The sequence below is a fragment of the Sus scrofa genome, chromosome 9 (genome assembly GCF_000003025.6).
Source record: "Sus scrofa isolate TJ Tabasco breed Duroc chromosome 9, Sscrofa11.1, whole genome shotgun sequence".
In the NCBI taxonomy this organism is placed as follows: Eukaryota; Metazoa; Chordata; class Mammalia; order Artiodactyla; family Suidae; genus Sus; species Sus scrofa.
This window is the reverse complement of record NC_010451.4, coordinates 134997889-135141335: the sequence shown is the minus strand read 5'-3', so window position 1 is coordinate 135141335 and position 143447 is coordinate 134997889. Positions and strand designations below refer to the sequence as shown.

At 46.5% G+C, this 143447-nt stretch overlaps 2 protein-coding genes, 1 long non-coding RNA gene, 2 other non-coding genes and 1 pseudogene across 21 annotated transcripts in view; 1 reads left to right on the top strand and 5 right to left on the bottom strand.

Annotated features, from left to right (window-relative positions):
• Positions 1-37289, bottom strand: part of LOC100514786 (ATP-binding cassette sub-family A member 13) — a 348431-nt gene extending 311142 nt beyond the window's left edge. For 5 of the 10 annotated variants that reach the window (XM_021063897.1, XM_021063902.1, XM_021063904.1 and 2 more), the window contains exons 1-3: positions 26190-26384; positions 5139-5232; positions 1733-1856 (exon numbers count right to left, since the gene is read on the bottom strand). In XM_021063897.1, coding sequence (XP_020919556.1) covers positions 1733-1856; positions 5139-5232; positions 26190-26258 — 287 coding nt within the window. In that variant the 5' untranslated portion in view covers positions 26259-26384. Of the gene's footprint in view, positions 1-1732; positions 1857-5138; positions 5233-26189; positions 26385-34747; positions 34951-35352 lie in introns of those variants that run through there. The other 5 variants (XM_021063900.1, XM_021063898.1, XM_021063899.1 and 2 more) reach the window with 5 other exon arrangements.
• On the bottom strand, positions 46801-62342 carry LOC110255546. 5 transcript variants are annotated; one of them, XR_002336088.1, is made up of 4 exons: positions 61671-62342; positions 58310-59936; positions 55408-55540; positions 46801-47261 (listed from the first exon to the last, which is right to left on the bottom strand). It is a non-coding gene; the product is annotated as an uncharacterized LOC110255546 (long non-coding RNA). The 5 variants fall into 5 exon arrangements; XR_002336090.1 differs by lacking the exon at positions 46801-47261 and having other exon boundaries at positions 54456-55540; positions 58310-58570; positions 58685-59936; XR_002336091.1 differs by lacking the exon at positions 46801-47261 and having other exon boundaries at positions 54456-55540; positions 58310-58570; positions 59748-59936.
• Positions 62426-115897, top strand: CD46 (CD46 molecule, complement regulatory protein). Of its 4 annotated transcripts, none has more exons than XM_021102197.1 (12): positions 62426-62680; positions 70405-70590; positions 70940-71042; positions 79188-79273; positions 80395-80592; positions 89341-89523; positions 92561-92608; positions 98081-98131; positions 106418-106453; positions 107293-107356; positions 112783-112895; positions 113583-115897. In XM_021102197.1, exons 1-11 carry the CDS (start codon positions 62554-62556, stop codon positions 112853-112855), a joined length of 1155 nt encoding a protein of 384 aa, XP_020957856.1. In that variant the 5' UTR covers positions 62426-62553; the 3' UTR covers positions 112856-112895; positions 113583-115897.
• On the bottom strand, positions 75377-75846 carry LOC110255545 (annotated as a pseudogene).
• MIR29C (microRNA 29c) lies at positions 121611-121698 on the bottom strand. Its single transcript, NR_038509.1, has one exon. It is a non-coding gene; the product is annotated as a microRNA 29c (primary transcript).
• On the bottom strand, positions 122174-122257 carry MIR29B-2 (microRNA 29b-2). Its single transcript, NR_128413.1, has one exon. It is a non-coding gene; the product is annotated as a microRNA 29b-2 (primary transcript).

The following is a 143447-nucleotide window of genomic DNA, read 5'->3' as shown; positions in this document are numbered from 1 at the left end:
GCCACTTGTGGCCACACCAGATCCTTAACCCACTGAGCAGGGCCAGGGATTGAATCCGCATCCTCATGGATACTAGTCGGGTTCTTAACCCACTGAACCACAAAGAGACCGCCCAAGAATTGGTAATGATTTTTCAGACTCCACTGATGGAGAGCTTCCGTGCCAGCGATGGCTGGACGTTTCTTCCTATTTTGTCTTTAGCACCCATAGCACTAGAAGTAAGGTAAGTGAGACACGGATTCCGAGAGGCTAAGTGATTTGCACAGGTTCTAAAAAAATGACAGGGCCAATACCGTTTGGGGGCAAAGCCCAACTTCCCCACTTAGCAGCATTTTAATTTGCCACTCCGAGCCAGGAAGAGACGTAAGAAAGCCTTGCAATGGACAGGCCGATGAGCCTCAGCCGCTTCCAAAGTTCCCAGAAAGGCACGGTCTTTGTCCACACAAGCGGCAAGACGGACAAGTATTTCAGGTTAGGAAGTTAAACTACTTCCAAATGATGCTCCTGACGTCATACTTTTACATTACCTGTTTCAAAACCCTGTACGCGCCGGTTATAAATACTGCAGTACATGTGTCCCAAATTATCTAGAAACTTTTCATTTTCTTCTGTAACTTAAGGCTGAAAGACACGGATCACACATTTTCACATGGGTCACACTGAAACGTCTTAGCTTGGTCCACACCGGGAAGGACAGACAAAGCGGACCCCGCTTATTTATTCACACTTGAAAAATGCACACTCTCTGAGGACCGGTCACTTCCCTTCATTCCTAGCCCCCACTGAGAGACGTTTCCGGAGTTTTCGGAGTGCTCTAAATTAAAACTCTCTTTATTTGGACTTTTCTCACATAAAACACTGCCTGCTCTTTCTCCTTTTTGGTCTTTGATGCCACACTGGTGCCACAGGCAAACACCTGCCAGGCTCAGCATCCAGAATCAGAGCCAGGCAGCAAACTGTCACTTGGTCCATGGCATTGGCGAGATGGAGAAAGAGGTGTTTTAATTTATCTCAGCTGTGAACAGGATGCTGGTCAAAAAACAGCACAGAAGGAAAAAAAAAAAAAAACAGCAAGGACTCAAAGAAATTCTTATTTTAGGGGCATTTGGCACAAAAATGAATGTCTGGCTAAGCACATAATTTTAAGAGCAGAGTTTCAATCTACGGAAAACACTCTGGGAGTTCCCATTGTGGCTCAGCAGAAATGAATCTGACTAGCATGAGGACTCAGGTTCTACCCCTGGCCTCGCTCAGTGGGTTAAGCATCCGGTATAGCCATGGGCTGTGGTGTAGGTCACAGATGTGGCTTGGACCTGGCGTTGCTGTGGCTGTGGTGTAGGCTGGCAGCTACAACTCCGATTAGACCCCTAGCCTGGGAAACTCCTTATGCCACTAGGTGTGGCCCTAAAAAGAGAAAAAGAAAAAGAGAAGAAAAAGAGAAAAAGAAAAAGAGAACATTCTATGACAAGAAAATGGAATTTTCCAAGCAGCAATCACTGTGATTCTTAAGACAGCAGTGGAAAGACGAGCTACTGGAAATCAACCATTCCTTGGTGTTGTTATCAGGTTGAGTCTGGACTTAATAAATCTGATTTTCTCGTAACTCAAAATTCTGTGTTTTCCATGCTCTCTGGCCTATCCACACATTACTGAGGCTGTACTAAAGGCATCATGCCTGTTCTATTCACCAGCTTCCCAAGAATTCTGAAAAGGGTGTTTGCGTGTCTCTTACCGAAAATGGTGTTCCATGGACCTTTCATAGCTTGTGTTCCTGCACCTGGATCCGGTGTTGCAAAGAAGGCCTCGGACAAAGGGGAACACACCCTGACTGGGCAGGTCCCGGGGCTGCAAATAACCTGGGTGTAGACACAGGAAGAAATGAATCCATCCAAGTGGTCCCAGGAATGGAACACCTGCGGAGTTCAGTAACACGTCACATCATGTGATTATACGCTTTCCTGCTGTTAATTTAAGGAGATCTGGGCACTCCGACCAGAAAAAGAAAGAAGGAATGAAACTCTTTACAGCTGCCTCCTTCCCCTGGGGTCTGCACACAGCTCCAAGGCGGCACGTCTCTGCCTGGCCCTCTGCACACTCGCGTGACCCTGTCTGCCTGCTCAGGGGGTGCCAGTACCTCCGCTATGCAGCCTTGCCTCCAGATACACGAGCTGTGGGCAGGAAGAACAGGAGCAGAGAGAGCTTCTCCTTTCAAGTGGAGTTCTTAGTTAGGTAAATTTTTCTAGTTTAATACACCTTGGATTTTTAAATGTTTAAATGTAATCGCTAAAGATCACTGAATGCAAAGTTTAGAAACGCTGGATAGGATCCAAGGTTGTTCAGGACAAGTGTTGGTACAATAAGCCACTTCCTCTGTAAAGCGCTGTTCACGTGTGCCCCCACGTCCCCCCTTCACAGAAGCAGATGGACAGGCAGAGTCGGGATGCTGATGGTTGCGGACAGCTTGACAGTCACCAGCCTAGAATGTTGTAGCTCATAAAACCTTGACAAAAACCTTGTCAAGGAAACCTTGTCAAACTCAGTCTGGTTTGGTCCCGGGATGGTCTTACCTGTGCCCAGCGTCCAGCACAATATGCTCTGCCCATAGAGGACGGTCAGCAAGTGTTTAATGAATGGACAAATGATGTGTATTTTCTGTCTTTTAGGGCCACATGTGCAGCATGTGGAGGTTCCCTGGCTAGGGGTCGAATCAGAGCTATTGCCAACCTACACCACAGCCACAGCAACGCCAGATCCTTAACCCACTGAGCGAGGTCAGGGATCCAACCTGAATCTTCAGGGATGCTGGTCGGGTCCCGTTCGAGTCACAACGGGAACTCCAAATGCCTGGGCTTTGGAGCTAAAGGGACAAACAGAGTTCTTAGCTAAGGGATCTGGCGCCGGGGCTGAAGTGGAGACCTCGGCGGACTTGGGTCCCAGTCCAGCAGTAGCAAAGGCTGTTTTCTACTATGACTGCTGTGTCCCATCCCCTCAGGAACGTGTCAGGAATGGTGGTCACCAAAACAGGGCGTTATTGGGTCAGAGATTAAGGACATTGTCTTCAAAATTAAGGAGCCGGTGTGGTAACATCAGGCCTCCTGAGGACAGTGGGTGTGTCGGGGAGGGGAGGGGAGGGGACATCTGCTGGTCTTCGCCTCTGGGCCAAGCCCTGTGCTGAGCACAGGCTCCTGCCTGCTTCCTTGCTGAGTCCCTGGAGGCAGGCAAACTGGCTGTCTGTACAGAAAAGAGACTCACGAGGGCTGGACTCCTTGCCTGGGCTCACACATCGGGTCGGTGGCAAGACGGTGCTTCAAAGTCTGGTCCTCAAGTGACTTGGGTTCGAGCCCCCTTTGAGCCTGTGACCAAGCCTTCTCTTCCCGACTCTCCCTCACCTGCACCGGGGCTCGGCAAGGCCACCTCTTTGCTGGGACTGTACTCCTGACGCAAAGGAGGGGCTGGATTAACGCTCAGGAGCGAGTGTAGACTTTCGGCATCAGGAACATCCGCGCCTGTCCCTCGGGCGGGACCGAACTAGTAGCACGTGGTGACGCGTGGGGGTGCAGACGTGCTGCTGTGTCCCTGGTGACCGGGTCACCCATGGCGTTGCCTGACCACCGTCAACCTGGGCCTTTCCCTCTGTCCTCGATGTCACACCGTGCACTTGTGACATCCAGGTTGCAGCATCCCTGCCTTCTCTCCCTGCCTCCGGGGCACAGCACACTCTCATTGGCCCATGAAAAGCCCTTCTGTTTGTTATTTCTTTTCACTTTTTTTTTCTTTTTTCTTGGCTGCCCTGCAGCTCTTTTCATTCTTGTTCTCACCTCAGCCCCTCCACCTGCTGCCAACACCCGCCCCCAGCCCTTGTCCCAGGCCAGCACCCCAACATATTTGCTATAGGTCCTCAAATCCGCACGCATGCACACTTGTGAAAAGTTTTGTACTCTTGTACTTCTAAGTTATATAAATGACGTGCTATTTATAAAAAGACCTTTCCAAACGCCCCTTTCCACTTTCAGGATGCAGACTTAGAGCATCAAGACTGACAGCTGATATAACTCAGAAGACATGATTTCTCCATACTTAGGAGGTTTTCACTGCAAATGCCGTGTCGCGCATCATGTCACTGCAGCCTGGCCTCCGTGTCTCCCCCGCCCCTGCCTCACTGAGCCGCCCCGGGTGATGGCACCAACACCTCGGGAACGTGTCAATGCACATGTGTCACGTCCTGCCTTCCTGAATGCTCCCACCCCAGGCCTCCTCCTCCTCCTGTCCTTCCGCCTCTGCTCCTCACTGCCCCTCCAGGGTGCTCCCCACAAGGCCTGGTCCCAGGGGCCTCTCCTCCTAAGGGTCCTCTCTCCATCCAGACTCAAGTGGGCTCAGGACTCACCCGCCTGCCCGACTGGGCAGTGGGTCCAGGCGGTCTGACAGATGGACCCTCAACCTCCCCCGGCCCCACGAGCACAGCTCCCCGACCCCCTCCTGCACCTCCTCGGTGCAGAGAGGTGCTCTCTGCCCGGGGGTCCCCGCTGGAGGCCTCTGCCTCTGACGTCACCCAGCCTGCTGTGGTTTCTTTCAGGCCCCCTCCTTCACCTCTTGTGACTCTGTCCTATTCCTGAACTGAGGCCGTTTATTTATTTATTTATTTAGTCTTTTAAAGGGCCGTGCCTGTGGCATATGGAAGTTCCCAGGTTAGGGGCTGAATCAGAGCTGCAGCCGCCGGCCTACACCACAGCCACAGCAATGCAGGATCCCAGCTGTGTCTGTGACCTACACGACAGTTCACTACAATGCTGGATCCTTAACCAGGCATAGAAACTGCATTTTCATGGATACTAGTTGAGTTTGCTACCACTGAGCCGCGATGAGAACCCCCCAAATTGAGGCAGTTTAGTTAAAGGAAAAAAAAATCTACCTACTAGATTGAGCAACCATGTGTGAATATCATTCTTAAAAGAAAAAAAAATTGACACTTAGTGATACACATCCTAGAAATAGAGTTATGGTGATATTACAACAGAACCCTATCCGCTCATTCTACTTAGGGTTCAGAATCTACAAAGAACAACAACAAAAAGGGAATGCTGTGTTTTTTTTCCCCTAGAGGTCTGTAATTCAAAAAGTGTAATAAAAGTGAAACTCACAATTGTCTCTTTCTCTGGGAGGTTCTTGAAAACGAAGTACTGTCAGAATCATGAACAGGATGCATGGCCAGAAGAATTCGGCGAGAGAAAGGACCTGAGAAAGTTGTAAAAAAAAAAAAAAAAAGAAGAAGAAGACTGTAACTCGCTCAGGTCACCTGTTCACTCTCTGTAACAAATGAACCATTTCTCGGGGGTGGGAGGAGGGGACGGAGTAGTTAATTCTGGCTGAATATAAATGGGCAAAAAATTAAAAACAGACCTCAAATTAAATAACTTGACACCATTAAGAAACATAGATACATAATTAATTTAGAGTTTTAAAAATTATTTCTAATAACATAAAATAGTTTTTTTAAAAAACAAACAAGTATAAAGAAAACAGAAAATGGGTTATGGACCCAAGACTCACATAGCTGATTTTGATATCATAAATAAATACATCTGTGTATGGTTAGGAAACTGAAAAAGTACAAAAGGAATACAACCACTCTCCCAAAAGATAAATCATCCAAACACTTTTTTAACTCATTTTTTAAAAACATAAATAAATATAATTAATATGTCTGGAAATAATTCTTCACATCAGCACTTACAGATCTGCCTCATTATTTTTAAAGGCCACATAATGATCTCTTGTTGAATTTAATTTACTTAACCAATCACTCAATTATGGAATTTACGAAGTTTTCTGTTTGGGTCCAGAGCTATCAGAGTTTCCCAGACATTTACTGGCTTTTGTAAGTATATCTATGACATAGCATTGCTAAATGAGATTATTGAGTCAAAATATGTACGATTTTTAATTTAGAGTTTTAATGGATACATGTAACCAAAATACTCTAAATTATTTTATTTTGTTTTTACTGGCTTGTAGTCATTGTTTCCTCCTTTATTTTTTTATTTTTTATTTTTTTGTGTCTTTTTTGCTATTTCTTGGGCCACTCCCGCGGCATATGGAGGTTCCCAGGCTGGGGGTCCAATCGGAGCTGTAGCCACCGGCCTACGCCAGAGCCATAGCAACTCGGGATCCAAGCCACGTCTGCAACCTACACCACAGCTCACGGCAACGCCGGATCTTTAACCCACCGAGCAAGGGCAGGGACCAAACCCGCAATCTCATGGTTCCTAGTCGGGTTCCTTAACCACTGCGCCACGACGGGAACTCCTCCTCCTTTATTTTAATTAAAAAATTCAGCCCTTTGTTGGTTTTAGGTATTGCAAATATTTTCTCTAGTTGTTAATTCGCTTTCATCATCTAAATCTTTTTTTTTTTTCCTTTTTTGGCCACACCATGGTGTGTGGAAGTTGCCAGGCCAGGGATCCAAATCTGAGCCACAGCTGCAACCCACACCACAGTTGCAGCAACACCAGACTCCCAACCCACTGCACCAGCCTGGGACTGAACCAGAGCCTTAACAGAGACAAGCCAGATCATTCATTAGCCGGGGAACTTCCTAAATCTTTTATGCAATCAATTTACCATCTTTTATTCATAGAATCTGGATTGTTTTCCCCCCAAACATAAAGACCACCATACTTTAAAGGAGCTTGTCAAAGCTAAAGTAAAATAGGCAACGGCAACAGCTGAATTGTGAATATTTGTCAGCCAGTCACAAAATCAATGGGAAATTGCTAGTTTCAAATGAGAATCACATTATTAAAAACGAACAACACCCCCCCAAAAAAAATCTACCTCTTAACATTAAAAGCTTTCTCTGAAGATCTCAAACTAAAAATAAAATTCCAACTAAACCTAAAGTAATGTTATCCCCGTTTTTTATGTGCAGGTCAATCACTGACCCTCTGAAAAGCGGAAGCAGGAAAATCCTTCATTGTTCTGAATTTGCAATTACTGCCTTCAGCGGAAAGTACGGAAAAGCAGCAGTTCTGCTGTGTCATGTCCACTGTGAGTGAGTGAATCACCTCCTCTCATGGGCCATTTCTCACAGGGCCACAAAAGCAGCCTTCTCTTTCTCATCACATTTTTGTATCATGTTTTTCTTCTCATGTGTCATTATTATGCTTAAACCTTGCTTAAGATGACTAATCTTAACCTGTTAAATGGAGTTGCTTTCTGGGTAATTTCTGTGCTTTCCTAGGTCTCCTGCACTCAGGGCCTCCAATCACGGCTTCTCAGGAAGGGGCCCAAGCATATCCGGGCATTAGTGTCGTCCAAAGGCAGCAGAAGGGGACACTGCAGGAGGAGGTGCTGCAGGAGGGGTGCTGCAGGAGGAGGTGCTGCAGGAGGGTCCGGTCTAGGAGAAACGGTCATCTGCCAAGTCTGTTCGTGCTCACAATGCAGTGGCCACCCTTCCAAACAAACAGAAAGGCCTATTCTTTCTTCCAAGAGTCCCCGGAGGGCAGCTCCCACTGGAAGTTCTGTTCTGCACCCCAGATTTCACACCCCACAGCCATGTTTACAGATGCCCTTTCCTTCAGTACAGCTGAGCTGCTGTGGCATGAGGGGAGGTGCTGACAATGCCTGCACACAAATATGTATGTACAGGGCTCCAGGGAAAAATGATATATTGATATCCCCTCACAGAATTTTTCTTTTCCCAAACAAAATAAGAGAGAGAAAAAGGAAAAGAAATGAAAATAGAGCAAAGATGGGAGTGGGGGGAAAAGACAATTTGTCTTTACCTAATAAGAATGCTACAAAACGTGCTTGCTTCAGCAGTACATATACTAAAACTGGAGCAATATAGAGAAGATTAGCATGGCCTCTATGCAAGCATGACATGCAAATTTGTGAAGGGTTCCATATTTTTAAGAGAGATCCTAAATAACACAATAGAAAAGTTAGACTTAATCGACATTTTCACAACATTACATCAAAAAAAAATCAGAATATACATTCTTCTCCAGTGCACATGGAACATTCTCAAGGATCGATCACATACTGGGGCACAAAGCAAACCTCAACAAATTTAAGAGTATAGAAATTATTTCAAGTATCTTCTCTGACCACAATGGCATGAAACTACTAATCAACCACAGGAAAAGAAATGAGAAAAACCTAACTACATGGAGACTAAACAACATGCTACTAAAAGACCAATGGGTCAATGAGGAAATCAAGAAGGAAATTAAAAAATACCTCAAGACAAATGATAATGAAGCCACAACCACTCAAAATCTATGGGATGCTGCAAAAGCAGTGCCCAGAGAGAAATTCGTAGCAATAGGCCTTCCTCGAAAAAGAAGAAAAATCTCAAATCAACAACCCACCACTTAAATGAATTAGAAAAAGAAGAACAAACAAAACCTAAAGTCAGCAGAAGGAAGGAAATCATAAATATCAGAGAAGAAATCAATAGAGACTCAAAAAACAATAGGAAAAAAATCAATAAAACCAAGGGCTAGTTCTTTGAAAAACTAAACAAATTTGACAAATCTCTGGCCAGACTCACAAAGAAGAGGAGAGAAAAAACCCAAATAAACAAAATAAGAAATGAAAAAGGAGAAAGCATAACAGATACTGCATAGATACAAAAAACAGTAAGAGAATACAATGAAAAATTGTATGCCAACAAATCTGACAACCTAGAAGAAATGGAAAACTTTCTAGAGACTTACAGCCTGCCAAAACTGAATCAAGAAGAAATAGATCAACCGAGCAGACCAATCACTAGAAACGAAATTGAATATGTAATAAAAGCACTCCCTACAAATAAAAGTCCAGGACCAGATGGCTTCACAGATGGTTCTACCAAACATACAAAGAGGTACTTATACCCATGCTCCTTAAACTTTTCCAAAAGTTTGAAGAAGAAGGAACACTCCCAAAGACATTCTATGAAGCCACCATCACCCTAATACAGAAACCAGACAAAGATACTACTAAGAAAGAAATCTACAGGCCAATATATTTGAATATAGATGCAAAAATTCTCAACAAAACTTCAGTCAACCGAAACCAACAACATACAAAAAACATACACCACGACCAAGTGGGATTCATCCCAGGTGCACAAGGATGGTTCAACATACTCAAAACAATCAACATCATACACCATATTAACAAAAGAAAAGTCAAAAACCACATGATCATCTCAACAGATGCATAAAAAGCATTTGACAAAGTCCAACATCCATTCGTGATAAAAACTCTTACCAAAGTGGATATAGAGGGAACATTCCTTAACATAACCAAAGCCATTTACGAAAAACCCACAGCAAATATAATAGTCAATGGAGAAAAGCCTTCCCACTAAAATCTGGAACAAGACAAGGATGCCCACTCTCACCACTGCTATTCAACATAGTACTGGAAGTCCTAGCCACAGTAATCAGACAAACAAAAGAAATAAAAGGTATCCAAACTGGAAGAGAAGAGGTAAAATTGTCACTGTATATAGATGACATGATACTATATATAGAAAACCCTAAGGACTCAACCCAAAAACTACTGGAACTGATCAGCAAATTCAGCAAAGTAGCAGGATATAAGATTAACATTCAGAAATCAGTCACATTTCTGTATACTAACAATGAAATATTAGAAAAAGAATACAAAAATATAAAACCTTTTAAAATTGCATCCCAAAAAATCAATACCTGGAAATAAATCTGACCAAGAAGGTAAAAGACTTATATGCTGAGAGCTATAAAACATTAATCAAGGAAATTAAAGAAGATGTAAAGAAATGGAAAGATATTCCATGCTCCTGGGTTGGAAAAATTAATCTTGTAAAAATGGCTATACTACCCAAAGCAATCTACCGATTCAATGCAATCCCTGTCAAATTACCCACGACATTTTCCACAGAACTAGAACAAACAATCCAAACATTTATACGGAACCACAAGAGACCCAGAATTGCCAAAGCAATCCTGAAGAACAAAAACCAAGCAAGAGGCATAACTCTCCCAGACTTCAGACAATAATACAGAAACACAGTTACCAAGACAGTATGGTACTGGTACCAAAACAGACACACAGACCAATGGAACAGAATAGAGAACCAGAAATAAACCCAGAAACCAAGGGTCAATTAATCTTTGACAAAGGAGGCAAGAATATAAAATGGGAAAAAGACGGTCTTTTCAGCAAGTATTGCTGGGAAACCTGGACAGCTGTATGCAAATCAATGAAACCAGAACACACCCTCACACCATGCATGAAAATAAACTCAAAGACTTAAACGTAAGACAAAACACCATCAAACTGCTAGATAGAGAACATAGACAAAACATTCTCTGATATCAACCTTACAGTTGTTTTCTCAGGTCAGTCTCCCAAAGCAACAGAAATAAAAGCAAAAATGAACAAATGGGACCTAGTCAAACTAACAAGCTTTTGCATAGCAAAGAAAACCAAAAAGAAAACCAAAAGACAACTTACAGAATGGGAGGAAATAGTTTCAAAAGAAGCAACTAACAAGGGCTTAATCTCTAAAATATACAAACAACCTAGACAACTCAACAGCAAAAAAGCCAACAACCCAATTGAAAAACAGGCAAAAGACCTGAATAGACATTTCTCCAAAGAAGATACACAGATAGCCAACAAGCACATTTAAAAATGCTGAACATCACTGATTATTAGAGAAATGCAAATCGAAACTACTATGAGGTACCACCTCACACCAGTCAGAATAGCCATCATTAATAAGTCCACAAATAGCAAATGCTGGAGGGGTGTGGAGAAAAGGGAACCCTCCTGCCCTGTTGGTGGGAATGTAAATTGGTACAACCACTACGGAAAACAGTATGGAGGTTTCTTAGAAAACTATACACAGAACTACCATTTGACCCCACAATCCCACTCTTGGGCTTATATCCGGACAAAACTTTCCTTGAAAAAGACACATGCACCCACATGTTCATTGCAGCACTATTCACAATAGCTAAGACATGGAAACAACTTAAATGTCCACCATAGATGAACGGATTAAGAAGATGTGGTACATATACACAATCGAATACTACTCAGCCATAAAAAAGAACAAAATAATGCCATTTGCAGCAACATGGATGGAACAAGAGACTCTCTTACTGAGTGAAGTAAGTCAGAAAGAGAAAGACAAATACCATAAGTGATATCACTTATATCTGGAATCTAATATACGGCACAAAAGAACCTTTCCACAGAGAAGAAAATCATGGACTTGGAGAACAGATTGTGGTTGCCAAAGGCGGGGGTGGGGAGTGGGGTGGACTGGGAATCTGGGGTTAATAGATGCGAACTATTGCCTTCGGAGTGGATGAGCCATGGGATCCTGCTGTACAGCACAGAGAACTATATCTCGTCACTTATGATTCAGGATGATAATGTGAGAAAAAAGAATGTATACATGCACGTGTGATTGGGTCACCTCGGTGTACAGTAGAAAATTGTCAGAACACTGTAAACCAGCTAAAATGGAAAAAATAAAAATCATTATTAAAAAAAGAATGCTACCAAACTGTCAACAGGAGTTTCCATTGTGGCTCAGCAGGTTAAGAACCCCTGTAGTGTCCATGAGGATGCTGGTTTGATCCCTGACCTCACTCAGTGGGTTAAGGATCCAGTGTTGCTGCAAGCTGTGGTGTAGGTCACAGATGCAGCTTAGATCCAGTGTTGCTATGGCTGTGGTGTAGGCCTGCAGCTGCAGCTCCAATTAGACCCCTAGCCCTGGGATTTCCATATGCCATGGGTATGGCCTAAAAAACAAAAAACAAAAAAACTGTCAACAAACAAGTTTCCTGAGCACATCACCCAAGCCCAGCGTGGCTCGGTCCCAACTTGGCCCAGCATCTCCAAAACCATAACAACGTGGCCGCACAACCTCAAGGGCTCTCCCTAGTCAGAAAGGAACAAGGAGGCTAGCTCTGCTGGAGAAGAATCCAGAAAAATGGGGAAAGAATTCAAGTTCGAAGAATAACTTCCCCAACTGGATGGAGTAAACACGTAACAAAACGTCAAAGGCGAGCACAGAGCCCAGCTGGGCTAATACGACTTGCAAGTCATTTCCGCCATCACCCAAACACCCCTCCCGCTGGGGAAAACCGGCAGGTACAGAGCATGCGCAGAGACTGCCCTAGAGTTTGAAGGAGAAATCAGACTTGTCTCAGGTTTACTGAAAAGATAGTCAAGGACAACCACAACACCTGGGCAAAGCTGCCCAAGTACGAATCAGAGGAGAGGAGAGAACACAATAGCAATCTAAAGATTCTGGAAGGAAATAAACAAATAAAGCAAAGAAAAGAAAGTCATGGAGCATGACGAGAAAAGAAACAACTCCAATAAAATGAGTCATTTCTGTACAACTGTTTCATAAAGAAGAACAATTTAATAAGAACAAACGTTCAAAAAAACAAGATCTTAAAAAAGATAATAAATGAAAAGAGAGGTTGCAGATCCAAGGGAAAAATAACAAAAAATCATGACTGTGGAATTCTAAATGATTCAGAAACCACAAAAACAGAATAGACACTGGTTAAATTTAATTCTTGCATTAGAGAAACAGTTTGAGATAACAACAGTGACTTTTTAAAACAGTTTTAAAGGCAAAAATATTAACGAAAAAAGCTAATATAAGCAGCTTTGAAAATCAAAAAACTCCACAACCTAAGAATAACTGCCATCTCTGAAACAGACAATCTGAAAAATGGAACAAAAAATATGCTCAAGTGTATAACACAGGAAAATTTCCCTAAATAGAGAAAACTTTATCTCAAGACTGAAAGAGTATGCTGTGTTTCTAAAAAAGAAAGTGCAGCTGAACTACAGTTATTAAACTTCAAAGGTAATGGACAAATACTGCAAAGCATCCACACGGGAGGAAAAACATTAGTCTCCTCAAATATGTCCTCAAAATATTCAATGCTAGATAACAATGCATCAATATTTACTAAGTCCTAGGAGAAAGAAAGTGTGATAAAAATGTGATACCCAGTAGTTCCCTGGTGGCCTAGCAGTTAAGGATTCAGCATTGTCATTGCTGTGGCTGGGGTTCCATCCCTGGTCTGGGAACTTCCAACCACTGAGGATGCGGCCAAAAAAAAATGGCACCCACTGCAAATGACCTTTAAATAAAAAAACAACATAACCCATTCTCAACCATAAAAGAACATAGATAATTATTAACTGTGCATGCTGAGCGGGGAAAGGTTTAGCAGTGAAATCCAACCAAAATGAAAATGGGACAGAATTAAAAATCTGACAATATATCACCCTACAGTTAATACGATGCCGATTAGCAACAATAGGGGAATTCCTGCCGGAAGAATGTAGCTTTGTTCCATTGCTGGCCTTACAGATATGATAATGAAAGACATCTCCAAGGAGCTGGAAGGAGGGCGTTAACAAAAAATAAATGAAAAAGCATAAAGAAGTAATGAACTGAATCTGCAAGTGTAAGACTGATTAACACAGAGGAGAGCTCCCCTCAAGGGGAATAGGGAGAAACCAGGGAAGGCAATTTTTAAATAACCGGTGGCTGAGAATTTCCCAGAACCTAAAAAAACACAAAGTCATTGATAAAAGAAATCTAACACTTATCAGGAAACATAAATCCACATCAACAATATCAGCACAAAATCAAAGAGAGGATCTCAACAGCAAACCGAGAAACAAAGACACAGCTCCTCAAAGGAACAATGAGACTGACCGAAGACTCATTAATAGCCGGAAACTAGAAGATAATTAAATATCTTTAGGTGACTTGGAGGAATTCTGTCCATCCATGATTGTGCATCCAGAAAACCTACTTCTCAAAAATGAGGGTAAAAAAAAATTTTCAGATAATCAGAAACCAAGTTATCCAGCACTAGACTGGATAAAAGAGGAGTTCCCATGTGGCTCAGCTGGTTAAGATCCCAGCTATTGTCCAGGAGGAGGCAGGTTTGATCTCTGGCCTCGATCAGTGGGTTAAGGATCTGGCATCACCACAAGCCGTGGCAAAGGTCACAGATGTGGCTTGGATCTAGTGCACTGCTGTGGCTGAGGTGTAGACCTCAGCTGCAGCTCCAGTTCGATCCCTAGCCCAGGAGCTTCCATATGGGGCAGGTGTGGCCCTCAAAAGAAGAAGGAAAAAAAAAAACTGGACAAAAGTAAAGAAATGAGAAAGATATACTAGGTAAATATTAAACAAATGACAGAAATATCAGACAAGAGACTTTAAGACAAAGAGGATTATTAGAGAGAGAGAGGACCGCTACATAATAAAAAGTGAGAGGAAGGTATAATAATTTTATACATTTATATGCTTAATAAATATAACCAAACATATAAAGCAACAATTGCTAAAACTACAGAAAGAAAATTCCAAAGTTACTTTCGCAGGAGAAGAATTCAATACTTCTCTCACAATACTTCTCTGATAATTTCTGGTAAGAAAATGTTTTGTTTTGTTTTTGTTTCTACCTTATGGAAGTTCCCAGGCTAGAGGTCATACAGAGCTGCAGCTGACACCTGTGCCACAGCCATGGCAATATCAGACCCAAGCCACATCTGTGACCTACACCAAAGACTGCAGCAACGCCGGATCCTTAACCCACTGAGGAAGGCCAGGGATCAAACCCGGACCCTCACAGAGACAACGCAGGTCTTACGTATTTTTTATTTTTATTTTTTACTTTTTTTTTTTTGTCTTTGGTCTTTTTAGGGCCATACCTGAGGCATATGGAGGTTCCCAGGCTAGGGGTCTAATCGGTGCTACAGCTGCTGGTCTACACCAGAGCCACAGCAATGCCAGATCCGAGCCGCATCTGTGACCTACACCATAGCGCACAGCAATGCCAGATCCTTAACCCACTGAGCGAGGCCAGAGATTGAACCCACAACCTCATGGTTCCTAGTCAGATTCGTTTCCGCTGCGCCACGATGGTAACTCCCTATGTATTTTTTAAATAAGATACTATTTATATTATCAATGAAAAGTCAAAGCACCTGGAGGTGGGTGACTCTAACCAAAATACATGCAATTATTTCATGAAGAAAATTCTGCAGCTTTATTGAAAGACTCAAGAAAGCCTAAATAAATGAATAGATGAACATTGTTGATGCATAAGTAATGGCAACACCATCAAGAGGTTAATTCTGCCCAAACTGATCGATAGGTTCAATGAAATGCCAACAGAATTCCAACAAGCTTTGTTTCTTTTGTATTGATTTTGCTGTTGTCAAATTTAATGAGCTGGCTCTAGAATGTATTTGGAAAAACAAAGACAAAAAAAAAAAAAATCCAGGACAATTTTCACCAACAAATTGAAGGAATTTGACCTCCCACATATAAGACTTTCTATAAAATGATAATAATAAGACCAGGCACTGTTAGGTCAACAATACAGAAAGAGGCTCTGATTCGACCTCTAGGCTGGGAACTTCCATAAGGACAAAACAAAAATCCAAATAAGAGAAACGTGATCCGGGTTAGAAAGGTGGTCTAGGGACCAATGGGAGAAAAACTTGCTAATTCAACCAACAGCGCTGCGGGGTTGGTTATCCCCAGAGAGGGAGCGGGGGCAGGGCAGCCCGCATCACATGCACGGCTCTAACGGGGACACAAAGACACTTCCAGGGGTTACAAGAAGGCCCAGAGCATCTCCTTCAGTTTTGTCTGTGTTACATACACACACACACACACACACACACACAAGGAAAATTCAGCCATGTGAAATTAAAGCCTCTGTTCCTCAGAGAAGCTATTTGAAAAGGGAGACTCACCACAGATTTGAAGAATCTATTTCAACGTATACAACTAACGACGGGGTATCCAGAATATACATACACATGCCCACAAATCAACAAGGAGATAATCCAACAGGAAACACTCAAAAAGGAGCTCCTGCTGTGGCTCAGTGGGTTAAGAACCCAGCACAGCCCTTGCGAGGGTTAAGGATCCAGCGTTGCCCCAAGCTGCCATGTAGGTTGTAGATGCAGCTCAGATCAGGTGCTGCTGTGGCTGTGGCTGTGGCACAGGCTCCGGATTTGACCCCTAGCTTGGGAACGTCCATAGGCCACCAGTGTGGCTGTAAAAAGAAAAATGAAAACACTTAAAAAATAGGAGCAGACAAGAGCAAATTATGAACACCTCGTAAATACACAAGCAGATGCCCAATCTCGGTGGTCCTCAGGCAGACACACAGTCGCCGTGAGATACCATCTGACATCCACCTGTTTGGGAAAAGGAAAAAGCCTGACAACATCAAGTGCTGGTGAGCACATCCATCAGCGAGATCTTTCATGAGCAGCCTGACAATATTATGAAACTGAAGATGTGCAAATTCTATGGCTCAATAATTTACCAACTATGTAACAGACTGGACCGTATTACTTTAGCTATATTAGACAAGTTTTAACCTACAAAAAAAGCTTCGGCCTAATAGTTACCGTCGTGTGTGTGTGTGTGTGTGTGTGTGTGTGTGTGTGTGTGTGTGTGTGTGTGTTTGGGGTCATACCCTCAGCATATGGATGTTCCCAGGCAGAGGTCAAATCGGAACTGCAGCTGCCGGCCTCCACCACAGCCACAGCAAGTTGGGATCCAAGCCACACCTGCAACCTACACCACAGCTCACGGCAACTCGGGATCCTTAACCCATTGAGCAAGGCAAGGGTTGGAACCTGAGTCCTCATGAATACTAGTCGGGTTTGTTACTACTGAGCCACAGTGGGAACTCCCTAATAGTTACTTTTTGAGATGGTTTGCACATGTGAACCAAAGGTGGGCTCAAGTCTGCTTATAAAAGCATTATTTGTGAATGAAAAACGTGGGGGGAGGTCATGCCAAAAACAAGTGGAGAAGGGATGGGTAAGTGTTGGCGTGCGAGAGCCACAGGACCAGTGACCTCACTGGCTTCAGGAAGAGCATCCTCGGGCGGGAACACACCTGACCGAGTCCCCCTCGGGGAGGGGAGGGGGGGCGAAGGCGCCTGTGAAGGAACCTGAAGCAGAGCCCGCAGCGCCTGAAGGAGACTGCGGAGGATGCAGCCACACAGAGGACCAAGCCCTGGCCTGCAGCTGCTCGCTCCCATCGCCCTGGAGCGCCGCCGGCGCCTGCTCATCCGTCGCCTCGTCCTCCCAGGGCCAGTGAGCAGGTAACACTGCCCCGCTTGTACAAACTGGAAACCAAGGGGAGTGGTGTTTCCCTGCTTTCCTCCAACCTGTTTGTGATGGAACCGGGGCTGAATCTCAGGCCTGCAGATTAGAGAAGTTAATTTCCCATCTCACTTGAACAAGACATCTCACAGACTAAGTGTAAACCCATTTTTACCCTCCGAGTTGCTTAGGCAGCATGTGGGTTTGGTTACAATTGACAACCACAAAGAATAAGATGCTTTGGTACAAAAAATAATAATAATAAATGAATTAACAAGGAAAGAAGGCTGTTTGGAAGGAGGGGCTCGTCAGGAGATCTCAGCGGCTGAGAGAAGAGGAAAACAGGCCAGTAGGTTTAGAATATCAAGGAAGCTGTAGCACAACATATAATTAGTCTGTTGCCCTTCTCTTTGGAAACAAAGGGCTTTGAAATAAGCGTGAAATTCTATTGTGTGTCTTTGGAGCACCTAGGCCTCTGGATGCCAACCTCTCAGAAAAGGAGACTTTCCCAGAAGTATCATGAGGTCCTAGCTATAAAATACCGCAAGAAAAGTGGCTTCAGACAAAGCATGAGGCTAAACTAAATGGCAGGAGTTCCTGTCGTGGCTCAGGTGGGTTTAGAACCCAGTGTCGTCACCACGAGGATGCAGGGTTGATCCCTGGCCTTCCCCAGTGGGTTAAGGATCCCTCATTGCTGCAAGTTGCAGATGCAGCTTGGATCCGGTGTTGCTGTGGCTGTGGCATAGGGCGGCAACCGCAGCTCTGATTTGACCCCTAGCCTAAGAACCTCCAAATGCTGCAGGTGCACCTGTAAAAAGAAAAAAAAAAAAAGGAAACTCTCAACTGAGTTGACCTACATCACTGAGGTCCAGAGCTGGGACTTTTGCAGCCTCTCCATCAAGTCTGAATTTCCGTCTTGAGAGGACCTTTTGCAAAACTTTACGTTGGTTCCAGAGTAAGTTTGGTACCAGGAGGAAGAAATGGAGAAACTCTCCCTTTGCTTATCCTTTGGAGCTTTATATTGAAAAGCCATTGCTTTTCTTCAACAGATACAACGAAACATTCGTCTAGTATTTCCCTCTTTCCAGCCCTGTGCCGGGACTTCAGCGTAAGTTATAAAGATGAATAAGGAATAAATTCTTTCATCAAGAACGGGTAGGAAACAAGCAACACACATGAGAACATTCTTTCTGGAAGTCAGGTGAACAATATTTTTCAAAATAGTAGATGTCTATACTTTTTGCTAAAAAGATTCCAACTCAATGGATGTTTTTAAGAAGACAACTGGTAAATCTGTGCCCAAAACAAAAAACAAAAACAATTTCTATATCGTTTCCTGCCACAGCTACATCTAGTGAGCATAGAGACCCTACAGCCGAGAGGAGGCTGAGGTCACGGGAGAAAGGCAGCAGGACAAGTGTCCAGGAATAAATGCTCCACCCACAGGAACACAGAGGGTCCAAGAGGGCTGCAGGGCGCCCAGGAGAGGAGAGCTGAGACCACCTTCCCCAGGTTCCCACTCACACTGAACACGGTTCTGATCAAAATTCTAACTGGAATCATTTTTTATTTTTAATTTTTTTAATAAATGGGATTTTTTTTAAATTTCTACTTCAGAAAGATTTTTTTTTTTCTTTTTAAGGCCTAACCTGCAGCATATGGAAGTTCCCAGGCTAGGAGTCAAATCGGAGCTGCAGCAACACTGGATCCAAGCTGCATCTGCCACGCAAGCCACAGCAATGCTGGATCCTTAACCCACCGAGCAAGGCCGGGGATCGAACCCAAAACCTCATGGGTACTAGTTGGGTTCTTTTCTTTTCTTTTTTTTTTTTTTTTTTTTTTGTCTTTTTGCCTTTTCTAGGCCCCTCCCATGGTATATGGAGGTTCCCAGGCTAGGGGTCGAATTGGAGCTGTAGCTGCTGGCCTACACCAGAGCCACAGCAAAGCAGGATCCGAGCCATGTCTGCGACCTACACCACAGCTCACGGCAACGCCAGATCCTTAACCCACTGAGCAAGGCCAGGAATCAAACCTGCAACCTCATGGTTCCTAGTCAGATTCGTTAACCACTGCACCACAACGGGAACTCCACTAGTCAGGTTCTTAACCCACTGAGCCACAATGGGAATTCCCTGGAATCATTTTTTAACTCAAAATGATACAAAAATATAATTTGTGAGCAAATAGTCTCCAAAAGCAAAGAAAATTCTGGATGAAAAAGAAGAACTATGAAATATTATAATCCTGTAAAAATATTAGAAATATGAAAGAATCAATGCTTTTTTAGAAATGAAACTGGTGCAAAAACAATCAGAAGTGCAGATCAATGACTTATCATGGGATGCCCCCAAATAAACTCCACTAAGTTGCAAAACATTTTTTGGTACAAAGAAGCAAGGAAGAATTCATCAAGGTGTCAGGCCACCTGAATTCAGATTTTTTTCACACAGCTAGACTAAGTCCTTAGGCGGTGCTCAAGAGTGCACTCGAAGGAGATGGAAGTCCAAACAGGTTTTCTAGAAAAACTAGAAAAAAGGAGAATATTCATCAAACGTACAGATGAATGAAGTATGTAATTCCCAAAGTTTTGGAACTATAAAAAACATACTTCAGAGAGAAGAAGAGATGATATTAGAAGATATACAAATTAAATATGAACAATAAAAATAAGGAAACAAACAAGCAAAAAGAACAACTAACTGCCTGTGGAAATACTGGTAATACATGTAGCAAAGTCTTGATAACCAATCAGCAAGAAAAATTGTTCAGGCCACTAATTACAACATTGGACGAGAATGCGATGGGCAATTTATATAAAGGACAATACGTATTTTTATTCAATGTCCCTTCTTACCCAACCCCATCGCAGTATTCTAGAATACTGAATCAACCTTAGTGTGCCATTGCACAGATGCCTCGGCCAGCCCCTCTCAGAGCAGCGTGAGGCTGCAGCTTCGCCTCTCCCCGCTGAGCAGAGAATGCAGGTGTGTTCTCTGGGAGACTTGCTCTGAGGGACCCCCTGTGCTGGACAGCACATTTCACGGGGAGGGGGGAGCCAGGGGCACACCTGAATTCCAACCTGCCTATGAACTCCCGAAGCACCCTACGGTGAGAGTTTGTCTCCTGAGGCTGGAGTAGAGCTGACATGACGAGCCCCAGGCTGGGCCCTGGGGACACCGCCCCCCCCCTCACAGCCTCAGAATCCCACCTTAACAGTCATTGCAGATGTAGTTAGTTGAAACAGGGACTACTGGAGTTGTGGGGGGGCCCTGAGCCAAGACAACTGTGTCCTTATAACCAGGAGACATTTGGTGACCTGGAAGCTGCCTGTTTTGTCTTTTAAAAACAATGCACATTTTGCCTTCCTCTTGATGACAATCTGTTTCTTTTCATAGTAAAAGGCGTGCATTTTCTCCGCATAGTTGAGTAAAATGGCGCATCAGAGGAAGAAAAAAGGAGAACTGTAGAAGCCGACCAGTACAGAGGGCAGGTGGTCTGAAGAGACGCGGAGGGGACAGCCACCTGCAGTCAAGGAGAGAGGCCTGAGAGGGAGCCCGTCCTGCGCCAGCCAGTCTCAGACTGGGAGACCGCAGAGCTTAGAGACGGGACGTCTGCGGTTCCAGCCTTCGGGTCCGTGGCACCTGTTAACGTCAGCCCGAGCTGCCTCACACACTCTCCATGGTCGGCGCTGCGGTGCCCCAACGGCCTGTGGGCCTCATTCTGTCATCACAGGACTGCCAATGCAACAGCATGGTAAACGCATCGCAGTCACCCCTTACGGCACTGAGATCCCATGCCAGGGACTTTTTTCTAACCTTTTTTATTTGCAGAACCTTTCAGAGACCGTCATACCCAGAACTCCACTAGCACCACTTCCAAAATCAGTCTGTCAACAGCTCATGTCTGAACTTTTGAACTTTGTTTTTCTCTAATATAAATCTAGAATGCTATTTATATATATATATACATATATACACACATACATACACATATATACAACTGTAGCATCTTCTGAGGAACCATTTTCTGATCTTTTTTCCAACCTATCAAAGGGGTCAGCTTTGGACCTTTGACCCCCGCATTCCTGCTAATACCCTTAGGAGACCTTTATAGCAAATCTGACAAGTAATTGGTAACTTATAATCATACACAACCTCTAAGACTTAAGCACTTTTCCAAAAGAAATAGGAGCTACTTTACTTCTACGACTTAATATCTAAAATGTTTTGCAACTTCAGACAAATACAGAAATTGTGGCATCATGTTAATTGTTTCCCAAAGGAAATTATTCTTTAATGCCAAGTTAGGCTTTCAGCACCTGAATCCAGTGGTGAACAAAAGCCTCAAAGAAATGCGAGGGGCTCTGTCTTGTGGGGAAAACACACGCATGCACCCGAAAGCTCTGAGGTTTCAAGCACTTGGGGCTCAGATTGAGAGTCTGTTCTCTAAGCGTTAAAGAAAAGTGGTCTCCCAGGAGGTGATTTAAGGGCTGGGCCCTGAGGTAGACGGCTGGAGGCAGACAGAGCCTGGAGGCAGCCTGGGGTGGGATGGCTTCCCTGGAGCTTTGCTCATGGGAGGGGGCAGAATTGAACTTGGCTTGTGCCAAGTGGAGAGCCCCTCAACGTGGAGCTGGGACAGCCTCAGGGGCTTCCTGGAGCCAGGCCAAAGGGGAAGCCCCGGTGAAGACACCGTAATTCTGTCTGTGTCTAAGAGAAAGTATACCTGTTACCATACAGGTGACCCTAGAGACTCACACGGAGTGAAGAGAGTCAGAAAGAGGAAGACAAATCCCATCTGATAGCTCTTATATCTGGAATCTAATATATGTCACAAATGAACCTTTCCACAGAAAAGAAACTCATGGACTTGGTGAATAGACCTGTGGTTGCCAAGGGGGAAGAGGGAGGGAGTGGGGTGGATGGGGAGCTTGGGGTTAATAGATGCAGACTCTTGCCTTCGGACTGGATTAGCAATGAGAGCCTGCTGTGTAGCCCTGGGAACTATGTCTAGTCACTTATGATGGAACATGATAATGTGAGAAAAAAGAATGTGTGCATGTATGTGTGACTGGGTCACCATGCTGTACAGTAGAAAATCGACAGAACACTGTAAATCAGCTATAATGGAAAATAAAAATCATTATATATTAAAAAAAAAAAAGCAAGAATACAGCCCTTCATGTGCGGGGAGGTGTCTGGGTTGGGGTTCCCAGGCAGACAGTGTGTTCCTGGTGAAACGGGGCCACAGAGTTTTGTTGTTTCCATCAGCCCCCCGCTCCCCAACCCACAGTTGGGAAATTGGGGTGGATCATGGGTTTTTAGGATAGCGATGTCTCTGCACTAAACTACGCTCCACGCCCCCCCCCATGAGCCCACGTCTCCAGTAAAAGCTCACCAAACCCCAAGGCTTGCCTCCGCTCTCATTATGAGTCAGGAACTGGAGCCTGAGCCCACTGGGGAGGGGGTAGTCACAGGAGATGAGACACGGAGCACAAAGGAAGGGTCCACCAGGGGCTGGGGATCGGAGGCAGCCGTGACCCAGAGAAGGTCACTGCCCAGGGCAGACCCGAGGGGCTGATGGGAACTGCGTCATCTCCAGGGTGTGGGGTGAGTGTCAGCCTCTCTTCAGTAGAACATGGAAAACCCCAAAAGACTGCAGAACCGGGAGACATCCAAGCAGCAGACGCCCGGCTTACATTATTTGGTTCTCTTGTTATTAAATTATTACTATTTATTTTGTTTTTTTAGGGCCACACCCGCAGCACATGGAAGTTCCCAGGCTAGGGGTAGAATCAGAGCGGCAGCTACAGGCCCACACCCCAGCCCACAGCAATGCCAGAGGCCACCTCATCTGTGACCTACCCCACAGCTTGCAGCGATGGCGGATTCTTAACCCACTGAGCGAGGCCAAGGATCAAACTCACATCCTCATGGAAACTAGTCAGTTTTTTAACCTGCTGAGTCACAAGGGGAACTCCCTGTTATTAAATTATTAAAACGAGGTTCAAAGAATCAGAATGATTTACAGTGAGAATAAAACATAAAAACAAATTATAGAAATTCACATGGAAAAGCATGGCTCACAGCCAGTGGGTCTTTGCCGGTGTCAGGAAGGTTCTTCAGAAGCAGCCCAAGGGGACGCTCCCAGGGGCATCACCACCCATGCAGACACGGCTTGCCGAGCTCTGACCCAGAAACCCCGCTTTAGGAAATTCATTCGAGAGTCACAAGCTAGCATAAGACACATCCTTCGTACTTAAAGACGTCACTGCCAACAGCAAAGCACTGGGAAGAATGTTCACACCCAACACAGGATGTGGTCCAAAGGACGGGAAAAAAACTAGAAAAGTAGCAGACACGTTAGGATAACGGAATTTTAGGCGATTTTTAAACGTTTCCTTCTCGTTACAGGGCTATTTATGCAGTAAATAAAATTCAAGAGAAAAAATAAGGAGTATTAGTTATTAAAATGTGCTTCTAGTCATACTTATTTTTTGTCTAAGAACAGTAGAATTTCAACAGTCTAGAAAGCTAAGGTGACAGGTGCTACTTGGTCATTCTATACGCTTCTATTTTCCTCCGTTTGAAATGTCCATAAGAGTTTCCTATAGGAACCAGAATAATTATTAAACATAATACAGCGAAGGGTTTTTTAAAGTAAATCTAAAAACAAACAGGTTTCCTCCAGGGGTAAACTCATCTTACAAAACAGTTCTTGATTTTGATCCACTGAGTAAACACTTATTTGAGGCTGTCTAGTCACTTGATCAGATGGGTTTTCCCCCCAGTTTCTGCCAACACCCCAATCCCACAGTCCACTGGGCGGGGGGAGAAAAAGAATTTCCAGATGATCATAGGCGACCAGGAGGAAGCTGTGAAAAGTAGGTCAGTTTAAAGACATTCGCCCAGAGGGGCCTGGCCTCGATATTTCCAAGGCAGCCGAACGAGGAGATGAGAACACTTCACGTTTCATCCCTGGGGCTGCCTTCCAACCCAGTGGTGCCAGAGGATCTGAGTTATCCTTGGCCTCGCCTCGCTCTGTGGGCTCACCTCCTGCCCCCAAGATGTCGAGACCCCAAGTCTCTACCACCTCTGAAACTGGCCGAATAAGCAAGCAGATCTCACTCTAAGGCTGGGCACTGCGGCAAAAGCACCTGACACACACTACTGATGCATCTGACCCTTACAAACGAGCTCGCTTAGCAGGGAGGACGTTGTCTGCACAGTAAGGGAGCGGGCGGCCGGGCTGGGATTCGGGCTCCGTTCTCTGCACCAAACCCCCTGCGTGGTTTCTACTCCTTGGCTGTCACGCAGCGTGTCAGTGAGTAACCTCAGGCAAATATCACTTCCCGCTGGTGCAGGGACACCGGCACGATGTCTCCCCAGAGGTGGGTTCGTTCCGTACGTCCTGTGTAAACCACAGGTCTCCTCTGTCCAAGCCTCAGAGGGTAGCTTATTTATTGCATGTGTGCGGTGTGCTGGCCACACTCTACCTCACACACCACGCACGTGCAATAAATGTCGTAGTCCCTTCTTCTTTCACTCATTCAACTATTTATTGAACACCTATTATGCTCCAGGCACTGTTCTGGGTGCTGGGGAATATGTTGGTGGACAAATCAGAAAGAACTCCCTGCTATAAGGGATCTGAGCATCTAAGGCAAGCTCAAGAGGAAATTAACCCGTAAATAAGTCCATGGTGTGTCATGAGCTGATAAATATGAAAAAAGGGGGGAAAACAGGCAAAGAATGATGGGATGCAGGAGCCAGCATTTAAATAAGCAGTCATCAAACGAATAAGTGCATAAAATACTTCTGATGAGGACATTTATCCCAACAGCACGAATAGCTGTAAAAATGTTTAAACAAATCAAGTTCTGATAATAATGGAGAGAGAGTCCCTGTGTCTGACCGCTGAGCTGTTCTGAGGTTTAAATGAGTTAAAAGCTAAAAGCAGAAAGAGTAGCGACGGGGAAGCTAGCTTCTACCCACGACACTCTTTCACAGGAAAATAAGCTCAGTTCCCTCAAACCTACCACGTGCCATAAAATACACTGTTCCTAAGTCGGAAAACACTGACGCAGACACCAGCGCACTAGCAATCCATCAAGAATAGAAATCTCACTTGTCCATTTCTGACCTTCAAACTTCTGTGCCGTCAAATTTCCACTGGACTCATTCTCATCCTGAAGATCTTTGCATGATAAAGAAAAAGCATCTTTGTTTAAATGTTTTTAATATTTACCTTATTTTCAGGAAGAAAAGAAGAAAATTTTGCATATGAGAATTCAGCCAAATGAGATGCAATGTCAATTATCGAATTTCTTCCAACAGAAGAATTAGTCCGCAGAAAAGAAAAAAAACAAAAAAACCAAAAAAACACCTCCACGTGCTAAGGACGGATCTTAAAGTCAGACATGATGCAGGCACTGCTGAGGATCTACTTCTAGTGAAAATATTCTAAGTGTTCATTTTAATCTTGCAGCGTTGGTAATAAGGAGAGCCAACTGTAATAATAAGCAATTGATTCTGCTTCGTTAACACACACCCTTACAGGACTTTCGTGCAGCGTCAGTACGAATTTGGTTTGGGTGAGTCCAACCTATGTAGCAGAGCCTTGCAATGCAATTGGGATACAATTCTCAAGAGATGGGGACTAACTCTAATCGTCTGACATCAAAGAACAGCCAAATCCAGGCTTCACAGCCTCATGGTCTGTGAACCTCAGCTTATGCATTATGTCATGCCCTAGCCCTTCAGCCAGAAGATTTGCAGTTCAGTCTTACAGCAGATGCGCAAAACACCAGTTATAGTTCAAATACCTTCTTTTAAAACTTTTTCTAAAGTAGAGCCCTTCCGACCGAATGCTGCAGCCATGATTTCGACCTGGTCACATTTGGCCCTGAGGGAAGGTTCTGGCTTTCCCAAGTCCCCGCAGAGGTGGGGGAAGCAGCCAGACCAGCCCCTTGTCCCCAGCCTCAGCCACCACACTGATCTCCCAGGACCGTGGGAACATGCAGCGCTCACCGGGTGTCTGATCCTGGAGAGCCAATTCTTCCAGAGCAGGGCCCGGAACTGGCGCCCAGCCCGCCCCATGCCTGCCCTCCTGTGTTCATTGGGAAGCCGGCCCGAGCACCAGGCTTATATCTGCCAGGCTGGGCAAAGGCACAGGGCAAAGAAAGACGCCTATTAGTCAATCCCAACAAAAGTGAGTGATGCAAGGCAGATTGCTGGTGACTGAATGAGGCAGGCATCGAATGTCCCTCTTGTTCTGCATCTGTTGAGAAATCTTACCCAGTGTTTGGTGTTTCGGGAGGGCTGGGTTCCAACAGGCAGCCTCTGGGCACGCACATGTCCAAGGACGCACACAGCGGATGCGAGCAGCCAGAAGCAGTGCTCACGTGGAGCGCGGCCCCCTCGTCTCCCTTGATGCTAATAGGATGGAATTATCGCTGCCCTCCCCCTGAAACCAGCCATCCTACTCATCAACCAAAACGGTTTCCATTTTGGACATGCCCTGGCAGATAATCAGAGGGAAAGGAGAGGGAAGGACGGAAGCAGTGTTGGCTGGGGAGGCGGGGGAGAGCAGGTGCTTCGAGCTCCAGGTCGGCTGGGCGGTCACGACGCCTTAATCCCCTCTCTTACCACTTTCCCCCAAAGGCTCGGGGATCGGGTCGGCCTTTCCCATTTCTGTGAGTAAACCCTGGATGCCCAGGTTAGACAATGCTGGTCACTCTCCCATCTATAACTTATCGCTGCCACCAGAGAGCAAGGCAAACGACAGAGAGCATCATCAGCGATGCCGGACCTCAGGCAAGCCCCCCGCAGGGCAGCAGAAGCCGCAAGCTGTGGGCTGCTCTGGGCCCAGACTGAGGCTCCAACACTTGTCTTAACCTTAATTGTTTAACGGGAGGGAACTCAGCTGGCAGCAGCTGGTCCTCGAGGCGAAGCTCCTGGGTTCCTGTCGCCCCCGCCTGTGGTCGGGGGATGCCAGGCAACGAGACTCTTGTGCTTTTCCATTTCAATGCAACCTCCACGAGCTATGAATGTGCCATCAATGGCTTTTGCAACAGGAAGCGGCATAGGCATTGGCAGAGGAATTGAGTCAATGACCCTGTAAATCTATTTTTTAAAAGAAACCATTTACAATTTGGATTCTATTATTTGTTACCCGGGTTGCAGCACCGGAGTGAAGCCATTCCCCAGTATGGCGGGGGGTTGGCTCCCATGCGTGAGTTAGCCTGATGTCCACACCACATCCTCCTTGGCTTTCACCCCTCAAAACCCAGCCCTGCCATCTCTGTGCTGCCACCTCCCAGAACCCTCTGCAGACAACGCACTGAACACACACGTCACAGGGGACTGCTGTTGTTTTCAAAAACGCCACTGTGAGGAAAAGCGCCCCCGCATTTCCTTCTCAGAGCTGCCAGAGTTCTGCGTGGTTGCACCTGACCTCTTCCGTGCTCCCACGGAGGGTGCCGGGAACGTGGCACACACATCACGACTGCACCATGAGGGTGGGATGCTGCCCGGAGCAGTTTTCCAAGGTTCAAAAAGAAAACTGTAGTTAAACCTAGAATTGCCACAGGACTCTGCAGGTCTACTCCTAGGTATATACCCCAAAGAATCCCAAACAGGGACTCAAGCAAGTACACGTGTTAACAGGTCCTTGTGCCCGACCCACAGTGAGGCCAAACCAACTTGGATATGTCAGAGTTTGGAGCAGAAAGGTTCACTGCAGGGCCGGGCAAGGAGACGGGTGGCTGGTGCCTTAAAAATCCTGAACTCCCGAAAGGCTTTCAGCAAAGCTCGCTTAGAGGCCAGGTGAGGGAGGGGGGCCGTTAATTGCTGCAAATAGTCTTCCCGTCACATCTTTTGTTCTTTTTTTTTTTTTCTTGTATTTTTTAGTAAAGTATAGTTGATTTACAATGTTGTGCCAGCTTCTGTGGAGCAGCAAAGGGGCCCAGTCATACGGTCATGATGCTCCTGGAACCTCCAACAAAACAAAGGTCATTCTCCACTCTGCAACTTGCCATCTGAAAGTGTAACATTCCCCGAGGCCACAGCCTTGAGAATTATACACAAAAGAGACACCCTCAACACCGAACAAATCCGCTAAGCAAAACAACGTCATTACCCTGGTTTTACCTGCTCAAGCTTCCAAGGAGCGCCTTTTGCCCTCGGAGGTCCAGGCCGGAGCTAAGAGGAGGCCCCTGCACCAGGGGTCCCCCCGCCTGAGAGTGCTGGGCCAGCATCCAGCCTGAGTCCTCCCGCCAGTGCCCAGGCCCTGTCTAAAGAGGCAGATCTCAGCTGGCAGCGCCCTGGGGCCACATCCCACCTCTGTGACGCGCACCCCCAGGCGAGTTCACAACCGTGTTAAACTGGAGACAACACAAGTGCCCACCAGGAGACACGTGGATAGACACGGCTCGGCAAATGCGCACGGAGCATCATTCAGCCACACAAAGGGGTGACATGCCGACACCCACTAGGACACGGGAGGAGCCCGAGACAGCAGCCCGACAGGAAAGGCAGGCAGCACAGGCCAAGGGTCCCCAGCAGCTGAGCCGGCAGACGAGGCACGATCAGCGAGCTGGGGCGGGGGGCGGTGAAGGGTGCCGGGTCCTCCTTCAGGGCGAAGGAGGTGCTTCTGGAGCCGGGAAGCAGGGATGTCCCACTCAGGGGACACACTGAACACTCGCTTTGAAACCGTTCACTTTCTGTTACCTGAATCCACCTCAGGAAAGCAGACCTCGCCTGGTCTCTGCTCAGCTGTGCAGCCCCATGGAAGCAGCTGGAAGCTGCGGGCTGTGACTGCGTCTGCTCCCGGCAGCGACTGGGGGATGCTGTCGTGCATCCACGCAGGAGCCCGCGAGTTCCTGCTCCAAATGGCCACGGACTCTCCTCCCAGATGCTCAGGGGCCATCCCGCCTGCTGGTCGCCAGAACCAGAAACGCCTGTTCCGATCAAGTGCCCCCTGGCACCCCCCTGCTCCTGGCAGTGACACCGCGTGTGCAGAGACCTTGAACCCCCCCAGTGCACTGAAATGGCCGGCGTGGATACTGGCTCCTCGCCCGCCCTGCACCCCCATGCTGTCCCCCTCCGTCCCACCGGCCCCCCTCCAAGAGTGCAGCCAGAGGGAGGGTGATAGCGAGAGGGGCAAGGGACTGAGCCCCGCCAGGCCCACACGGGGACTTTAAGGTCCTTGTCCAGGACAAGCCTCTTGTGTAAGTTCCCTGTGTGGTAAACCGGCTACCTGCCCATCTGGAGAGGCCGCCTGCCCCTTGGTTGCCCCTGCCCTCCGCAGCCAAGGCCAAGGTCAGACCTCACCCAGAAGCTCCACCTCTTCCTTCCCTGCACGGAGCCCTGCAGGGGCCGTAGGTTGGGGAGTGGGAGTGACAGGAGGAAGCGTTAGTGATCCAGCCAGAGAGGGAAGGCAGGAGTCCTCCGTTGTGGCGCTCAGGGTTAAGAAGCCACCTAGGATCCATGGGAATGAGGGTTCAGACCCCTGGCCCCGTTCAGGGCATAAGGATCCGGCATTGCTGCACGCTGATGCAGCTTGGAGCCAGCATTGCGGTGCTGTGGGGTAGGCAGACTTGTGCAGCTCGGATTGGACCCCTAGCCTGGGAACTTGCTTATGGGGCAGGTTAAAAAGAGAGAGAGAGAGAAGAAAGTCCCTGAGCTATGGGCAGGGACTCCTAGACAGTGTCCCCACACTGGGAGTGACTGCTGTGCTGAGAGCCAGCTCCACAAGGCTTCCCAGCCCCACCCGCACCCACACCTCCTGCCACAGAGGGAGGTGAGTGGCTTTGTCATTTCCAATCGCCAGTCCTCCAGGTCAGGTGCCCAGCCAAGGGGACAGATGAACAAAAAAAGTTGGGAGGAACTGGATCCCTCACCCGTGGTGCAGCCCCTGAGAGCCTCAGGGGCATCATGCTCTGTGGTTACCGAGGCCTGTGCCCGGCTCTCTGCAGAGACGCTGGGTCGCAGCCCGCGGCCTCCTGCCTGTCCTTACCCCCAGCCCCCACCGCTTCTCAGCTCCCCAGTCACCTGCACGATGGTTTCCACGTCACATGTCCTCTCTTCGGAATGTTCAGCGTGATCTGTATTTTCCTTGCTGACCCTGATGGATACAGAGTGTGCCAAGTGGTCCACAGATGCCAGCTCACAGGGGAAGGTCTGGCCCAGCGTTGAGGTCAGCCCTGTCCTTATCATTAAGAGAGGGCTTCTGCCTTTCTGCGCCCCCCACCCTCCATTTCACTCAGAATCCTCACGGCACACGTGGCTAAAAGCGAACTGAATTCGTCCATGGGAATGGTGGGATCCTGCCTTTTCTCTTCCTCTTTTCCTGTGTCTACCGACAAGCATCGCACCCATCCAGCCAGCCCCCTTAGCACAGCTCTGGATGGTGAGAGCAACAAGGAGCTGGGTCAAAGGGTAAAGAAGAGAGACGATGACATCATTAACGGGCGAGAAGGCGGAGGGGCCTCTCCACCAGGAAGGGCCAGAGATGGGCCCCCCCTCCCCCAGGCAAGGGTTGGATTTGAAGTGGACACCACAGACTGAGATAAGACAAAGCACCTAACCCGGTTCGTGGCATAAAGGAGAGCTCGAAGTGCCTGCATGAAAATAAAATGAGCAAGCAGGGGCTCCCCCCCGTACTGGCCGCTCCCACACTCTCCAGCATCAAGATCAGCTCACCTGGTACCAGCCCCCCAACCCCAGCCATCCACTCAGACAGCCACCTGTTCCACATCCACGCGGGCGGACAGCACATACAGAGGGAAGCACGAAAGTTCAGATGTCGCCACGACAATTAGAGGAAAAAACATGAGCAGGCTCACCAGCCCCTCTTCTACCATAACTCACAAAACCAAAGTCTGCTGGCTCAACGGCGATTGGGAAATGGGACACTTACTGTGAAAACTACATCACAAGGAGAGTCGGGAAAGAAAAAGAGAGTGTATGGATGGAACTGCGTCCCCCATAATTCATATTTTGAAGTCCTAACTCCCACTGTGACTACATTTGGAGATCAGACCATTAGGGAGTAATAAGGCTCCATGGGTCATGGGTGGGCCTTGACTCAGCAGGACTGGTGTCCTATCAAAGAGGAAGAGACCAGAGATGGCGTTCTTGCCATGCGCACACAGAGGCAAAGCCACACGAGGACCCAGCCAAAAGGTGCCCATCTGCAAGCCAGGAAGAGAGGCCTCACCGGAACCAACCTGCTGAGCCGTGGCCTTCCACGTGCAGCCTCCATCACTGTGAGACAAAAATGCCAGTTGCTTAAGCAGCCCTGGGAAGCTGACTTTGCATCTGTGGCTTCTCTGGCGAGGCTGGCTAAGGACTTGAAGGCTGATGCTTGCATTTCGCCCAGATCTGGGAGTTTCTGCGGCCCTCGAATACACCGAGGAAACCGCGAGAACGGAACTCCCGGGGATCATCCTTAAAGCTGGAGGTTCCCCAGGAGAACGGTCATTCACTTGGACCACAGTCTCCTGAGTGATCCGTGCGGACTCCCGATGTGCCTCAGGCATCGATCACTACAGATGGGAACCCTCCACCGGCCCCTTGTCAGGGGACTTCTCAGCCTGCAAAGATAATATGTGGATTTATGAGCGATCACAGGGCTCGCCCCAGGATCTGCACTTTGCCAGACCCCACTCCCCCTTCCTGCTCCACTGCCACTCACCTTGATCCTCTGATTTAAGGTTAGATTCCTAGAAGGTGAGGAGGAGGCCAGACACACATGGGGGAGGGGAGGATGGGGCTGAATCCCACCCTCATTGCTTTCCTGGCTGTGCTTCAGTCTAGCCGTGTTTAAAAAGACTGGGTCTGAAGTATTCTCACTTCCACCAGTGCCAATTCATCCCCAAAGACAACCCCCCCCAACCCGCTGTCAACCTGAATGTGGCGGCTGATCATAGGCACGGGGCTGGTCCCTCTGAACGCTGTGGTAATGGACTTAGAAAGTTACAATGAAATTCTTCAAGATTTTCAGGTAAAATGGCCTCTCTGTCTCCGTTAAGAAGCTGTATTGAAATGAGCAACAATAAGCAATTAGAAGTTTCAGAGTTTAAAGAACTTCCACAGTCCAGTTGTCCCTGATTTCACTGTCATTTAGAAATCTTGAAAAATATAATCTCATGGGTAATTTAAATAAACTTCCTTTTCTCTGATTCTGAAACTCTATTTTTCTAACTTCAATAATTGCCCATGAATCTGAATGGGTTTCTCACTCTAATAGAAAACTTAACTCCAAAACGTATCAAAAGACTCGGTGTTCAAAAGACAATAAAATGGCTGGAACATGTGGTTTTCACCTTGTAATGGTACCCAGTGCCCACTGAGACAAGAAAAGTAAAAAGATATACTCAAAACTCCAGTCATAATACTGAGAGGAAAGTTGCCCAAACCTCTGACCCGGGAGTAAGGACACCGAGTGACAGCCTCCTTTTAATCCCCCCGGGACAACCTGAGGCTTCAGGTACCTTCCATGTGCGCGGAATTTTCTCGCTCCAGGTTAAAACATGAAATGCAGTTTCTCTTTACTCCAAGGCCAGAGAGTCTAGTTCTAATTTGGAAACATAGGACGGCAGAATCAAATGCCAAATCTAAAATTCAATTAATACCGGAGGCACAAACCACAGAAGATGGAACAGAACTTGCAGAGGGAACCTAGCTGTGCTGACTGCTTGCTGAAACAAAACAAATCAACAGTCCCTGGAAGATTTTAATAGGATCCAGTCAAATAATACTCAAAAAATCCAAGAGCAGAATTCATAGTTACTCAACATACATTAAAAACCAGGAAAAACCTTTTTAAAAATAGCTCTCAAGTAAAGACATTCAAATGACGGCAACCCCAAGAGGACCAAAGGGTGGAATTATTAGATAATTAAAGTAATTATTAGGAGTTGCTGCTGTGGCACAGCAGGTTAAGTATCCCAAGTTGTCTCTGCAGCCTGGCGCAGTGGGTTAAGGATTAGGTGATTTATGCCGCGGCTGCAGCTTGGATTCAACTCCTGGTGTGGCCAAAGAAAAAAGTATTTCTTATAACCATGCTCCATGAAATAAGGACAAAGTCTTGAAACAACTGGAAAGATGATTATTTTCAGCAAAGAATTATAAAAAGGGACAATGGGAAGTTTTAGAACTTAAATATAAAATAACAGAAGGAAAACATTTATTGGAGACACTCTAGCAGAATGGATAGGAAAGATGACAAAGGCAGCAAACTTGAAGATAGACCAATAAAAGTTATCCAGTCCAAACACCAGGCGGGAAAAGATTGAAAATAATCATCATCAGAGACTCAGGGACGTATGGGACAAAGTCAGAGTTTGCCACTGGTGTGATGGAGAGAGAGGAGGGCGAAACGAGGATAGAAAAAGCTCGAGGCTACAAGACAACGCATAAGGGATAATCCATGAAAGGAAAAATGTATACTCAGACTTTATCTAAATGAAAAATGTTGCCCTGTGAAAAACACTGATAAGAGAATGAAAAAGGAAGCCACGGGCTAGAAGAAAATATTTGCAAACCACACATCTGACAAGGGGCTGATATTTAGAATATTTGAGCTGTCAAAATGCAGCAACTGGAGTTCCTGCTGTGGTTAAGGATCCAGTGTTGCTGCAGCTGCAGCATAGGGTCTGTCTGTGGCTTGGATCTGATCCATGGCCTGGGAATTTTTGCAAGTGTGGCCATAAAAGGGAAAAAATACCTCAACAAATAAAGACAAAATTAGGGAGTTCCCATCGTGGCTCAGCAGTTAACAAATTTGACTAGCATCCATGAGGCCACAGGTTTGATCCCTGGCCTTGCTCAGTGGATCTGGCGTTGCCATAGCTGTGGTGTAGGCCACAGACACGGCTCAGATCCTGTGTTGCTGTGGCTGTGGTGTAGGCCAGCAGCTACAGCTCCAATTCGACCCCTAGCCTGAGAACCTCCATATGCTGCAGGTGTGGCCCTAAAAAGCAAAAAATAAAATAAAATAAAATCAGGAAATAGGCAAAAGACATGAAAAGACATTTCGCTGGATATCAAAAAGACCATGCAAAGAAAACATCGATAATGATCAGGAAACGCTAGTTGAGACCAAGGCGAGATAGCATTATACACCTCCTAGACCTGCCGAAACAAACCTTCGTGAGAAAACCAAACACTGGCACAGCTGTGGAGAAATTAGATCTCTCCTATATTGCTGGTGGGATGGCAAAATGGTACAGCCATCAAAATATTTTGGCACTTCTTTTAAAAATTAAATGTACACTTAGCATATAAGCAGCAATCATACTCTGGGCATTTGTCCTAAAGACATGAAAACTTATCCTCACACAAAATCCTGTGTGTGAATGTTCATAGCAGCTGTATCAGAACAGCTGAAAACTGGAAACAACCCAAACGCCCTTCCATGAGGGAGGGTTAAACACTGTCCATCCACACAGTGGAAGACGACCGGGCGGTAAGAAGGAATGAGCGACAGTCTGTGTTGGCCATAAAAGGGAAAAGCAAAACAAAACAAAACTCAACCATTAAAAAACGAAATTCATTCCTTGGATGAATCACAAGGATATTACCTTGAGTGAAACATGTCAATCTCAAAAGCCACATACTGCATGCTTCCATTCATAGAACATTCTCAAGCAAACGTGTTATAAAGATGGAGAACGCATCCGTGGTGGAGTCAGGGCTGGATCTGACTACAGAAGGGCAGCATGAGGGAAAACCGTGTGGACACAGGACAGGTCTGCATTTCAACTGAGTTTCCATGAATCTACGCCTGTGATAAAATAGCACAGAATCACGCACTCAGTTTCTGATTTTGCCATTTATCCTACCGTAGTTCTGTGAGATGTGACCATTGCAGGAACCTGGGTAAATGTTACAAAGGATTTCTCTGGACTGTCTTTGCACCTTGCTATATATCTACACTTACTGGAACATAAATGTTTTTAAAAAGTCGTAGCATTGCATATTTTTAAAGTTTGCTACAATGTATAAGACAAAACAAAATAAAAACAACCAGCTGGCCAAGCTCTGGTCTTATTTTGTTCTGGTGGCCAACCCTGCTACATGAGACTCAAAGTTTCCAGATTCAGAAGCAAAACTCAGTGGCCCCACGATGCAATCTCATGCCCTCCCCCAGAAGTGGTCCAGGAGTCTCCCGTGGCTCTTTGCTCACCAGTGAGAGGCTTGGGGTTGGGTGCTCGGCTGTAGTTTCCTTGAGGGTTTTCCTTGCTCTTGAAAAGTGGACAGCAAATGAGATGGCCTTGACCTTGGATGGGACAGCTGTAACCACCATAGTCGGTCACTACTGCTGAGGGTGAAGCCCCTCCACAAAGGAGGGCAGGGAGGGAACATAGAATTGAGACCCTCTCCAGTAAATGACCCGGATCCAGACCTGCTCTCCACCCGGACAACTTGTAATGTGAGACACAAACAGCAGAGGGCGGTATGGCTACCTAGAGACGACGCATCCCAAGGGTGATGCCAGGGAATGTCTTTCTTCCTAGAATCGACTGGGTTCCCCCTGGGTTGTGAACACTGTTCTCAGACATGAGCCTGTATCAGAATCGCCTAGAAGAGCTGTTAGATCTGTGGGTCCCGCCCACAGAAGTTCTAATTCAGGACCACGTGTGCAGAAGCACTATTTGAGGCTTCCTGTTTCCAGTCACCTGCGGACCTGAGCTACACGTGAGTCAAGGTGGCTCTGTCCTCAAGCCAAAGGCATTGAGGAACCCTTTTCTATGCGCAGGAGCTCCCTTCCCCCGCGCAATGTTCTCACTTCTCTATGATAAATATTTCTTAGAGAAACACAATGATCACTCAGCAAGCCATCCAGACTGTGGTTATTTAGGGATCAGCAGTGATAGAATTCATTTTGTGTGATATGAAATAGAAGTGTCCTGAAGCTCAAGCCTGGGAAGTATTACTCCTGTTCACTTGGCAAACTGTTCCTGAGATTCTAAACACTGGTTTCAAGGGGGAGTCTGAAATTAAAAACACAGAAAACAGGGTATCTCTAAGAAAGGGGCAGGCCGAGGAGGGAACGCTCCCTCCAAGTCGGCTGAGCTCTGCAAACCTCTTTTCATCTCTTCTTTTAAAAATTATTTTATTATAATAATTATTTTTTGACCTGCGCCCCTGACATGGGGAAGTTCCTGGGCCAGGGACTGAACTCCACCAGAGCAGCGGCCCCTGTTGCTATAGTGACAATGCCAGGATCCTTAACCTGCTGAGCCACAAGGGAATGCCTCCTCTTTCTCCTTTGACTCAGAAAGAGCAGGGACGTTTTTCTCATTTCATAAAACCCCAGGTAAACGGATGCCCTGGGACCTGAGCTCACTGAGCAAGTGACAGGTGGCAGCACACAGCCGCCTCTCCCAAGGCCCTGGTACCACTTCCCTGCCAGCACCCCCGGGGCCTTGGACAACCCCCGCCCCCGCCCACGGACAATCGCTTAGGATCAAAGGACTGATGGTTTTCGCAAAGAGCCAGGGAACAGGCAGGGACGAGCTCACTTGTCGCAGATGCTCTGCTTGGGGGAAACTGCGACGGGAATAAACCGGCTCCCCCGTGCAGGTCGCAGCAGATCAGACACCTCACGTGAGTCTCCAGCGGCTTCCCGACAGCATCGCACGGAAGGCTGACAACCGTGCTCGGACAGAGCGGCATGTGTGTCCCCTCGGGTTGAAACAGGCTTTCCCTTCAGGTGCTCGCCCGTCTGCAGAGAAATGAGGACCTCGCTGGGGCGGCTCTTGCGGTACCTCGGCTGCAGGACCACAGATGCCACAGCAGCCAGACTGCCTTCCTACTACTCGAGTCCATAGTCTGCGTTCGGGTAGATTTGGACTCAAGCCCATTCACTGGCTGCGAAGTGAATTCTTCGGGCTTTCCGCTGCATCAGAAAATGAGAACAAGCCCTCCAGGCTGGCAAGACGTTGGCCGGACTGAGCATTACGAGACTTTTCAGCAGTTTTGAAACGTACAGAGCATTTTAGGAGCATTTTACAGACCTAACGCACTAATGCCTAAATGTTTTCATAGGGATGGCTTTCAACGTCACAGGCAGGCGGGCAGCGCCTCCTTCCGGGGATTCCGCGCCCGCGCGCGCGCGCCCGCGTGTGGGGTCGCGGGGTCGGCGCGCCCCCGGAGTGCGCCTCCGGAGTGCGCCCCCGCGTGGCCGGAGGCTGCAACCAGGTATGGAGATGCGGTCGGAGGTTCGTCAAGAGGAGCATCCTTCTCACCTGCTGCTGATGAAAAACAGCCAGCTGCTACCCTCTATCCACACGCCGCTGGCTCCTGCTGACTGCTTTTACATGCCAATGCGGAGGTCTGTTCAAGACAAGCCGAAAACCTGGATTTTTACGTAAAATACCTAGATATTCAAAATTTCATGTGAACTCAGCTGCGGTTCCCTTGCCAAGTCTGAAGTATCGGTACTATCTAGGATGTCCTTTCTGGTCTAGTTCCAATCCTTCTATTAATAGAACCTAAAAGTAAACAGATTTCTTTAAAAAGCAATTTCCATCAGCTTCTCTCTCCTTTTGTGTAGTTGTGAATTACTACAGCAATTCTTTAAGAGCTGAAAAACGTGGTAATATTAGAACATCATTAAGAGCTGAAAAAATGTGATATTTAATATTAAAACATCTATCATTATCTCAGTGTGGAAATTAATTTTGATTAATTAATGTGTATTTTTTCTTCCCTTTCAGATTTTCAATTGTCAAAAGACAAAGGCCACATCTTTTTTCTTTTCCTTTCTTAAAGATTTATGTTACACGGAGTTCCCGTTGCCGCGCAGTGGTTAACGAATCTGACTAGGAACCATGAGGTTGCAGGTTCGATCCCTGGCCTTGCTCAGTGGGTTAAGGATTCAGTGTCGCAGACACGGCTCGGATCCCGTGTTGCTGTGGCTCTGGTGTAGGCCGGCGGCTGCAGCTCCAATTCGACCCCTAGCCTGGGAACTTCCATATGCCATGGGAGCGGCCCTAGAAAAGGCAAAAAGACCAAAAACATATATATATGTAACATATACATATATATATATATATATATGTTACACTCTTCTTTTTTTTTAACCACACCTGTGACATGTGGAAGTTCCTGGGCCAGGGATTGAACCCATGCCACAGCAGCAACAACACCATGTCCTTAACCTGCTGTGCCACAAAGGAAGTCCCCATGTTACACACTTCTGAAATGCTTGTTGCCTTTCACTTTATGTGGATGTAATTTGTAGAAGCCATACCTGTGGGATTTACGCTTTTAGAGAAATCAAGTTTGAGAAATCAAACTGTTACATCCTCAGTGGCTCTCAATTTATTGTAACTGCCTTTTTATTGGATCAAACTTTTGATTCCTTGTAAGCAAAATGAACAAACCTTCTTTCCATTTAAAAAAAAAAAAAGACACAATATGGTCCAATACAAAGGAAGGGGCGGAGGGCAAATACAGCATGAAAGCTCTCAACATCCCTGCACCTGTCACTTAGCAGGTGAAAAAATTACAGGGTTGGAGCCAGTAGTTTCTCCAAATGACTCTGAGGACTTATAAAAATACTATCCAGCTTTTCTTTAATGCTTTACAGTCTTCCAAATATCTTCAGATATATCGTCCCACTCACATTTGAAAACTACGTATGCACAGGCCACCCTCCTGTTCCTCTCACCCCAAGGTAAGGAAATGTACCTTAGAGATGAGGTCGTAACTAGGGCGGCTATAAGTTATCAAGTGGCAAAGCAGCACAACTGGGAAAGCACCTCTTCTTGCTCTAAAAGCCATCGTGGTCTGTCCCACCACAGCCAGAGGGCAGGCCTGGCTGTTCACACCTGGCCCCATTACCAGTGCTTCGGCAGAGGGGGCCCAGTTTGAGCAGGTGCTCCTTTCCCTCCAGGTAATGGAAGCCTCTCGGTAGAGAAGGACAGGGACTGCAGAATGAAAGCAGTGTCACATGCCTTTCCACTCTCCCCACCCCCCACCTCTCCTGCCCCAAGAACCAGGGAGCCAGAGCAAGCCACTAAGACCAAGCCGGGAAGAAGGCAGCAGGTCTAAAGGCATACAACGTGGCCCATGCCACGAGCGGTGGTCATCACACTGGGGTCCATGAAGACACCCCTCGTGCTCAGCTAAAGAAAGACCAGACCCAGCCATCACAGTCTTGCAATGGTGCATTGCCCTCTGATAGAAGGACTTCCGGAGCCAAATCTATGCACAAAGCGAGAATGTAACTGCTTGAGGGAGAATCCAGAAACTAAGCCAAGAGAGTTTGGGTGAAAAATAGGGAGGCCTTGGAGTTTCCATTGTGGCTCAATGGGTTAAGAACCCGACACAGTGTCCTTGAGGATGCGGGTTCTACCTCTGGCCCTGCTCAGCATGTTAAGAATCTGGAGGTGCCACCAGCTGCAGTGTAGGTCACAGATGTGGCTCTGATGGGTGTTGCTGCAGCTGTGACGCAGGCCTGCAGATGTATCTCTGATTTGACACCCTAGCCCGGAACTTCCATATGCTGCAGGTGCAGCCCTAAAAAAAAAAAAAAATCAAAACATATAGTGAGGCCTTGAATATGGACTTTACTTCTTCCAGGTGACAGCGGCTGGAAGGCCTAGTGCCTTATGCTTCTATTCCTGTCTGCCCAGACATCCACGCGTCCTGGAGGGGGCATTCAGAACTGAAAAGTTTACATGCCAACCAATATTAATACATGTATTGGAGTAGTATTTGACATTGATTTCTATTCAAATAGAAATGGGAATAGATTTGCAAAGAACCCATTTTTTCTGACAGGACGTCTACTATGACTGATTTGAAATAAAGACGAGTTCGGCGGAGTTCCCGCTGTGGAGTAAGGGAGTCAGCTGTGTCTCGGCAGCACTAGGAGGCAGGTTCCATCTCTGGCCTGCCCAGCACAGTGGGTTAAAGGGTCTGGGCACTATAGGTCACAACTGTGGCTTGGATATGATCCCTAGTCTGGGAATTCCACATGCCAAAGGGCAACCAAAAATGGGGGGAAAAAAAAAGAAGAAGATCAGTTCTGCCGTTTAGAGTATCTGATACATCTGAAAATTGAATGAGCCCAATTTTCAGCCCTGAGGCTTGATGGAATATGATTAAAGCAAAAGGACAATAAATAGCCCAGAAATCACATCCATGGCCTTGCCTAAATGTAGAAGTTCCTAAATTTTTACCAGGAGGTACATAGATTTTCAAAATTATTTTCAGGACTCCATGACCAAAAAGGATACTTGTTAACTGACATTACGAACCTATGTGGTGTGGTGAGATTTTATATATATATATGTATATATATATATATGTGTGTGTGTGTGTGTGTGTGTGTGTGTGTATATGTATGTATGTATGTATGTATGTATGTTTTATCCGGTTCCTGGAAAAGAGCTTCACAAGCCCTTGGAACATCTTTTGTTCTTCACAACCGCCATGGCCCGAGTGTTTGCGTCCCCCAGAACCTGTGTGTTGAAGTCCTACCCTTCAAGTTGATGGTGTTTGGAGTGAGGCCTTTGGGAGGGATGAGGGTTCGATGAGGACATGAGAGTGGGGCCCTTATGATGAAATTAATGTTCTTATAAGAGGAAAAAGAGGAGTTCCCGTTGTGGCTCAGCAGGTTAAGAATCTGGCTAGTATCCATGAGGCCCTGCTCAGGATCTAGTGTTGCCGTGAGCTGTGGTGTAGGTCACAGATGCAGCTTGGATCTGGCATGGCTGTGGCTGTGGTGTAGGTCTCAGCTGCAGGTCTGATTTGGCCCCTGCCCTGAGAGTTTCCATTTGCTGCAGGTGCAGCCCTGAAAAAAAAAAAAAAAAAGAATAAAAAGAGATCAGAGCCCTTCCACCCCAACCCCTGCATCCATGGGAAGACACAGCAAGCAGGAAGCAGTCTGCAGGCTGGGTTGAGGGCCTTCACCAGGGGCTTGGATCAACCAGCACTTTGATCTGGGACTTCCAGCCTCCATGACTGCAAGAAATAGACTCCTATACCGTAAGCTTTTGTTAGGCAGCACAAGCCAATAGAATAGCAACAACCCCCTTCCTACTTTATCTGACTCTTGGGAGGGAGGTGAGCGGAGCTGGAGTTCAATCCTGTGGCCAGTGGTTTATTCTATAATGTCCAGATAACGAAAACTTGATTTGAAGACTCTGAATGCCAGGCTTGAGGGAGCTTCCCCCTTGGTGACCATATGGATGTACCAGGAAGAAAGCTGGCACCCGACTCATGGGGACAGGAGCTCCTGCACCCTGGACCCTCCCAGCCCTGGCCCACCTGCTCTTCTGGCTGTTGCCTCACAGCTTTCCAGATAAGGTAAGCCATTAAGTATAGCCTTTCCCCAAGTTTTGTGAGTCATTCTAACAAACTACCACACCTCAGAGGGTTAGAGAGGGACCCAGACTTGAAATGTACCCTGGGGACCCTGCTTGCAGCCGGCATCTAAAACGAGGCCAGTGGTTGTCAGGTCAAGACCTTGCCCTTCCACCTGTGGGGCCTGATGTAACTCCAGGAGATTACGTGTCAGAATTGAATCCAATTGTAGGACACGCAGTCAATACTGGGGATCGTCAGAGAAGCACATTAGAGGGGAGGCCTCCAGAACCTTCTCATCTTCCCGAACTGAAGCTCCATTAACCAGTAACTCCCCATCTCCCCTCCCCCAGACCCAGTAACCACTAGCCTACTCTGCCTCCATGGACTTGATGACTCTAGGGACCACATGTAAGCAGGGTCATAGAGTATTTCTACTTTTGCGTCTGGTTTATTTCATTTAGCATAAGGCCCACCAGGTTCATCCGTGGCGTAGCCTGTGACAGAACGCCCTCCTTTTTTTAAGGCTGATAATTCCCATCAAGGGATGGACACTCTGTTTATCCATTCATCTGCTGATGGACATTTGGGCGTTTCCACTTTTGCTTATTGTGAATGATGCTACAGTGAACACAGGTGTACAAAGGTCTTTTCACGTCCTTGCTTCCAATTCTTTGGTGGGAATACCCAGAAGTGGAATTGCAGGATCATGTGGTGATTGTATGCATAATTTTGGGGGGCACCGTGTACTGTTTTCCAGTCACTGTAGCTGCACCTTTTTATACTGTGACTTGGGGGAGTCACATGACCTGTTAGCCTGGGAAGGCTGGAAAGGCCTGAGACACACAAACGTTTCCCCCCACCCCCCATTCTGAGTGCATCAGCATCTTCACAGATGTCTGCACATCCCTGACTCCTGGACCAGTGTCCCGCCCGGTTGCTGGGTGAAGGGGGGCTGCTCCACGCCATGGCATCAGGGGGTCAGCAGAGCACAGTAAAGACAGCAGCCACGGCAAAGGAGGGAGAACCTTAGACAGCAGGCCAGCCACCACCTCAAGCCCCCAATAATGACAAAGGTCTCCCCCTGAGGCAGCGAGCATCCCAGAGCCCCTCACCTGTGGGTCCTTGAAACCCTCACAGCCAAGGGCCAGGTGTCACTATTGCAATGTTTCCAGGGAAACACCCGTGCCAAGTCACACCAGAGCCAGGCCACAGGTCTGCACATGTGTGCCGTGCCCCAAGGGGCTGGGCAAGGAGCGCAGTCCTTCCCGTCTGGGGCTAAAATCAACTGGACGGCTCTTCAGACACCCACGGTCTCTCCACGGTGCTGTCACGTCTCCGTGTTCCCAGCACTGGTAGCTTGTTTGGGGGTTGCGGTTTCTTGCTGTTACACTGAGAAGGAGACTCAGCAGGAACCCAAATGAGAGAAAGATATTCCGGGTGAGTTGGGGCTGCATTAACTTGGGATTAAGAGATGCCAGGTAAGGGAGTTCCCGTTGTGGCTCAGTGGGTTAAGAACTCAACTAGTATCCATGAGGTTTGCAGGCCTCACGCAGTGGGTTAAGGATCCAGTGTTGCTGCAGGCAGTAGGGCAGGTCACAGATGTGTCTCGGATCCAGTGTTGCCTCGCTTGGATCCAGTGCGGCTCTGGAGAAGCTGGCAGCTGCAGCTCCTATTGGAACTCTAGCCTGGAAACTTCCATATGCAGGATGTGCAGCCCTAAGAAGGGAAAAAAAAAGAGAGAGAGAGAGAGGCCAGTTAAGGAAGTTGTGTTGGAGAAATAATATCTGCCGCGACTCTGAAGCCCTTGGTTCACCACTAAATCCCCGCTCCTTCAAGACCCCTGTGGACTGACCTACCGTCTATAAAACAAAACAGGAGGGTACTTACTACCTTCCTTAGGGTCCTGCGACAGTTGTTGAGCTGACTTCCTGCTGCACCCGGAAAAAAACTCACATCTGACAGGGACCTGGGTCTACAGGGATCTCCCTGGTACTTCTGCGCCATCACAACAAGAGTTCAGCGGGTGCTCCCCGCGTGTGTGCGCCCTCCAGCCCTGGCGCGGGCCCTCACGGGTGGGCGGGGAGGGCTCTTTCTCCCCGCAGATGGCAGAGCCCAGGGCTGCGACGTGCCCTGCCTCCCACAGCCAGCAGAGGGCAGCACAGACCCACCCGGGAGCCTTGGCGAGGCCTCAGCATCTGTAACGGAGAACGTCATCCAGAATCATCCACCTGAGCCCCGCCCTAGAGGCGGGGCGGCGGGCGGGCTCCCGGATGGCTTCCAGCGGGAGAGGGTGGAGGGGCTGCCGCCAGTGGGGGCCCTGCAGAGGCAGCCCGCGCAGGAGGACCAGCCCTTCTCTCGCTGGTAACTGCCCAGGGTCTGCGTTCCCTCTGCTTTACCACGCGGGACCCCGCAGGCACACTTTCGTGGGAGGGGTGCGATCAGGACCAGCGCCCCACGGCATAGAGTGAGGGGACCCGTGGCATGCTCAGCCTGGCCCTGGGTCTGAGGGATCAGACGCAGTCTTCACGGGCTGCAGGCTGGCCCAGCTCAGGGAGCCAGAGGCTGAGGCGACACTGACCGGGTCTGGGTCTGAGCGGAGGTTTGCCATCAGGAAAGAAGCCACTGAAAACGGAACTGCACATCAAACCCCAGTCACGTGGGTGGAGGCCAGCTGAGAAGTCCACTGGGCTGGGGGACCTGGGGACGTCCCCAAAGCAGATGCTGCCAGACGCACCAGAGACAGGAAGGGACGGCCTGCACTCTCCCTTCCTTCCGCCCTCCAGCCTCAAGACCCGGGTTGCTGCTGACGCACCCCAGGAGGAAGCTGAAGATCACTTACATATGGAATCTAAAATAGGTCACAAATGAACTTAGCTGTAGAACAGAAACAGACGCACAGATGTAGAGAACAGAATTGTGGTTGCCAAAGGCGAGGCGGGCAGCGAAGGATTGGGAGCTTGGGATTCGCAGATGCAAACTGTTGGATATAGAATATGGATAAACAAGGTCCTCCGAGAGCACAGGCAACTAGTCAGCATCTTGTAATAAACCGTCATGGAAAAAATTACAAAAAAGTGTACATATATCTATGGGTGTGCTTGTGTATATAAAATATACAAATGTGTACATTCGTATGTATATGTCTGCATACATATGTATAAATCACGCTGCTGTACAGCAGAAATTAACACAATATTGAAAATTAACTAAACCTGAATTTAACAAAAACCCCTGCAGGTTATATTTTCCATGCGCTCAACTACCTTGTTTGGCTGCCGGGTTCTCTGGTAAGAGTCTCCTTATTTTATGCACCACTGTATCCTCTTGGGTAATTCTAAAGCACAAAAAAAGGGTTAGGACACCCATATTCTCCTAGGAAATGTTCAAAATTGTAGTTGCCCCTTCTTGGAAGCCAAAGGAAAATAAAAGAAGGCATTAAAAAAAAAAAAAAAAAAAAAAAAAGACCAAAAGCCTAAAAACCAAACAAAAACAAAAACTGACATAAACAGATGAAGTCATTCTTATAAAGACACTTGACACACATTAAGGACAGAGACGTATTTACATTAAAATAAATATATATGACACTAAGAACACTTTTTTAAAAATGTTTTAAGGACTCGAGTTTTACAGAAGAAAAGATAAGCAGATCAGGGGGTTTTTCCAGAAGTGTCGATGAGACAGCTGGTATTCCAGTTTTGCTGTGAGGCCTCAGCCTCTGACCTCTACGTACATATACTATCTTAGAGGTCTGAGAGTGTCTTCCACTGGCACACATCTCCAGGCTGCCAGTGTGGAAGAACTGAGACTTTGGGAATTAAAAAATAATCATAAATCCTTTATAAACACCTTTTACTAAATAAACATTTTGCCTGGCAAGAGAATGTACACAGATTTTCTAACAGTTGATTTAATTATAGCAAAATCAGTGAGGTCAGAGTTAATGCGATCAATACGCTTGGGCAGCCAACTCTATACCCATGAGAAACGGTTTTTCACTTCAAATGAATGGTTTTCTAGAGCAAACCTTCTCAGCACATTCAGTCTCCTAAAGAAGCGTTACAGAAGCTCAGGTTTTGATACGTCAGAAAGGATGCCAATAAAAGCTTTTTAAAAAGCATAATATCACAGGAGTTTCTGTCATGGCTCAGTGGTTAAGGAATCTGCCTAGGAACCATGAGGCTGCGGGTTTGATCCCTGGCCTCGCTCAGTGGGTTAAGGATCCGGTGTCACTGTGAGCTGTGGTGTAGGTCACAGACGCGGCTTGGGTCCCGAGTTGCTGTGGCTTTGGCGTGGCTGGCAGCCGAAGCTCTGATTAGACCCCTAGCCTGGGAGTCTCCATATGCCGCAGGTGTGGCCCTAAAAAAGACAACAAATAAATAAATAAATAAAATAAAAAGCAGAATATCACAGAACTTCTTGCAAACAATCTAGTCAGGAACACATAAATAATTAGGAGATACTTAAAGTTAGGTTAAATCATTGTCTGTCCTCGCTGAGGTCCTCTGTAACCTGCTTGGTATGAAAATGCACTTTGCCCTTCTTGGTTACAAAGAGAAAATGCAAGTAGTCTGATGCTTTACTGTGTCAGAGGCTTTTCCCCTTAAAGTTCCTCATTTAGTAACACTATTATTTATGAGTTGATTTTTAAAAATGGTAGGCTTTAAAAAAACTGAGGCTGAATTAAAGTAGTTAGGACTTCTAATTTCCTATTTCTGAACCAGTCTGCAGTTAACAGGCTCTGGGACACCTGATCCTTCCCCCCTCGTAGACCCAATGCCCCTCCCCGCCCCCGACGACTTCATTCCCTGTCCCCGTGGACTATCCTGGGCTCATCAGCGGGACGGTCAAATTCCCAAGTCTAACTATTGATTTGTTTCACCCACATAGTTTAGGAGCACACGCTCATGAGTAATCCTCAAGCGTAATTAAGATTCGATAACCATTTCATAAAAAGTTATTTCTTCAGAAACGGTCATCTTGTCTAATCTAAGCAACCTCAGATCACATACCATTTCTTCATGCATCTCAGCCCTGAAAACCTGCCTGCTGTTTTCCTCCCTCCTCTCAAAGTGTCGTGTCCGTGGCAGGAGCATCCTCTCTCGGACAGAGGGCGGCCAGGGAAGTGGCCGTGGGAAAGGTCACGGTCCTACTCAATTTTCAAGGTCGAGAGGCGTTCCCGTGGTGGCTCAGCAGGTTAAGAGCTCAACTAGTACCCCTGAGGACTTGGGTGTGATGCCCGGCCTTGCTCAGTGGGTTGAGGATCCGGCACTGCCGTGAGCTGTGGTGTACGTTGCAGACACGGCTCAGATCTAGTGTTGCTGTGGCTGTGGTGTAGGCCGGCAGCGGCAGCGCTGACTCAAGATTTGACCCCTAGCCTGGGAACTTCCATAAGCTATGGGTGTGGCCCTAAAACGGAAAAAAACAAAAAATTCCAGGAAGCAAACCTCCCAAGTGAGTAAGCAACTCACGATGAAACCTATTATGTGTAATTTATGAACATTTTAAAACATTTTTAAAAGTTTGATTTTTAGCTTGAGTCACTTCTCGGGGGAACAAAATGCCATTTGTTTTCATGTTATAAATAATGCGTAACTAAAATTCAAGAGGGCAGTCCTGTGCTTAAAAAAGAATGCAGAAGTCCCTTCCCTTACAGGCAGCTGGGCTGATGCGTTCTTCAGTCACGTGTCCACGCTGGTGGGGCTGACAGCTAGGCATGCGCAGTTACGTTGGAAGGACTGATTATTCTTATCTGGAGTTCAAGGTTTCCTCCTAGGCGAAGAAGAAAATGCCATGTGATGGCACATTAGACACAGGCGTATCTGTAAGAGTGCAGAGGGCCTTAACCACCATCCAGCCAGTCAGAGCTGAGAAAGCATCCCAGATGGGTGCAGAGCGACAGGGCCTGCTCTGTGGGAGACACAGGATCGAGCCAGGCCTGGAAGGGCAAGGCTGACGTCCACCTCTGCTGCCAGAGACAATTCAGAAACCGAGGATGTTTCATTTCGTGGTAACTCCCTGAATTGGCGTTTAAGACACCTTTCATTTAGTAAATACTTACTAAGCTCCTCTCTGTGCCAGGGACAGTTTTTATGTGTCCATTTGGGAGCATGGGCAGAAATCCTTGCCCAGACAGTTTGCATTCTAGGGGAGGCAGAGACTATAAACACGATATTTATTTCATGACATTATCAGGGGATAAAGGTTATGAAAATACAGAGCTGAGTTAAGAGAGGTCAGGAATGCGGGTGTGGGAGACATGCAGTCATAGAACCCTCTGCGTTTCCTGCCCCTGCGCTGGGCGTTTCCACACTCATCAAGTCCTCGTGTCCTCCTGGTCTCCTCTACACGCCCCTCTACGCCCCTGCACAGAAAATGAGCTCCTTGTGAGCAGGGACCACAATTAACTTCACTTACTGCTGTCTGATCCACTTGTACAGTAGTCAAGATTAAGAATAAGAATAACGACGGCTAACATGCTTGTTTGCAAAATGCTTTACCATCGTCTCTGGTTCTCAAAACAACTTTGTGAGCGATGGAGGCTCAACAGTTTTGTTATCCCAAAGAAGTACAAAAGACTCCAAGGTGGTGCTGTGGCTCAGTGGGTTAAGGACCCAGTGTTGTCTCCACGAGTATGTGGGTTCAATCCCTGGCCTCACTCAGTGCTGCCGGGGCTGTGGTGTAGGCCTCAACTACAGCTCTAGTTCAACCCCTGGCCTTGGAACTTCATATGCTGCAGGTGAGGCAGTAAAAAAGAAAAAAGAAAAAAACAGGATTCCAAGGTACAGAGGAATTCAGTGACCAGCTCATTATTAAGACTTAGGCTATGCCTAGAAAACCCTAGGCATAGCAAAGACGCTACCAGAAAACTGTTAGAGCTCATCAATAAATTTGGCAAAGTCAAGGCATATGGAGGTTCCCAGGCTAGGAGACCAATCAGAGCTATAGCTGCCAGCCACAGCCATAGCCACAGTAATGCCAGATCCGAGCTGTGGATCTGGCATTGCAACCTACACCACAGCTCATGGCAACACCAGATCCTTAAACCACTGAGTGAGGCCGGGATCAAACTTGCATCCTCATGGATACTACTGAGCCACGCGCCATGACAGGAACTCTTTAAATCTTTACTGGTATCACGCATGGAGTTCAAAGCTGTGAAGGCCACTCTCTGCAAAGGCTCCCGGTGCTACCCTATGTTCACATCGACTGCCATGAACCACCTGCACTGCCATTCTTTGAACATACACTCACTAAGCTTGTGTCCTCTCACAGCCCATGTACCACTCATCATCCAAGATCCTTTCAGGCCATTACTCACCCAGCCACCTGGTCACTGCTCCCTGGAACTCACACCACATGGCTGCCCAGCCCTCCACGCTTCGTCATGCATGAATCTCAAGTTGTCCTTCCTCATCTGGTGAAAATCTTGCTTCTGACTCACAATCTCCTCTTTGTCTCAAGCGTTGCCCTTATCAAACTTCCTTGAGAGGATGAAGAGTAACTGGGTACTAGGGAGTTCCAGGAAGGGGTAGAGTGAGTGAATTCTCTGTGCTTCCGTCCTTAAATCCCTAATGCCAACCCAGACTTGAAATATAAAGGCACTGGTCTTGTTTGAGTCATCATTTCATTATGTAAAATGAAGTGCTTATTAAATGACCCAGAAAGAGGCAGGGAAACATACCAGGTAAGACCCTGGGCTTTGTAATCAGTAAGACTTGTGTTCACACTCATTTACTAGCTGTGAGACCCTCGCAAGAGCCTAATTTGTCCTAAACTTTCCTTTCCTTTCCTGTAAAATAGGGGAAATGATATTCTCTACCTCTCTTAACACAGTGCCGCACTTAGGATGAATGTTAGAAAAGTTAACTACTGTTATGGACACAGGATTATTACCGACATTTGTTTTGAAATGATTAAACACTTGTATTTACTGTCAATTCTCATATAGCTTCATGACAACTACTGCTGCTCTCCTAACTGTGGATATTAATTGTACAGGAAACAGAACTTACTTCTTCACTACCAGGGAAGAAGGAAGCCTTGTGTAAGACTGAAATGCAAAGTCACTCACAGTGTAAGGCCTTAATGTCACAACGTTGTGGTGAACAATATTCACCAATGAAAATTACTTTGGGGATAGTGAAATGTGCTATTTTAAGGCATGGACAATTGTCTAAGGGGGCACTTAAGAGTCTTTTGACACACTGTATAGTATGGTTTTATTATTATTTCCTAGGGAAAGTTTTTATTGAAGCCTTGAAAGTTGGCATTTGGTTACGTTCTTCCTATCAGATACCTTGCAAATAGTTCAGAAACTTGAGGCAAATTATTCTCTAAATCTCAAAATTAAAGCTACTAATTTCTTTCAAAAACTGAAACTTAGATAATGAGGTAGTTTTCCTATTTTTTCTCCATTGTCAATTAGCAATAATACAGGTGAAAAATCTAAGAGTGATTATCCACTTATATCCCTAAGAAAGCAATGGTGCTCATCCTTAAACTCTGCAAACAAATCAAGAAAATAGCAGGTACCTAATATATAAACAGAACACAAGTTTTTTTCAACAACTCGAATGTTGACAATGGAAAGAGGATTTGAATATGATATTGCATTAGCTGGATCACTGATACCAAAGAAGGTGGAAAGTACTTCAGCAGCTGGAAACAACTTTGTTGTTGTTGGGTTTTTTTTGTTTTTGTAGTTTTTTGGATTATTGTTGTTTCCGGTGATTTGGGGTGATGATTCGGATGCAGGCACTGTTTTGTCAAAGCATTCCTATAATTTTGTGCATTTATGCCATGAACCTGGAGAAGTAGTTCTTCTCTTATGGAACCCAAACACTTGTTAATTGGGTGTGTCTCCAAGTCCTCCAAATCCCTTAAATGTGTAGGATCTCTTGAGGACCCTGTGGAGGCGGTTTTTACCTCCTCCCCTCTCTGACTTCCCCTGCATCCTCTACCTCTCCTGACCGCCTATGACTGCTTTCTCCTTTCTGTCCTCCTCCACTTGGGATTATACCATATCTTATCCCTTAGTCTACCTACTCAAAGTAGCCTGACTATAAGCTATGTGTAATAAACATGTAGCTATTTGCTTAAGGTGTGGGGTGTAAATGGAAATTATGCCACAATCCAAAGTGGCGCACAGATCGAAAAGCAGAAACCACTGAACTAAAAAGGAACCGTTTTGTAGTTACACTGGAATGCAGCCACACCATTTCTTACCTAATGTCTACGGTTCTTTCACATTACAAAAGCAAAACTGAGTATATACTGAGTACATACCATAGAGACCCAGAGAATACATGGCACACAAAGCCAAAATATTTACTAGTGGCCCTTAAGAGGGCAAGTTTGCTGACCCCTGAACTATATCAGACTGTGAAGATTTTCTCACAGGCTGGTCCCTGTTTAAGCCTTGCCTTTCCACCCTTTTCCCAGGCCTCTCTCACATTAGATACTCATTCCTTTTGTTCAGATCTTTACTGCAGTCTTGAGGTACCTCATTTCAACTCTAGGTTTTCTTGTAAATGCCAAACTCCATTTTTCTTTATCATACACAGTAATTCACCAGGTCCTTGCTACTCTGGCTATAGCCAGGAGTCCTAAAATTTCCTATCCATAAGATCCTCAGGGCATTTTCAAAAACAACACCACTAAAGCACTATAAAGAGATTAGGCTATTCTTGTAGAATCCAAAGCAAAATCACCACATTTTTTTTTTAGTATATTTCTTTCCTTTCTGATTCTTTTCCCTCAGCAATGTGCATTAAACTAAAACTGGTATTTTATATTCATATACATGTCAGAAATTTTAAACTAGAACTAGAAAAGATAAGGAAGAAGAAGAAGCATTTTATAGTTAATGAATACATATGCAATTCAAATTTTTCCAAGCAAAAAAGTATAGAGGATAAGATCAATCTTCTCCTAAATAGAAATAAATTTGCAAAGCTGTTATGTTTATTCTTTGGCCTCTACTCATTTTGCTTCTGTCAAGGGGCTTGTTTTTTTTTTTTTTTTTTTTTTTTTTGGAGTTCCTGTCATGGCCCAGTGATGACAAACCCAATTAGGAACCATAAGGACTCATGTTTGCTCAGTGGGTTAAGGATCCAGCATTGCTGTGACCTGCAGTGTAGGTTGCAGACGCAGCTTGAATCTGGTGTTGCTGTGGCTGTGGTGTAGGCCAGCAGCTACAGCTCTGATTCAACCCCTAGCCCGGGAACTTCCATATGCTGAGGGTGTGGCCCTAATAGACCAAAAAAAAAAAAAAGCTTGTTTTTCATGACTGTTCATGGAAGCAAATAAAATGTGTGTTGCTTTTTAAAAATTCAGATTTGACATGTTACTTTTTGAAGCTTTGATGCTCATCTACCCTGAACCTTCTCCGATGGGCATTTGCATATGCCCCAGGGATACCTGGGTGGTATACCAACAGGATGTAGAAGTCATGAGATTAAAAAGGGCAAGGCTTCCTAGAAAAATGGCTTTTTCTATTATTCTGATAGTTCAAATGGAAAATAGTATTATTTCTATATTAACACAAATAACATATGTGAGGGAGCAGAAGGCAAATAGGTAAGATATTTAAGATGAGTGAGACAGAAGTTATGCCTCCAAGGCTCTTGGGTGGGGTATTCTTTCTCCTTTACTATTGGGGTATTAGGATAGAAAAGTTGTGCAAAACTGTTTCATAGCCATCTTTGCTGCCACCAAATACAAACAGGCAAAACATGAGCAGTGAAGGCAATGGCTGTCTTTACAAGAGTTCATTAAAATATAGATATATTCCACAAGAGTGCTTAAAATGTCCTTTGATTTGGCCTCATTCCTGCTGGTTATCTGCCTAAAACACATTTCACCTTTCTTCCTATCTAAGTTGGATTAACCCAGCTCAGAATTCAGTCACCCAAGAAGCTCTCCCAAAAAATTCCAGTCCAAAGTGATATCTTTCATTGGAATTCACGTCACTTCTTCTCTATATCGCTTTTTAAAAATCAACTATTTTCTTTAAAAGTAATATGTGCTCCTTATCAAAATACATAAAACATAGAAAAATATAAAGAATATTAAAATTGCCTATAAGAACATCCACCCAGAGGTTAGTATGTTTAAGCTTCTTTCATAATATTTTACAGTTGCAAGTTTATACTTTGAGATTATATTGACTGTATACACGTTTTTCACCAAATGACAAGCATTTACCCATCACTTCCCTTAGGTTTTATCTAAACATGTCCCCTGGTATTTGACCTTTCATGTCTTGTTTTTTTACCTATCAGCTCTATTACATTCATTCCCTTGCTCATTCATTCCTTCTTCAAACACTGAGTAGTCACTTACAACATACCAAACTTCGTGCTTAAGAGTTTTCGTTCTGTTCCCATACTAACTTATGAATAAGGACGGTTTTTAAAATTTTCCCCCAAATTTTAACTACTGACTTAATCAAATGAGAAGTACACAGTAAGTATTTGAGAATGAACTTAAGAAAATTTCATTTATCCTCAACTTTTTGGAAACATTCATTTGCATTAGGGTGCTTCTCAAATTGTACATACGGACTATTGGCCACCTTTTAATAAAATGGTAGGAAGTCCTTAATGAATTGTTTCATATTTTCCTTTTAAAATTTAAATTTTGGCCACAGTGCATGTTTAATCATTTTTGGCAACATATGGTAGACAAGGAGTCAGCATCTGTACCAAGCTTAATACCTGTGTACCCAGGCCAGTGCAGAGGCAGAGAGGGCAACTAAAGAAACAGACTCCAAAAAAACAACTGTGCAGAATTATAAACCATTAGTAAAGAAAATGGAAAAACATTCCTTGTTCTTGGCTTGGAATAACTAATATTGTTAGAATGGCCACACTGCCCAAAGCAATCTAAGACTTAATATGATCCCTATGAAATTACCTATGACGTTTTTCACAGAACTAGAACAAATACTCCTAAACTTTATATGGAATCATAAAATGTCCAGAACTGCCAAAGCAATCCTGAGGAAAAAAACAAAACAGGAGCCATAACCCTCCCAAACTTCAGACAATACTAGAAAGCCACAGTCATCAAAAACAGCATGGTATTGACACAGAAACAGACATATAGATCAATGGAACAGAATAAAGAGTCCAGAAATAAACGCACACACCTACGGTCAATCATCTGACATAGGAAGCAAGAACAGACAGTGGGAAAAAGGCAGTCTCTTCAGCAAGCGGTGTTGGAAGGTAGACAGCTGCATGTAAACCAATGAAGGCAGAACACACCTTCATAGCATACACAAAAATAAACTCAAAATAGCTTATAAGGACTTAAATACAAGATACGACACCATAAAACTCCTCAAAGAGAACACAAGCAAAACATTCTCTGATATAAACTGTACCACTATTTCTTTGGTCAGTCTCCCAAGGCAACAGAAATAAAAGCAAAAATAAACAAATAGGACCTAATCAAACTTAGAAGCTTTGGTACAGTAAAGAAAACCATAAACAAAACAAAAAGACAAACTACAGACTGAGAGAAAACATTTGCAAATGATGTGGCCAACAAGGGCTTAAATTCCAAAGTTTACAAACAATTCATACAACTCAATAACAGAAAACCAAACAGCCCAATCAAAAAAATGGGCAGAAGACGTAAACAGACATTTCTGCAAAGAAGACATAAAGACGGATGATAGGCATATGAAAAGATGCTCAACGTCACTAATTAGTAGAGAAATGCAAACCAAAACTACAGTGAGGTACCACTTCACACTGGTCAGAAAGGCCGTCATAAAATAGTCTACAAATAACAGACGCTTGGAGAGAGTGTGGAAAAAAAGGGACCTTCCTACATTGTTGGTGGTAGTGTAAGGTGATGCAGCCACTATGGAGAACAGTATGAAGGTTCCTCAAAAAACTAAAAATAGAGTTGCCATATGATCCAGCAATCCCATATTGCTGGGCATATATCTGGACGACACTATAATTTGAAAAGATAGCATACCCCTATGTTCATAGCAGCGCTATTCACAACAGCCAAGACATGAAAACAACCTAAATGTCCATCAATAGATGAACGGATAAAGAAGATGTAGTAGGAGATTCCTGGTGGCCTGATAGTTAATAACCTGGTGTTGTCACTGCTGTGGCTCAGGCTGCTGCTCTGGAGCAAGTCTGACCCCTGGCCCTGAGACTGCTGCATTCAGCAGGGCAGCCCCCCTCAAAATAAGAAGATGTGGTATATCTAAACAATGGGATACTAACTACTTAACCATTACAAGAACGAAATACTGCCATCTGCAGCCACACGGATGGACCTAAAGATGATCATACTAAGTGAAGTCAGAAAGGCAAAAGCAAATACCACACGATACACTGAACAGGTGCATCTAAAATCCAACACAGATGAACAGACCTACACAGCAGAAACAGACTCACGGACATAGAGAACAGACTTGTGGTTGCCAAGGAAGAGGGAAGGCGGGGAGGGACAGATTGGGAGTTTGGGGTTAGCAGGTGCAAACTGTTACGTATAGAATATGGATGAACAACAAGGTCCTACTGCACAACGCCTGTGATCAACCACAATGGAAAAGAATATGTTCACGTACCGCTGTGTCACTTTGCTGTACAGGAGACATTAACACAACACTGCACATCAGTTTTTAAAAAAGACACACTGCGTGTTGCAGGACGTGAGAATGCTTAAAGATGATGCAGGTAGCACATGACGCTTCCTGCAGAAAAAGAGACTCAAGGGTATATTTTGTGTGTTAAGAAAGACCTGTGTGTGTTCTGGGCTGAGGCTCTTTTTATTTAGTTGCTCAACTCTGAGAACACTTTCTTTGACAAAAGAAGCAATGCAAAAAGGTCAGGTTACTCATTATTCTTTCTTATCGACTCAGTGTCTCAACTTTGTGCCATACCTTCTGGTACCCAACACGGCAACAACCATAGAGGGTAATAAACCCTTACTTTGAACTTGTGATTTATGTGTAATGCTTGCATAATGATTATCAGCATATAAATTCTGGGTAGTTCAGCTGCTGCCCATGCTGCCTAAAAAAAAAAAAAAAAAAAGAGAAGGTTTCCTGTTATTTCAGTGTTCTTTCTTGGCAAAGTACTATAAAGCTGGAAAAGAGCTCGAATTAAATGTTGATTGGAAAAAGGCCAATTCATTTCAAAAGAAAAAGATCTAAGGTTCATAACATCTTTAGAGGGACTTCACAGAGATGCAAAGGTGCACTGGAAGATGCGAAGCTCTCCAGGATCCAGGGAAGCTCCTCCTTTGCTGTGGATTACTCACCCTTTACCCTCTTCTCTTGTGCTGAAAGCACAAATTAACTAGTCAGGAGAAAACTGCTCTTAGGATTTGTAAGTAACCTCGATTACTTAAAGAAGGTGTCACCCAGGATTTCTGTTTACATGTGTGTCACTTTTCTTTCTTATTTTCAAACGTTTATAATACGGATGGGCTCGTTGGGGAGAAGGAAGAAAATACAGGAGAAAGATTTTAAAAATCAGTTACATAAATATACTATCTAGTGATAACAACTACTAATTTAATTCATTTTTACTAATCTTTTTTCAGATATATTTCTTTAGACACACAGATATCTTTCTTTTTTAAGTATTTTCTTTTTCTTCTATAGAACCTACTCCTCAGAGGTAGATTGGAATAAAATGTATGTTATAGCCATTTTCACTTTCTCTAGGAAAAATTAACTTCTGTTTATTAAAAAGGGATTGAAGGATTTAGAGAGAGGGGTCAAGGGAAATATCTGGAAGAAAATAAAGAAAATAACATTTCCTAAATTCTATTCCAGAGTACTCTGTATTATATTCTATATAGAGGCATGCTAAGATTTAAATAAAACATTAAAGTTTACCATAAAAGTAGCTAGCTTACCTTTGTATGGATTCAGGATACACTAAATTAACCAGAAAAGGATAACTTTAAAGAATTTATAAATTAATAAACATACATTGATGCTTTCTAAATAAGTGGCCCTGGGATCTCAAGCGGTCTACATCTTTACAGATTTATTTGGTAAGAAACTATGAGCTTTGCTAATGATCTCTAGAAAATATCAGGATATTTCCAAATATTTAACAGTAGATTCACATATAACTACTACTAACTTCTGTGTAATTCTGGGTCTTCTTCTTCTTCATTTATTTATTTATTTTTTTAGGGCCATACCTGTGGCATATGGAGGTTCCCAGGCTAGAGGTCAAATTGGAGCTGCAGCTGCTGGCCTATACCACAGCCACGGTTAACACAGGATCCAAGCTGCGTCTGCAACCTACACCACAGCTCATGGCAATGCTAGATCCTTAACCCACTGAGCAAGGCCAGGGATTGAACCCTTGTCCTTATGGATACTAGTTGGGTTCATTACCACTGAGCCACAAGGGGAACTCACCACCTCCGGAATTCTGCGTAGCACGGGGCCCCGGTGGCTTTACATCATCGCTACAGCGACATGGGATCCGAGCCGTGTCTACAACCTACACAACAACGCCAGATCCTTAACCCAATGCATGAGGACAGGGCTCAAACCTGCGGCCTCATAGATGCTAGTCAGATTCGTTTCTGCTGAGCCACAATGGGAACTCCTAATTCTAGATCTTATTAGTTGCTTTTAGAGTATGGTCTGTCATATTTACCTTGATAAATATAAAAAATGAGCTGGACATCAACTTCGATTTCAGTTTAAAATCATGCACAGGAGTTCCCGTCGTGGCGCAGTGGTTAACGAATCCAACTAGGAACCATGAGGTTGCGGGTTCGGTCCCTGCCCTTGCTCAGTGGGTTAACGATCCGGCGTTGCCGTGAGCTGTGGTGTAGGTTGCAGACGCGGCTCGGATCCCGCGTTGCTGTGGCTCTGGCGTAGGCCGGTGGCTACAGCTCCGATTCAACCCCTAGCCTGGAACCTCCATATGCCGTGGGAGCGGCCCAAGAAATAGCAACAACAACAACAACAACAACAAAAGACAAAAAGACAAAAAAAAAAAAAAAAATCATGCACAGAGGGAAAAAAACAGCATAAGCAAAGTCAATTGACGAACTAGAACCAAAAATTGCAAATTCTATCACAAATGAAGGCTAACTGGCTTCTCTAGAGAGTTGAAAATTTAAAGAACATTTCTCCCCTAATCTCCCAAAATATGGGCAAAGGACAGGTACCCGTGGCACTGGAAAAATACAGGCAAGCAACCCATGAGTACATGAAAAGATGCTCCAGGGTTCGGCCTAATGGAAGCCTGAACAATGCCTATCACATCGTGGGTTTCTGAAGAAGTAACTTAAAGAAACTAGAAATTAAATGGCTTTCTTAGAATGAAAATTCTCTATCACAAGGAAAAATGTTGTATGTTGTTTTTCCCATAATGGAGGTCAGTGGGCGCTATGATTAACAAATATCTGATGCCTGTGACTTTTTAATTGCAAGAAATCTGTGAGTTTTTTTATTATCTATGGGAAATATTGCATATATTAATGATATCTAAAATACGATATCACCTAACTTGTATTATTGAGCAATTCTGTCCACATCTGGCCTTTCATCTTTCATCTAAAAAGCAGGGGCTGGACCAACTGACCTTCAGTGCCATTCTTACTGCTAACATTCTAATTTTGTTTTTATTGCCTTTTTGTACAAAAGTGTGAGAGAAGTCATTTTAAGTCTGTGACATTAAATGTAATTTTCTGTCTCCAGCATTATAATAAGAATCAAAGATTTAATCTAATACACCGATGGAATATTGTTTATAACGTATTTACTGTTTCAAGCCTTCAAAACCAAGAGAAAACAAAATGAGTACCTGTTCCTTCTGAGAAATGCCCTTCTTCCTGTTCAGAATCCCTGTGTATAACAGGAATGCTCTCGAGTTAACAGCCAAGTAAGGGCCCATCGGCTGGCAGGTGCCCACCTAGGTGCAAGCAGAGGTGGCAGTGCTCCCAGGACCAACAGCAGAAACATGGCTTAACTATCCTGTGTTTAGCAGTTCTCTTACGGGTTTTCACAACACCTAAAAAGCGCCCTGATGGGGTAAAGCCTCTGCCTTCATGCTGCTGCCCCGTCTCTGAAAAGCAGGACGTAAATATACAATTTAGGAGGTAAGAGGGACATCTGCCATTGTTTTCTTTAACACAGTCAGCCTCTGTTTAATGAATCCCAGCCACCTCCCTCCACCTACCATCATTCCTAAGGTTTGCAGAGGAGCTGCCATAGAGCTCAAAACACGGTCTACAGACAAGCATCTTCTCCATCCCTCCTCATCTTCTCACAGGCCGCTTGACAACATCTCTAGGAGGGGTGGAGGCGCCACCAGGTTTGAGCCCCTCGTTCACGCAAAGCCTTGACTCTGGAGTTCTAGTCCTCGCGGGACCTTAGGAAGTTCACGGTCAATACTCCGCCCTTGGGCTCAGACACTAAGAGGATCTCCGGGTAAAGAGATAGACAGTAGCTCCATGCCTGATTTAGGAAAACTGTCCGTACAGACAGTTGTAATTCATTCCTTTCAGAGACAAATCCTGCTCTCTTCCTAGTTCCTGAAGTCATTAAAATCAAAAGCTCTCAGAAACGTCCCAGCATTTGCTAAGTCCACGCTGGGGGAGGATGGGCAGAGCCGTGTTCAGCGCGTTTGACAGCAACACCCACTTATTTCATTCAGTATCCATAGGCATATATCATGCACCTGGTATAGGCCTCTCTCTCAGCACTGGAGATACAGCAAGAAAACGCTATTCCTGCCCCATGGAGCTTGTTCAGAAAAATAGACTCAAAACCTTTCAAATGGAGCTGCCGCTGGGCCAAGTCAAAATAAGTAAAAGAAATCCGTGAGAAACCCTTCAGTTATATTAAGAAGAAATAGCTTGATGAACCCCAGGTGTAGAAATTTCACTAAAACAATGCTCCAATAAAACCCCCAATTCTGGAATTTACTCTAGTACCTGTAACTAGGAAACCAAATTCTAGCCATAGTTTCTCCCTTCTAAATTTTCTCATGAGAAAACAACTTATTTCCAAGACATTTTCCATGATGGGGAAGTTTTTTTCAACTTTGCTCAGGTATAACTGACATACAGCATTAAGTAAGATAGTTGCAGAGACCACCAAATAGATACCCGTTTTCACAAAAAGTGCCAACATGGAGCCAGAGAACATTTCCGTTACATCACGCTTTTACGGCTTTGAAAATTAACAGAGATGATAATCCCCCACCTTGGGTTTCCCACTCCCTCCCTCCTTAATTTTACCTCCTTTAATTGTCATCATGTCTGGAGATTATAATCCAAGATACTAAGATGTTTATTTCATACATCGCCTCCACACAGTGTGTCTTACAAGCTCTTGCAAGAATCCAAACATTGTGCTGGTCTGGGTAGAAAAGGAAATTCCATGGTTTGTTGAACCCAGGAACTCTTCAGTACATCTCCGAGGTAAAACTGTTTAAATACAATTAAAGTTCTACAGTTAAAGGGTACCCTCCTCCACTGTTGGTGGGAATGTAAACTGGTACAATCACTATGAAAAACAGGATGGAGGTACTTCAGAAAATGAAGTATAGAACTACCACAGGATCCAGCACTCTCACTCCTGGGCACCTATCAGGACAAAAAATTCGCTGCAAAAGATGCATGCACCCATAGCTATGTTCACTGCAGCAGCATTCACAATAGCCAAGACATGGAAACGACCTAAATGTCCATCAACAGCTGAATGCATTAAGAAGACGTGGTATATACACACAATGGAATACTACTCAAGTCATGAAAAAGAACAAAAGAATGCCATTTGCAGCAACATGGCATGGCTGGAACTAGAGACTCATGCTAAATGAAGTCAGTGAGAAAGAGAAAGACAAATACCACATGATATCACTTATATCTGGAATCTAATATACGACACACATGAAACTTTCCACAGAAAAGAAACTCATGGACTTGGAGAACAGACTTGTGGTTGCCAAGGGGGAGGGGGAAGACGTGGGAGGACTGGGAGCTTGGGGTTAATAGATGCAAACTATTGCCTTTGGAATGGATAAGCAATGGGATCCTGCTGTACAGAACAGGGAACTATATCTAGTCACTTGCTATAGAACATGATGGAGGATAATGTGAGAAAAAGAATATGTGTGTGTGTGAGAGAGAGAGAGACTGGCTCACTTTGCTGTATAGTAGAAAACTGACAGAACACCGTAAACCATTAAATAAAAATCAGTAAAAATTTAAAAATAAAAACACACATTGGTTCCAATGTGTTTAAAAGCAATAAAGTTCTATAATTGCAGCAGATGCATCTGAGGTTTACACGGAGAGCTTCCATTCCTTACCATCCTCTCATTCCTTAACTCTAATGTGATACAGGTTCTATTCTCACCATTCTATGAACAAAAGAGCAGCTGATTTACAGGTTGGATTTTTCAAAAAAAAAAATTTCTTTACCAGATCCCAAATGTAACAAAGGGTCAATATAGAAAACTTAAAAAGCACAGCCAAAGAGAAATATACATAAGCCTTTCAACTATTAATTTTGATTAATATCCAACGAATCTCTTTTTAAGTGTATCAATATATTATTCATTTAATAAAAGAAATTGCAAGAGGCACTTGCTTTTTCTGCTTACAAATACGGTTTCTCAAATCGATTTTTTTATATACTGTTTGCATAGAATTTCAATCCATAAAGCTACCTATTGAAAATTCCTTATATTTCTGCTAAACACTTAAGGGCTTATATTTTCTCCAAATTTATACATCCTTGCTCACAGTTCTGACGATGTCTTTGGGATAAACTCTAAATGGAACTAGAGGTTTAAAGTTATGTCCATTTAAAACTTTTAACACAAAAAAAGGTAAGTTAAAAAGTAAAAGTTTGGGGAGGCTGCTGGTCGCCCCCCCAACATTGGCTGACATTTTTATTCTTTGACAACAAATAGGAAGAAAATGTCAATGTCTTTTTTTACTGCTTAATACTGGTCATGTTACTTTTCTTTCCTTTTGCTAATCATACAGGCTTACTCACAACTCTACAAAAAAATCTTACTCATTCCTAATGTTCCTTCATTGAGAGATTGGTTTGCCGGAAACGTTCTCACTCTCACCAAGTCCCAACAGTCCCAACTCTAACGACGGTCGCTGCTTCCAGAAATACGGCACTTAAGGCACCCTCGTCCTTACCTTTTTCATGCATGTGTATTTCATTTTCAATAAAACATTGAGTTGTTCCAAGGCCAGACCATAGAGTTGAGCCCCAACATGCTAGTGGCCCAGTGTGATGTAATAATTTACCTTCCCAGGGGTCCTCTCCGGGGGGTACAGGCGAGACTAAGTGACTTTAAGCTGTTGGGAGAACAATGGCCAAACCTTTCGTGATTTTGAAATCTATCAGGCCACGAGACACTTCGGTAGCGGACGCTCAACCCTGGGAATCCCAACTATTGTCCCAAATTTTGCCTGACTCGTGCCAAAGATTGAGCCAGGGCCCGGGTGTCCAGGCAGTCTGCAGTGCCCCAGTCCCCACCAGAGCCCTGAAGGGTGTCGGGCCCCACGAAACCGCTGCCCGGGCTCTAGGGTTTCTGTTTTCAGGTCGCTGCGCTTTATTCTCTAATTCAGCGTTCCCGAAAGAGACCATGAGGACCCGCCCAGTGTCCTTTACACCTTCCCGTGTCGGGTGGCGACAGCCTGTTTACGAAGAAGAGTGCACCACCCTTTCCCGCAAGCCGCAGCGGTTAGTTCCGCAGAAGGAGGAGCCAGGGCGTCGGGCCGCAGCTGGGAGAGAGGCCCGGCAGCGGGCGCCGCGGAGCAGCAAGGGCGTCCCTCTCTCGGCCGGAGCCCCGCCCCGCCCCGCCCCCACGGCCCCGCCTTGCGGCCCGCCCATTGGCTCCGCCGGGCCCTGGAGTCACTCCCTAGAGCCACTTCCGCCCAGGGCGGGGCCCAGGCCACGCCCACTGGCCTGACCGCGCGGGAGGCTCCCGGAGACCGTGGATTCTTACTCCTGCTGTCGGAACTCGAAGAGGTCTCCGCTAGGCTGGTGTCGGGTTACCTGCTCATCTTCCCGAAAATGATGGCGTTTTGCGCGCTGCGCAAGGCACTGCCCTGCCGTCCCGAGAATCCCTTTTCTTCGAGGTGCTTCGTTGAGATTCTTTGGGTGTCGTTGGCCCTAGTGTTCCTGCTTCCCATGCCCTCAGGTAGGAGCCTGGAGAGGGTGTGCGCCCTCGCGGCGAACTGGAGCGGGTTCGCGGGGCAGGCCGACCGGCTCCGAGGGCGGGACGGACTTTGCTGGGTGGCTCCGGGTGGAGGCGCGGGCCTGGGTTCACCCGGGGTCGTGCGGAGTTGGGGTAGAAGGCATGGTCAGAGTGACCTTGGTCGTGCTGTGGGGACCCCGGGAGCGAGGGAGATCCCCTAATGGCCAGCGGGAAGGGCTTGCTTGTGGTTGGCCCCGCTTGGCAAAAGCTTGCGTGGTGTTTCCGGGACTGATCAAGTCCTCGGGAGAGCGCCAACCAGGTGGTAGTGATGAAGGCTTGCTCTTAGCGCCCAGGGGGTGTTGCTAGCTAGGCTTCTGCTGTGCCGTGGGGAGGATTTGCCCAGTGCCCTGCTGGGCTTGGCTGGGGGAGCCCGACCAGGTGTGCATGACAGTGTGCTTTGAGGAAGTGGCCAGCCCAGCCCAGTGTGGAAGGAGGAAGCTTACTGCTTGCTTTATGTGGGCCTGCAGTGCTCAGGTGGGAGCAGGCTCTGGGAGCCTGGGATTTAGAGGGTTGGGAAGGGCACAGGGTGCTTTTTGTAACTAAAGTTAATAGGCAGCTGGTATCCAAGACATCATGGGTATTGATTTCCAGGATGTTCCTATTTTTTAGATTTCTTTTTTTTTTTTTTTTGCAGCAGAGTTGTCTTCCCGTTCTCATTTAATAGACACTATTCAATTCTGTTATGGAATGGCTTTTTGGCCTTGCTTTCATTCTTTCAGAAGGTTAAGAAACATGGGTGGTCAAAGCTCCTGAACAATGAGTATCCTAAGAAACAAACGTTAGGTGTTAATCTGGTTTTCCCCTACAGTATGTAAACTAAACCTGAAACCAACCACTCAGTTTGTTTCGTGTTTCATGGAAAGGGCTTTGAAATACATGTGTTCTAAAAAGATGTGCTTATTGTATAAAACTACAAAAAGGGAAACCATTTTTAGTGCTTTGGTAGATTTTCTCCTGTCCTCATATGCACGTGTGTTTTCACGCCTAAGTTATTTTAGGATCTGTTACACGTACAGTTTGTATGCTGCATTTCCCTTAGCAGCATTCATTCAACTAATACTTGCCTTCTAAACACCAGGTCCTGTACTGGCCCTGAGGAGGGCCTGGTGAGCAATTACATGTCATTCCTATTTGCACGATCCTTATTTCACTATTTGCGTACAGACATGGATATGTGTGGGACTGTGTTTTGCTCACTGTCAGATTCCTGGTGCCAGGCACACATTAGGAAATCAGGTATTTTCTAGATTTCTTGGGAGTGGCAGAGAGTAGCCAAAACGCAATTGCAATGGATATGTTCTGACTCAAGAGAAGTGCCCAGGAGGAGAGGAGCCTGACTCTCTGACAGCGTTTGGCAGGTGCCTGGTGAAAGGGATGAACTTGCTGCTTATCAGACAGGCCTCCTGAGGTCCCTTTGCTTCTGCACTTGCACTTTCCTAGGCCTTGGGGCATAGTCTCCTCCTGCCTCTTGCGTAATCGGTTCCTTTTTATTCTTCCAACTCAGCTGGGATGTTACCCCCTCAGAGGGACCTTCTCTGACCCGCTCTTCCCAGCTCACATCACCCCTGGGGGTCGTTACCTCCCAAACTGTGTTTTCTGTTCTGACGAGAACGCAGAGATCTGGATGGGCTTCTTGTCACACTCTAGGTCCAAATGCCCAAGTTTCTGCCTCAGTGTCAACACTCTTGTATGACTGTCGAGTACTAGAAAACTCGAGGCGGCGTTCAGCTGGGCCTTAGAGCCCAGGACAAACTTCCCTTGCTTCCAGGAGGAAGGTTCTCTAAAGAGCCATGCTTAGGATGGTCTTTGCGTGGTGCCTGAAAAGCTAAGGCAGGGAGTTCCCGTTGTGGTGCAGCAGAAGTGGATCCAGCTAGAATCCATGAGGGCACGGGTTCAATCCCTGGCCTCGCTCAGTGGGTCAGGGATCTGGTGTTGCTATGAGCTGTGGTGTAGGTCGCAGATGGGGCTCAGGTCCCGGGTTGCTGTGGCTGTGGCGTAGGCTGGCAGCTGTAGCTCCAATTTGACCCCTATCCTGGGAACTTCCATATGCCCCTGTTGCGGCCCTGAAAAGTGGGGGAAAAAAAAAGAAAAGAAAAAAGAAAAACTAAGGCAGGGGCAGCTAGGGTCAGAAAGGATCTCTCTTCCCCTGATTGTAGACTCCTCAGGGCTCACCTAACTCCAGTGTTGCTTGTGACGGATCATTTAAAAAGTTTATTTCTAGGTAGCAGGGGTGTAAGTGATGGAACAGCAGTGCTAACAAAAAATTAAAAGGAATTTTTAAGAGAATAATGTTTAGAAGAGGCTTTAAGTGAGAGAGATGAACGCCATTTAAAATAGAGGAGAAGAGAGAAATAAAATGAAGAGGATGTATCATGGAAGGTCCAACTAGGAATGAAGAGGAGGAGAGACAAGGTGAAGTTTAAGGTTGGAAGGTAACATCAGGATAGGTGGGAAACTTCAGTTAGATACAAATGAGAACTCACTATGCTGGGCAGGGAAAGCATGAGGATAAAATAAACATTTCAATGAAGCAGCTCCTGAGAAGGATTTGTCAGCAGGGTTGTGCCTGGGAGGCTTGCCATCTCAGAGGTAGTGCCACAGAAGTGACCAGGCTCATTCCTCCAGAATGAGTCCACTTCGGGGGAAAAAAACCTACAATTTCCCTTTGTGGGTGATCTGCTTATTTTAGATCTATTCTTTGTTCCCAGTGAGAGAAGCCAGGATGACTCAGTGCTTACGGAGTCGTTTCTTAGTTGCCTCACTCCGCTTATAGAGTGCAAGGAGAGCAGTCCTTATCTGGTCGGTTGCTAGGTTATTATCATAACTGGGAGATACTGGGAGAAATTAGGTGGCCAGGTCTTTCTCCAGCGCCGGGAACTTCAACAGGATTATTTAATCTACTTGACCTGACTCCTGGGTCTGCCACCTGCTGGGAATGTATTCTTCAGCAAATGTTGCTTCACCTTACCATGGCTCAATTTGTTTTCCTTAAAGCAGGTGAAATAATTCCTAAGTCATAGGATGATTATGAAGAGTAAGTTGGTTTAAAAGCACCTAAGATATAGTTGGCACAGGTAGTGCTTCAATGCGCTATTTCCAAAATAATTAACATCGGCCCTATTGTTTGTTTGAAACAAGTTGTGGGATCTTTCATCACCATCCTTTAGGAAAAAATATAATCCATAGTATTTGGAGTTCTCCTTTGAGAAGCTTAAAGTATTATTTCTAATCACAGCAGTAATGGAGAAGGGGTTCATAGTAAAATGACAAAGCATAAATATTTTGACATGGAAAATTAAAACCCTGATAAAGGGAAATGTCTAAACCAGTGGAAAATGTCAGGGACACACAAAAGCAGCCAAGAAAAAGTGATGGTTTACAGATGTCTCCGGAGCAAGTGGCTGAACAGTATAGAGAATTTCAATTTTGATCCAAGCGTGTATAGAACGCAGGCAGCTGCGCTCCTTCAGCTCCAGCACTGGGAGCTAGAAATGCAGTGGTGAGTGAGGCATGGTTCTCAAGAAGGATCCAGCCTCATAGGGAGGGTCAGCAATGAACATGTGCAGTATTAAAAGTACTGTGAGATGGAGTTCCCATCGTGGCCCAGTGGTTAAGGCATCCGACTAGGAACCATGAGGTTGCGAGTTCGATCCCTGGCCTTGCTCAGTGGGTTAAGGATGCCGTGCGGCTGTGAACTGTGGTGTGAGCTGTGGTGTAGGTTGCAGACGCGGCTCGGATCCCGAGTTGCTGTGGCTCTGGTGTAGGCCAGCGGCTACAGCTCTAATTGGACCCCTAGCCTGGGAACCTCCATATGCCTCAGAAGCGGCCCAAGAAACGGCAAAAAGACACACACACAAAAAAAGTGCTGTAGGAGAAGTGAGTTGGGCCCTCGTGGGGACACATAGCCTCGTATGCTGAGACCTGTCAATGTCTCAAGGAGGAAGTGGCGTCTGAAGGATGAGTGGGTGGGAGGCGCGCGGAGTCTCTGGTCCAAGCGACGTGGAGCGAGTGCTGCCCAGCAGGTTCCGGAACGCAGTCGGCGATGCGGGGATGCGGGGATGCCCAGCGAGGCTTAGAAGGGTGAGCAGATGTCACGGGTCTGCAGCCACATCTCTGAGCCTCGGGCTTCACAACGGGGCCTCGGGGAGCCGCTGGAGCACCTCTGACCCGGAGGAGCCTCGTCTCGGAACTGAACTGGTGAAAGCTGGCAAGAGCAGCAGTCCGCAAGCGCTGGGGCGATCCAGGGAGGACGCGCGAGTGGCTCGGCGTGGAGGTGGAGGTGGACGGAACACGCGTTTCACTTGTGGAAGACGTGCCTCTGGTTTGCTGGGCACGATGAGTCCGCGGAGGCCACCCTGCGGCCCCTTATGAGGCAGCGTGAGACGGTCCACGGGCAGCTGGGAGGGCAGTGCATTGAACACGGAGCCTCGGCACCCCAGCTGGAGAGCCGGGGTGGAGAGGGATTTGGGGGGCAGCTCTTTTCACACCCAGGGGGACTGCAGAATGAAAGGAGGAGAGTTCCTGGACCAGCCCCCGAGGCACATGGCATTATGCAGCCAGGCGGGAAGGAAGAGCAGCCAGAAGACAGGCTGAAAACCAGGGGTGGGGTGGGGGTTGTTACCTGGAAAGGGAGCTTCCCAGGCCGGAGGCACTGAGGAGAGAGTGACCCGTAGCTGCAGATGTTAGAGCCAGGGTAACCCCAGTGACAGGATGAAGTTACCTAGAATTAATAATGAATTACTCTGCACATGATTGACATGATTTTTATAGGCCTAGAAATGAGTGGAAATTGAGAAAATTGAAGATATCGATGTTCGAACCTCCATTTCGAGGAAGCAAAGAAAGTTTAAAAAGTTGTGAGAAGGGGGGTAGGTTGGTCAGGTGGCATTGAGGTTTCTGTTTTGGTGAGACAGGGATTTTCTGAAGGCAGGGTGTGGGTGTGCTTGCGTCAGAGAATTACTTTAATTTTTGCAAGCAGGTAGAGAGCGCTTGCACGATTTTTGAAAGTGTACGGGAGGTGAGAACCATAGTAAAGAGTATTTCCCTTCCTGAAACTCATCTGGAAAGCGAGGGATTTCAGCCTATTCTATCATATAATGACATCTATTGGTAAAGTATAACATGGCAGCCGAAAAATTATATTGTAAACTGTCCAGAAAAAACTCAGTCAAGATACGATTTTACTGAAGCTGGGAATATTTAGTTTGTAAATCCTCACAGGAAAAAACAAACAAACAAAAAAAACCAGTATTCTGAGCAAGAAAAGAAATTCGATTATAAAAATAAGATATTCGGCTCAATTATTACAGCGTATACAGCTTGTAATCGACTGGTTGCCAAAGCAAACATTCTAAACTGCAGATTGTGGAGTTCCCTTCCTGGTGTGGGGAAACAAATCCGATTAGCATCCACCAGGATTCAGGTTTGATCCCTGACCTCACTCCGTGGGTTAAGGATCCCGTGTTGCCGTGGCTGTGATATAGGCTGGCAGCTGCACCTCCGATTAGACCCCTAGCCTGGGGAGCTTCCATATGCCTCAGATGCAACCTAAAACTCAATAAAATAAAATAAAGTAAAAACTGCATATTATTGAAACCATGTCTTTCATGATGCGTGTTATTGGGAAGAAATACTTCAAGATGGTTGAATGGATTAACCCTTCCTATTGACTGTTTTTTTCCATATACCTCTGCCATCTGTATGTGAGAGTCCTATTAGGAATTCTCTCTTCTTTTTATGCTTTCAAGCTAGTTACCGAAATCAAACACATAAAACAAAGCTCACTCGTATAATTTAATCACATGCATGCTGTTACTTGATGTCATCCCTGTGCTTTCAGGGTATTCTAAAATAATGATGTGCATTTTTTTCTAAAACAGAATTATATAGCATTTCTAGCCCCCCTTTTCTCCCTGTTGTCAAATGAGAATATTTGGGTATTTAGTAAATCTAATGTTGTTAATAAAATTCAATCCTATATTAATCTTCTTTATAAACTGCTTTTTTTTTTTTTTTTTTGCTTTTTAGTGTCGTACCTGCGGCATATAGAAGTTCCCAGGCTAGGGGGTCGAATCAGAGCTACAGCCATGGGCCTACACCACAGCCACAGCAATGTGGGATCTGAGCCACATCTGTGACCTACACCACAGCTCACGGCAACGCCGGATCCCCAACCCACCAAACGAAGCCAGGGATCGAACCCACATCCTCATGCATCCTAGTTGGGGTCATTAACCGCTCAGGCACGACTGGAACTCCCAAACAATGCTTTTAATAAGTCTGGTTTTTTCTTTGTTTTTTGCTTTTGTTTTGCGGCATTTGGTGGAGGAGCATTCCTGTGTCAAGATCAGCATGGCGGAAATGTTTGCCAAATATTGAAACAATTTCAGGGCACGATGTAAATGAAATAGTGAACAGTGTGTTGAAAGAGGAGTTGAGAATTTAGCATATGAGGTGAAAAGAGGGTCACATCTCACTTGTTTAGAGTTCTCTCTTGACCATAGTCTCAATCTGAAGGCCCAGATCCAGAAAGTAAGAAAGAAAAGCTTCCTCAAGGACCAAAGTAGGTGTGTCCTCATTCTCCTTAGACCCTTCACCTTATACGAGAGGCTGCTACATTCCTTTAGCCCTTTAGGACTTGAGGCGTCTCTATCACTTTATTTTACGTAATTGTTCTAACAGATTTGTTAGGTTGTCAAGTGCACTGATAATTGAAAGGAAGAGGACTTGCTTAAGTAGAAATGTTGTTATTCTCGGGAGGAAAAAAGTCCCTTCCCCCAACACCCCCCCAAAAAAACTTAGACGTGAAAAATTCTAAAATAAAAGCAATGTAATAGCTTTGCTGTTGGGATATATTAGGTAAATAGCTCAAACAGCTATTTCAAGGATCTTCTGAGGAATGCATGATCCATTGATCTGTGAAGGAAAATCAAATTATATTTAAAGTGGTATCTAAGAAACCAAAATTTTTTTCCATGTAGTACCATTCAGATATAGGTTTTGATGTTTAAACAATTCTCTTCATCACCGATAGAACGTACAGTTCCCTAATATGAAACGAGTGAAGCAGAGGAATACTCTGCTGCCTCTTTGTTTGGCTTATGAATCCCACAATGCCTATTCACCTCTCACCGTAGCGTGTCTTGAGGACCAGCTGAGTTAAGAGTACAGTACAAAAGAAGGGATAGGATCCCTGACCCTGGGATCTTGCCTTCTGAGAGGAAACGGAGCCTGAGGGACAAGGGATCATTTGTTTCTGTTGGAAACTGTGGAAGAGTCACCCGATTGCCAAATACTATGGAAGGCCCCTTAGCGGAGAGGGGAGTTGGGAAATGAATTTAGAAAAGAGGAGAGAGGGATGCATACCTAAAACATATTTATATTTCAAAACTGAAAACCTTGATCCCGCCTCTGCAGTCTACCACTGGATGGAAGATCAGCGTATTCCCCTGCAACCCCAAAGCTAACCGGTTGTTCTTTCAGCCCCGCGGGGGCTCCACGGCCACCTCCCCGCGGCTGAAAACCCGCGCATGCGCGACAGCCCTTGGCCCGCTTGCATACCTTCCCATGTGTTCTTTTCCGTCTCCTTGAGGCCAGGCCAGAGCCCCTGGCTGTGTTTAAGTGAGAGAAAACACGTTACTTTCATGCGCCTCTTCTCTTGTATCTAGATGCCTGTGATGAGCCACCGAAGTTTGAAAGCATGCGGCCCCAAGTTTTGAATACCACTTACAGACCCGGAGACCGTGTAGAGTATGAATGTCGCCCCGGGTTCCAGCCCATGGTTCCTGCGCTTCCCACCTCTTCCGTCTGTCAGGACGATAATACGTGGTCACCCCTCCAGGAGGCTTGTCGACGTAAGTAAGCAAAACTTTTTTAATTCAAAAAATTTTGTTCCTGCTCTGAGATTTTCACACACTTTCGGGTGCACACTTTGTTACTGAAACGATGGTTTTCTCACGTGAACGTGGGCTTTTAGATAGCAGTGCATTTTTTCAGGCTTGGAAAAATCTCCAGGGAATGCTTTTCTTTCCACTTGGTTGCCTAGGTAAATACGCATCTTCTTTGGCCTTATGATAGGTAAGGAAAGAAAATAGTAAATAATAATATTCCCATGATTTTAAATAAGCCGTATAGAATTTTGAATTGGATTGAAGTTTGTTTTGAAATTGGTGTATACCAATGACTTGGTAATTTTTCTTTCAGGAAAAGCCTGTTCGAATCTACCAGACCCGTTAAATGGCCAAGTTAGCTACCCAAATGGGGATACTCTGTTTGGTTCGAAGGCTCAGTTTACCTGTAACACTGGGTAAGTAAGATGCTCCTTAGAGGAAATAAGGTTACATGTTACTTAATCCACTTTCATTTCACTTCTCTTCTTAAACATTCTCATAAAGTTGGGGGTTTTTTTGTTTTTGTTTTTTTGGTCTTTTTGCCATTTCTAGGGCCAATTCTGTGGCATATGGAGGTTCCCAGGCTAGGGGTCTAATCGGAGCTGAAGCCACCGGCCTACACCACAGCCACAGCAACACACAGTCCAAGCCACATCTGCAACCTATACCACAGCTCTTGGCAATGCCGGATCCTCAACGCACTGAGCGAGGCCAGGGATCAAATCCGCAACCTCGTGATTCCTAGTCAGATTCGTTAACCACTGGGCCACAGTGGAAACTCCAACATTCTAATTTCATTTTGCTTTCTATGTGACAAGTCATATTGTGGCCACATGACTGTTGGGCTTTTTATGGAGACTGAAAAGATATATAATTAAAAGAGAGAAATTTAAATTGAAGGAAAGCAGTATTGTTTAATACGTACTGTATGTAATAGTAAACCTGTCATAAATATTAAAAGTGTGTTTAACAAAAGAAAAAAAAGGAAATTCCGGCTATGGCACAGCAGGTTCAGAATCCAGCATTGTCTCTGCGGCAGCACAGGTTCGATCCTGGCCAGTGCCGTGGGTGAAGGATCTGGCGTTGCCACAGCTGTGGTGTGGGTGGCATCGCATCTTGAGTTTGATCCCCGGCCCCGGAACTTGCCCGTGCTTTCCTACCACAAGGAGAAAAACCGTGTGTTAGTCAAGGTGACTGAATCCTTGACAGCAGAATGCACTCTATTTAAAATGGCCAATTCTCAGAGTTGAAGGACAGCTTACGGAACATGGAGGTAGAATTTTCCATCTAAAGATCATCTTTTTGTTTGTTCGTTTTTTCTGCTGCGCCTGAGGCATGTGGACGCTCCCAGGCCAGGGACTGAATCTGAGCTGGGGCTGCAGTCTGTGCCACAGCTACAGCAATGCTGGATCCTTAACCCACTGTGCCGGGCTGGGGATTGAACCAGCGCCTCCACAGAGACAAGCTGGATGATTAACCCACTGCACCACAGCAGAAATGCCAAAATATTCCTTTGTCAAGGTAATCTGTAAAATGTTACCAGACCACAATTGACCTGCTTAACTTGACAATAATGTTGCTCCAGATCCCTTAGTTGGAAAACCTTACTTTTGAAACTGATACAAAGGAGTGAAGCAGCTCAAAAAGAGGTACTGTCCATTTAATAATAGTCTTTGTTCTACAGGCTCTTTTAATGGTATATATTAAGGATACTGAGTATTTACTTTTAAAAATGTGAACTTAAAGGGTAAATGTACTACACTGTGGAAATGCAAGTGGTTTTTTAATATTTTCTTTGTATCCTGCTACTTTACGCATTTATTTATTCTGACACTGTGTGTATGTGTGTGATATTAATGGTTTTCTGTGTATCATATCCTTGGCAAACAATGATTCTTTTACTTCTTTCTTTCCATTGGAAATATGTTTGTTTTTCTCGCTTAATGGCTCTGGTTAGAACTTCAGTACTATGTTGGATGAAAGTGGTACAAAGCAGCCTGTTCTGGTCTTAAGAGGAGAGCTTCCAGCTTTTCACCATTGAACGTATTTGCTGTGTATTTTCGTGTATGGAGTTGATTACATTGGGGCAGTTTCCTTCTGGTTCTAGGTTAGGTATTTTTATCATGAAAAATATTTTGTCAGATGCTTTTTCTGTGTCAGTTGAGGTGCTTGTGTATTTTTTTTCTTCCTTTCCTTCTTTTGATGTGGTCTATTTCGTTGATTGATTTTCATTCACATGTCGAGCCACCCCTGGCATTCTCGGGAGAATTTCCCCTTGATTGTGGTGTTTAATCCTTTCAATATGCTGCTGAATCGTTTGCTGATATTATGCTCAGGATGTTTGCCTCAGTGTCCTTAAGGGTTATGGGTCTGTAGCTTCTTGTAGTGTCTTTGTCTAATTTTGCTACCGTGGTAATGCTCATTTCATAGAATAAATTCAGAAGACTTCCCTCCTTTTTGAATTTTTTTGAAAAGTGGGAATTGGTATTCCTTTTTTAACTATTTGGTAGAATGAGCCAGTAAAAGCATGAGATCCAGGACTTCTTTATTGGGAGACTTTTGATTACTAATTCAATTTCTTTATTAGTTATAGATCTATTCAGATGATCTGTTTTTTGTCATTAAATATTGATAGGTTTTGTGTTTCTAGGGATGTGTTCATTATACTTCGTTTGTCCATTTGTGGCATGAAATTATCCGTAGTACTCTCATAATATTTTTATTTCTGTCAAAGCAATACTGATGTCCCTACTTTCTTTTTCTGATTTTAGTAATTCGAGTCTCATCTTTTGTTTTAGTTCATCTAACTGATGTTCTGCCAATTTTGTTGCCCTTTTCATTGATTTTCTCTGTTGTCTTTCCCATTTTGTTTATCTCTGCTCTAATCTATCATTTGCTTCCTTCCGCTAGCTTTAAGTTCTTTTTCTGATTCCCTAAGTTGTTCACTTTGTTGTTTCAGAGCTATCATTTCTTTGGGGTTTGTTTTTTCTTCAGCTAAGACAGCAGATGATTTATTGCATGTATGTTACATTCGGCCACAGCTGAGAACAGAGCTAGTCTCAAATGTCACAGGTCCAGGACAAAGAACCAAAGGGGACCATTTTGATATGAGCAAGGTGGATCAGAGTGGCAAAAGATATTCTAGATCCATGGAGACAAGTTCTAGACAGAAGACATGTAGTTCAACAAATTGCGCCAGCGTGCCTGGCCTCTTTCTGCTCCTGTGGCTTCCATGGGTGTACATGGAACCTCTGCTTCATCTTCTTCCTTTTGTGATTCAGCCTGCACGTTCGCTTCCTCCTCCGCTTTGCTCTTATGGCTCAGGGGTTTCTCAGAAGATGGTACTAAGGCCACGAGCCGTCTTTTCTTTTTTTCAAATTTTTCCTTCGTGTGATAATCGTCTTTTTTTTTTTTAAATTATGACTGCGCCCACAGCATACAGAAGTTCTTGGGCCAGGGATAGAATCCAAGCCACAGCTGGAGCAACACCAGATCCTATAACACACTGCATCCAGCTGGAGATCGAAGCTGTGCCTCTGCAGCAACCTGAGCCTCTGCATTTGGGTTCTTAACCTACTGTGCCACAGCGGGAACTCCTATCATTTCTTAATGTAAGCATTCATATTATAAATGTCCCCCTAGGCACTGCTTTTTTTTGCATTCTATTCATGTCAAAAGTATTTTCTAAGTATCTTGATTTCTTCTTTTGCTCATTAGTTGTTTAAAAGTATATGATTTAATTTTCACAATTCTATGAATTTTCCAGCTTGTTTTGATATTGATTTTTTACTTCATCCTGATGTGGTCAAAGAGGATACTTTGTATGATAGTATCTTTTAAAATCTATTGATTAAGATTAATTTGTGGCGTACTATAATTATAGCATTAATTATATATTCTCTATTGTGTAATTAATTATATTTTGAATAACAATGATTTATTAATTTTTCTTTGTGTATTTATTTTTTGCTTTTTTTGGCCACAACTGGTGGATAAAGGATTTTTGGTGGACAGTTTTTTGGTTTTTCTTTTAGTACTTTGCATATATCAGTCCACTGTCTTCTGGCCTCTGAGTTCCTGATGGCACATCTGCTGATAATCTTAATTAGGCCCCTTAGATGTATGTGATGGTTGACTTTTCTCTTGCAGCTTTCAATATTTTTTTGTCTTTGTCTTTTGAAAGTTTATTGTATGTGTCTTAGTGTGGGTCTCTTAGAATTTTGAGCTTTCGGCATATTTACATTTGTCCCTATTCAAGTTTGGGAAGTTTTTAGCCATTATTTCTTCAGGTGCTCTCTCTGCTCCTCTCTGTTGTCTCCTTTGAAGGGCTCCCCAGGATATATATTGGGCTGCTTATTGGTGTCTCACAGGTTCCTTAGGCTCTGTTCACTTTTCTTCTATCTTGCCTCTTTCTGTTGCTCAGGGTCAATAATCTCCATCACCCTGTCTTCAGTTTCACCAATTCTTTCTTCTCAAATATGCATCTCATCCCTCCAGTGAGTTTTTCATTTCCATTATTATACTTTTCAACTCCAGACATTCCTTTTGGATTCTTTTTTAGGTTTTGTATATCTTATGGACATTTCTGTTTTGTTCACACATTGTTGTCTTGACTCTCAGCATTTTTTCCTTTAGTTCTTTGTGCATCTTCATGACGGTTATTTTTCCTTCACGTTTTATTGAGGCTCCAGGGCCATGGGGTTTATGCATGAGGCCACCCTATGGACAAAACAGGAGCTGGTGGAGAGGATTATTTGAACTTCTTCTTGGGGCACAGGTTGTTGATTTGGCCACACCTCTTTTGGGGACAGTTGACAGCATGGGGGTACAGGTGCATATAACACTTGAAGCAGATCATGTACTTCTGGGAAAGCTGGAAGAGGAGAGGCTTGATGATACCACCCTACAGGCAAAGCACCACCTACAGGATGGATTCTTTCTGGATGTTTCCATCTGAGAGAATATGGCTATCTTCAGTTGTTTGTCTGCAAAATCAGACTCTGCTGGTGAGGCAGGAGGCCAGGCATGTTTTTTTATTTTGGCTTCAACGTTGTCGGTGGTGACACTGAGCTTGACCCCGAGGGTAATGGTCTTGCCCTCAGAATCTTCATGAAGATCGTCATAAAGACACACGCATCTCTGTGTCTGCTGGTTGGCCCCTTTGTTGAAGAAAAATAGGAAGGCAGAACCAGCATCTACCAACTTCCCCTGGGAGTGCCTTCACAAGCCATTGATTTACTTATTTATTTATTGTCTATTCTAGGGCCGTACCTGTGGCATATGGAAGTTCCCAGGCCAGGGGTCTGATCGGAGCTACAGCCGCCAGCCTACGCCACAGCCACAGCAACTCAGGATCTGAGCCAGGTCTGCTACCTACACCACAGCTCACAGCAACGCCAGATCCTCAACCCACTGAGTGAGGCCAGGGATTGAACCCGCAACCTTATCATTCCTAGTCGGATTCCTTAACTGCTGAGCCACAACAGGAACTCCACAAGGCATTTATTTTAAAGTCTTTTTCTATCAATTTGTCATGAGGTCTCCTTCAGAAATACTTCTGTTGATTTGTTTTATTCCCCTGAACAAGCCATACTCTCCTTTCTTGTTTCTTCGTATGCCTTGTGATTTTTGTTGTTGTTGTTGAATTGAACATTTGAATCTAATAATGTGTTAACTGGGAATCAGATTCTCCCCATTTTCTAGAGCTTGCTGTTTTATTGTTTTTTTTTTCTCTTTCTTTTTAGGACCACACCTGCGGCATATGGAAGTTTCCAGGCTAGGGGTCGAATTGGAGCTGGAGCTGCCACCCTGCACCACACCCACAACTCAGGATCCGTGCCGCATCTGTAACTTATGCCACAGCTTGTGGCAACCCTGAATCCTTAACCCACTGAGTGGGGCCAGGGATTGAACCAACATCCTCGTGGACACTATGTCGGGTTCTTTACCTGCTGAGCCACAATGGGAACTCTTCTTCTTCTTCTTCTTTTGAATATTGTATGATGTGTCTGTGTTGAGGGTTGGCCTGAAGTTCATCTCAGGTTTTTTCTGAGCCTTTCCCTGAGCATGCTCAATCGTTTTCTAATTTTTTTTCCCACATAGCAGTTGTTTTTGATTATCCTAGTGTTTAATATCTGGCACCTGATGGTGAAAAAAGGAAAAAGGAAAAGGGGAGCAGTAGGTGCTGGATTTTAAACCCTTTGGAAGTCACTTGGCCAGTGTTGAAGGAGCTTTTGCAAAATTTGGGGGAGGTCTGATGACAATGGCTGCCCACCTCTTTCTCCTTCTCTGTGATCAGAAGCAGCAATCGATTATAGGAGCACAAGTCCCTGCTACTTGGAGAGCAGAGTCCCTCTTGCTGACCCTGGTACCCACAGGCTACTTTAGCGACTCCAGGAGCACATGCACAGGTGTCTGCTGGGGTGAAAGAAGGGTCGCTGCCACTGTGCTCAGAGCTCAAATTGGCCAGGGATCAAATCAAGCTGCAGCTGTGACCTACACTACCACTGTAACACCACCAGATCCTTCACCCACTGCACGAGCCAGGAATCAGACCTTTGCTGCCATAGAGACAATGCCAGATCCTTAACCTGCTGCACCACGGCAGGAACTCCTGTAGCCTGCCCTGGTAACACAATAAAGAGAGAGAGGTATCAAAGCAAAATTGTAAATGAAAATAGAATCATTCGCGATGATTACAACGCGAGTGCAGAAGGAGGAGAGTGTACCATGCAGTGAAATCATCAGGGAAGATTTCAGCAAGTAGCAGTGTTACCCGCCTGGGTTCTTGACCTTTTTTAATCAAGAAAAATTGATAAGAGGTCAGAGAAGAAATTCAGGCAAGGCTTTATTGGAGCCCTTGCTATAGTAAGAAGAAGCGAAAACAAACGGGTTCCCTTGCCGAGGGCTGGGCAAGCTGGTCCTTTATATGCGGCAAGGCAGGGGTAGGTCCTGGATTTGGGCCAGAGCGATGGATTAGGTGGTCTGCCCACCCTTTGGTGCTGCTGTGTACAGAAGACTGTGTAGTCCCCCTGGTTCTGGTCCTGACATCCTGCTTTTGCTCTTGGCTCTTCAAAAGTGTCAGTGGGGTTTTTAATTTTTTTGTATCTTCTTGCCCATAATTTGTTCCAACTGTGCATGTATGCAGTTATTTTTAGTCCCTTAGCGTTTCTTTGTATTCTGTTGCTGGAGCTGTTTGTCCAGGTGCACGCGTTACAGTCACTGCAGCAAAAGGTCCCAGGTCTCAGGTCCCAGGTCCCAGATCCTGGCCTGTCTCAGCTGCTGTTAGGATACAGGCTTACCTGGGCGAAAGCATAGGTGTGGTTCAGACCTGCAGTAAAGCACGTCAGATGAGTTTCACACACATGTTTATACTGTGCTGTAGTGCAAATGTCCAACAGAATTATGTCTGAAAAAGTACATACCTTAATTTTAAAATACTATATTGTTAAAAAATGTTAACCATGCATGATCTGAGCCTCAGAGAGTCCTGGTAATAACGTTAGAGATCCCTGATGACAGGTCACCAGAGCTGATACGGTAATAGTCATGACATTTCAAATATGTGAAGTTTACCAGAGTGTGGCAGGAGCTACAAAGTGAGCAAAAACTGTTGGAAAAATGGCACAAATAGGCTTGCTCAATGCAGGGTTGCCAGACACCTTCAATTTATTAAAAATCAAGTAAAGAGCAATAAAATGAAGTGTGCCTGTATTCTGATCTAAAGAATATTATTAATAAGAGCTCCCACTTACCTGTACTCACTGTGTGGCAGAAGCTAACTCATCCAGTCCTCAAAACCAACCTGTGAGGTTTCATCTATTAGCTCTTTGACAGAGATGAGGAAACCGAGCAAGAGAAACAGTAAGGGGCTGGCCCAAGCCCGACTCGAGTAAGAAGTCAGTCCTCGAGCCGGAGGTGAATCCAGCAGGCAGGCTGCAGGGCCTGGGCTCCCCGCTCGGTCCTTACAGAGCAGAGTGGCGTGAGCAGAAGCGTAGAAGTGAATGTGTTGTCCATTTCTCGGAGACAGGCAGGAGCCACGCCAACCGGCATGACGGTAGTGTAGACATTTTGCTGTCGGCCCATGTGCGTTCACATGCAGAAACTCTTCTTTGATTAAGTTGCAGATTTGATTATAGCACTTGCATTCTATTTTGCTTAAGGTACTTCTCCCTCAACTTACTAGAGTGCAGAAAAACAACCTTAGGAGTTCCCGTTGTGGCTCAGTGGTTAACGAATCTGACTAGGAACCATGAGGTTGAGGGTTTGATCCCTGGCCTCGCCCAGTGGGTTAAGGATCTGGCGTCACCGTGAGCTGTGGTGTAGGTCGCAGACGTGGCTCGGATCCTGCGTTGCTGTGGCTGTGGCGTAGGCCAGCGGCTATAGCTCCGATTCGACCCCTAGCCTGGGAACCTCCATATGCCACAGGAAGCGGCCCAAGAAATGGCAAAAAAAAAAAGAAAAAGAAAAAGAAAAAGAAAAACAACCTTAGAAAATGGTTTTCATTACCGTGACCCTCTTGCAGCTGCTGAAGAACATAGCACTTTTCTTTTCTCTTTTAGTTTTTACATAATTGGAGCCGAGACTGTGTATTGTCAGGTTTCTGGGAATGTTATGGCCTGGAGTGAGCCCTCCCCGCTATGTGAGAGTAAGTATCTCCTCCTGGAATACAGAGCAGCAGGTCTGCAGCTCTCATCCTCGGGACTCCTTTATGCTTTGAAGTTAACACAGGCACCAGTGAGCTTTCTTTATATGGGTTATGTCTATTAATATGTGATATATTGGAATTGAAAATGACAAGTTTTTAAAATAGTTATTCATTTTAAAGAAGAGTAAGCTCAATACTCATTAATACATGCTACATATTTTTTTTTTATGAAAAAGCAGACATGTCTGAAATAGACTAGCGGTATTGTTTTACATTTTTTCAAATTTCTCCAGTATATGGCTTAAAGAAAGATACCTGAATTTGGTCTTTGCAAAATCCCTCAACTTATAGCCTCTGGAAAATTTCACTGTACGTTGGTAAGAATGGAAGTGAAAAGTGACTGTAAAACTTGGCGTTAATGTGAACAACTGATTGAGGGAATAGATACATTTATAAATTATGAAGCGTTTCTCAACCAGCACTGAGTTCTGTTTTTTATCATAATCCTATAATATCATTAAAGTGTCAGCATCTAAGTGATGCGAAAAAACTTAGCATGGCCTTGCAGATAAATGTATGTTTTTTCATGTAGGTATTTAATAGAGTTATTTAAGAAAATGAATTTTATTCTAAAAGTTCATTTCTTTTGTGTGTGTGTGTGTGTGTGTGTGTGTATTTTTGTCTTTTCTAGGGCTGCATCCTTGGCATATGGAGATTCCCAGTCCAGGAGTCTAATCGGAGCTGTAGCCGCTGGCCTACACCACAGCAACACCAGATCCGAGGCATGTCTGCGACCTACACCACAGCTCACAGCAATGCTGGATCCTTAACCCACTGAGCGAGGCCAGGGATCGAAACCGCAGCCTCATGGTTCCTAGTCCTATTCATTAACCACTGAGCCACGACGGGAACGCCTAAACATTCATTTCTACATTAATGGTTTGAATTTAGGATAATTCATTTTCTCAGAAACCTTCTAAATGGATATTACATTCACAACTACCTTATAGAAATCATATGTTAATGAACTTATTGAAGGCAATTCATAGGACTTAACTAATGCTGGTTACTCTTTTTTCTTCCCTTTTCTCTTTCATGTCCTCCCTTTTTCCCTTTTCAAGAGATTTTGTGTAAACCACCTGGCGAAATTCCAAATGGAAAATACACCAATAGCCATAAGGATGTATTTGAATACAATGAAGTAGTAACTTACAGTTGTCTTTCTTCAACTGGACCGGATGAATTTTCACTTGTTGGAGAGAGCAGCCTTTTTTGTATTGGGAAGGACGAGTGGAGTAGTGACCCCCCTGAGTGTAAAGGTAATAATATTTCCATTTATTTTCTTCTTCATTTGTAACTACTGGGGGTAACACTTGATAAATAGTTTCCCCTACAAGTAAAAGCAGCTGTGCTGTATGTGCTTGCTTCTGATAAATTGGTTTCAAATATGATTCAATATCAGCCAGATCAAATAAAAATACTTCTAGTTGTAGAGTTTCACACGTTTCACCCCACATTCCAGTTTATATATACTTTGTTTATGCATGAGTTAGGGTATTTTCCATGAAAGCATCAGAGAACTCAACCACACACTTGTAAACATGAGAAAGTGTTATCTTGTATTATAAGAAGTCTGAGAGTTTTGGCTATCGGAAGTGGTAGATTAAATTGCAAAAGACTAACTGTTTCACAGATATGATTGATAAACTCTGGACAATCTTATTTAAAAAACAATATTTAAGGCATTAGAACATGGTCAAAAGCAGGGAGACACTGGAAAGGTTTTGAATCTTGAAAGAAAGGAGCCACTGTATAATAGTAAAATATTTACTCTTCTCAAGTTAACACACAGTATTCTCTGATACCATATTCTAGGCAATAAGATAATTTTTAACAAGTTTCAAAGAATGGAAATCATTCAGAGTGTATTATATGGTCAAAATGAGATGAATGTAGAAGTCAAAACAAATAATCTAGAATGTTCTCAAATATTTGAAAATTACGCAAGACCTTCTAAGTCATGAATCAACATCAAAGTAACAAGAGAAACTAGTGCTTTGAATATACTAAAAATAGAAACAATGTAATGAAAATATCAAAACTCCTGGGATACAGCAAAGGCATTGCTTAGAAGGATATTTATAGCAGGAAATACTTGTTAGAAAAAGAGAAAAGTCTCAGATCAATAATCTAACTTCCACCTTAAGAAACAAACAAACGAAAAGAGCAAATTAAACCTCAAATAGGAAAACACAAGGAAATAATAAAGATGGGGGAAAAAATCGATCAATGAAATTGAAAAGAAATAATATAGAGAGCATCAAAGAAATCAACATCTGATTCCCGGAGAAGATAAAGTGGATAAACCTATAGCCAGTTTCACAGAAAACAGAAGATACAAATTACCAATATCAAGAGTGAAAAAGAGGAGTTCCCATCGTGGCGCAGTGGTTAACGAATCCGACTAGGAACCATGAGGTTGCGGGTTCGGTCCCTGCCCTTGCTCAGTGGGTTAACGATCCGGCGTTGCCATGAGCTGTGGTGTAGGTTGCAGACATGGCTCGGATCCCGCGTTGCTGTGGCTCTGGCGTAGGCCAGTGGCTACAGCTCCGATTCGACCCCTAGCCTGGGAACCTCCATATGCCGCGGGAGCGGCCCAAAGAAATAGCAAAAAAAAAAAAAAAAAAGAGTGAAAAAGAAATCACTAAATAGCCTACAGACACTTAAAGGACAGTAAAAGAATAAAAAAAACAACAACTCTATGCCCATAAATTTGACAACTTAAACCTTCTAACATGTGGGTTCTGTCTTTACTTTTGTTAGTGTGGCATATTCCGTTGATTCATTTGTGTATATTGAACTGTCCTTGTGCAGAAGGAAATTTTGTGAAATGTATGAAAAGCGTTTGACAAAATTCAGCATCTTTTCAGAATAAAAATTCCCCAAGGTTTGGTATATTGGGAACATATCTCAATGTAATAAAAATTATTTACAACAAACCCACAGTCAACAGCCTAAAGCCCTCCTGCAACTCAGGAACAAAATAAGGATGCCTACTCTCATCATCAGTATTGGAAGATCTGGCCACAACAACCAGACAAGCAAAGAAATAAAAGCTATCCAAAATGGAAGGGAAGAGGTAAAACTCTCACTATTTACAAGTGACACAATACTCTCTATGGGAAATGCTAAAGCCTCTACACAAAAACTATTATAATGAATATCTGAATGCAGCAAGGTGGCAAGATATAAGATTAATATATAGAATGCAGTTGCATTTCTTTACCCTAACAATAAAATATCAAAAAGAGAAAGCAAAAAACAAAACAAAACAAAAAAAACTCCACAAAACTCCTGTTTAAAATTGCATAAAAATAAGAAACTAGGAATAAATTTAACTGAGGAAGTGAAAGAAGTATACGTTGAAAAGTATAAAACATTGACAGAGGAATCTGTGATTCAAAGAAGTGGAAAGGTATCTGTGCTTTTGGATTGGAAGAATTAATATTTTTTAAAATGGCCATACTATCCAAAGCAATCTACAGCTTTAATGTGATTCCTGTCAAATTACATGTGACATATTTCACAGAACTAGAATAAATAATCCTAAAATGGAACCATGAAAGACCCAGATTTGCCAAAGCAATCCTGAGAACAAAAGAACAGAGCTGGTGGTATAACCCTTCTGGACTTCAGACTATACTACGAAGCTACAGTAATCAAAACAGCATGGTATTGGCACAAAAAAAGAGACATATACAACAGGGCCAAATAGCCCAGAAATAAACCCACGTATTACAGTCAATCTATGATAAAGGAGATAAGAATATACAATAGAGAAAAGATAGTCCTTCAACAAGTGGTCTTGGGAAAGCCAGAGAGCTATGTGTAAAACAATGAAATTAGGACATTCTCTTACCCCATATAGAAAAATAAACTCAAACTGGTGTAAAGACCTAAATGTAAGACATGACAACATAAAACAGGCAAAACCCTCTTTGACATTAATTGTAGTGATATTTTCTTAGGACAGTCTCCCAAGGTAAAAGAAACAAAAGCAAAAATAAATAAGTGGGAGTTAACCAACTTAAAAGCTTTTGCACAGCAAAGGAAACTATCAACAAAGAAACAACCTATGGAATGGGAGAAAATATTTGCAAATAATATGACAACGGGTTGATATCCAAAATACACAAACAGGGAGTTTCTGATGCAGTTCAGCAGTAACAGACCTGACTAGTTTCCATGAGGACGCAGGTTTGATCCCTGGACTTGCACAGTGGGTTAAGGTTCCAGCAGTACTGTGAGCTGTGATGTAGGTCACAGACGCAACTTGCATCCTGCATCACTGTGGCTGTGGTGGAGGCTGGCTGCTGCAGCTCTGCTTTGACCTCTAGCCTGGGAACTTACGTATGCTACAGATGTGGCCCTGAAAAAAAAAAGAAAGACAAAATATACAAACAGCTCACACAACTCAATATTAAAAAAAAAAAAAAAAAAAAGCCCAGTCGAAAAATGGGCAGAAGACCTAAATGGATGTTTTTCAAAAGAAGACAGACAGATGGCCCACATATACATAAAAAGATGCTCACATCATTAATTATTAGACATGTGTGAGTCAAAATTAAAACAAGGTATACCCTCACACTGGTCAGAATGACTGTCCTAAAAAAATCTACAAGTAGGAGTTCCCTTGTGGCACAGTGGGTTAAGGATCTGGCATTTTCACTGCAGCGGCCCAGGTTCTGTGTGGTATGGGTTGGATTCCTGGCCTGGGAACGTCTACATGCCACAGGCACAGCCAGGAAAAAAAAAAAAAAAAAAAAGTCTACAGATAATAAATGCAGGAGAGGAACTCTCTACACTGTTGGGAATGTAAGTTGGTGCAGCCCCTGTGAAAACAGTATGGAGTTTCCTTAAAAAAATGAAAATCGAGGAGTCCTGTTGTGGCTTAGAGGGTTAGGAACTCAGCCTTGTGTCTGTAAGGATGTGGGTTTGATCCCTGGCCTCGCTCAGTGGATTAAGGATCCAGCATTGCCACAAGCTATGGATAGGTTGCAGATGCAGCTTGGATCTGGTGTTGTGGAGGTGTAGGCCAGCAGCTGCAGCCCTGATTCAACCCGAGTCTAGGAACTTCATACGCTGCAGGTACAGCCCTCAAAAGAAAAAAAAAATTAAAATTGAGCTACCATATGACCCAGCAATCCCACTCCTAGTTATATATCCAGAAAAAGCAGAAACTAATTCAAAAAGATACATACATCTAAGAGTTCATAACAACATTGTTTACCATAGCCAAAGAAATGAAAGCAGCCCAAGTGCCCATCAACAGATTATTGGATTAAGAAGAAGTAGTGTGTATATATAAATATGATGGAATATCACTCAACCATAATAAAGAATGAAATTGTCATTTGTAGCTACATGGATAGACCTAGAGAATATTAGTCTTAGTGAAATAAGTTACACAAAGACAAATACTATATGATATCACTCATGTGAAATCTAAAAAGGAATACAAATGAGCCTCTATACAAACGAACAGACTTACAGACTTAAAAAGCAAACTTATAATTACCAAAGGGGAAACATAGGGGGCAAATTAAGAGCATGGGATTAACAGATAACAAACTAATATACAGCAGATAGATAATCATCAAGTAATTACTATATAGCACAGGTAATTACACCCAATCTTTTGTAATAACCTATAATAGAATATAGTCTGAAAAAAAAAATAAGGAATCACTATGTTCTGCACCTGAAACTAACACAATATTTTAAACCATCTATATGTCAATGAAAATTTACAAAACCTTCTTACAAAGCATACTGTAGGGCCCATGTCCTCATTAGGAAATTATACCAAACATGTGTTTGGTACAAGGAATAAATTGTAGCAGCTCTACATAAAATCTTCAAGAAAATACAAGAGGTGAGACTGCTTCTCAGTTCATTTCATGAGGACAGCATTGCTCTGATACCAAAATCAGACAGAAACATTGCAAGAAAACTACAAACAATAGCCAAATGGACATAGAACCAGAACCTCTTAACAAAATATTAATAAAAAATCTTCTCATATATAAAAATAAGAGTACATCATAATCAAGGTTAGGATTTACTCCGTTGATATATGGACAATTTGAATTTTAAAAGTGGTCAATATTTTTTTACCATATCAAGTAACTACAAAGAAATAAAGACCACATGATCACCTTAAAACATGCCAAAAAAAAAAAAAAAAGGATTTGACAGAATTCATCATCTTTTCATGATAAAATTCAGCAAACTAGGAATATAAAGGAACCATCTGAAGTTGACAGAAGGCACTATAAAAATTCCCCAGGCAACACTGTACTTGGTCAAAAGACTATTTTATTTTCCGCTAAGGTAGGAACAAGATAACAAGTGGTCTACTCTCACCACTCTTGAGCTCTTAGCCAGTACAACAAGGCATACATATTGATATTGGACAGTGAGAAATAAACTATTCATTTAAGATATGATTGTTTATGTAGGAAAGACTGAAGGGTTTTTTTTTTTTTTTTTTTTTTTTTTTGGCTTCTCCCATGGCATGTGGAAGTTCCTGGGCCAGGGATTGAACCATGCCACTGCAGTGACCTAAACCGCTGCAGTGACGATGCCAGATCCTTGATCCCCTGCACCACAAGGGAAGTTCCAAACTCCCAAGACTGAAGTTTTAACAAAATTGCTAGACACAGATCAACATAGAGACATCAATGATATGTCTATATACTAATAAACCATCATTAGAAATTGAAAATTTTCAAGTGGTAAAATGCACTGGCTCCAAAATATGAAATACACGTGTATAGATCTAGCAGTGTATGTGAAAGACTTCCAGTGGTTAGGAAAAAAAAAAAAAAAAAAACTACACTCCTATGAAAAAAATTAAAGACCCTTCTAAATAGGGAAAAGTCAATGTCACGGATTATAAAACACAATATAATAAAGATATCAATTCTTCGTAATTGATCTGTCCGTTCAGTATAATCCCATATAATCTTAGCGGAACTTGACGAACAGGTTCTAAAATTTACTTAGAAAAATAAAGGAACTATAATAGTTAATGCGAATTTGGAAAAAAATTATGTCTCATCCTACTTGTTGTCAAGGCATCTTATAGAACGTACTCTAAGAATCGAGACAGTGTGGGATTGGTAAAGGGCTAGCCACATAGAGCAGTGGTATAGAGTAGTGTCTAGAAATAGACCCTTTTAAACATATCCACTTGATTTCATCACAGGTATACAAGCAGTTCACTGGAAAAATAGTAAAAGTTCAAGCTCAACTGGACATCTGTTATGCACAGAAGAAAAGCACCTCAGTTTATGTTTGCACCGTATGCAAACATTTACTCAAAATGGACCATAGACTTAAATGTAAAACCTAAAACCATACTGCTTTTACTAGAAAGCATAGGAAACATTTGTGCCTTAGACAAAGATTAGGTTTATATAGAATCCTGAAAGCATGATCCTTAAAAAAATATATTAATAAGTTGGACTTATTAAAAACTCAAAACTTCTGTTTCAGATGCACTGCTAATGAATAAGCCATAGGCTGGAAGAAAACATTTGTAGGTACACATCTGCTAATGGACTTGTATCTACGTTATGTAAATATCTCATAAAACACCATAAGAACACAATGCAGTTTTTTAAAATGTGCAGCATATTTGGATAGACCTTTTTCATCGAAGAAGATATGTGGATGCCAAAGAAGTGTATGAAAACTCGCTCCACAGCATTAGTAATTACGGAAGTGCACTTTAAAAACACAACGAGATATCACTCAACAGCTGTTAGAATGGCTGAAATTAAAAGCAAAAACTAAAACCCAACAATACCGTCACTGGCAAGGACATGGAACAACTGGAACTCTAATACCTTGATGGTGAGACTGCCAAGTGGTATGATCGTTACGACACGCTGTTTGGCAATTCCTTATCAAGTTAAATATACACTTACCATACAGCTCAGCAGTGTGAGTAAAAAGATATATGTTTACTTAGAAACCTGCATGAGAATATTCATAGCAGCATTTGTCGTAATTGTTCCACACCAGAATTAACTGACACGTCCTTCAGCTGGTAATGAATGAAAAGCGGGGACTCATCCGTAGACTGGGGTCCTGAAGCGTGCAGCAATAGGAATGAATCTCAGGTGCGTTCTGCTAAGTGGATGAGCACATTCGGGGTCTTTGATCCCATTATGACATTCTGGAAGAGCAACACTATAGGGACTATGTCAGTGGCTGGCTGGTTGGGGAAGGTGGCTGAGAGGTGGGGAGAGTTGGCTACAGAGTGGCGTGAGGAAGTATTTTTGGAGATGTGGAACTTTTGTTACTGTAGTGGTAATTACCTGATTATTTGAATTTATCAAAACTAATATAGCTGTACATTTTAAAAAGTGAGTTTTACTGTATTCACTTTATATCTAGTAAACCTAACTCAGAAGCAAATCATTAGATGCAGTTAAGAGCAGAGTGGCCCAGCTGTGAAAAAAATCAGTGAACCCGAAGACAGGACTGTAGCCATCCAACAATAATTTGAAAAGAGATTAAAAAAAGAAACAGAGACAAACCTGTGGGAGAAAAAGCAAGGAGTCAAACGTACATGTAGTCGTGGTTTCAGAAGAGAAGAGAGAGCACTGTAGAAACTTATTTCAATAAACACCGGCCAAAACTATCTAAATTTGATCCAAAACAACCACCCTGCAAATTTGGGAATATATTTCAAAAATTCATCACAAAACCCCACTAAACTAAATACATCATGGTAAAACTACTGAAAACAAGAAAGAAAAAGCAGCAGCCCGTGAGAGGGGAAAACAACAAAACCTAAGCAGGTTACACCCTCCTTTCCTCACCCCAAATTGAGAACGACAGACGGACTTTTCTCAAGTAACCCTGCAGACTGGAGGACAGTCGTTTCTGCTAAAGGGCTGAAAGGAACATAAAGCGCTTGACCTAGAATTCTGGGTCAGGGAGACGTCTTTCACCACCGAAGGTGGAGGAAGAACAGTTTCAGATAAACACAAACTGAGAGAATTTGTCATTAGCTGCCTGCGCTGCAAGAATTGAAACGGAAGCTCTTCTGGCTGAAGAGAAACGATGCCTGATGGGAATTCAGACCCACAGGAAAGGAGGAGGACCGCTCGTCTGGGTTTCAAAGGCTAAAGTATATATTTATCTGCCACTTAGATCCTGCTCAGATTTAATCTCATAAGAGGTTCTCAATTTTTGTTTTTTCCAAACTTTGCCAAACCCATTAATGGATCCCGAAGTCCATCTAGCGGGTCTAGATGCATATTTTACTTTTTAAGGAGTAAAATGGAAAACACCAGAGTCCATTGGTATAAAGGCCAGGTATTCACTTTTACCGTTATCTCAGGCGTGTGTGTTTCTCAGGCAAAATGTGTTTCTGGATCCTTGGGTTGCAGTCCAAAATGTTTGGAAAACTCTGCCCAAACCCCGCTGGTCTTTGTATTTCTTGAACATTCCAGTTCCTATGTGTTGTCCGTTCAGAGCTCTCTTTTTCATGTCTTGGCATGGCTCGCTTCTTTTTGAGTTTAAATTTGAGCTCAAGTTTTAGCTTCTCAGAAAAGTCTCCGCCACCTCTCTAAAAGGGCAGGGTACCATAATTAGTGTCAGCATGAGCTTAAAAAAATCCTAGAACTAAAGAGTATCTAAAGTTCCTTTTGAACTTACCCTGAATTTGTATCTGGTAGTCAGAGCTTTCTCAAAACTTGTCACTAATAGAAAGTGAACGTAGGAAAGCAAAGAGATAATAATAATAGTTTGTTTTAGGTAAAAAAAAAAAAAAAAAAAAAAAAAAAAAAAAAAGCATGGTTAGATTTTTCTAAAACTATTTGCCTGGAATTCAGATGTACAAATAAAGTCTTTGTTTGTTTTTTCAATTAACATCTTGCTTTTCATTCCTTGCTTCTTTCTCCCCACTGGAAAATATTACTCTGCACTAGTTTTTCTGGCCTTAGGTAAAAGCAGCTTTACATTAATTCTGGAACTTCTCTACTTTTCAGTGGTCAAATGTCCATATCCAGTAGTCCCAAATGGAGAAATTGTATCAGGATTTGGATCAAAATTTTACTACAAAGCAGAGGTTGTATTTAAATGCAATGCTGGTTTTACCCTTCATGGCAGAGACACAATTGTCTGCGGTGCAAACAGCACGTGGGAGCCTGAGATGCCCCAATGTATCAAAGGTATAAATATTGTCTTTTCCTTTTTTCCCCTGTATTTTATTTCTTTGATGTTAAGTATCAGTGATACAGAATAATTGTAAAGAAACAATTGTTGTTTTTAACTGTCTCGTATTCCTTTCTGTGGTCATTGTGTGACTTCAGATTCTCAAAGGAATCTGTTGTGATTCTGTACGTCATTATAGGGTCTTAGCATTTTATAGACATCATATACGCATCTACATTTCTCCTGTTTGGCATTTTCACACCTAAAAATGAATGGCAGCCATTTTTTCAGAGTAAATTAAAGCGTAGGAAGTTTTACCTAAATAAGTCAAAAACGAAAGGCATAAATCATATTAATGAGAAGAAAGTAGTAATCCCCAAGTGTTTGATCTGCATTCTTTTGTTTTCCAGAGTCAACTCCTCCTAATACCCAACCTCCAACTCCTAGTGTCTCAGGTTTAATAACGTCCTGCTTATGCATGTCAAAGTCTTTTAAATTCATTGTGATTTTTTTTTTTTTTAAATCTTTAAGATTCCTATGATTTTTCACTCATCAGTTTTGGAAATGAAAGGAGGAAGAACCTATTAACAGAAATTTTAGCTGTTATAAAAAGCTTAGTGATTATAGCATTATTTGCAATAGTTTTCAGATATAAGCAGGTGGTAAGTTAAGTAAAATTAAAACAGGTTCATTTCCATGTGTCATGATTTCAGGCCTTCCTTACAGAGTGATAGTAAGTTTAAAATAGGATACATTTTTTTTAACGGATTTCCATTTTTTTTTTTTTTTTTTTGTCTTTTGTCTTTTTTTTTTTGTTGTTGTTGTTGTTATTGTTGCTATTTCTTGGGCTGCTCCCGCGGCATATGGAGGTTCCCAGGCTAGGGGTCTAATTGGAGCTGTAGCCACCGGCCTACGCCAGAGCCACAGCAACGCGGGATCCAAGCCGCGTCTGCAACCTACACCACAGCTCACGGCAACGCCAGATCCCCAACCCACTGGCAAGGGCAGGGACCGAACCCGCAACCTCAGGGTTCCTAGTCAGATTCGTTAACCACTGCACCAAGACAGGAACTCCTAAAATAAGATACATTTAAAGTGCTTATCACAGTACCTGGCATTAGGAAGCACTTAAATGTGAAGTGCTTAGTGAAGTGCTTAGTGAATTAGTGCAGAAGAAGATCCATGATGTCTAATTGTAAACATTTATGTTTTCTGTGTCAGCAGCATTGCTATTTTGTTCATTTTGAGTGGTCTGTGGAGACCTTACAAAGGTATCTTCTGGGTCCAGGACTCTTTCATTTCACGAACTGCAGCCAGTTTGGTTCATATTATAAACCGGGAAATTTCTCTGGTCCCGTGTTTCTCCCACCCCCACCAAACCGCACCTGATTCAATTCTTATTTTTCACTTTACTGGGCATTTTTTATTTGGCAACAGAAAGTAAATTTCATAGCAGCCGAAAGGCAGGCAAAGTCCTTACTTACAACAGGAAGTGGGTCATTTCTGGCAGGGACGCCTGATCATCTGCTCTGCTCAAGACTTGAGGGACTGTTGGGACGTGCGGAAGAAGTCACGCTCCTGCTCTCGGGGCTGCTCTCTGGCTGAGGCAGAAGCCAGAGACCAGAGGAAGGGGGAGAAGAGCACTGGCCTGGGACGCGGCCCCCCGGGTCCTGGTGTCGCCCTTCTCACACGAGGAGCATCGCTTCCATGGGGCTTGATTTCCCGTTGTTTAACAGCGCAAAGGATGTCAATTATTGGCGTCTAATTCATTTCCTACTGTCCTAATATTTTAGAGGCTTGAGGGGAGTTATTGATGTTGAGATGATGCTGAGAACACCTTGCTGTAGTGCCTGTAGACCTGGTGCCCAGCAGCCTCCTCGAGTACCTTGAGCGCCGAGGAGCTTTGTGGGGAAAGAGATGGTTTTTCGGCAGATGGTGTGTGAAGATTGCATGTGAAAGCTACCCTCATCGACCCGCCCATGTTTACAGACATGGTCCTAGTGGGAATATGCACTAAGTTTATTGATATGCTCTTTTGAAAGGATTGATCATAAGCATTTCAGAAGGATTTAAAAATACTGATACATGGAGTTCCCGTCGTGGCACAGTGGTTAATGAATCCGACTAGGAACCATGAGGTTGCGGGTTCGGTCCCTGCCCTTGCTCAGTGGGTTAACGATCCGGCGTTGCCGTGAGCTGTGGTGTAGGTTGCAGACGCGGCTCGGATCCCGAGTTGCTGTGGCTCTGGCGTAGGCCGGTGGCTACAGCTCCGATTCGACCCCTAGCCTGGGAAGCTCCATATGCCGCGGGAGCGGCCCAAGAAATAGCAAAAAGACAAAAAAAAATAAAAATAAAAATACCGATACAGTTGTGTTTGAAAGAAGAGAGAATTGGGATTGTGAGGACAAGTTAATAAGATCTTTTTTAAAACATCAAAAATCAAAATTCCTCATGAGACTGTCCATCATTTTTATCTTCAGTTAGAGAAAGACTGTGAAGAGGGTCATTTATGACATGCAGTGATGATGAAATCTGCTTATGCAAATATGGAAAAATGGTCATGATACTATGTGGAAAAGAAAAAGATACAATTATGTATTATGATACTATGTCGATGGCATTTTTTTAAAGATTCGTATGTGTATTCTGAACACATTATTTTTGCGATTTGTTATTTGTTAACTTCTAGGATTTCCCTTATATAATACAAAGCTATAGTGAGCATTCTCAGGCATACATTCTTATGTAGTTAAGTAAAGATACATTTTAGGTTAATCTGACAGAAGTGGAATTGCAAAGTTTAGAAAGTATGTGTATTTCTCATTTTGATAAATCATTTTGAAGAATCATCTTTTTTGAAAATCAAAATTAAATCCATAATTTTGAATTTTGCATTGATAAGGCTGCAGAATTGAATCGAATATATTTTTCGTGTATTTCTCATTTTGATAAATCATTTTGAAGAATCATCTTTTTTGAAAATCAAAATTAAACCCATAATTTTGAATTTCGCATTGATAAGGCTGCAGAATTGAATCAAATATATTTTTCCAGATTCCAAGCCTACTGATCCACCTGCAACCCCAGGACCAAGCCATCCAGGTTCAGTATTCTTTATTCTCTTTATATTGCTTAGAACTTTACATGGTGATGAGTTTAATTATCAATGGAGCTGAATTTTTTCACTTGGCATTTATTTATTCAAGTCCTTTTTTCATTTTTCTATTTGGTCTCTAAAATATTTTGCTTGTTGATTTGTCAGAATCATGAAGTGAACTTTTTTCCTCGGCTTTTTTTTCTTTGCCTTATTTTTACTTAAAGTCAGTGTTCCTTTTAAGATTTTATGTTACTGGATAAATGTTGCTTTTTATAACTTTTAATTGCATAAATTCTAAATGAATATAATTTTGTGAAATTTCAAATACTATAAAAGCATTCAGATGGAGTTCCCTTGTGGCACAGCAAATTAAGGATCCAGTATTTTTACTGCAGTGGCTTGGGGCACTGCTACGGTGTGGGTTCAGTCCCTGGCCTGGGAACTTCCACATGCCAGGGACACCCCCCCCCAAAAAAAAAAAAAGAAAAGAAAAAAACAGTACACAGAGTAAAAAGTTACTTCTCTTTCTTTAGTCCATTTCCCCATCATCACTTAGTAGCTCAGGGTGTCCTTTTAATCTCTTCCTGTACGTCAGCATCTCCAGATAATGTAGTTCCACATATTTTGGTATTTTCTCTTTTTTCTTAACCAAAAATGGCATCATGCTGTTCCTTTTTTTCTGAAACTTGCACTTTTTCCACTTAATGTCTTGAACCAGCATTGTATTCTGGTTTTTTCCCATCCTTTTTAATGACAGTGTTGCCATATACCTTATTTTATTTATTCTCCTCTCTGGTCATTTATATGTGCAGGTTTACATTTATAGGTGTAGTTGCGTATGTCTGTCTTCTCTCTAAGGGCTATGGGTATTGTGTCCTTATAAAAGCCTCAGTACTTCCCCACATGCTGGAATTACCTGAACATTTCAAACAGGCGCCCTGATTGCATTCTTTGCATTATGTTGTTGGTTTACCTGAAATTCCTTATGGTGCGTGGAATGAGATTGGGTCGCTCTCCACTCTACCCCTCACCCCCATCCAGTGGCTAAGTAGCAGTATTTGTCGAATAAATTCTTTCTTCCAGCTGCTTTGAAGTGCCAGTTTTTATCACACACTAAGTAGATTCATAGGCATTCTAGTCATCTTTTATCTGTTTCCTTGAACTCTGTCCATTCGTGTGCCAGCATCAAATGGATTGCAGTACTAGGATATGTTTTACTCTGTCAGGACACATCCTTTTCAGAAATGTTCACGCTCTGTTAAGTTTTCTAGATCAGCTGTATTTGTTGTGGTTGTTTTACAGTTTTAACCATTGTAAGTATACCTTTCAGTGGCATAAAGTACATTCACATGGTTGAACAACCATCACTACTGTCTCCAGAACTTTCTCTTCATCTCAAAATGAAGCATTAAATCCATTAAATAGTAACCTTCCATTCTCCCTCCCCCCCTGCCCTAATGACCAATATTTTACTTTCTCTGAATGGGACTGTTCTGGGTCAGGAAGTGGAATCCCCTCTGGCTTATTTCATCGAGCCTGAGGTTTTCCGGGTTCGCCCATCTTGTAGCGCGTATCAGAGCTGTGTTCCCTGTTAGGGCTGCCTAATAGTGCATCGTTCGTTTGTACCACACTTCATTTATCGATTCATCTGTGGATAGCCACCTCAGTTGTCCCCACCTTTTTGCTATTCTGAAAAATACATTGGGTTATGTGGTAGTTCTGTGCCTACTTTTTTGGGGAGCCAACAGAACGTCTTCCTCAGTGGCTGCATCATTTTATCTTCTCACCAGTACTGCACATAAAGGTTCTAATTTCTCCACCTCTTTGCCAACACTCATTATTTTCTTTTTTTAAAAGAGTAGACATCTTTTCCCATGTTCAGCAGCATCTCATTGTGTGTGTGTGTGTTTAAATTTCCCTAATGATTAATAATTGACCATCTTTTCATGTGCTTATTGGTCTTTTATAGGTCTTCTTTGGAGAAATGTCTACTCAAGTCCATTGTCTATTTTTGAATTGTTTTGTTGTTGAGTTTTAGGAGTTCATTGTATATTTGGGGTACTAATCTCTTATCAGAGATATTATTTGAAGACGTTTTCTCCCGTTCTGTGTGTTATTGCCTTTTCACTCTGTTGATAGAGCCCACTGATGCAAAAAAGATTTTAGTGGGTTTTTTTTTGTCTTTTTAGGGCCGTACCCATGGCATATGGAGGTTCCCAGGCTAAGGGTCTAATTGGAGCTGTAGCCGCTGGCCTACACCACAGCCACAGCAACACCAGATCTGAGCCACGTCTGCGACCTACGTCACAGCTCACGGCAGCGCTGGATCCTTAACCCACTGAGCAAGGCCAGGGATTGAACCCGAAACCTCATAGTTCCTAGTCGGATTCGTTTCTGCTGCGCCATGACGGGAACTCCGAAAAGTTTTTGGTTTTGATAAAGTCCACTTTATCTAGTCTTTCGTTTCCTGTGCCTTTGGTGTCACATCCAGTAAATCATTGCCAGCTCCAACACCATGAAGATTGTCCTCTGTGTTTACTCCTGAGAGTTTTATTCTTTAGCTCTTATGTTTAGTTCTTTGATGCTGTTTGAATTACTTTTTGTGTATGGTGTAAGGTAAGCATCCAGCATCATTTTTTTGCATGAGGAAATCAGATTTCCAAGAACCATGTGTTGAAATGAATGCCTTTCCCCGTTGTTCCCCACTGAATGTTCTTAGCATCCTTGTGACAATCATTTGACGATATATCAAGGGTTTATTTCTGGGCTCTCTGTTGCATTAGTGTGTCTTGTCTCTATGCTAGTGCCACTCTGTTTTGAATATTGTAGCTTTTTAGTATGTTTGGGAACTGGGAAGTGTGAGCCTTCTCAATTTTGCTCTTCTTTGTCGAGCTTTTCTTGGTTATTGCTCATCCCTTGATTCCATATGAATTATAAGTTGGATCTTTTAATTTCATCAAAATGGATTTTCAAGATGATAGTAAGGGTTGCATTTAATATGTAAGTCACTTTGCGTAATATTAACATCCTAATAGTAAGTTGTCCAATCCATGGACACAGGATGTCTTTCTATTTATTTGTATCTTAATTTTTTCAGCAATGTTTTATAGTTTTCACTGTATGAATCTTTTACTTCCTGTGTTAAGTTTACTCCTGAGTATTTTATTCTTTTTGATAATGACTGTAAACGGAATTATTTCCTTAGTTTCCTTTTTGGATTGTTCATTGTTCATGTGTAAACATGGAACTGATTTTTGTTTGTTGCTTTTGTAGCCTGCACCTTTGCTAAGTTCTTTTATTCTCTCAGGTTTGTGTATATGTATCTGTGTCTGTGTGTATGGGGGTGTGTGTGTAATCTTTGAGTTGCCCTTTTATAAGATCATGTTATCTTGAACAGAGATCATTTTATTTCTTCTTACCCAGTTTGGATGCTTCTTGTTTCTCTTACTTACCTGATTGTTTCGTCTGTGACTCCAGTATTATGTTGCACAGCAGTGGCAAGTGCAGGCATCCTGGGTTGTTTCTTATCTTAAGGGGAAAACTTGTAGTTTTTCACCATTGAGAATGATGTTAGCTACGGATTTTCAACAAATGGCCTTTATTGTGTTAAAGTTTCCTTCTGTTGCAAATCACATCTTAAACTGTTTTTAAGCCCTCATGTATCTTTTAATTTTTTTTTCTTCCACTTCTGTGAGATAGACTTGACACATGGCACTGTATAAAGTTTACAACATACATCTTAATGATGTGGCTATCATACATCATGAAATGATTGCCACAATAAGTTCAGTGAACTTCCATCATCTTGTATAATTTAAAATTAGAGAAAAGAAATGGTTCTCCTTGTCATGAGAACTCTTAGGGTGTTCTAGAGCAGTGTTACGGTTTTCTCCAGATATGTGCCCAGGAGTGGGGTTGCTGGGTTGTGTGGTAGTTTTATTTTTAATTTTTTTAAGGAACCTTCATACTCTTTTCCATAGTGGATGCACCAATTTACTTTCCCACCAACAGTGTATGACAATTCTCTCTTTTCCACACCCTTTCCAGCATTTATTATTTGTAGACTTTTTGATGATGGCCATTCTGACCAGTGTGAGGTGATACCTCATATAGTTGTGATTTGCACTGATAATTAGCAATGCTGAGCATCTTTTCATGTCCTTTTTGGCCATCTGTATATCTTTGGAGAAATGTCTGTTTAGATCTTCTGCCCCATTTTTTGATTGAGTTGTTTATTTTTTTGACGTTGAGCTTCATGAGTTGTTTATGATATCCTTTTTAAGTTTATTTAGGTCCCATTTGTTTATTTTTGTTTTTATTTTCATTACTCTAGCAAGTGGCTCAAAAAATATAATGCAATTTATGTCAAAGAATGTTCTGCCTGTGTTTTCCTTTAAGAGTTTTATATTATCTGGCCTTACATTTAGGTTGTTAATACATTTGGAGTTTATTTTTGTGTGCGGTATTAGAGACTGTTCTAATTTCATTCTTTTGCATGTAGCTGTCCAGTTTTCCCAGCACCACTTATTGAGAAATTGTCTTTTCTCCATTATATATTCTTGCCTCCTTTGTTGTGGATTAGTTGACTGTAAGTGAATAGGTTTATTTCTGGGCGCTCTATCCTGTTCCACTGATTTATATGTCTGTTTTAGTGCTAGCACCATATTGTTTTGATGACTGTAACTTTGTAGTATAGTCTGAAGTCAACTTTCCTCTTAGAACTGCTTTTGTTCGATCTCAAAGATTTTGAATTGTTGTGTTTTTGTCATTTTCTCCAGATTTTTAAAAAATTTCTTCTTTGATTACATCAGTAATCTATTGCTTGTTTAGTAGCATACTGGTTTTTTGTTTTGTTTTGTTCTGTTCTGTTTTTTGTCTTTTTAGGGCCACACTTACAGCATATGGAGGTTCCAGGCCAGGGGTCTAATCAGTGAGTGCTGTAGCTGCCAGCCTACGCCAGTGCCACAGCAACTCTGGATCCAAGTGGCATCTGTGACCTACACCACAGCTCACAGCAACACTGGATCCTTAACCCACTGAGTAAAGCCTGGGATCGAACCCACATCCTCATGGATGCTGGTCGGGCTCATTAACTGCTGAGCCACGACAGGAACTCCTAGTAGCATACTGTTTGACCTCTACCTGTTTGTGTTGTCCTATGTATTTTAAGTATGATCACATTGAATCTGTAGGCTAATTCTGACATTTACAGTAAGCAAATTTATCATTTGCTTACTGTACCACAGAATATTGTTCCAGGAAATGTTAATGGACAGGAAGAAGAATGCTTTGATACTGAAATAAATTTATAGTACTTTGATACTACTTTCAATGAAAAAAATTAATACAGTTCATATAAGGAAAATTTATAAGGATTTTTGTACAAAGGCAAAAAATCAACACCTATGAATTAGAGGACTTTAAGCTTTATTTTTCTCCTTCATCTTTCCTCTGCTTATGTTTTTCCTTTTTTCTAGGACCTCCCAGTCCCAGTGATGCATCACCACCTAAAGATGCTGAGAGTTTAGGTATTATTTTGGTTGTTAATAACCCTTTATCATGAGGCACTAGTTTTCTATGTGTATATATTACCATTGTCGGTAGTTAGAGAAGAAACAACCTGTCACAAACTGCTGATAATTGTTCCATTTTTAATTGTAAAACTGTTTATTTTAAAGGTGCAGGTACATGACAGATAAAAGTGGTAGTATGTAAAGATACATGTAGATAATATAATTTTTTAAGAATTTCCCCAACTTAGGATTCCTAGCATGGTAAGTTTACTTTCTTAAATAATATAGTTATGTGTAGTTTAAAATATATAAAGCATACCTTGCTTTCCTTGTGACAGTGTTACTTTGTGTTGGTGATGTCTAGATAAATTTTCTTGCTCTTGGTACTTGGGCTACACAAGCCTTAAAGTGCTATTAGTTGGGTTAGTTTCCCTGTAACAGGCTGGAAAGTCACCGTTGATGTTGGCTTGCAGAGTTCAGACAGTACACGTTAAAGAACTTGATGGAGTATAGTTGTGACAGTTCAATAAAATGTGAAGATTTATTGATAAGGATGGAGTTTCCTGGTGGCCTAGTGGGTTAAGGACCTGGCATTGTCACTGCTGTGACTCGGGTCACAGCTCTGGCACTGATTCGATCCCTGACCTGGGGCCTTCAGTTGCCATGCATGTGGCCATAAGAAGAAAGATTTATCGAAAGGGAATGAAGAAAAATAACTATTACTTCTCTTTATAAAGTTAATCTTTTTATAAAATGCACTTGAGGCCTGCTGTATTTTCCCTTGGAACACTGTGGTCAAACTGCCACTGTGCCAGGCGAATTCAGTGCCATCTTAAGATGCTTATACTGGATAATATGTATGACGTGAAAAAAGAAATAGAGCTGATCATAACATTTTGTACCTTGAATTAGAGATAATAAAAATATTGGCAGTTCAGCAGCAGAGGTACCGCTGACGAGCATTTCTAGGCATTAAGGTTTGGTAGTATTGAGTCCCCTCGTGCTCTCGTAGTTAGACCCAAGGGAACTTTCACTGCTATGGCCCGGGGTCAGACCCTGGTCTGGGAGCTGAGATTCTACACCAAGCCACTGCTCACCACAGCCACAATAAATGAGTAAATAAATAAAAATAAAAATGGGTAAAGGATTAAATAAAAGATTTGAGGGTATTACTTATTGCCAGGGTTTTGTTTCTTTGCATAGTTTTTATCCCTGTGCTCTGGTGTTTCATTTACATTTTTAGAATCTCCTTGGGAGTTAGGACTATGTTTTAATTTGGAGTAAGAGGGAATAGGAGCTATGAAGATACAATAAGGTACTGTTTGTGACGACTCTGCAAATAGCATATATGTGATGTATTAATAGCACTCCATTTGTGACTTATTCCACAGACCCACTTAGGGAAAATATATAAATTTATAATAAAATCATAAGTAATAATAGACGGTTGAACTAAACTGATTACAACAAGATAACTACATTTTTATTTTTAATTTATTTTATTGAAGATTTTTATTTTTTCCATTATAGTTGATTCACAAAGGTCTGTCAATTTCTGCTGTACAGCAAAGCGACCCAGTTGTGTGTGTCTGTGTGTCTGTGTGTGTGTACACACAGGAGTGGGGGTGCTGGATCATATGGAGTTCTATATTTAGTTTTCTGAGGGACCTCCATACTGCTTTCCATTGTAGTTGTACCAATTTACATTCCCACCAACAGTGCAGGAGGGTTCCCTTTTCTCCACACCCCCTCCAGCACTTGTTATTTGTTGACTTGTTAATGATGGCTGTTTGATTGGAGTGAGGTGGTACCTCATAGTAGTTTGATTTGCATTTTTCTCTAATAATTAGAGATGTTGAGCATTTTTTTCATGTGCCTGTTGGTCGTCTGTATGTCTTCTTTGGAGAAATGTTTATTCAGGTCTTCTGCCCATTTTTCAATTGGGTTGTTGGGTTTTTTGCTGTTGAGTTGTATAAGTCGTTGATATATTTTAGAGATTAAGCCCTTGTCAGTTGCATCATTTGAAGCTGTTTTCTCCAATTCTGTAGCTTGTCTTTTTGCCTTTTTTTATGGTTCTCTTTGCTGTGCAAAGGCTTTTAAGTTTGATTAGGTCTCATTGGTTTATTTTTGTTTTTATTTCTTGTTGCCTTGGGAGACTGACCTAAGAAAACATTTGTACAGTTGATGGCAGAAAATGTTTTGCCTATGTTTACTTTTTTAAGTCTTTAAGCCGTCTTGAGTTTATTTTTTGTGCATGGTGTGAGGGTGCGTTCTAGTTTCATTGATTTACATGCAGCTGTCCAGGTTTCCCAGCACCACTTGCTGGAAAGACTGTTTTTTTCCTCATTTTATATTCTTGCCTCCTTTGTTGAAGATTTATTGACTGTAGGTAGGTGTCTGGGTTTATTTCTGGTTCTCTATTCTGTTCCATTGATCTGTATGTCTGTTTTGGTACCAGTTCCACACTGTCTTGGTTACTGTAGCTCTTAATATTGCCTGAAGTCTGGGAGAGTTATGCCTCCTGCTTGGTTTTTGTTCCTCAGGATTGCTTTGGCAATTCTGGGTCTTTTATGGTTCCATATAAATTTTGGGGTTGCTTGTTCTAGTTCTGTAAAAAATGTCCTGGTAATTTGATGAGGATTGCAGTGAATGTGTAGATTGCTTTGAGTAGTATGGCCATCTTAACAATATCAAGTCTTCCATTCCAAGAGCATGGACTATCTTTCCATTTCTTTGAATCCTCTTTAATTTCCTTAATTCCTGTTTTATAGTTCTCAGCATATAAGTCTTTTACCTCCTTGGTCAGGTTTATTTCTAGGTGTTTAATTTTGGGGGGTGTGATTTTAAAAGGTATTGTATTCTTATGTTCCTTTTCTAATATTTCATTGTTAGTATACAGAAATGCAACTGATTTCTGAATGTTAATATTGTATCCTGCTACTTTGCTGAATTCATTGATTTGCTTTGAGTAGTTTTTATGTGGAGTCCTTAGGGTTTTCTATATATAGTATTAAGTCATCTGCACAGAGTGGCAGTTTTACTTCGTCTCTGTCTCTTCCAGTTTGATACCCTTTATTTCTTTCATTTGTCTGATTGCTGTGGCTGGTACTTTCAATACTATGTTAAATAAAAGTGGGAGAGTGGGCATCTTTGTCTTGTTCCAGATTTTAGTGGGAAGGCTTCCAGCTTTTCTCCATTGAGTATTATATTGGCTGTGGGTTTGTCATAAATGGCTTTAATTATGTTCCCTCTATACCCACTTTGGTAAGAGTTTTTATCATGAATGGATGTTGGATTTTTGTTTGTTTTTTGTCTTTTGTCCTTTTTAGGGCCGCACCGGCGGCATACGGAGGTTCCCAGGTGAAGGGTCTAATCAGAGCTGTAGCTGCCAGCCTACGCCAGAGCCACAGCAACGCCAGATCTGAGCCACATCTGCAGCCTACACCACAGCTCACAGCAACGCTGGATCCATAACCCACTGAGCGAGGCCAGGGATCGAACCTGCAACCTCAGGGTTCCCAGTCAGATTTGTTTCCACTGCACCATGCTGGGAACTCCTGGATGTTGGATTTTGGCACATGCTTTTTCTGCATCTATTGAGATGATTGTGTAATTTTTGACTTTTCTTTTGTTAATGTGGTATATGATATTGATTGATTTGTGTATGTTGAACCATTCTTGTGCACCTGGGATGAATCCCACCTGGTCATGGTGTATGCTGTTTTTTGTATGTTGTTGGATTCGGTTGGCTAAAATTTTGTTGAGATTCTTTGCATCTGTATTCATCAAATATATTGGCCTGTACTTTTCTTTTTCAGCAGTATCTTTGGTTTTCATATAAGGATGCTGATGGCTTCATAGAATGTCTTTGGGAGTGTTCTTTCTTCAACCTTCTGGAGAAGTTTAAGAAGGATGGGTATAAGTTCTTCTTTGTATGTTTGGTAGAATTCACCTATGAAGCCATCTGGTCTTGGCCTTTTGTTTATAGGGAGCATTTTTATTATATATTGAATTTCACTTCTAGTGATTGGTCTGTTCAGTTGATCTATATCTTCTTGATTCATTTTGGGGGCGGGCTGTAATGTAAGTCTCTAGAAAGTTGACTATTTGTTCTAGGTTGTCAAATTTGTTGGCATGTAATTTTTCATAGTATTCTCTTACGATTCTTTGTATTTCAGCAGTATCCTTTGAGATTTCTCCTTTTTTATTTCGTATTTTGTTTGAGTTCTTTCTCTCCTCTTCTTGGTGAGTCTGGCCAGAGGTTTGTCAATTTTGTTTACACTTTCAAAGAACCAGCTCTTGGTTTTATTGATTTTTTTCCATTATTTTTTGAACCTCTATTTTATTGATTTCCTCTCTGATCTTTATGATTTCCTCCCTTCCACTGACTTTAGGTTTTATTTGTTCTTTTTCTAATTCCTTTAGGTGGTAGCTTAAGTTGTCAATTGGAGGTATTTCTTCTTTTCTGTTGAAGGCCTGTATTGCTGTGTATTTCTCTCTGAGCACTGCTTTTACGGCATCCCATAGATTTTGAATGGTTGTGTTTTCATTATCATTTGTCTCAAGGTATTTTTTAATTTTCCCTTTTGATTTCCTCTTTTACCCATTTGTTTTTTAGTAGCATGTTGTTTAATCTTAGGCAGTCAGTCTTTTCTTATTTCTTTTCCTGTGGTTGATTTCTGATTTCATGCCATTGTGGTCTGAGAAGATGTTTGCAATAATTTCTACACTCTTAAATTTGTTGAGGTTAGTTTTGTGCCCAATATATGGTCAATCCTTGGTAAGTTCCATGCGCACTTGAAAAGCATGTATTTACTGATTTTTTTTTTTTTTGGATGTAATGTCCTGAAAATGTCAAATAAGTCTAAATTTTCTCCTGTGTCATTTAAGATCTCTGCTGCCTCATTGATTTTCTGTCTAGAGGGTCTGTCCATTGATGTGAGAGGGGTGTTAAAGTCTCCTACTAGTATTCCCATCAGTTTCTCCTTTTATGTCTGTTACTATTTGTTGTGATATAGGAGTATTCATGCTCCTATTTTAGGGGCATATATATCGACCCTTGTAATAGCCTTTTCTTGAATCGATCCTTGTATCATTAAGTAGTGTCCTTCTTTGTCTTTCTTTATGACCCTCGTTTTAAAGTCTGTTTTGTCTGATGTGAGTGTTGCACACACTGCTTTCCTGCTTTCCTGCGTTCTTCACTCGCATGAACTTTTTCCGTCCTCTCACTTTGAGTTTATGCTCTTGGAGACAGCATATTGCAGGCTCTTGTTTTTTAATCTAATCTGCCACTCTGTGTGTTTTGATTGGAGCATCCACTACATTGATAAAGTACTTATTGATAAATATGTATTTATTGCCATTTTAAACCTTGTTTTCCTGTCGATTGTACTTTTCTCCTTTGTTCCTTTCTTTTTTGGTTGCATGATTTCCTTTTATTTTATTTTTGTGTCCTCTTATTTATAGTTTTTGTAAATGTAATGTTTGGTTTTGATTTGTAGTTGTCCTGTTTTTCAAGTATGTTAACCCCTTCCTCTCTCTGCTTTTGCTTGAGAGTCATATAGGCTCAAACACATTGTTTAAAAAAAAAAGAGTCTAGATTTTCTTCCTTTCCTTCCTCACATTTTATGATTTTGAAGTTCTTTTTTAATATGTTCATGTTTGTCTTTTTTTTTTTTTTTCTGCTCTTTGTGTTTATTGTTGCTTGTACGATAGGTTTTTTTTTCCTTTGAAATTTTTAAATACTGGCTTATTTAAGCAACTGCTTTCCAGCTGTGATTCTTCCATCCTTTCTTCTCACTTCTTTTTTATTTGGAGAAGCCCTTTCAGTATTTCTTTTAGAGTAGGTTTGGTACCTGTACTCTTTTAGTTTTCATTTTTGGAGAACTTCTTCATTTCTCCTTCTGTTTTAAATGACAATCTTGCTGGCTAGAGTGGCAAATTCTTCCCTTTTAGAATTTGGAATATATCTTGCCACTCTTTTCTGGCCTGTAGTGTTTCTGCAGAGAAATCAGCTGATAGCTTTACGGGGGTTCCCTTATAATTAACGCTTTGCTTTTCTCTTGCTGCCTTTAGAATCCTCTCTTTAACTTTTGCCATTGTTATGATAATATGTCTCGGTTTGGGCCTCTTTGGGTTCAACTTGTTTGGGGCCCCTTGTGCTTCCTGTATCTTGATATCTGCTTCCTTTAGACTTGGGACATTTTCACCCATAGTTCCTTCAAATATATTTTCAACCCCCTTTTCTTTTTCTTCTCCTTCTGGAATCCCAGTTATGTGTAGCTTGGCCTGCTTTATGGTATCCCATAGATCTCTTATATTGCTTTCATGTTTTTTCATTTGGCCTTCTTTCTGCTGTCCTGATGGGGTGATTTACATTATTCTATCTCCTAAGTCACTAATTGGTTCCTCTGCATTATTCATTCTGCTCTTGAGTGCCTTTAACTCAGCTTGCATCTCTACAAATGAATTTTTTACTTTTTCTTGGCTTCCCCTTGTATTTTCTAGTTTCTTTCTAAAGTAATCTGCATCACTGTTGGTAATCTGCTCTTAATTCCTTCAGTGTTTTTGCTGTGTCCCTTTGAACTCGTGTCCGTTGAGCTGCACAGGTCTATTTCATTGTTTGCTCCTTCAGGGGAAGAATTCTCCTGCTCTTTTAACTGGGAATGGTTCCTGGTCGTCTTCATTTCGCTTATATTTTTCTTATTCTGTGAGTTCAGGGGGAACAACTACGGTAGTCTCGGAGGGATATTTATATGTGCAAGTGCCCCTGGGTGTTTCGCGAGAGCTTGCTTTTTATTTTTAAGGTTCTGTGTGTGCTTCCAGGGAGATGGAGGCAGTGGGCAGGGCTAGTAGCCAGTGCCTGGTTGCCGGGCCCTTGACAGTGGCAAGGACCTGCAGCAAGGTGGCGTAGGCTACTCCTAGTTGCAGGGCCCTGGGACGTGACAGTGGTCAGGCAGGTATAGGTGGCGCCCGGAGTTTTTGGCAGTGGCTGCAGCAGGGCAGGTGTGTTCCCAGGGGAGTGAGAGCAACAACAGGTGGTGCTTGGTTGCAGTGCCCTCTTCTTTGCTGACGTCTGAGGTGACTGGGGTCGCAGGTGCTCCCTGTTCACAGGCCCCTGGTGGTGGCAGGCCACGTCCCCCTCTGTTGTCTGAGATGACTGCTGTGGTTTGTCCCCACTGCCTGTAGACCATGCAAGAGGTGCCACATCACACTCAGACCCCCGCTGCCCTCAGCCCGCACAAGAGGGGCCCCACAGCCCGTAGCCCTCGCAAGTGGTACCGCAGCACCCACAGCCTATGCCAGAGGTGCCCTGCCCTCCCAGAGTCTGCACGTGCCCAGGGAAATATATTCCTCTGGCTGTCCACCCTCCTCCTCTCGCCTTCTCCAACAGCGGGGCCTTGCGTCTCCTGTGGGCCCAGACCTCTTCCCAGGTTCCCGCGGCTCCCCACCTGTGGCGCACCGCTCCCTAGCCCCTCAGGCCGTCTCCACACAGCCACCCCGGTCCTCTCCCCCGAACTGACCTCTGGAGCCTGAGTCTCAGTGCCCAGCCCCGACCCGAGCGTCTCCAGCTCTGTTGTCCGGGACGGTGGCGCAGATGGTCTGTGCAGCTCTCACTCTACTTTGCCTTCTCTAGTCCAGCAGCTGCACCTTCCTCTGCGACTCTGAGGACCTCTGTCTCTGCTGATCTCCCCGAGGTCAGGTGGCTCTCCAGGGTGTGGGTTCCTTTCCTTTTTAGCAACTCCCTCTCAGGAGTGCTGATCCCGTCCTGATTCCTTTTCTCTCTCTCTCTCTTTTTTTCCCCCTTTTGTTCTACCCAGTTATGTGGAGGGTTTCTTGCGCATTTTGGAGGTTTACGTTTCTTCTGCAAGTGTTTTAGCAGATGTTCTGTTTGAATCGTTCTACATGTAGGTGGCTTTTTCTGATGTGTTTGTGGGAGAAGGTGAGCACCACGTCTTACTCCTCTGCCATCTTGATCCTTCCCCCTTTCCAAAATTAAAATTCTTTTCCTCTAGTTAATTCTGATTGTTCAGGTTACCTTTACTAAATAACCAGATACAGTAGCTAAAACAATGAAAACGAGGCTCCTGTTCAGAGTGTCACAAAGCGGATCCTGTACCTGGAATCTGTTTGGAAGGGTTCTGTGATCAAAATGACCTGGAACCACTGGCAAAGGTGCTAAAACTAGATTCCCAAGTTGTGTTTATGGTTATAGATGCCCTGATCAAGGTAAAATACAGTTGCTACTTGGAGACCCTATGTCCTCAATTACCTCCCAAAATGTTCTCATTTTTTTCTCAGATGGAGGAATCATCGCTGCAATTGTTGTGGGCGTCTGTAAGTATCTCAGACTTTGATACCCATTAAATCAAGGCATTACTCTGAAAAGGGGCAGTAATACCCATTAAATCAAGGCATTACTCTGAAAAGGGGCAGTAATACCCATTAAATCAAGGCACTACTCTGAAAAAGGGCAGTGTTTTTTAAAACAATTTTGCAGTTTCTATAGCTTTATAGCTTTAAACGAAATAAAACAAGAAAACCTGGGAGTTCCCATGGTGATACAACAGAAGCAAATCCGACCAGGATCCATGAGGATGCAGATTCCATCTCTGGTCTCGCTCAGTGGGTTGGGGATCCGGCATTGCCAGCAGCTGTGGTGTGGGTCACCGATGCGGCTCGGATCCTGTGTGACTGGAGCTGTGGTGGAGGCCAGCAGCTGTAGCTCCAATGTGACCCCTGTTCTGGGAACCTCCATGTGCTGCAAGTGCGGCCCTAAAAAGCAAAACATAGGAAGGGAGGGAGGGAGGAAAGGAGGGAAAACCTGACCTTTTTAAAAAAACCTGTTTGTCTGTTGCTTTATAGTCTGCACGGCCAGCTCCAAACCCTAAACAGTACATATCTCAAGATGATTACTCATAGGAGTTTGCGTCTCCAATATTGTCTGAGTGACTTTCTAATTAAGTCAAGGACTCTGCCTTACTGTGGGTTGTGTAATACGGTAATTGGATTTAGATGCTTAAGAGTCCAGATGGAATACACATGTATATGTGCTTATAGAAGGTAACACTTTCTGCCCATAGAGATCTGACAAATTTATTTCTTCTGCTAGAAAAATGTGAATTTGGCGATGATTTTGTATAGTTACATGTCATTTGTTTCCTGATTTCTCATAGTAGCTGCCATTGCAGTAATTGCTGGTGGTGTATACTTTTTTCATCATAAATACAACAAGAAAAGGTAAGTGAAAGTATGTTTCTTTAGCTTATCGGTCCTTCTTCCTGTGGACATACTTTTGTGTAGCGTCTTTTTGTACTGCATGCTGTCTTTTTTTAAAAATGTGCCTGCATGCGTGCACTGAATTACATGTCATTGCTAATAATATTTTCCTTTGTTTTTAATAACATTGCAAGAAGAGTAATCTGTGCAGGTCGCTTCAGCTAATTATGATGCAAGAAAATTTTCTGTGGGATTTGAGGTTTTTGTGCTATCGGAAATAAATCATGGACTGTTATGGGGCCTTCCCTACACTGGGTGTATCCAGCTTCCTAAATTGGACTAATGAGCAAGATTAAATATAAAATGATTCACTGTGGAGACTTTGACAGCTGTAGTCACTGAAATTTTTGTGGTGAACCTTTTCAGCTGTCCATATAACTTAGTTCTAAGAAGTATTATGTAGGTGGCTCCTTCAGATACCTACTTTGCTTTCTTTTCATTTAAAGTTTTTTATACAAGCTACACTGGGAAATTAAAAGCAACACTATTTGATTTCCCTCTTATGTTCTCTTAATTTACTAGGTCGAAGTAAAACTGATGTGCTTAAAGTAAAAGTTGCTGAGAGGGTAAGATTCACAAGGCACCTCATGAACTTTATCTGTCCTTTAATCTATAAAAATGAAATAAGGGGGGGGGGACTTGGAATTGAAAAAAGGTACAAATGCATCTTCTAAGGAGAATAGAGTTTTTAAACAATATCTTGAATTTTAGTTAATCTAAAATCTCATGGAAGACAGGCAAGAAACCTGGAGCATAGACCTCGAAAAGGTGCTTTGACATTTCTGATTTTTAATGATATTTCTTCCTCTATTGCTTTTGAAATGCCTTTGAATTCAAACTAATAATTGGAAATGATTGGTAGGAGTTCCCGTCGTGGCACAGTGGAAACGAATCCGACGAGGAACCATGAGGTTGTGGGTTCGATCCCTGGCCTCGCTCAGTGGGGTAAGGATCCAGCGCTGCCGTGAGCTGTGGTGTAGGTCGCACATGTGGCTTGGATCTGGTGTGGCTGTGGCTGTGGTGTAGGCTGGCAGCTGTAGCTCCGATTGGACCCCTAGCCTGGGACCCTCCCTATGCCTCGGATGCTGGCCTAAAAAGACCAAAAAAAAAAAAAGACAAAAACGATTGGTATTCATGGCTTTATGATATATATTCCTTTTATATTAATCCCCGGGTTTGGACTATATCATAAAAGTACATTCTTCACTCATAAAGAGCTCAACATTTTTTGTACTTCTTGGTTATATTTTGAAAATACCCACAGTACCTTCATTTGAGTCTTAAATCTTACATTTGTAGAACACATAATATGCAGATTTGGTTTCTCTACCAGCACTGTTTTTTGTTTTTTGTTTTTTTTCTTTCTTGGCTGCACCTGTGGCACATGGAAATTCCCAGGCTGGGGATTGAATCCAAGCTGCAGCTGCAACCTGTGCCACAGTTGCAGCAACACCAGATCCTTAATCCACTGTGCCTGGCTGGGGTTCAAACTCATACCGCCACAGAAACAATGCTGGATCATTAACCCCCTGTGCCACAGCAGGAACTCCAGTAGCATATTTTTAAAACTATCGAGACACTGCAGTCTGTGAGTAGGAAATACTACCAGTGACATATGACAAGTCTAAAAGATTTATGTAGAAATGTCCTCTGAAGAAAACAAAACAAAATAGCTTTATGCTCCTCATTCTCCTTCTTTGTTTTAAACATCACAATCCAAAATACTTTAAAGGTTCCCTAACAAGGAGTCACCGAACTCTTCTAGCGACCAGTGATCAAGTGTTGTAATTCCAAACAATTATCTGATCACTGTGCCTGCAGATTAAAGTTTCAGTGGCATCAGAGGCCTGAGACCCCATTTCTAATGAGCTCCCAGGCTCTGGTGCTGCTGGGCCTGGAGTACCTTTTGAGAAACCAGGGTGTAGGCCTCTGCAGCTATGCCCATGCTCTTTAAACTTGAAGAACCGCCATCAGGCTTACTGGGAAATGTTTCACCCGTTCAAGATAACTGGATTTTGTAAAAGACTCCTCATTTATGTGTATGTTTTTTAAAAGGACGCACAGTAACACCTAGCTTTATTTTGCTTGTCCTTTAATGGAAAAAAACGAAAATCATTGTATTCTCCCACCACACACACACACACACACACACACACTCACTCACACTCACACTGCTTTTCTTGCTTTAAAAACGCCTTTCCAAGGCTATAAAGTGTATGCAGTTAACGCCTGTATTTCTAAAGATAACCCTGGAAGCAGAATACCAGGCACAGATAATCCAAATTGCTGTTAAAACGTGATATGCGGTGGGTTTAATGTAAACTGGTATTTATGGTGACCTGGGAACAGCGTGACCCTGCTCTGGGCTTTATAGCAAAGCATGAAAAAGATCTGCATGGCCACTTATGATCATTACGTTATGATAAAAAAAGGCTAAAATGTTTAGTGCTCTGCGACAGTTTTCGGTGTCTTAGCTCTCAGTCAAGAGCAGGATAGGACGCCCGTGGGTCTGATGGGCTTCGTCTTTGCCCTCCTTCCTCTTCCCTTCGTAACTAACTCTTCTACGACTCTTTCCAGACGTGGAATCCAGCCCCTTCCCTCTCCTGTGCTGCTGCCTGGGTCCCGTTTTGCATGTCATGACTGTGTGCTTCCAAAAAATGCCTTTTGTTCGTATTTTTTTGCCTAAACGCATGATTTTGTCTCTACTTGAATTAAATCATCACTGAATCCACGCATTAGAATTATTGTGTAATTTATGCTTTTTACTAACCGTGACCAAATAATTTTTCTTTTTTTCCATTAAGGATATTTGTTTTTTGTTGCAATTTAGAAATAATTTACTGTTATGCTGATACGGAAACTTTGCAATTTTTTTAGTTGTCTGCTTAAACGAATCTTTTTTTTTTTTTGCCATTTCTTGGGCCGCTCCCTAGGCATATGGAGGTTCCGAGGCTAGGGGTCGAATCAGAGCTGTAGCTGCCACAGCAATGCGGGATCCGAGCCGCGTCTGTGACCTACACCACAGCTCATGGCAATGCCAGATCCTTAACCCACTGAGCAAGGGCAGGGATCGAACCCGCAACCTCATGGTTCCTAGTCGGCTTCGTTAACCACGGCGCCATGACAGGAACTCCTGCTTAAAGGAATCTTACTGAAGCTTTTTGACTGTACTGTAGTTAATCCAGTTCAGGTGGTAGGGAGTAGCATGACTTGGGCCAAAACGGTGAAGGAGCAAAATAACTTGAACATTTTTTAAACCCTCTTCTCAAATTCTTGGGCATTCCACAGCAGTTTCAAAAACTTTAAAACAGCAGCTAATACATGACAAAGGTTTCGTCGTTAGTCGAGGGAACACATTGCTGAAGTTTGGACGCATCCCAGGAAGATGAAAGGTCGTCCGTGAAGTTTTACGGAGATCGTCCCTCGTGGGAAAACGCTTGTGTGGCGGGAAGAAACTCCTCCGCGTGCAAGATGCACAGGACGCGGCATCGGCATGGAGCCGACACCTGCTCTGTGATCGCCTCTCAGTTTAAGGTGCTGAAGACCAGAACCCTTCTCCTCATACAGCGTCCTTCTCTGAACGCGAGTTTACATTACTCGGTTCCGGCCACGCGCCCTCAACGGTAAACAGGTCGCAGGGAAATGTGGCATCTGTATCTGCCGGATAAGGCTTCCAACTCCAAGCACCCTCTTGCGCCGAATGCCTGGTCCAGGTTCCTGTGGGGAACCGGGAGAGCCAGGATGTAGGAACGTCGTGGTCAGCTCTCCCCAGTGAGACTCGGTAGCATTCCCTCTGGTTTTTGTCCCCTTTGTTGCGCCACAGTTCCTTCCTTTTGGGGCCGCGTCGCTGGTATTCAGCCCCTTCCTCTTCTTCCGTGCAGCACTCTCCTCCCGCTGGGGGCCACAGACAAGCACATCTTATTTCTCTCTGAGGAGAGAGGAGAGAAAAGTTTGCTTTTGTCATGAAAGGTACCTGCTTTCTGTTTTGTTTTGTTTTTTTCCCCATCTGAAAAATGGTCCATGACCATGTAGCCGTCGGTAACCTCAGCTAAGCTGTGTGGACAGGCGGCATCCAAGAAGACACTCGTCCGTCCCCTTTGCTGGGTCCTTGCGGTTCTGTCCTTCGGCCCCTGCTGTGACGGGAGGTGCCGAGGGCCCACCGGCTCCTGCTTTCACTTGGGCGCCGGCAGAGCGATGTGCCCTCATCCGCTTGCCAGACCATCCCGCACCTCTGCCTTCTAGAAGCTGTGAATTCCCAGCAAGGGCAATATTTTAGCCCAAGGGGAAATAATCCCGTGTCAACTGCAGAGAAGAAAACTGTTCTTGGACAGAAGCCAAAAGACATTGTATCAGATTTTGTAAAGACGTTCAATTTCAGCTGGTACATATCCTGTCAAGACCCGCGTTTCCCTCGACTGCGGTATTTTCAGCTTGTAAAAGAGAAACCACCGCCACCACCACCAAAACATCCTCAGATTTTGAGAAATTTGAAAGGCATTGTCTTAAGCCACTTAACCCCTTCCACCTCTGTCTTTGGATGAAATGAATCGGAAGTGCCTCCTTTTTGTGCCAGAATGTGTGTCTGCAGAGCCGGGACGAGAGGGAATGATGCTCCCGTGACTTACGACGGGAGGCGCTACCCTAGGTTCTAGTCCTGAGTGAGTTTGCGAGCAGATTCTACAAAGGCCAATGACAGGAAGGGCAGTGTCCTGGTAAAAGCACAGTGGTGTTTGATCCCAGGCGCCACGAGGGGAAGGCAAAACACACCAGCCAGGAAGGCGGTGTGGGCCTCCCCAGCCCTGTCTTTCTGCTGGGCTCTCTAAGGGTACCTTTGAGGCCAGAGCCAAGCAGGAAAGTAGTTTTCAGATGGCCACGAGCTTCAGGGTGTCTGTAGACATTTGAAGTTCATCTCATGACTGCTGCAGTTGTAATATAATACAACCCTAGTTAGTAATTCACTTTCACATTTTAATCAAATTCAAATTGCTTCATTGTTATATCAAACGAATGTTTCTTTAAGTTTATATTAATGCTGATTTAATCTTTTTCAAATATTGGATTCTATTTAAAATTCTGTTTCTTAAAAAAGGGATTCTGCTACTATGAGAAAAAAAACGTATTGACCTCAACAAGTAGAAAAATCTAGTGTCTTGGCGGATTCAGTGCCAGGCCTCTTTATTGACTCTCCACCCCAGTTCTTGGGGGCTGCTGAACTATTACACGTGCAGGGCTGGGACAGTCATGCTTCATAGAGATGCTACCCCCACCCAAGGGCAACAGGAACGTCTGAAATGAACACAAGTGGCTCTTTCCCGAGGTGGGCGTCCGGAAGCATTCGCTGGTGTGGGCGTACTGTAAATAACTGACTGATCCACGTTTGGTTGTAGTTTGCCTGTTAGCGTCCGTGTCCTATGCTGGGAGTGGCAGTGTGTCTCCCCATCCCACAGCCAGCAACCCTGAGGGGCTTCTCAGGATTTCAGAAGTGGCTCATCTGTGTAAGGTGAGCTTGAGTGGAAGGTACCCACCAGATTCAAAGACACCGTGCAAAGAATTGGGGTCAAGTAAAATACCTTACAACTAATTGTCCTGCTTCTTTTTTTAATGCACCTTCTAGAAAATTGAGAATTACCTGCGTGTCTCATGTCATGTCTGTATGTCTTTGGAGAATGCTGGACTTGAATAATAGATCTTAGAAAAGTGTTGTTACCAAAAAAGTATGTTGTGGGTTTTCGTTCCTGAGGGGCCTCTCCAATCAGGACACGTGGTTTCCCAACAGTGAGGGGAAATGAGGCATCGCTGAACTGAAACGCTGTTGGAACCTTTAGCTTTGTAAAGGTTTCAGCTCAGAGCCAGATTTTAATTGCAATATTAGGAAATTTTGTGTTTCTCTCTAGTCTTTTCCATTGGCCTAAATTAAAATAAGGGAATATTTACTAAGTATATGTGACTGCTCTGGTTCTTGTCTTGGAGGGAATCGAAAATGTGATACAGGGATCAAAAAAGTGAGACTAGTTGAGCATTTGAAGTTACTTTAAAGGAATCCTCTGTTTACTTGTACAGTGACTGACTAGTATAAATACCTTTTTGTTAATTGTCCATGTGCTAAGTGGGCTCCTGGCATTTAATCAGAAGCCCGTTTTTTCAGCTATGTTCATTTCTGATGCTGTGTTCTTACCTTCCTTTGTAGGAAAACAGAGATTAATGCTTCATACAGCACCTACCAGGATAAAGCAGCCGCTCCAGCAGAATAGACGGACTAAATGACTTCCACAAACCCTTGAAAATGAAGGAAATCTCAGCATTTGAGAGAAAGACCTTGAGGAGCTAGGGCCTCCTTTTTTCATATGGAAAAGACAAGTTCTGTATGACCTCACATGTAGAATCAAAAACATTTTTCTATGGCAAAGGAGATTGGCTTGAAGGGGTGGGGGCGGGGGGGGGTGGTTGGGGAAGGATTGAGTGAAGGCGGGCAGAAGGCATATACCTTTTATACTTTTTCACCTGTAAGATAAACAGGGACTGTACAGCTTAGTGACTCCAGTTTGCGAGTAATACTGTATATTGGCCGGTTGCTAGGACAGCAGATATTTAAATCTGTAATCAGCTAGAAGAAAACCAGGTCTGTGTAGGTCTGTGCAGTGATGGATGGTAACTAAACTTTAATTGTGATCATTTTACAATAAGACATTATCAAATCCTGCTGTACAGCTGAAGCTTACACAATGCTGTATGTCAAACATGTCTCAGTACTGAAAGAAAAAAAATCGGTAACAATTATTTCCTGGCTTCTGACAGTATCAGGAGTAGAACTGCTAAACTGTAATGCTAACATTTTACTGGGGCTGGAGTGTGGTCACCACCCTTTGTGCTTCTTTGAGACGTGTATGAGTTTAGGTTTGAACCTCTTGTTTTCCGTCAAGTGACACTTGTATTTGCAGGGCAAGCCAACACAGTATCCCCGGGTGTTAGGGTGGGCAAATATTGCTTCTCTGCAATCTTTGAACTCAGAGAAATGGCATTCAAGATGATGATATTTACATTTCATTTGTAAAGAAAGCGATGTTGAAAATTTTTCTGTTCAAAGGTTCACGCCAACCCTTTAGGTTCATTCATCTACAGTCCTAAAAATGTCTTTTACGTATGTGTGCACACTTTTTTTTACAAATGTGTGTGTGCACTGCTTCAGCCCTTAGTAAAAGTAAGAATACTGAACACTGAGAATTTAAACACATTTGTCTTCCTAATAATGATTATCGGAAAATACTCTTAAAGTTAATGGGGTAAAACTGTATTTTAAAAAGTTATTTGTATCTTCTTGGCGACTGAGAGAAGCTATAAAGTGTATACATGGCAGTCACCCTTTTCAATAGCAGGAAGGCAGTCTCAAGTAATCAAAAAGAACTCAGCATCCGTTCCAGGCTTCTAGAAACAGTTGGAGGGCTCTAACACCCACAGCAAGAGTGCCGGCCGAGTCCAAAGCGGCCTCCAGTTCTCCTTAAGAGAATCCCACTCTTTAGAGGATGAGAAATCCACTCTAAATTCTGGCCATCGGTGGCCTTCCCTCCCAACTTGAATAGGCGTCTCGTAGGGAAAACGTGTCACCCACAGGTAGGCAGTTAATGTAGAGAAAGTTCATCAGAGCAGGTCACGTCGCCGCGTCCGTAAAGCACAGAGTGAAGATGAAGCCACGTGTTTCAGAAGAGCAAACTTACCTCTGCGGCTCCCCTGCCGCCCATGCAAAGGGAGGAAAAGAGCCAACAGCCCAGGTGGCCCTTGATGTTCAGGTGACACAGATCCCGGCCCTCTCCTCTGTCCTCACACCTGGCAGGGACTCTTTCCAAAGAGCCAGAGGCCGAAGAGGATGGCCTGCCCTTCCAATTCAGCTAAAACTCTTGCATCTACGCTTTTATACTTGGTAGCTCAGGTTGGGCCAGAGAAGCGTTGCCTCGAGAGAGGAATATGAGGAATCAAGCGTGGAACCGGGGGAAATGATGTGACCCTCTAAGGACGTGTTTCTAAGACGCTGTAAGTGCTGCTTCTCTTTGCAAGGATTCTGCAGTAACCAAGTAGAAGTTTGGACCTGCTTTCACATACTTTTCAAGGAGGTAGCACTTTCTTGGAAGCAAGGGATGTCGCTGTCGTTCTTATTTCTTCAAAACCCTTCAAGGAGTGTTTGCAACCAAAGACGTGCGCTTACCAAAACAGACTTTCGTAGTTTCCACTTCAGATTCAGTCTTTCCACTTTAATATATTTATATGTGAGACTGAAATGGGTGTGTAAGTATATATGTTCTGTTTGTCAAAGCATTTGTCACTTACCGAAACATATGGGGAAACCCCTGCTCTCTAGAAATGTGAGAGGGAAAAAAGTGTATTTGAATTTAAAGCGCTTGTAAACCTGCAGGAATATATTCGTACTAGATGGATACGTGCTGTGTATTATTGTTCATTTTGTGAAAGTTGTATCTTCTCACCTGCTATAAAAGATGTACTTTCAGAGCAGCTTTATTTGTGATGATGTGTGGTTTTCAGTGTCTCGTCTCATATCAGAACATGCTGCTAATTGGGGCCACCTTCTCGAAGTATTTCCCTCCCCCAGTCACCACTCCTGCCCTCCCCTCCAGGCTTCTCCCCTCCCAGCCCATCATGTGCCTCCCCTGCTCAAAATGTGTTCAGTCCCACCACACTGCCTACAGCATGAAGCCCAAGTTTCTTCCAAGATACTTGAAGACTTTCTATAGTTAATTCGCAGCTCTTCTTCCCAAGCCTTCGCTTTCTGCCACACTTCAGATAACCTGCTTCAGTCAAGCCAGACCACCTGCTCTGTGCTCTCGGCTCTGGTCCTGGTTCACTGCTGCCTGAAGCACCTCTGGGCCTGTCCCGTCTGGGCATCTTCCAGGGCCCAGCTCTCAGTGCCTGTCCTGTGCAGCACCTGTGGTTTCTGCCCGGCTCTGAGAGCACTCCTTATCTCCTGGCCTTGACTGAACTACCTTCAGATATCTGTGACCGTGTGTGTGGTAGAATATGTCTCTCCCGCATCGGTTTCATGCATGGGTGTGGCTGGGTGATGAGAAACCCGAGGCCCAACCAAGAAAGCGTAGCATTGGTGTGCATGGAACTGATAATGGAGTTTTAATGTACGCAAAAAAAAAAAAAAAAAAAAAAAAAAAGAAGAAGAAAAAAATACTTGCTCTCTTGGCAAATCTGAAATATGTGAAACTATGACATCAGGCCTCCTCTGTGTTTCTGAACCACGGCTACACACTGGAATCCCTGATGCATGGTTCCTGCCCTGCCCAGAGAACTATCATGTCATGGCCTGGGCTGTGGCCTGGCACTGGGATTCTTTAGAGCTTCCAAGCGATTCTAACATGCAGCTAAGGCTGAGACCCTCTGCATGAGGGGTTCTCAAGCCTGAGAGTCCACTCTACATATGGACTTATATAAAGACATAAGACGAATGCTTATGCTTACAGAATAAATTTGTTCTGTAATTCAGCCTATGAAAGAAATCAGAAAATGCCTGAAGCTTGAATTAAGGTCTTGAATTAAGTATCGTAACCAAAAATAGATATTTTCGCATATTAAAATATTACATATTTGTATCCAAAGGCATAGTCTATCCAGAAACAACGCAAAATTGAGAGAACGTACACGGATTTTTGTTTCTCTAGGCTGCTTTGCTTTCATCATTTCCAGGCTCATCCAGAAAAGGTTATCCTGGAATGGTGATCGGCCTTTATAATCCTGGCACTGCTGCCCTCCTGTGGACTCTCAGGGCATCTGACAGTCCCTTCCTTAGTTCAGACTTGATTGTTCAGAGGTTTGGGTCTGTTCTGTTCTTTATTTTATTTTAGGGCCGCACCCGCGGCATATGGAGGTTTCCAGGCTAGGGATGGAATCGGAGCTGTAGCTGCGGTCTATGCCAGACCCGCAGCAACGCCAGATCCGAGCCGCATTTGTGACCAGCAGCACAGCTCACGGCAACCCCCAACGCTGGATCCTCAGCCCGCTGAGTGAGGTTTTTATTTTAACGAGCTCTTTTCTGCTTGCTTTCCAGGAAATTGACTTTTGAAAAGGGCTAACCCTACTCCTGTGGCTTCCCTATGGAGGAAGCACAGTACTGGAGTCTGGGGTCAATGAGCTTTCCTTCCCTGTGGCTCACACGAGCTTCCGTGACCACACGACCTCCAGGACGGATGACACTGAGTGCCACCCGCCTGGGGCCTGAGCCACCAGCCCTGGAAAAGCTGTGTGGGGTCGTAAACTTCATATTAGCCGGGCAGCCGCTCGTGCTTCCCCGCCTTTGTGTACTTTAGAGACCGACCCTGGCTGTGTGGCCCTGTGGCAAGCCTTGTGCAGGACTCTTGGAAACAAGTAGGAGATCTGGTGTCCTGGTGGTTAGGGCTTGTGGCTTCACTGAGAATTCTGGAACCTTCCGCCCTTTAGATGAGCACCTGATCACCCACTAGCTCCTGAAAGGGGCCCCAGGGAAGACCCTGCTTTAACCTGTATTTGACATGGACTCGAGTGTTAGAGAGCCTTAGGTCGGGTCCCATACAACCATGCTTGTCACATCCTCGTGTGCCCGTGAATCACATGGTCCTGCCGACATGCAGATTCTCGAATCAAAGGGCCAAGGTTCTGCATGTCCCTGAGCTCCCCGGACTGCTCTTTGTGGAGGCCGTATGATGGCCTCCAGAGAAACTGGAGTCATAACACAATTGTCCCCCTCTTTGCAGGAAGTCTGCTTTATGCCGCTTAAAGCTTTTACAAAAGACCTACGACATACCTGTGTTCATTCATCCAAAGAAATCTGAAAAGGATTTTCGCTTGTATGAAAAAAGACAAACATCGCTCAGCATTTACTGTGCTGTGAACCTCCGTACAGGCCGCCCACGCCCGAGCCGTGACAGTGGCACCAGCGAGCTCCTTCCTGGGAACTGCACCCTGCATCTCAGCATCAAGCTGCCATCGCTTTGAACTGTATCTGAAAGTTATCTGTGCCTTGTCCCCACTCATGTCGTGGACCGCTTGGCAAGGTAGGACCATTCGATGCTATGCTGTATGTCAAACCCGCTCATGAAAGGTTGCGTGAGGAACGCCATGCTTCCAGACACAGAATGTGGCCTTCTGTGCAAAGGGCCTTTGCAGGTGAGATTCGGGAGATCATCTCACAAGAAGGCAGAGGAGGGCCTGCCACGAGAGAAGGCACCAGGACCACGGAAGCAACATGCCACGCTGCTGGCGTTGAGGTGGGAGGAAGGGACCACAAGCTGAAGAATGCCGCTCTGGACGCCGGAAAGAGCAAGGAAGCGATTCTCTGCCAGGTCGTGGATGGGACGTGGCCCTGCCCTGTGACTTGACTTCAGACTCTGACTCCCATCACTGAAAGAAGGAAGCTGTGTTGTTTCAGACACTTACTGTGTGAATGCTTGTGTCCCCTGGAAAGGCCTGTTAAAATTCTACCCCTGAAGGTGATGGCATCGGGGCGGGGCGGGGGCACTGGGGAGTGACTAGGTCGTGAAGGTGGAGGCTTCATGAATGGGACCGACCTCCTTGTAAATTGAGACCAAAGGAGTTCCCGTTGTGGCTCAGCAGGTTAAGAACCTAACATAGTGTCCCTGAGGATATGGGTTTGATCCCTGGCCTCTCTCACCGGGTTAAGGATCTGGCAGTGCTGTGGCTGTGGTGTAGGCCGGCAGCTGCAGCTCTGATTCCACCAGTGTCCTGAGAGCGTCCATATGCCTCAGGGGCAGCCCCAAAAAAGAAAAAGAAAAAAATAGAAACCCAAGTCCCCTCACCCCTTGTCCCAGGAAGCTATGGCTCGACTGCAGTGAGAACTGGAAAGCTGGCTCTCCCCAGGCGCGGAATCTGTCGGCACATGGGCCGTGGTCTTCCCAGTCTCAAAAGCAATAAATCTGTTCTTTACAAGCTGCCTCGTCTGTAGTGTTTGGTTATAGCAGCTGGAAGACACCAAGTTTGCCGGAATATGTGACACAGCAGCCACAGGAAATTAAGACACAAATGCTCCAGGTCCTCCAGCCACACTTTGATTAGAAGCACAACCACAGAGGGTCTCTCAGTCTGGACTGCAGTGAAGTCACCTGGGAAACTTTCAAACGAAAAAGGCGGATATCCAGACCCCTTTCCTATGGAAGCATAACCAGAACCTACAGAGGTGGGATCTGAAAGTCGCTACGGGGTCAATGTAATGAAAAGGTGGATGCAGCCGTATCACAAAATAAACACAAAACACAGCTTTCCTTGTGTTCAAGGAAAACCCTTAAACTGCCCCAAAACGTGGACACAGTTGTGTGCTAGGTACCCCCAAGGAACCATACACCAGCTTCTCAAAACGCAGGGCTGGGCCAACGTCTTACATGAGGATTTGCCAGGTTCAAGATTCAGGGGAAACATTTTGGTCTCCCCTAAGTGGGTCGAAGACTCTACCTGTCCTCATGTTTGCTCATATTAGCACTTAGCCCCCTAGCTGGGAATTCTCTGCCGGGACAAGCCGCACGAGGCTGCGTGGGCTTTCCGTCCGGTTCCCTCTCCGCTTATGGGAAACACGGGGCGAGACACAGGTAAGTGGGACATGAGCCGACGAAGCATTTTCGACCGAGGCGGGAAGCACGGCCTTGAAAACGAGACTCAGGATGTCTCCAGAGGAAACATTCTCCTTGGCAACTTGTTAGGAGAACCACACGGGAGTGGCAGTTTTAGGTAAAGGGCTGTCAGCTTCCAGATGAATAAAGCAGCATAGTCCTAAGTGAGATACGGGATCTCAGCCACCCGGGGCCTGCGTGTTTGCTTCGCATGACCTGGCCACAGGCGCTGTTTACAATTAAGCATTCATGGGTGCATCACAAACTGCTTTTCTGGGAAAGGTGTCCCAAATCATTGCTTTTGTGCTTTACTGCTAAATTCCATCTCCTAGCATGTTCTCTCTTGGGGACTGAAATCAGAGCCACCTGCTGGCAGAATCCAGGCCTCACTTGATTTCTTGCAATACCTGGGCTGGAGTTAGGGACACCGTAGATGAATCAGAAGTCGTTCAATTTGTTACAACTGACCTAAGGCTCTTATGCCCAGAGGTCTACATTTTACCTCAGCAGAAAACTGAACAGAAAGAAGTCAGGGTCTTAGCTGTCCCCCGACCCCCCATCGTGGGAATCAGAACAGGAATTCCCCATTCAGCAAAAGCTCATTCACCAGCCCCACCCGACCCCAGCCCGCTGGGCAGGGCAGCATCGGGGGAAGAGCGGCAAGTGTGGACCCAGAAAGGCTTCCCAGGGGCTCGCGATGCCACCGCTTTTGGGAACCAACGGTGTGAAACAGAAGTCCTGCAGGGAGGTCAGCGTTGGCCTCCTAATTCCTGCGCAAAAAGGTCAATTAAGAGGACGTGGAATCTGCAGTTTGGTCCCCTGTGCGGCCAAACCTGGCTCCTCTCTGAGTGTACCTCTGCAGAACCCCGTCTTGGAGGGTTGAGAGAAACCAAACCCCAAAGCAGAACTCCTGCATCTCTTACAAGGCAGCTGAGGCCAACAGGGCTCCTCCCTCTACAGGCCATGTGAGTACAGGCTCGGCTCAGCCAATGTTTCTGAGGGACACTGACGGCAGAGGTGCCGGGGCTGCAGCTCAGTTTCCCCAGCAATGAGTGGCACCCTTCCGTCGAGGCCTGCAGCTCTTTGTGCAGCCTTTTCTCGCATTTTGTTCCTTGGCTCAGAGAATGTCATGCTTCGCTTAACGGGTTACATGTTTAACACCCGTCCGCTGTCACTGACTTCAAATTCTCTATGAAGCAGGTAAGAACTGCACAGCAAATTAACTTTTCAGGACCCCCACTTCTCAATGTATAATTATGAATGGAAAATAAGAGATGAGAAACAAAGACTTGATAAATTGAATATAGTAGGACATTTATTAAGGTTACGATGCATGAACAGATTTAACAGATAATTCAACAGCAACCAATCTATAGAGTTTATAGCACAGTCACCCTTCAGCAAACCGAGGGCATCAGGTATACTACGATTTGTTTTCAAAAAGCCATCCCATGATCTATTACTCCTGCGCAAAGCCCTGTAGATGTAGTTAAAGAAGTTAGTAGGAAAAAGCGTGCTCTTCCTTCCCTTCTCTCTGCCCATCCATCTTCCAGGAGCCACAGGCTGCGCTGACCAGACTTGGCATGAGGCCTCGAAGCTGCTGCTTTTCCCCCTACATCATAACCGATTTCAAATGGTGCTAGACAAAAACAGACTCTGAACACCAGGAGAAATCGGTCAGCCTGTGTAAGAGATGGGTCCAGCGGGGCTCGGTGGGGTCCAGCACCATGGCACTGCAGGAGGCAGGTCCGATTTCAGCTGTGCGGAACCTGCAGCTGAAGGTTCCCGGCAGCTAGGAGCCGGAGGACAGTGCGGCTGCGACGTGACAATCCTCCCGGGACAGAGCCTTCCCGTCCCTGTGGCCGTGGAGCACCCAGCTCAGCACGGCCCACCCACGCGCGCACAGGTCTGACCAGCGGCTTACGGCTGGTGGCTGCTGCTACCTGTGCACACGAAGCCCTTCGCAAGCCCCGGCCCTGCTCAAGCCCCTGCGTTTCCTTTGAACGATTCCCACCCCTGCACTGTCCCCCTGCACCGCCCGACCCACTCGAGCGTGTGCTGTGCTGCTCAGGCTCTTCCCTTCTTGAACCGGCTCAGGTGGAGGAGGCGGGGGGAGCTGGTTCCCGAACAGCTGCTCCTCTGCAGTTGGCCTTTGGCTGTGCTGCAATTCTTACTCCTAAAACACTGATTTCAAATGGTGCTAGATACAAAGATGGAAAAATCTAAGCCACCATGTGAAACCAGCTTCCAGAAGAAGAGGGTCTCACTGAAGAAAGAAGGGAGATGAGATGGGCAGGCCCAGCCTCTGTCTCGAGCAGAACTATCTTCTTGCAGTTCCACTCGTGACCGGGCAGAAATGTGGGTCCATGTGAAGGCACGGAGGAGAGTTACAAAGCTGTACGCAGGCAACAGCAAAGTCATGGCTGATAACTCAGAGAGACAGACAATCGCAATACAGAACTCAGGAACTCTAGGCTAATTCAGTCAATTCCGCAACCAGTCCCTATATGTTATTATTACATGAGAGGAAATAAAACAGTGAAAGCTATTATTACACAGTGTCAACATCTACGCTTGCGTTGCTCTGCCTTGGGAGATATTTGACAGAATACAAAGCATTTTCCGATGTGTTCTCACGTCATCAGGAAAGGAACACCGTTATCCGCCTTCAAGGCACCACAACCACCGCACTAAGGAGAGTTTCACGTGCGCCCAGGCGCCTCTTCCACATGCCCTGGTCAGGGAGAGCACGGGCTCATCCTTCCCGGCCATAGCCGGCGCCCACGATATGACCCCACTAACTGCCCGTCTTATTTAGACTCTACTGTGACACAAAAAACTGGTGTCCTATCACTGTATAACATAGAAAACCCTCTAACGGAAGAATGAGGTTTTTGGAGTTCCCGTCGTGGCGCAGTGGTTAATGGATCCGACTAGGAACCATGAGGTTGCGGGTTCGATCCCCGGCCTTGCTCAGTGGGTTGAGGATCCCGCACTGCCGTGAGCTGTGGTGTAGGTCACAGACACGGCTTGGATCTGGCATTGCTATAGCTCTGGCGTAGGCCTGTGGCTACACCTCTGATTAGACCCCTAGCCTGTGAATCTCCATATGCTGCGGGTGCGGCCCTAGAAAAGGCAAAAAGACACACACACACACAAAAAATGAGGTTTTGTTCTGTGTTGTCTTCAAATTCTGTCTTAAAAGATTTGCAAATGGTGTTCAAATTAGATTTCCCACCTCCTATCTGCATCACCTTTTTCAGTAGTTTGAAGTTAAGAAGCTATGTGTGCATTTTGCTCCTGATTCCATAACCAGGAGAAAGACGAGACACAGAAGCTGTATCTCTCAGATCCCCTCCTAATTCTCTAGGTCTCTAGAGAGAGGCTTGTATTTTTATGCCTCCTGGAAATAACATCATGCACTGCTCTAGGGAAGAGGAGGAAATAAAATCTGAACACCAAGCTGTGCTCCTGACACCCCCCAACAGTCTGGCAGAGCAAGTCTCATTCCCACTTCTGCAGGAGAAGGACAGAGCCTCAGCGCTGTGCAAAAACCTGCCCACAGTCCCACGACTGGTGAACGGTGGGGCTCCAGGTCTAAGGCCAAAGTCTGTGTTCCTGCCCCCTGCCCACTGACGCCTGCTCTGTGGCCGGACTATCACCTCATTCTGCTCCTGAACTTCATTTTGAGCAGGACTGAGTGCAGGCGGAATCCGCGACCATACCTACCTCTGCGTGGAAGGGGACCCTGCTGACCGCACAACCTGTTAAACCCCCGCGGAGGTGGACGCACGCCTGGTCCTGCCAGGGCCGGGGGCTCTGATACGTACTTCTCCTGCACCTCTGGCGCCTCTGCCGTCTCCACCACGCGGCTGCAGGAGTGGGCAAGCCTCTGGGATGAGCGCCCTGCAGCGCTGGGGCTGCTCGCCTGAGGGATCCTGACGTCCACGCTGAGCTCTGCAGCCCCTGGTGTTTGGCGAGGTCCTGGTCACAGATAAGAGAACTGGGGCTGGGGGTGGGCACTGCCTGCAGGGCTCAGAGTGAGGACCCCTGCCATCAGCAGGGCAGGAGCGGTTGTGGGTCAGGTGACTGCTAAGGCTTGAGGGTCAGGAGTGAGGGCTAATGACTGTTTTGCGGTAGGGCCTGACTCCTATAGACACGAGGGGGTCGGCGAGCGGCACTTGGTCACTCCCAGCTTTCCTGCTCGGCACGTCAGCCAAACGCCTGCCTTGGCAATGCCCAATGCCCCTCCCCACAAACCCTATCCTAAGATGTGGCCCCAGGAGTCGCTGGGTGATCCAGACTGCCTCCTCCTCCACCGCGAGGCCTTGGCACATGCGGTTCCCTCGTCCTGGGATGCTCTGCATCCACTCTCCCGTGACACCAGCCCTCCCCCAGCCCCTCCCCCAAGGAAGCCTGGTGGCCTGGAGCCGCCTCCAGGGCTCGCCCAGCCAGCCTGTCCTGGGAGAGCTCCCGGTCTGGGCTGGCTCTTGGTGACGCTGCTTTTCCTTCAGAGCACACCGAGGTCGTCCGGTCACGTCTCCCCTGCCACCCAGGAAGCGTCCGCCCTGAGTCCAGAGGGGAGGCTGCGCCCAGGGAGCTTAGAGACAGGAACCAGAGGTTGGGCGCCCTACTCGTGAGTTCTAAAATGCTCCTAGTTCTCTGGAAGAAGAGACAAAAGTCATTAAGAATGCATCACTGTAAACATTCCAAAAGAAGGGGGGTGGGGGGAAGCATCTTAGGACCCGAAGCCTCCACCCTCCAGTCCCCGGATAAAAGGGCCTGCTGTGGTCGTAGCCCCCCAACAGCACCAGGCTTCTCTCTCCAAGTCAGCCGAGCAGTGACTCACCGAAACCAGCGGCTGCATTTGTTCCCTAGTTGCATGTGGCCAGGTGGTGAGGTGCAGCTGGAAGTGGCTTGCTCTTCTTGGCACCCACCCCGAGGGTCACCCTGATCTGGAAGCAGCAGCCCCGGCCCCCCCAGGGCTCTGCTGGCAAAGGCAGGGGCAGGATCCTCCGGCCGGATTGTCAGCGTTGCAGGTACCGCTGGGCAGGAGGAGGGTCTGGGGGCCACAGTGTCACCCAAGGCTACTTCTATGCCCATATTTTCTTTGGAGGTGTTTCCACTGCTCCGCCTGGGCAGGGACCCAAGGGTGGAGGAAAGGTCCCCCTGACCCGCACAGGGGGTTGGAACACAGCAAGCTGGACTCCTGCTCAGCCCGGGCTCCGGGGACTGGCCTGTGCTTTCCTGGAACGGGCCTGGGAGTGTCCATCCCGAAAGAGCGGGGCTGGCACAGGCCCGTCACGACATGTTCAAATGCACAGAGGGGTCGGGCAGGAAGCTGAAGACACAGAAGCAGCAACAACGTGCAGCAGAAATAAGTGACCCGGATGGGCCATGTTTTGTCTAAAGGCATGCAGAGTCTGACACGATTTTTAAAAGGAAACCAAACATCTGGGGGTTAAACACGAATCTAGATGGCAAGGAGAGCTTCTCCTGCAGCCTAGAAACGACGCCATCTGTGTCGTTTCAAGTCCCCAAAATCCGATGGCCCGCGTGGTGCCACCCCCACCCCCAAATAACATAGAAGGAAAGCAAGAAGGAAGTGAACCCTTGTTTGTGAAATCCGTGTGCAAATCCACAGAACAAACAGATATTGGCCTCTGAGAACAGAATGCTGCTGGCTGGTTCTGCGCTACCACCGTGTGTTCAAATCCAGAACGCCAGGAAGGTTCCTGCGAGGCGGCAGCTTCTCCCTCCCTCCCCACCGGCTGGGTGCTGAGTCACAGCGACTTACGGGCCTGACGCAAGTTCCAGCCAGAGTGGGGGAGGAGCCGGGGAAGTGGAGCCTGGTCATCCATCTTCCTGCCACTGGGAATGCTGGTTTCGGGGCTCCTGGTAGCGAGGAAGAGTCATCCGGGGGAGAGAGGGGCCAGAGAAGGCCCTTTCGAAAAAGGGGACCAGGGGTGTGCCCTTGTGTGCGCCCCAGACCATTGTGCTTTGCACAGAGAGGCCTGGCCCAGCGTCGTCGTGTCACTCAGCCCCAGCCCAGGGCCCTGCACGCTTTGTCCTGAGCTGTCAGGGTGGGGCCTGCTGCCAACGAGCTGCGGTTAATGAATCAGAGGACAGGGTGATAAAATGAACGATCTGTGTGTAGGGGGCTGGGTGGGGGGAACGGGGAGCTGGCTCTTTCAGCCCCAAAGCGGGGCTCAGCCTCCAGGGATCGCCACACTTCCCAGGCCCCGGATCCCAAAGTGGGGATGACACGCTCCAGATGCAGTGAAACCCCCAAATGCCTGTCGCGGTAACGGGGCAAAAAGTCACCACCGCCTCGGCTTCCTCGGAGGCCCCGTGTCAGCAAAATCCTGATTCTTCTCAGGGCAGGAGCATGGAGCCCTCCGGCCCTTCCTCTGCACCACCAGCAAAAACCTGGGTTTGGAGGTCTTGCGACCCCCCAGACTCAGGACGGGCAGAGAGGCCCTCGTCGGGATGGCCGGCTGGCCAGGAGGGGGCACATGCGTACCCTGCCCGGGGGATGCCGCGGGGCCTGGGAGGGCGGCAGGAGAGGTGGCAGCGAAGGGGAGGAAGAGGCAGGGGGTGAAGGCAGGATCCAGGCTGCCTCCCCGCTCCTCACGCATGGCTGAACCCAGGCAGAAGGTGGGCACAGCCCTGACCTACTCTCAGGGAGGGGGTGCTTTTCCACAAGTGGGAGAGGGAGTGTGCCCAGGTCTACCACGGGCGCACAGACACACGCACACACACGCACAGTGCTCACCGCAGTTCACGGGTCCAAAGCAAGGCAGATCTGAAGGAGAACCACCAACACTGCTCCCCGTCCCTCAAAGCATCCACTTGACCCCCGGAAGCTGGACTCGGAAGTGACACTTTAGGCTCAGGTGAGGTCTAACTCTGGACGCTGGGGGAGAGATGCCCAGAGCCCAGCTTCTCCATCTTCCCAGGCAGGGCTGGGTCACCCCCTCCTTCCGCCACCAGGAGTCACTCGCAGGTGCAAGATCCCACCAGGAGCCCCACTCAAAGGACCGCACACCTGTTGGTGGGAGAAGCAGGTTTCTGTCCCCAGGAGCCTTTCCAGAGGTGTGCCTGGCCACAGGCACATCTCCCAGCCCTTCTGGAAGGGGAGCAGAGCCTCTCCTCGGGTCACATCCTCCGGGGAGCACGGCCCCTGGCGGGCACCAGGAAGCCTGGCGCGTACCCACTAACCTCCCAGCCGCAGTTCTACCCGGTACCTGGGGACACACCTGGAGAAGCACGTGGACCCGGGCCCGCCCCACCCCGCCCCGTGACCTGGTTCCACTTCCCTAGGTGGGGGGAGGGGAGGCTGGGCGGACAGAGGGCAGGTCTGGAAGCCGAGGCCAACTCGGAACCCCTTTCTCTCCTGCTTCCCCTGCAGCCGGCCCGGCCGGCTGTACCCACACAGCTGTGCCAGCCTCGCTCTGTTATCAGGACCTCTGCCTGCCAGTCTCAGGACCTGGAACAGGGAGCGGAGGGAGGAGGCAGGGAGAGGAGGGAGGGGGGAGGAGCGGGGGAGGGGGAGGGGGAGGGAGCTTCACAGTCTAGTGCATTCCCATCAGATCGGCGCGAGGGGAACACGCACCACTTCCCCTTCTCGAGCGCTTCTCGCCCCAAGACTTTGGTTTCGGTTCCTTCCCCTCTGGACCGGGGATGGCACGGCTGGTGGGCTGGGCAGGGGGCGGGCGCCCAGGTGCCCAGCCCACTGGGCTCTGGCCTGGCTCCGTCTCGGGCCTGGCAGGCTCCCTGGGCTCTTACCCGGCATGCCCTTCTCCTTGTCAGGGAGGCCTCGCCCTCTTGTTTTCAAAGTTTTATAACAGTATTGTTTGTTGTCCAGCAGATTAAATTCTTTTGGAGGCCAGGGTGGGGGTGGGGAGGGAGCGAGGGAGAGGGAGGAGGGAAAGCGAGAAGGAGAGAAAACGCAAAGAGCGGCCATTTAGGGCCGAGAGATGAAAGGAGCTCCTTTCTGAACGCAGAGTCCACCTGTCTTGGAGAGAGGCCAGCGGCCAGAAGCCCGTGTTCCCTTCTTCCCCATCCCAGGCCCTCTCTTCCCTCTCGGCCTCCTCTTCACCTGGCAGGGGACGCGTGGTCTCAGACGTTCAAGGCCACTTCTCAGGGTTCAAGCTGAGAAGAAGAAACAGCTCACAGGGCTGTGGGATTGAGGGGTGAGCAACCCCACCCAGAGAGGAGGAATGACGGGCGCCGAGCTGGCCCCGCGAGGTCACCCTCGAGTTCCATCTCCTGAGGGGTCTGCACGACCCGCCCCAGGACCAGGTGGGGAGCTGCGCCCTCGCAGAGACGGCTCACCTCTGCAGCGAGCCTGGGCTCTGTTCACATCGGACGTGAAAGTAAGCCATTCCGCCACGTCAGAGGCACTGGAAGAGCTGTACCCCAAGACACGACAACACAGACAAACCCAAGGACAAGTGCTCCCGTGTACCTATGCAGGGAGTGCGAGCGGGGAGCAGAAAAGAAAGGAGATAGAGCGAAAGAGGGAAAAGAAGCGCGACGTGACACACAGGGGCGCCCAGGGAAAGGTTTCCCACCTGGCCCGCCTTTAGGTGCTAAATCCGCAGGCAGCGTGAGACGGAGGATGTGGACTTTCTGCATCTAATACAGCCTTCACTTGGTGATGAGCTGCTTGATCTTGGCCCCGGGTCACGCTAAAGAGTGTGCCCATTTCGACACACACCCGCAATGCCGGGGGGGCCACAGCGAGGGACCCCCCTGCCCCGAGACTGTCATCTTCCATCTCCGGCCTTTTCCCAGCCAACGACCTCCGGCCCTGCCCGGGGAGCCTCCTGTTCTGCCCCCCCACCCCCCACCACACACACTCTCCCTCACGTCTCACGTGTCTGTCAAAGGTCCCTACAACTGGAAGGAGTCGGCAGGGCTGGCTGCGGTGCTGATGCAAATGCAGGATCAGAGCCGCTCGGGGCTCCTTCCTGGCAGGGACGAGGGCGGTGTGCTGTCTCCCCTGCTTGTCTGCAACCCTACCCGTCCTAGAGGGTCAGGTCAAGACGTTCTCTCTGCGAGAGAAACAGCGCTCACGAGGAGCCCAGCCCGGGCTCAGGCTTGCCTTAGGGACAGAAAAGAAAGACGGAGCCCCAGCCAGATCCCGGCTCCCACGCCTCGTGCTGCTCTGCGGTGGCCTCGGACTCGGGTCTGGAAGGACCCTGTCCAGGACGCCCAGGCTCCCTCTCTCAGATACAGAAGTCTCATCTTCCGGAAGCCTGCAGCCAAGGAGACGCCACAGTTGTCCCTGAAGTCCAGCCAATGTCACCCGCCCAGCAGCAGGTCCAGCCACCCTCGTCCCCACCTCCAGGTGAACAGCGTCGGAGGCGCCACCTCTTCACACGCACAGTTGCTGAAGGCGGCAGCCCCGGAGCAGTTCCCAGGTGGCCTCCCCATCACGGGGCCGCTCTATGAGCTGAGGCTGCGCTCCAGGCAGACGAATGGGTGGACGTCTGCAGACACGTACGCTGCCCCCGTCCGACCCCAGTCCCTCCGCAAGGGACACCATGAGGCTGAGGGATAAAGCCTAAGCCATCACGGCTAAAGGTGCTGCAAACGAACACTTTCTCCCACCCCAGAAGTTCGGGTCTACGGATGACGCTCACGCAGAGGGCCACCCAGCCAGGGAGCCCGGTGGCCGCTGCTCTGCCTCAGCACCCCTCGGAGAGGGAGGGAACACTGGCCCCCGAGACCACTCCGGCCCACCTTCCTGTCCACGGGAACGGCCCACTTCTTCTCGCCAGTCATGATGCAAACCACCAGAGCTGAGGCCAGTGTTTGCAGTATCTTACTTTCCAGTGTACGTGAGCCAATTCTTGCAGCAGGTTCTGAGTGTCAAGCAGCTAACTGACATGCAACATACACACAAGGTACATCCTGGGCCAGGCTCTGGGCGTACTTTAAAAATCTGATGGAAAAATCTCGAGGACCTCACGATGAGGCTCATTTCTAAGAGAGCTACTCAGCGGAAACAGGACCGTGTGCACACACGCATGACGTGCCACCCACATGGGTCAGAACGACGCAGCCGTATTCGAGAAGCTTCAAAGGTAGGAAACCTCACCAGATACGCACAGTCAATGGCTGGATTCCCAGCCGAGGACTGCAAGCCAGTTTTCACAAGAGCACCCAGAAGTTGAAAGAGCGGATGACAGGAGAACCCAGATATTCTGAGGCGCCCCTTCGCTAATATAGAGAAGGGACTCAAAGGCCTGAAGAGGTCAGGTCAACGGCCCAGGACCCGCCCCCATCCCTGCCCTGCCCCACGGTCAAGGAGGAACACAATTCGAACCCAAGGACATGACAACCAGAGTCAGCGGACCTGGGCAGGTGTCCCAAATTAAGTAGGTACAAGCGGTTAGATCCTGGCAGGATTCTCTCTGGCTCGGTCTCATCAGCTACAGGGCTAATGCTACCCCTTGTCCCCACAGCACTGTGTAGGGACCACAAGAGCTGGCAAACGTGAAAAGAACCACGAAACATCACACGGGGTGCGGGGAGACAATGGTTGCTAGTTGATTCCTCTCCAGCCTGCGGCCCAGCCCAAATCCCTGCTCCCCACACTAGCCTGGAGGTGCGGGGGGTGGAGGGGCAGGGCTGGACTCACAGTTATGAGTCCAGCTCAGTGTCCAGCAGAGGGGCGAGCAGAGAGCATCGTGGAGGAACGCAGCTATTTTTAAAGCTCTGCGATCTGTCTAGTGCATTGCACGGTATGTGCCCCAGCCTCAGGGCTCCTACCCACGCAGAGTGGACGTCAGGCCCTGAGCTGCCAGGGAGAAGCGGGGCCAGGGCCCAGCCACCCCTGGCCCCAGCCGGGCCTTGCGTAACAGCCAGAAGGGCCTGGGACCCTGGGCTCTGCTGTGCGTGCTTCAGGTTTGCTGTCTTTTAAAGAGTACCTCAAGGAGCTCCTGGTGGTGTGGAAGGTGAAGGGTCCAGCGTTGTCACTGCTGTGGCGCGGGTTCAGTCCCTGGTCCAGGGACCTCTGCATGCCACGAGTGGGGCCAAAAAAGAAAAAAAAAAAATTAATACTAAATAGAGACTGCCTCAAGACTAAAAAGCCAAAATGGAATTGGTGGCTCCGAGATATTTCTGTTTTCTTCCCTCTTGTCTTTTTTTGTTGTAATAGAAGGACTCAAACAACCACACGGCAAAGGAAGGCTACACATACAGGGAAACTGCCTGTTGGCAAAGGGGCAGAGACCCTGAAGGGACGCCTCAGGGGAGGCAGGACACAGGGCCCTGCAGTCCCGTGTTCCAGCCAGGATTTAGGGCCAGTAGGACGGCATGTCTTTCCTGCAGCACAGCAGGTCCCAGCAGCTCCCACAGGGCCCAGCTCCAGACGAGCCTTTTGGTGGGAGACGGAGGGTCGCTGTCTGCCACCGTCACGCTACCTTCACCCCCTCCATGCTACCTTCACCCCCTCCACTCATTTCTGGGGGGCGGGGGTCCTTCAAAAGCTGTCTCCACCCGCGCACCCGAATTTATGCCAACAGTGTCCCTTCGGAAGACAGCGCACAGCTGCTCTCGGAGGGGTCTTCAGGGTCCCCCCACGCCTGCTTCCTGCACCTCGGACCTAGGTTCTTCCCTCATCCCGCGTTTCTAGCTGAGAATCAGCCGCAAGCCCATCCAGGGAGCCCCACGCCGGCGTGAGCAGGCCTCCACGGTGACTCCGTCCACTCTTGCTTTAGAGAGAGTGAAACTGAGGTCCAAGAGGCAAAGGGAGCGGGTGTGTGCCAAGGGAGCCAGAACCCAGGCCTGCCGACTCGTCTGATGCTCCCGGCCACCCGCGCCCCCACCGCCCACCGCCGAGACGCGCATCCTGCCCCTGTGCCTGTGCAGCATCAGCCCGCCGGCAGCAAGCGGCAGCCTCCGCGGCCGGGGTGGGCCCGGTGTCAGGCCTGGGATGCTGAAGCGGGAGAGTCGCAGGGGCTGGCGCACCCTGGGCCCGGCAGCCGCTGCCCTCCAAACGGGGCACAAGTCCTGAGCCCTGAGCTGCCCACAGGAAACGTCCCCTTCCCCGTCTGCAGCCACCAACCTGCCCCAACTCTCGAGACACCAAGCTGGTCCAAGAGTCCCACGCAAGGGGACCCTCCTCCCCGCCCTCCTCCTGTCCCCTCCCTGTGGCACAATAATCTGGAACGACGTGTTCCGGCAGGAGAGGCTGAGCTGGCACGAGTTTTTACCAGTGACTTGGCAAAGACCGAACCTGAGTGTCCCCCTGGGCTGCGGGGACGAGAGAGGGGCACGGCGACCAGGCTGCGGGAGAGGGCCAGCTGGCACCTGGGGAGGGTGGGAGGTGTAAGAGCAGGGCAGCCACGGCGGAGGGAAGGAACCAGCGCTTCGACGGTTACCGCCACCTCGATTCCTGACTCACCGCAAGGGCCTGTGAGCTACGCGGCCTTGGGTGGCCTTTCCCGGCTGTTAGAAAAAGCGGGGGGTGAGCATCTGCGTCAGCGCACGTCGGAGGCTCGATCGGCACGGCCTCCCCAGGTGGCCCGGGTCCTCCCGGTCTCAGCTCCCCTCCCTGACCAACATCTGGGCCCCCCTCGTAGGCAGGGGTGTCCTTCTCTTCCACCTCGTCTGCTCTACTGTTGACTCTCTGTGCTTATTAACGACCTCTCCCCGCACGAGCACCTACTTGCCCAGGAGCAGAAACTGGCCTTCGCTGGCCCCAGCTGAGACACCGCAGAGGCTGAAGACACACATGGAGAAGGGATGTACCTGCCTGCGTGTCCACGGACCCCAGCGGGGCCCTGCCTCCGCAGGAACGGACGTGGTGCAGCCAACTCCAACTCCGTGACTGCAAGGCCCCCCGGGCCCTGGCCTTTCACTCTGGGTCCCGTCAGCTGGCTTGGCTGCCCACCCCCTGAGGGTCTTGGCGCCCGCAATGTCTGACTTCAGCCACAGACGGTGAAGAAACGGTACAGACTTTGGAATCAGAAGCATCTGAGTTTCAACCTCAACCATGCCACCTACCGAGTGTGTGATCTCGGTGAAGTCACGTAATAATCACAGCGTCTTTAACCATAAAAGGGAAGTAACAGCTCCTTTATGCAGTTCTTCTGAAGAGGGATCAGATAAGCAAGGGGAGCCTTCTTAACTAGGGTCAGTCCCCCTCGCCCTGGGTGGCAGGCGGAGAGCTCCGCTGCCTGTCTCGGGCCTTCGGGCCGCGTTACAGACCCCGATCTGGGCTCCGTGCACACACGTGTCCACTCGGCCACAGCGGGCAGCCCTCGCTGGACACTGGACACGTCCTCCCACCCCTGCTGGCCTTGACCCCGTGGTCAGACGCTGTACAGCCATCTCCCGGCGTGGCTCTCTCCATCCTCAGCCCCTCCTCCCCCGCCCAGGCTCCCCGCTATTGCATCAGGCTCCCACAGGCCCGGGGCCTGGAGGCGTTCGCTGGCCGCGTCAGCCCACGAGCAGCTCCTGGGGAAGGAGCTAGCGCGAAACCCAGCCCAGTCTGCGCTTCCCTCACCAGACACTCCACGTCCCAGAAAAGCAATGCAGGACGAGGGCCTCCCACAGACAGCCGGCGAGCGCAAAAGGCACTCGCTCTCCCATACTTCAGAGGGAGGCGACGTGCCCCAAAAAGTGACCAGCCCGAGGTACAGAGCCTCTCTACACCTGCGGCTGCAGCCTTGGGGCACTCGTGCCAGGGGCCAGGGCAAGATACGCGTTAAACAATTCATAGCCCTGACCTGACCAGGAGCCAGTGGAATAAGAAGCTGCTGACCAATCAGATCCCCTGGCAGAGCGCCTCCCTCCCCGGCCTCCCGGCAGGGCCCCACCATCGGCTCCGGGGCCCCCAGCTCTGCTAACCTCCGGCGGACCCCAGCTGGAAAGGCCCCACGCTGCCTCCTGGCCCCCAGACCGCAGAGATCAAAGGTCAAGAAAGAAGTGCCAGCCTCCGTCCAGCTCCTCTCGGGGCTCTGCCTGTTCTGCTACCCGACCTTCTGACAGGCCACGCTCCATGCCATGTCAGGAGAAGCCAGGCTGCGGAGCAGGAAGGAGAGAACGGGAGGGGCCGAGCTGGGAAAAGGAGCAGGGGAGCACCAGCCCCAACCCTGGGAGCACCAGAGGCTGGAGAGACAGCTGCAGCTCGAGGCCAAGGCCAGCCTCCCCGTGCGCCGCGCCCCGGTGCGCTCCATCCAGCCAAGGGCAGGGCCGTGGAGGAGGGCGGCAGCTGCCGGGCCAGGTCTGGGGACGCGCGGCTCGGGGGAGCAGAGGCTCCTGAGCAGGGCCAGCAGCTCCATCTGGGTCCAGCCCACAGCCAGTGCTGGCCAGGCTCTAGCCGACACATCTTGAGGGACTTGGCCGGCTCCTCTCCACGTCCCCAGCTGCAGCAAAGCTGGTCTCTCCTCTTTATTCACGGTCCAGGTCCAACACCCCTGGCCGTCCCCCCGTGGGACTGCTGAGGGGCTGAGTCTCCTCAAATTCCTTGAAGGCAGAGACATCAGTCCCTTCCAAAGGGCCCTGGATTCCTCACTGGGCGAGGATCTCAGGCTCCTCAGAGCCAACTCTGAGCCTCGTCTCTGATGGGAGGGGGAGAAGGCAAAGCACTGGGGGGGAAATGCACCAGTTTCCCCGGAGGTGGGGCGGGGGCGACGCCCGCTTGCACGAGGCGCTTGCAGAAAGCTGGGATCCCAAGGTACCCCTAAAATTAGCCAAGGGCACCATCGAACTACCCAGCCCTATCCCCTTTTATCCTTAGACTCCAGATAAACCTGCCGTCAGCTCACTGCCCCCAGCCCTACCAGAATGTGGTCCAGAAGCGGGCAGGGGCCTACCTGACAGGAGAAAGAGTTCCTGGGAACGTGGACGCGCCCACAGTCTGCTCCGTGCCCCGTCTCTGTAACGCGACAGACCCCCGCATTCATCAGGCCCTCAGCGTCCTCAATCACTGTTGCTGTTACTGTGACCAGCATCAAGTGAGGCAGAGGAAAAAAGAGAAAAAACCCCTTTCTACGTCACCTGCCTGGAGATGCTTTGCCATGGCTCTCACTGGGCCAGAAATTTTCTTTTAAGTAAAGGCAATGAGGGCATAGAGGAAAAAAGCCACTTCCTTAAAAAAAAAATACCCAAACTACTGAAAGAGCCCCAAGTCCACTGCGCAGCCCAGAGTCTATCCGCGCCAGACCACAGCCCTAGGCTAAGACCCCACGAGACTAAAAGCTTCTAGAACAGGAGACGCCACAGGGACGAGAAGGCCCCATTCCCGGGCAGACTCCTGGTTCCTCTGAGGGGTCAGCATCCAGAACCTCCTGCGAGAGGCGGGGGGCCAGGGAGAGCACACCCCGCCACCCTGCCGTCTCCCACACGTCCAGGGCCCAGTCACTGGGCTGCCCTGGGCCTTCGCTGGCTACTAAGCCATTCACAGAAAAGCCAGGAGGAGGAGAAATGGAAAGAAGAGAGCGATTGTCTGGGAGACTGTGAATGGAGAGCTCTGAGGGCTGCCGCCCGAATAAGGCCGACACCCCCCACGTGAAGGGCAGGGGCGGGGGCGGGCTGGAACGGGCGATGCGCACCTGCTCACCTGGGAGGCAGGGCAGGTGCACCCTGATGGTCCTGGCTGCGCGTGGTTTCCAATAAGCAGCCTGGTGATGGTTCGCTCACAAGACCGGGACCACGTCACATCCATCGGTACCTGAGCCGCACGAAGGGGGGCTCAACACCGCCCCCGAAAGGGAGGAGGCCAAAACCCTGTCCCTCCCAGCACGACACTGCCCGTCAAGCCAGATTTCCAGAAACCCCCAACTCGAGGGAGGGCGGAGAGCAGACAAGCTCCGGACGACCACGCCGCACACATCCTCCAGAAACTCAAAGCGAGGCTGGAGGAGGGCAGGGGGACAGGAGGTCCAAAGAAGGAAGAGAGGCCAGAGGACATCCCGGGGCAGAGCTAGGCAAACAGGGACCCGGGAAGACACCCCACAGCCACACGGCGCTGCCAGCCGCCGTGCGCCCGGCCTCGCCCCAAACCCAGTGTCCACGCGGCCCCGACCCCTCCTGGCGCTCACCTGCATCGGCGCCCTCATCCACGTGGTTCTGAATAATCTACCAGCATCTAAACGGGGAAAGGAAAGCAAGCGTGGCAGCCCTGAACAGACACAGACATGTGCGCACACACACACACACACACACACACCGTTCCTGGAGGAAAGGCCCCATGGAGAGGGCTCGCGCTCCAGGTTCTGGTTCTCTGATAGAACAGCTCCTCCCCGCAGGGAGGGCAGACACGTCTGATAAGAACTGCTTAGCACAACGCTATATATAGTCTAGGCTCCTACCGGCCCAGAGATCTGGAGCTAGAACTTGGCAGAGAACCATGCTAGATGCTGGCGAGGCCCCCTCCCCCGCCAGCCACCTGAGAGCCTCGGCCCCTGCTGGGGCAGTGGGACCGGCAGGACCCTTCCATTCAGCCCACGAACGCGCTGCTCTGAGGGCCTGGCCTTCTGGCTCCGTTTTGGGAGCACTGACTTCTCTTGAATGGGAGGAGGACGTGTGGGGGCTGAACCCTGAGGTCCAGCCTCTCCACAGCTCTCCCGCAGCACAAGAACATCGATCGAGTCCTCTCTTCTGAAGGACCAAGGGCGGGGGTGTGCGGGGAAGAACAGAGAGGGCACAGCAGCTGGCGGGGCTCGATACACAGCTACGCACTTCCGACGCTGGAAGAAAGAAAAGAATGCAGACGAAATACTTACTGCAGAGCGCCAGGCTGCCAGGCTGCCAGGCATCTCCTTCTTTTTGTTCCAAATACATGCAAACGGGCGCCCATTCATCCCACACGATGGCCCGCACACCAGCACCACCAGCAGCTGAGCCTGTGTCTCCGAGAGGGCGTCACCTACTCGCAGAGCTGAGCTCCTCTGAGTTCTCTGCAGGGAAGAAGTGAAGGGGGGCTCAGGGTCCAGGACCAACCAGGCAGTCAGGGTCCCCTCTGCACTTGCTATGTGGCCCCAGGACTCCACCCTCCGCTGCGGCTCCCCATCCAATGACCGAAGCAAGACCTGCCGGGCCCTGCGTCCCAGAGAAAGGCAAGTCGCAGTGGGCACGGGGTCTCCTCACGCCCACGCATCACCTCTCTAAAAACGAGCCTGAGGGACCCCAGACCTCTCTGAAACACAGACCCTGGGCTCTCATCAGAGGCACAGCTTCAGGACAAGGAGCCACAAAGGACCCAACACTCACGGAGATACACTTGTTTTTAGGTCAAGTTGCTCTCTTCCCAGGCTGAAAAAGACACGACGCCAAGGAGCTGGGCCTGCCTCTGCGTGGGGCGGCTCGGCCCACTCCCACCCCCCACCCCTCTCACTCCCCTGCTCCCTCTGGCTCCCAAGGCCCCAGGGCCACTCCTAGAAACCAAACGAGTCACGCGGGGAGGTCCTTGGGGAGAGGAGGAGGCGCTCAGCGACAAATGTCAGCGCTGGTATCATCCTCAGGAAAGCGTGAGGCTGAAAAATGGCACACGGCAAGGGGGCCGAGAGCCCCAGAGCCAGGGCCCCCCAAGGTGTGTGTCCCTCTGCCCAGATGCTGGCTGCCATGGGGGAAGAGAGAGGGGCGACCAGACGCTGGGAACAAGGCTCGGCCAAGACTCAGTGGCAGTGGAGGCCCATCCTCTCTCTTGCGCCCGGGAAGGCACGGCGGGCGGGCGGGGCGGGGATGTCACGCGCGCCTAGCGCAGTGCCGCAGAGGCCAGAAGGGCCTGGAACCCTGAGCCGCCATGATGCCACGCAGCTACACCCAGAGGTCAGGAGCTCGAGGCCCACCGTGTCACCTACGAAGGAAGGGAGGGGGACGCAAGGGGGGAGACAAGCTCTGACTTGGGCTGGCGAGGAAAGGCGAGTCTGAAGCAGGCTGCCCAAGCGCTGGTCTCCAGGCCGCCCATGGGGACCCACCGTCCTCCTGAGACACCAGCAGAGGCGACACCATCCCCAGGACAGGAGCTAGCAAAGCCGGGCCCACCCCACCCCAAGAAGGGACCTGCCTTCCATTCAAGGCGAGGAGCCACGGCTGGACCTGGGAAGAGGTCTCGCCTTAGGGGCCAGAGAGAGAACCTCAGGAAGGGATCCCGCTGGCCAAGCTCACCTAGTAGCACAAAACAGCTGCGTTTTCTTTTCCGATTCTCAAATTCAAGGGTCTACAGAGCCCTCATGAGTTACTGGACGTCGCCCCCAACCCGATGCCTGGCGGTGTCCTTCCCTCTGCCAAGCCCTTCCTGAAAATGACCCCAGCCCAGGGTCAGCTCCCAGCCCCGACAAGCTGTTTTTGCTGCTTTCATGTTGACAGAACGTCCTGGCCGCTCGGCTGAGTGCTCCATCTCCCAGCTCCCGACACACTGAGTCATCATCCAAAGAGGAAAAAAACAACAAAGCAGCCGTCACCAGGGTCCCCGCTGCCGTCGGCTGACGACTCACGGGCTGTCGTCACTCTCTGCTCTGCAGCCCCGGAACTGGTGACGAGGGGTTTCGGGGTGTCCAACTCCCCTCCCACGGGATTCAATCGCGTCAGGAAGCAGGCAGCCACCGCTGCATTTGGAAACGAACCTGGCATCAAAAAGCTCCCAGGAAGGCTCACTGGTTAACCCTCACTCTGCCACCACCAATGCTCAAGGCTCCGTTCCCATGGCGTTTTCCCGATGCAGAAGCTCCTGATGCAAAAGGGGGTATGTGTGCTCCAGGAGGGGGAAAGGCACTGCCACGCAGGCTTCAGGGGCACACTGCCTGGTGGTCTCCTCCCCTGCCGCCCCTTAGATACCCTCAAAGGCAGGCAGGCTTCCCCTCCCCCATGTCTTCCCGAGCCACCTGCCTGTTCCTTCCTTAGGAGCCCAGAAGACACCTGGGCAGAGGGAAGGGAGCTGCATCATTCCCTGCTGGGAACCTACCGGCTTGGCAGCAGCTTAGGGCATTTCTGTGGAGCAGTTAGCGTGGCTCCATCCCGTGGGCTGAGGACATGAAGACTTAGCAAAAACAAAAAAACCCAAATGACTGGTCTGAAACCGCCCGGCTAAGGTGAGGCAGTGTTGTGATGCCGACCTAGGTGTGCCCAAGTGCAACGTCTCTGCTTCCTGCCTTCTACGGCCTCCACTGACCTCCGGGTTCCAGGGCTTCTTTATCCTGCTCCGAAGATGCTACAGCCCACGCCACCTCCGTCTCCTCCGCCTCCTCTTCTAAGAAGAAGGCGACGGGATGAGGGAAGTTTGTTACTCCGTCAACTTCAGTTACCAAAAAGCCCCATCATCTGGGGTGAACCTGGCCTCGAGAAAGAGGAGGAAGTTGACGAGGCAGCAGGGCCTGCAAGAGCTACGTGACCCAGACCCTGGGCGCAGGGACGTGAGCCACCCGGGCGTCCACAGAGCCTCAGGGATTCGGAAAGCTCCTTAAATAGGGCCTCGACCTTCTAAGAGGCATCTTGCAGACCCCGACGACTGAGAGAAGCAAAGTGCAAAGGCTCTGAGAAGCCAGGGTTCTAGTCACAATCAGAGCACACTTACCGGCCACGGCCCGCTCCTCGCAGGGGTGGGATGAGGCACAAATGAAACAGCCGCTGTGAACGAGCCCGACGGGGTACCTGGCAACCAGAAAGCCCCCAGTAGGTAGGTGTTCCCTTTCTTCTCTCCCCCAGCGTCTTGGAGCTCCCATCTCGTCGGGGACAGAAGACACCCACGAAGAACCACGGCACAGGTCAAGTAGCCTCAAAGAGGCAGGAAGCAGAGGGGCGTCTGGCTGAGGAGGGCAGGGGCGGTTTCGAGGACTGCTCCTTGTGGGAGGCGTCAGAAGACGGCGGGACCGCCGCAGGTGGGTGCCTGGCGGGCAGGCCGCAGCGCCCCGCTCGGGAGGACAGGGCTCGAGAGAGCCAGCCGGAGAAGGCTCCTGGTTCTGCTGGAATACGGGGTCCACCTGGGGAAGCTCAGAGAGCCGGGAGGGCACAGGGAAGCGAGGAGAAGGCCGGCTACCGAGGCCTCCGGCATCCTGCTAGGGGAAGGGAGCCCAGGCTGGAAACACCGAGAAACCATTTTAAATGTCTCAGCAAGAAGGACAAGATGGCCGCTGCTCGCAAGGGGGGGGGATGGGGGGGGACAGGCCACCGCAGGGACCACGGCCCCGCAGGGACATGGGGGACAGTGAGGGCAGGGCCGACCACAGGCACGGCCACCCAGCCTCACCCTCCGCGCTGCCGTGGACGCCCCCCGGCCCCACGGGGGGGCTGCCAGACCCAGAGCCTAGGGGGGAACACAAGCCTCAGGTCCGACACATCTGAGAGGAGCTGCCCCATTTCTGCCTCCACCCCGGCCCCCCAGCCCGGCTCTCCCCCAGACAGCTTTAAGCCTCGGGCTGACGATGGCAGGCAGGGGAGACCCCGGCCTTGGGTGAGCAGAGCCCAGGCTCTGGCAAAGCCGGGTCTGGCCAGTGGAACCCCCACCCGGGGCGGCGTCCGAGGGGGGGGACAGGGCGGTCCTGCCCCCGGGGCCACCTTCACTGCGGCAGCCACCACTGCGCCCGCCTCCGCCGCGCTGCGGCCCCCCTTCCCTCCTCCGTCACCGCCCCCGCCCCCGCCCACTCTGCGGAACTGGCACAGCAGGACCAGGAGCACCAACGCCACCGCGGTGGAGGCCAGCACCAAAATGGCAGCCTTGGGATAAAGGAGCCCCCAAATGTCCCCAACCAGCCAGGGAAGGGGAAGCCAGAGACCAGAGGGGGGAACTGCCAACCACCTCCCCACCGAATGGACGACCCCCGCCCCCCCACCCCTCCTTACGCTCGCAATTGTCAGCTTTCCCTTCAGAAACTCCCTCCCCAGAGCAGAAAGCATAAGGAAGAGAGGGCATCACCCCCACCCTCGCGAGGTCCTGAGGCCCATGGGGACACGGGGCATTTGGAAGGACATTCTGTGCTCCTACCCCAAGCCAGGGACTGCAGCCCACTTCTGCCACCAACCGGACCAGAGCTCGCCCCCCAAGGGCGTGAGGTCCTCCACTGCTCCCCCACCCCTTCCCCGGCTCCAGGGGCCGGGCCGGGCCGGGCCAGGCCGGGGGGGCCAGGAGGCAGGGTTGCGAGGAAGGGCCGAGAAGGCACAGCCGTGCCCTCGGTTATGTAATAAGGAGGGCGGTGCTGTCCTAGGCCGGAGACCCGGGCGCAATGCGCTCCCAGATGCGCAGTCACGGGTGGGGGCCACTGCGCAAGGCTCGGGAACCCCCTCCCCACAGACGCGGGCACTGCGACACGGCCTGGAAGGGGAGCCGGGACCCCGATCTCCCCAGGTCCTCCCCTCGCAATCAGAGGCGAGCAGCCTGCTGCCCTAGTTTTGCCCTCACTCTCCTCACACCCCAGGATGACAAACCCTTCTCGCCTCGGACCTCCAGACGCCTCGGGGTCCCGCGGCTTTCCCAGAAATCCCACCAAATACGCAGTTTCCGAACAGCGCCCGGGGCAGTCCTCATTCTCACCTTTCTGAGCACCAGGGAGCAGCAGCTTCCAGAAGGCAGGTCCTCCCATAATGGGCTCAGCTCTGGACAGCCCGGGACGTCAATGCAAATCTCTTGTCCCCGGGGAGTGGCCCAGAGTCAGCAGGAAGCCGAGGGTGGTGGCAGCAGCAGCTCTGCCCTACCTTGCCCATGCGTTTCCAGGGGAGCCAAGAATTATTTTGCCGCAACACTGAGGTGTGGCTGATTGGAAAATTCCCTTTTCTGACACCAAACTAAAGAACGAATATTTCCTTCCAGTTTGGTCATCCCCCTGCGCTCCCATCTCCTCAACCTTCGCCCCAACCAAAAAAAAAAAAAAAAAGTTTGGGGAGCTCTCGGCTCCTCTTCCTCATAGCGCATGAAATAATTAAAAAGGCACAGGAAGAGGCTTCGACTGGTCAGTCAGAAGAAAGCATACGCGCAGGAGCATACGCACACCCCTAAACAGATTTTAGAAGGCTGCTGGGCTTCTCCCCCTCCCCTTTAAGCAAGTGAAATGCAAATTCAGATTTGATACCCTGCCTTCAGCCAATCAAAAAGAGGTTTTCACCTGCCACTGGCCCGCCCACCAATCAGAGGAAGTGTCTGGCGTGAGAGCCCTCCCCTGGCCAATGGAAGGCCAGCTCAGTCACTTAGTTAATGATGCAGCAGTACAAGGAAGGCCATCACATGTGAACTGGAAGGGTGCCAACATGGAGACACAGAGAGCGCAAGGTAAACAACTTTCCAACGCCAAAAGGATGACATTTAATCTCTAAATGCTAGCTTCCCTTCTCAGCTCATCCTTAACCCCTCTCAGCTGGCCCTATAGGTCCCGGCAGCCCCACTACCTGTCCCCCCAGAGCGCCTAACAAGATCCCACAGTGACTGCGTCACCAGTCCCCACTTTCCCCAACTACGCAGTGACAAACCTACCCGCGTGCCCCCGCTTCTCCCGGCCCACGCCCCATCCTGCCCACGGGCTCCCCACCAGACCCAGATCCCCAGGGCCGAACATTTCAGCAAGGCAACCCCTGGAAAGCCACCCCCCTCGCCTCCCTCCCAGCACTTCTCACGCCCTACCTTCCACCTGAGAACCACACAGATGGACAGACAGACGCTGACACCCAGACAACCTGGGAAACCAGTCCGTCTGTCTGTCTGGTAGAAGGAAATGGGGGTAAAGGCTGGGAGGTCAGGTGGGCCGCCAGGGACGGTCTGCTCCTCTCTTCTCTGCCCCGGTCTGGCTGGAGCAGCTGACACTAAGGGAAAAGAAATTAAAGTGGAAAAAACCCTCCCTCAAAGGAAAAAAAAAAATAGCCAAAAGCGAGAAAGAAGGTGAGAAAGACAGAGCACCCACATACGCAGACATGGCCCCCAATCCCAGCAAATACGTACGTGGGGTAAGAAGGGGGTTACGCCATCAAGTCCTGAAGCCCATCGGACCACCCATCGTCGCCTGCGCAGACCCAGATCCCGGTCGGCCGTGAGGTGCCGCAGTCCCGAATGTTCCAGAAACTGGTCCCATTAAACCGTCCCCCGTCGCCCCCAAATCTCTTGTCCCGCCCCTGCCCCCACCGCGGCCCCACCTCCTCCCCGCGGGAACCGCCCGTGCCACCTTGCGTGTCATCCCCTTAGCCAGGCCACCCAGAGGCCTCCGGCCACGGCAGATTTCTGAGCCCTTGGCAAGTGAGCTGGCAGAACCTGGTGCCCGGTGTTGCTATGACTTGTTTCTTGATTTCTCTCTCTCTCTGCTGCAGCACGGCTGTTGCTAGCAGACCTATCGACGAGCGCTCGCTCTCTCTCCCCCTCTCTCCTCTCTCTCTCTCTCTCTCTCTCTGAGCTCTGTGACGCAGATCTAAATTCTCCAGTCTGCTCCTTGTGTTGCAAGAGCAGAACTGCAGCTTTTCCCCTGGAGAGCCGGAGGGCAGTGCCAAGGCTGGTCAAACAAGGCAAAAAG

Excerpts from the sequence above, each read along its gene's own strand:
- CD46 (XM_021102197.1), top strand. The coding sequence starts at position 62,554 with ATGATGGCGTTTTGCGCGCTGCGCAAGGCACTGCCCTGCCGTCCCGAG. Across the intron at positions 92,609-98,080 it reads CCCAGGACCAAGCCATCCAG|GACCTCCCAGTCCCAGTGAT; the intron begins GTTCAGTATTCT and ends CCTTTTTTCTAG. Across the intron at positions 107,357-112,782 it reads CATAAATACAACAAGAAAAG|TTTGCCTGTTAGCGTCCGTG; the intron begins GTAAGTGAAAGT and ends GTTTGGTTGTAG.